Here is a 144,179-nt window from a genome sequence, read left to right as displayed (position 1 = left end):
TTTCCCATCGCACCATTATTAAGACCGAGGCCCGTAAGACCTTTTTGGTTCTTAGTGAGTATTACAGTTGCACCAACTGCGATTAAAGATCTCAGCGGTATTTGACCCAGTTGATTATCAGTCAAAGAGTGGTGTTTACCACGGCCTCTTGGTGGAATTACAGCAACAGGCACACCAAGGCTAGCTAATTTATTGTGATTTTCCTCATTAACTTCATTCCATGTTTCCATCACTGTAAGGACACGACTATGCGAAAAGTTACATTTTTCGGTTTGTGGCAAAGCATCTTCGTAACGACTATTTATATCTTGCCAGTCTTGTTGAGTGATCGATCCATTACGTATTCTAAGTAGTCGCTGCAAAAGAGCTAACTGATTTGGGCCTTGACGCATTGTTTCTGTAAGAACAATAACATCTTGAAACGAGCGATAGATTGCATAGCCAGCAAAGTTGATTGTCGAATCATCGTGTTTTGGTGGCTGATGTAGATCCAAAGCACGAATTGGTCCAAGCTGACCAAGGTCACCAAAGAAATTGACAGCTTGTACACCACCATAATAATTATCAAAGTCTTCCGTAGCCTCGCATAATCTTTGGCTGCACCAGGCCACAAGAAGCTTCGACTGCATGCTACGTTCATCAATATTAAGTTGAAATAATTTCAGCTCATTGTTTTCATGCATACCTGTATACTTTCTCAGCTTTCTTAGAGATACATCACCCAACGGATAGTCAGAAAGCTGGACAGAATTTACATTGTTATCTTTTTTCAGTTTGTGTGGTGGTGGAGTCATTGAATGTATAGTGCGACCATTAGGTATGAAGACTGCTGCTGCACCAGTTGGGGCCAAGTTCATAACAGCAGAATTTCGCTTAAAAATACGATGAACGATTCTGGTGAGCGCAGTAATGATGAATGTTTTCCCAACACTAGCTGTTCCTTGTATTAATAAACGTAATGGCTGGGTACCTGTTGGCAAAGTTCCTTTTGCAACTTGCAATAAATGCTGAAGATTTATACCAATGACTGTTCTCTGTAATTCATTAGCATTTAAGATGTTTATTTGGGGTAAGGTACAATCATCAGCCAGCTGCAATTCATTTCTTTCTGCTTCTTCAGATATAGATTGTAACCATGTGTCAGCATTAATTGGCCATTGACTACCAAAACTTTGAATTGCATAATTATTCCAATCAAATGTAGGCCCTCCATTGGGAAGAACTTGTTGTACATCCGGCTCATTGATATCAGCAACGTGATGCCTTGCAATATCTCTCATTATCGCTCTGCCTATGTTCATTTGTGCAATGACTAAATTTTGGGAACTTTGAGAACTTGCATCTGTATATTGTGATGATTGACATGAAGACTGATTATCGGTTTCATTATTGATTACACGAGTGTGACTTTTTTTTCTCTCACTCTTTTTATCGAATGATTGTTTAGCCTCCTTCAATGCATCTATTAATATAGGGGGACAGTTTTCAGTTTGAACAAAGGAAGCCAAAGCAGCAGCAAATGACTCATGTTGTCCCTTCAATTCTTCAGTATTATGCCACGTTCCAACAGAAAATATAACGAGCATAGCTTTTGCATAGTCCTCAGTAACAGGCCAAACAGGTTTTGTAGATATTCCTGTAAAAACTGGCACGTGATCTACTTTGCAGGTACAATTAAATTTCTTGCTCCAGTTCCATAATGATATTTCTGGCTCAGTTTCTCTACGCTTATCGCTCAAGTATTTATCCAATGTGCTACTCTTTTTAACGGTTCCATCTTCACCAGAAGTATCCAATGCTCGGAAGCCACTGATACCAATGTATCGAAAATTCCTGGTACATCTAGTCAAACGGCCACCACTATTAATAAAGTCTGCCGCAGCACCTGGTACATCTACTAGACCAGCAATTTTTTGAAGTAGTCGTTGAGCCAAATTTTTAACAGTGCTTCCATCAGCAGTGTTTTCAATGAGATGCTGATAAACATGTACCAAATCTTCAGTTGAGGCTGCCCCCTTGCAAGCATAACCAGCAATGTATTTTTGAAGAGCCAGAAGATCCTGATCGATAATGACTTGACTGTCACAATTTGCTAGCCAACTAAGCAGACGTGTTTTAACATGCATCATTAGGCGAGGATGATCGCGTGGTCCCTCATATCTAGGATGTTCCCCTTTTGTTATGACAGCATGAAAAGGATGAATCTCTTTGCCACTTGTTTTTTTGGTTTGTGGATCAAGATCACCAAAATAAAAACGACAGTACTTTTTTGGAGCGGTATCCTTTTCCTTATTATTCTTACGACGATAACGCAAACAACTGGAATTACAATTATGGAGACCTATTCTATTAACAAGATAAGTATGTTGCTCTCCAATGCCACCTTCTTGGTTAGCGACATCTGCAAGTTCTTGCACCAATGGGTTATGGTCTGGAGGAGCTTGACTCCCTTCTGGTGTTGCCCATTGATTTTTGTTTGGAACCCAAGTTCTAATTCCAGAGGCATCTATAATTTCATTCCCCCCCAGCAGGATGCAGTGAAGTAAATATGGGTGAAAAAATGTCATCACTGTCTTCATTTGTTGTTTGCAACCAATTTTAAAGTTCTTGTGCAGCAGTTTGGGATGCTTGTGAGTCAGGTACATCATTCGACAATCCATCCATGATTGTTTTGACCTTTTGAGCGTGTTTAGAGGACGATATAATTGCGTGACCATGTATCTCACCTCGACCTTTGGCGAATTTATATCGCCACCAACTATCATTATATTGAAACACTTTCTTGTTGACTGTGGCAAAGTAATTTATAGTCCTTGCATCAAAATACTGTGTGACGATATGAAGATTTTGTAGAATCATTTCCCGCTTGAATTTGCTGTCGTTTTCCATTTGTTGCCGCACAGTATCATCGTTTAAATTGTTTATTAAGGCATGATACTTAATTAGTAATTTATGTAATGGTTTCCAATGAAATTCTGCACAACTGTTGGTATCAAAATAGGCCGGTAAATCGCCAAACTCATTTCGTCTAAAAAACAACAGAGCATCCACTTTTTTTTTTTGGTCTCTCCAGTATGGATCAGTATTCACCAGGTTTTTTCCAATACTAATAATTTTTCGTGGAACTGAATCATCGTCATTTTGTAAATTATCTCTCAGTTCAGCAATTGTGAGATGCGCATCATTTAATTGTTGGGAAACAAGAAAGCTACCCTGCTGTAGTGCTTGCATTCGTAAACGCATATTTAATAAGAAAAATTTTAAGTATGGATGACGCTTAGGTGGCGGGGCGCATGTACGTTTGCAGGCAGGTGGTTTTTTCAAATTAGCATTTTTCTGCTTATCCATGGCTGTTTTAGAAACGGTTTTTTTGCAGCTATAACTTATTCGCCTGTGTCTGTTTATTGTTTCGATATTTGTTTTATTAACTTTAGGTTCTTCAAATTTAATATTCAACTGCAGACACTTTAGCTTCAAAGCAGCTTCTTTATTATAATTTGGCTTGCGTTTAGGCTTGACTCTTTTTGGTATTATAGTAGCAGACATATAAGACTTCATTATTTTTTCTACTAGGAAGTCTGGATTTTGATTCAAAGTAGTAATTTCCATTTCAACAGGTTTTTGATTGGTTATATTTTTAGGATTTTGTGATGACAAACGAGGATATTTTTTAGATGGACTGAGTGATGTGGGTGATGTAACGGAAGGATTGCTCACTTTGTCAACAAAGACCAACGATTGGTAGTGATTTTCATTAACCCTACCAAGCAAAATAAAAGCACCAGCAGTGGTACCATCAGTCAATAGATGTGCCACTTGTTGTTCACCAGGAATATTATGTGTTTCATCATGAGTAGGACTAATAAGGGTATATGGGTGTATTGCAGTACTGGTATCAGATGTTATCAAAATGTTGACGCCCAACATTATTGACGCAGCTCGTATGAAAATTTCCACAACATCAACAGTAGACCTTGACTGAATTTGTAAGTCCCGTTCCCACTCTTCAGAGCTTATGGATAAAAAGTCTCTGTTAATTTGAAAAATTCCTACATTACTATTTTCGCGAACAAACTTGACCACAGCTGCTCGTAGTTGGATGTGATTTTGAAAGTGTAGGTCAGGGGGGACAATTTGTCTGATCTCAGGGCGACTAAGTTGCTGTACTACTGCTCTATAAAAGCAGTGGCCATCCCCTATTGTCACTTCTTGATATGTTATATTTGACAGACCAATACTTCTAGCATAAGCGACTATACGATCAGCAGAATTCGACTGATTTAGAAGATAGGTGGCATAAGATTCCTGTAGTGATATTTGGAAGTCAATATCATTGTTATTAAAGGGTCTAGGATTGCTTTCAATGTCACCAGATAACAATAACAGTAATTTCAAAGATGCAAGATTGATATTACAGCTCAGACAACACATGAAAATTATTGAAATAAAAAGTTTCAAAAAATGATTGAAGTCGTTGTTATTATCCACCTTGTCATCAAAAACCATTCCTGAATAGCTGTGAAAATTTACTGTTTCATTTGTCATATTTTTGGAGTGGCTAGCAGCTACATTATAAAAAGAACCAATGGTGGCACGATATGCTTGGACAGATATCATGATTAGTTTGTCTGATTGTTCTACAATGCTACAATTGACTACAATGAGACACGATTTCTACGATGCTACGGTTGCTACCGCTACCTAGAACTGCAGTTAGCACCTAAATGACATTAAACAAAAGTAAATCTACTTCCTTGCTGACTGTGGCAATGTATTTATAGTCCTTGCATCAAAATACAGGACAGAGCAGGGGACAAAAAAAGAGATACAAACAGTAAGCTACAATTGCTAGCTTATCTAGCTTACGCCCCAAAATGCAGGGACACAGCGGGGGCAAAAAAATCAGATATAAAGATGCACCTAGCTGCAATTTATACCTAGCTAAATGTGTGTTTGTTTTCTAACACAAGACACAGACAAAATTATCAAATAATACTTATCCAATAATCCAGGAAGTATCAATTTCGTTCCAGCAAACAAACACAACGCGCTTCAGAAAATTTCCAGAGGGTTTGAAAAAAAGTTGCGCCAAAAGAGTATATTTCGATCGCCTAAACCACGTGTTCCAGTTGGTCCAATCAAAGCAAAAAATGTTTGTGTTTGGAAAAATTCACGTGATCCATTCTGTCCAATCAAAGAAAAAATGTTTGTTTTCTGGAAAATTTACCAGAGCGCTTCTGTATTAGCAAATTCCCAGTTTCGGACGCAATATTTCACGGGCCAATGACATTACTTTTTGTTTATAACAGTAACGTTAAAAAGTCAAGAATTAGAAATAATCAGAGAAGTCCACGATAAAGGCAAAAAAGTTTAGTAAAAAACGCCTTTTTTGGTTTCTTGTGCCTAGCAGGTTCATCACCACAAAACTTTTTACCATAAAGTGATAGATCTATTACAAAAACAAAGCATTTTGGGCTCTATAAATGAAAGTGATAAATGTACGCAATCCCCCCCCCTACGACTCAAAAGATTACCTATTATACTCAATATAGCTAATATCATATACTTATAAATACCTGCTTGTTGTAGATGCAAGATAATTATATTTTTCCTAGCCCTGTCCAGGATTTGAACCTGGATCTCTCATTTGCATGAGTGTCATATCCATTAGACCAACAGGGCATGAATATATATATATGAAAAACTTTACATGTGCATCTTATATATCCTAACTTCGGTTCAAACAAACAGACAGTTAACAAGCTGTTGTTATTCTACGCACCTAAAACAATTTTACTTTGTGGAAAATTTTGTAACATTTAAAAATAAAAATACAGTTTATAACCTGTTTTTACCCTCTTAAAGCAAAAAAAAAAAAAACTGCCATATTTTATGGGAAAAGTTTCTGTGAAAGATCAAAAATTAATCGTGACATCTGATAGGCGTAACACATTTTCCCCAAAAACTCTCTTGCAACTTCGGTTTAAAAAAACACAGCGGAAACAGCCTGTTGTTATCCTGTCCAGCTAAAAATCAAACAGCAGTATATGTTTATTTTGCAAACAAGTTTTCATGACGGTAGGATAAAAAGCTCTTATTCCAAACTAAAAAAACATATACATATCGTGAAAAAGAAATAATGAATACATTTGCAGATTTTCAATACATGTCGACGATTGAACGAGAACCGCTATTCAGAATTTAAAAAGCCTTAGTAATAACAAATGTTGATGTTGTAAAAATTTCCCGATATATATATATATATTGAAATAATTTTCGCTTCTGCAACTTAAGCCGCACTGATGTATATAGCTAGCTACAACCGTCCACGAAAATATAGCTCTCTATTCCCCCTTAATGTTAAGAACTGCCCATTTGTGGCTAAGCAACGTAAACAATTACACGTGACATACCTGTATATAAACATTTACTATCTGCAAAATATCTAGCTGGCTATGTTTGGCCATTTTGTGGACGATTGTAGCTAGAACAAGCTGTATGATGGGACATTCCTACAGAGTAGAATTATCTCACTCACTGTGTAGTATATATGTATAATAGCTAGCTAGCTAGAGGATAGGTAGAAAATCAGTCTCAAACAATTTTTCTATGCTAGCTATGTTGCTGATTTTATGCCAGCAAAAATAGCAATTTATTGCTAGCTACATGGGTAGTTCTATCCCAGCTAAGTAGTTAATTTTCTGCAAGCTTTGTAGCTAGTTTTATGCTAGCTATATTGCATTGTTTGTTTGTTTTTATGCTAGCTAACTCTTACAGTAGCTAGGTAGCTAAATGCTATCTAAGTTCTATTATTATTCTATCTAAATTTGCAGTTTTAAGCTAGCTAGCTTTAGGTGTGAGTGAGAATAAGAATGGGTTCATTACATGTAAAAAATAGTGATATACAAGCGAGCTAAACATACCCTTTCTTCGTTTTCTTGAACAAGCCCTTCCTCCTTCAGCTGCGATATAGCTAGCTTAGATTAACGGAAGTTTGAGTTTGAGGCGCTATGTTATCCGAGAAAAAGTCATGTGATATTAGTCAAACTGACTATATATCACGTGGCTAAAGGTACCTTAATCTCAACTGGAAATCCCCGCTAGGCCATCTTTAAAAGTAACAAAAGCACTCCATCACCGTGCCTTTGATGTTGTCTCGTTGAATCATAAATTTACGGGAAAAATGACCAGAGTAAGCTACTGGGCAACCCAGTCAAAAAGTTGACGAAAACTGAAAATTTTGATGTATAGGTGCGGAAACCCTATAACCCTCCACCGTCCCTTATATTTGCCTTATTTAATTATATTTGGCTTATTTAATGAGGAAATGGGCTCCGCTACGCTCCGGGCGCTGACGCGCCCTCCGCTTCTCTCCGCAATAAATACACTTTATTGTAAACTTGTGTCAGCAAATTTTTAAAACGGGAAGTTCTAACCGATGGAAACAAGTGGTTTTGTCTGCAATGCTATGCATATAGAGGGAGTACTAGAGAAACGCAAATCAGCAGGAGTAGTGAAATCCTATTCCTGCATCTTAAAAGGTTTTTGAAACATGGTGAACATCTGGTGAAAGACAACAGAGTTGTTGAATGTGCTTCTTTGCGTGACTCTCTCCTGCAACTACCTCTCGTCAGTGATACAGATAAAATGTTTAATCAGAACTACTCATTGTTAGCAACAATTAATGACTCCGGTACGTTGACCTCAGGTCATTATTGGGCTTATGTTAAGGATCCTGCCACAAATTCTTGGTACCACTGCAACGATAGAGCGGTTTGCAAATGCTCTCCACCTATTCTCAACAACAATTCATGTTATGTTCTTTGTTACGTTCGCTGTTGATCCGCTTTTTCTTTCCTTCTTATACATTTATCATTACGTTTATAAAACCTGTACTTCCAGGGTCATGGGGGAGGAAAAATTAAATCCGAGCGGTTTTGTATTACCCCAGCTAGTTCATTCAAACCAGTTTACCGTCAATACCCAGAGGGTAAAGAGTTCAGCTCACTCTTCTCTGGTAACTTAAAAGAAGCTTGGCAGGAGGTTTGCTTTCAGCTTGTCTTTGGGTGTAACGACCCCACTTATTACCGCAGTTCAGTAAGGTGCCCAAGTTTACTAACTTGGTCTTCAGACTTGACAACCCTGCTGTCCTTAGTCAAAATATGTACAGGCTGGTCCAGTCATGACAACCTCCTGTGTAAGGCTGAGTGTTGGGGCCCTGTAACACATGTGGAAAGCTACAGCCAAAGTCACAAGTTCTGACGCACAGGAGGGTTTTTTTTTAATTCTTTTTTATGTAATATATTTTTGAGATGTACATTTTTTCTATTTGTGTTTGTTCTGTCACCAGTCCGTTTATGTTGTTAGCTCTGTGTTATGTCGTATTGTTTGTAATTGAAGGATTGTTTTTTTCTCTTTAAGACTTTCTCAGAAAATAGTTATAGGTCCAAGTTGGACAGTACTCATGCTTGTGATAAGCAAGAAAGTGTATTCGGCACCTTCTTCTGGAAGCCTAATTCCAATTTTATTTACATCCACCGTCCCTGTAGACAAGATACTTCAGTGCAGCTTGCTGTATTGTAAATCTTTTTCATCAATTCAGACAGAAAATACGAGTTAAGCGGGGGATATATTTTTAGTGCTCTACTGACAGCAGACTCCAACGATAACCATCTAGTGCTAACGTATTTGATTATCTTCTTGTATATCTGATCACAGAAGTCACAAAAACTTTCTAATTGCACCTAAAATGAGAATTCGTTTTCTATTTAGTTTAGTTAAAAATACACAAAGAATTCACAACATTTATCATACCATACTTTCCTCTTGGAACTTTTATCGAACCAGTGCAATAGATCAACCAGAAAATCTTCAACATCGAATCCACACTCTTTTGTGAATGAATCGGAGGCTTTTCCGGCTGTGTTCTAATCGGCGATTTAAAACTTCTTCATTTTCAGTGCTAGGGTTGTTTTTTCTATAGGCTCCAAGCTGTTTCCATGTAAACTTTTTGTTGCCTGTAAAAATAAGATACCAATTTAACAGTTCTTAATGCACAAATACGCAATAAAATTTGTTTGTTAGTTAATTACTTTACATTCTCGTAGAAATGCTTCTTCTCCTGGGCTGAACCAAATTTCTTACACAGTATATAAGAATTGTCCTCATATTGCAACGTTTCTGTTTAACATTTTTCAAGCTTGTCTAAAGAAGTCTTTTATTCCTGTGCAATGGAGAATTGCATCAGAAGTTTATATACCTAAAAACAACACACCTTGTCCATCCGACATAAAGGATTTTCGCCCCATATCTCTTCTGAATGTTGAAGGAAAGCTCTCTTTTAGTTTGATTTCCGAGCGGTTAGAATCGCATATTATAAAGAAAAACAACTTCATTAATACTTCCATTCAAAAAGGTTGTATGGAAAAAGTTCCGGGTTGCTGGGAACACATGTCTATTGTTTGGTCCACACTTAAGAATGCGAAGGCACGACATTCTTCACTTTCAGCCATATGGCTTGATATTGCTAATGCGTACCCTTCAGTTCCGCACAAGCTGATTTTTGTGGCTCTCAGACGCTATGGTGTACCAGAATCATAGATAAGGCTCATACAGCTATACTACGACAGCCTGTGGAGTAAATCTTTTTCGGCTTCTGCTGCTTCCATTTGGCATCAACACTGTTGGGGAATTTTTATCGGCTGTACACTTTCCATTATACTATTTCTTGCAGCTATAAACGTTATTATTGAGTATGTGTGTGTTACCCCCAGCTTTATTGATACTGAAGGTAATAAACACAAAATCCCAGACCAACCCCCAATAAAAGCTTTCAGGATGATGTGTTCTTAATGTCCACGTCAATTCCAAGTACTCAAACTTTATTAAACAGGTGTACAACAGCTCTTGATTGGGTAGGCATGTCGTTTAGGCCTTCTAAATCACGCAGCATTGTTATTGATAAGGGAAAAGTCGTCCAAAGCTCACCGTTTACAGTTGGCAGCAAAAAAATTCCATCCATTCATTCTAATCTAATTAGGTTTTTAGGCAGAACAATAAACTCATCCTTGTCTGATTCTGCTGCAATACAAGAATTTCTAAATGATGCCGAAGACAAACTTATGGCTATAGACAGGTCCTTTCATAAAGGGATCCATAAGGCTTGGTTTTTACACCATCTGTTAATTCCCAAAATCCGCTGGCCGTTATTAATTTATGAAGTTTCTCTATCTACTGTCACAAAACTAGAGCAAAGATTTTCTGTTTTTATTAGGAAATGGTTAAAACTACATCATTCAATTTCCAACATTTCCTTATATTCCTCGACATCGCCTTGTCCTCTTCCCCTGAAAAGTCTTGCATCTGTTCTCAAATCTGCCAAAATCAGTGGACATCTGTTACTAAGAGATTCTGTCGACCCTTGTGTGTCTAAGTGCGTACCAGATTTGAAAGCTGGAAATTGGAAAGTTAGTGAGGCAGTTCTTTTGGCGGATAGTCAGCTCAATTTCAAAAGGATTTTATGTTTGCATCAGACTGGTCGAGTTGGCTTAGGGCTCTTAGACCACAAAAATATACCACCAAAAGGCACTTATGCTTACCGAAAGCTTCTTTCCAATATCATTGAAGAAAATGACGAAGATATTTACCATGCCAGAGCTGTACAGTTGCATTTGCAAGGCAATTGGACGAAATGGTGCTCTTATGTGAAAAATGATTTATCTTGGAGAACAATTCTTTCACTGCCACAATGTCTAACTTCCTTTTGTATAGGGGCAACCTACGACACCCTCCCTTCTCCAACCAATCTTGTGAGATGGGGAATTGAGAAAGACAAAAGTTGCATTCTGTGCAAGAAACCATCCTTAAATGTCTCTCACATATTGGGTGCCTGTAGGACCTCCCTTACGCAGGGTAGATCACATACCGTCATGACTCGGTTATAATAGTTTTGGTTAAGACATTAAAAGAGTTTTTAGTATCATATGAACCTATTAAGCAAGGTATAGCAGCAATTTTTCTGTAGAGTGTGGATTGAGATTCCAAAGTAAAACAAGGATCTCCATTTTCTTCTAAAGGCCAGCTAACCTAAAAAAACAGAATTTTGTAAGATTCAACAGTTTCTTTCCAATAATAAAGTACAAATCCTCAAAATCCGTAGTAAACTGTTCTCGCTGTTCACAACGCTAAGCAACTGTTTTACACGGAAATACAACTCTTTTTATACACAAAAGTGACACAAAAACATAACAATTACTGCACAGCTACGATACGCACGACTAACACACACAATGACATTAGCGCACCACAAGGGACTACTCAAACACACAAACTATAATTGTCTCTAAACGAAATCCCATAGGGGCCATTTCATCTGGCTCCCCTCAAGTTCATCCTGAAAATTGTGGCTCCTCGTCGGGGATTCGATATTCTAACAATTGTATCAATTTCGTGATTGGTCGATCCAATATTGTACCAGCACGGCTACCAAGCTTCACGCTACAACTCCGAACCTTTCCATCTGCACCCGTTTTTACAGCCACCACTCTTGCCAGTGGCCACCGTCCTCTTTCACAATCCTCATTTTGCACCATCACTATATCACCGGCAGCAAAATTTCGTTCGTTTTTATTCCACTTTGTTCGTGTCTGTAGTGAACACAGATATTCGCATTTTCATCGTCTCCAGAACATATCCAACACATACTGAGCTCTTTTCCACTGTTTCCTGCAATATAACGACGCTTCTTCAAAATTACCAGGAGGCGGTAAAACTACCTTTGATTTCATCGTTAGAAGAGCAAGTGGTGAAATTGGTGTTGCACTGTCTGCATCGCTGATTGCTTCGACGCATAAAGGTCTAGAGTTAACGATACTTTCTGCTTCTGTTAAAATAGTGTGCAGCGATTCTTCACTCAAACGCGAGCCATTATGATTGAAAAGATCTTTTAATATTGCGCGCACAGATCGAATCTGGCGCTCCCATACTCCACCCATGTGCGAAGCAGCAGGTGTATTCCTCTTCCAGAGAATCCAATCACAACCAACACTTTGAAGGAATTGTTTAACTTTCGCATTGTCCATTTGTTTTAATGCCTTTATGAACTCGGTCTCGGTGCCGACAAAGTTAGTGCCGTTGTCGCTTCTCATCGTTCGAATGTTTCCTCTTCTAGCAACAAACCGTCGCAAAGCTAGAATGAAGGAGTCAGTTTCCAAGGTGTTGACAACTTCAATATGGACGGCTCTGCTCGCCAAACAGGTAAAGAGGCAGCCATATCTTTTTACAAACTTTCGATATGGTTTTATGACCAATGGCCCAAAGAGATCCACTGCGCAGTATGTGAAAGGTGGGCATGCGTCTACTCGATCTTTGGGTAAATCTGCCATGACTTGCTGGCCAGCTCTTCCCCTCAATATTCTACATCGTACACAATGATGAATCAACTGTCGTATTGCTGAGTTGATGTGTATGATCCAATATCCACGTTGCCGAATTTCTTGCAATGTTATTCCTCTCCCCGAATGGTGAGTGTTTTCGTGGCACCATCGGAGCACAAGTTCGGAAAACCAACTTTCTTTGGGAAGAATAGCAGGATGTTTGAATTGATACGCTTCATCCATGTTGCACAATCTTTTACCAACTCTGAGAATTCCATCATCGTCAATGAAAGGACTCAATTTGTATAATTTGCTGCATTCTTTCAAAGCAGACTTCTTAATTTTGTCGTTTCGTCGACCTTGTCTCCATTCCTTTGAAGCAAGAGCTTTAATTTCAGAGGCAAAGTGTTGTTGTTGTACTAATTTTATTAAACATTTTTCGGCTCGTTGAAGATCTTCAACGCACAGCGCTGGGGGACTCGCCTTCTGGCTTCTTCTTGTCATCCCGTGACTTGGGGCTTTTATTTTCATCTTCAGAATGTCGATAAATCGACCGACCAAGGCCATGACCCGTATGCATTTCTGTAGCCTGGAAATTCTTCTCTCGAATGTACATAAGATTCCAGAATCAGTTGCTGAAACAAATACTGAAACGCTACGTTTAAATTCGGGATCATCAGTGACACTGTTTTTCGCTGGATCGTAGGCAGCTGGCCATGCTTCCCTTTCTTCCCAGAGAAACTGAGGTCCCTTGAACCATCTACTACTCTTCTCTACATGTTTCAAACTTATGCCTCTCGAGGCATCATCGGCTGGGTTTTCATGGGAAGGAACGTGATTCCATTGATCCAACGAAGTATTTTCTTGAATTTGTTGAATTCTATTTGCCACAAAAATATGAAAACGTCTTGATTCGTTATTAATATAACCCAGTACTACGTTGCTGTCTGTCCAATAACATTCGTAGTCTACGACAGGCATTTCTTGCTTCAACATTACTCCGACCTTTACGGCCACAGTTGCTGCTGTCAACTCCAACCTTGGTATTGAAACCATCTTTATTGGAGCTACTCTCGATTTTCCAAGGAGTAAGCAGCAGTTGACGTTTCCTTCTACATCTCTGATGCGAAGATACGTAGCAGTTCCGTAACCTTCATTGGATGCGTCTGAAAAATGATGGAGGGACGTTGACTCGATCTCTTTGAAATGAAGTGGCTTGACGCATCGGTTAACTTCCAGTTTTTCAAGAAGGACGATATCTAATCGCCATCTTTCCCAAGCGCTTCGAAGAGGTTCAGAGATCTCTTCGTCCCATGATGTTTTTTCTTTGCAAAGATTTTGCATAATTTTTCTACCCTTCAACAAGAACGGCGCTGCTAATCCAAGCGGGTCATAAATTGAGCTTATGGTAGCCAACACCCCTCTCTTCGACAGAGGTTTGTCTTGCATGGTTATGCGAAAACCTAGTTTGTCGTCCTCTATCGACCAATGAACACCGAGGGCCCTTTCGATCGGCAGCGATTCGTTTTCAAGTCCAGGGACTTTATGTTCTTTGCGCGTTCTTCAGTAGGAATGGAATTGATAACCTCTCTGCTATTTGATATGAACTTTGTGAGGCGAAAGCCACCTTTGTTGCAAATTTGTATCGTTGATTTGATGATTTTGATGGCCTCTTCGATACTTTTCACGGATTTCAAAAGATCGTCGACATAAAAATCCTTCATAATAACTTTCACAGCCTCCTCACCAAATTCACTTTCGTTGTCTGTTCCACTTCTTTTCAGGGCACAGTTGGAACAACTTGGGGAGGAATTTCCACCGAATATATGGACAGTCATGCGATGATCTACCAAATCTTTAGAGGTATCCCCATCAGGCCACCAAAGGTATCGCAAATAATCCCGTTGATTCGGCGGCACCTTAACCTGATAGAACATGGACTCGATATCCGCCATAAACGCTACTGGTTCCAACCGGAATCTACACAGAATTCCAACTAGCAGATTTGTCATATCTGGGCCTTGCATGAGTCGTCCGTTCAGGGAGACGCCTTTGTATGTAGCAGTACAATCAAATACTACTCTGATCTTCCCAGGCTTACGCGGATGATAAACTCCATGGTGGGGAATATACCACACATGACCAGGTTCCCCTTCAACTTCCTGCTCTGGAACCATCTCCGCGAAACCTTGGGTCGTCAGGTTGTTCATGAACGTGAGGTAATCCTCTTTGAAGATCGAATTACTTTCAAGCTTCTTCTTGATCCATTTCAGCCTTGCCAAGGCCTGACATTTATTATTTGGAAATGGAAGTTGGTTTATTAAAGGCAGCGGGAGTTGATATTTTCCATTTACAAATTTTACTTCCTTTTCCATTAGTGATGAAAATTTTTGGTCGTGAATGGATACGTAATCACTTTTAATATTCTTGAATGCGTTCATTTCTGAAAAATCAGCATCGTACATTCTTTTCAGCATCCCCTCAATTGTTACATCCCGTAATTCATCTTGTTGAATTAGGTGAAGTGCAGCAACTTTGTCAGTGGAGAAATCTTTCACAGCAATTCTGTTGCATCGAATTTTCTGCTTCTCCCCTTTGCGACGAAGCACAGGTCCGACAAGACTCCATCCCAACCTTGTTTTTAACCCATATGGTCCATTTCCATCGGATGGAATTACCTTTATCGGTTCTAGCGCTTGTGGGCAATTGGCTCCAATAAGCAAACCAATCGGTATTCCTGGATCGTATTTGTGAAAGGAATGCTTTATATGTCGCAAATGAGGCCATTCAGGAACTTTCTCGGGAGTAGGTATTTCCATGGGATCTATTGGAAGATGTCTTCTACTGTAACAACTCTGTATTGTTACTTTGAAATCTCGTGTAATGGACTCTACCATCAAGCCGGTTATTAGACAAGAATCTTCACGACTCTCGCTTGTGAGAGTCTTCACGACGATCGTCGACGAAATACCGGTTAAATTCAAGCGATGAACGATTTCATCGGTTATGAACGTACCCTGACTGCAATTATTCAACATAGCATAGGTGGTGATTGACTCAGCAGACTTTGGATGCGACAACACCACAGGCACTACAGACATGCTGATGATTTCTACGTTGTTATCTGTCTTGCAACAAACAGATTTCTTCGTTCTTGCAAATGCATTTGAGATTTCAGGCTCCTCATCTTCCTTTTTATCATTATTTTCCTTGTCGTTCTTGTTGTTCCTCTTTGTTCGGATGAAACCATGCAAAATGGTTGGGTGCCTCTTTTTGCACGTCTTGCAAGACAATTTGTTTTCGCAATTTCTTGCTTGGTGATTGCTGGTAATTGGTTCCAAACACGCATAACAAAGCTTCTTCTCCCAAACAAATTTGTTTCTTTCCTCTACGTCTATTTTCATTATTTTTCGACAATCTTCCAATTTATGTTTGTTCGAACAGTAGAGACACTCTGGTGACGCCCGTCAGGTTTGTTTTAAGTTTGGGTGGATCTTTCTTGTTTTTCACGTCATTATCCTTTTTTTTCTTCAATTCACTGATGGCTTCTCTAGAGTAGAGGGGATCATTTTCAAGCGTTGTCTCTTGCTCCATGAAGTCAACAAAATCCCTCAGCTCCGCTTCGTGATGGTTTTTCCGACGGACGTTGAGAACCGTCCGATTCCATCTTTGTTGCAAGGCTTGTGGGAGCTTTGATTGAAGTTGTCTGAGGACTTCTGGAGAGTTTTGTTCGCTTTTTATTTGTCTCTCCAAACCACCGTAGCATTTTATGAGGAACGTATAGAACTTTCTGAACGCTTCAGAATCACCAGCACGGAGAGTGGGCCATTCTCTGAGCTCCTTTCTGTAGGCATTTGCAATTCTGAATTGATCACCGTAGGTTTTCTTCAGAAGATCCTTTGCTCTTGAGTAGCAATGTTCTGATGTATCATATATACAGCTTTTGATCAATTCTTTTGGCTCACCAGTTGTGTAATTGATCAGGCGAGTAAATCGACCTTTATTACTTTTGATCTTGGTCTCAACAACTGCTTCAAATGTGGTCATGAAGTATTGGAAGTCAAGCACATTTCCATCAAATGGGTCAATTTTGATGTCTGGTGCACTTTGCTGTAGCAGTAATTCGCATAACACCCTTTCTGTGTTATTTCCAAATGGGTTTGGAGATTCCTGCTCATTGTTATTGTTCCAGTCTTTGTTAACATCAACTGAATTATCGACCACTTGCGGTTGCGCGGTGTTTTGTGGCACATCAGGAAGAAATTTGGGAATTTTCTTTACCAACTTTGGATGACTTCTAGCGCCTTCATAACCGGAGCCAATGACACCTATACAACCATTATTCACCCAAGATTGGCACTTCGCATATGAGCGGATTTGTTCATCATCCGTGTCCAATGGTCTTGAGAAATGACTTTTTTCATCTTCGTCCTTGGCTTCTTCATATATGCTGAGTTTTGCTTCTGCCAAAGCAACCTGCTCTTTAAGCTCCAATCTTTTCATACTTGCTTCAGCTTCCAGTTTTGCTTCTAAAAAGGACGCCTTTGTCTTCAGTTGCGCTAACTCAGCCTTTTGATCCGCAGCACGACTACGCAAGAAAGATACTTGCGAACGACCTGAAGATCTTGTCTCTTTGGAACGTGTCGAGGGCGATCTGTGCGATCTATGCGACTTTCCAACTGACTTCGGGTGAATAATAACATCAGCTTTTAGGCTGGTAGTTGCCCGATCAACAACGGGGAACTTTGATGATTTAGGAGTTGTGAATCCAAGAGCGTTATCTCTCAACAGAGCATTTGTGTTTTCGTCAGCATGAAGCTTTGATTTTCCATACTGGTACCACGCCCATTCATTTCTTTTTAGCCAATCATTACAATGATGCTGAAAGAGTCGAACCCTATCCTCAAGTCTAGTCAATTCTGCATTTAAATCTTCCTTCAGTTCTTCTGAATTCGCTAATGCCATACATTCATGGCTGTAAGCTTTAAATTCAGACAGTTTTACGCCGAGGATGTCCACGTTGTTAAAGATGAAGGCATAATTTTCATCCGCTAAGGCAATATCCATTTCTGCAATCAGTCGATCAATCTCAAGGAGCACCTTTCGCTTAAATGATTCCTTCAAGGAAAATATATATTCCTTTCCCTTGCTAGTCATTTTCTTGGTCCGAGCAAGTGGGAGAGTATCTGAATAAGACATGATATGACGGAAATAACGTCACCAAGACTACAGCAGCTTGAACCAAGCAGAACCAAATGAACGTTGGTTGGAGAACACGAGACAAATAAATTGCCTCACTACAGCACAGAACGACGGGAATACCAAGATTACAGCACGTCGAAATGTGGATACAACGGAGATAACGTCACCAAGACTACAGCAGCTTGAACCAAGCAGAACCAAATGAACGTTGGTTGGAGAACACGAGACAAAGAATTGCCTCACAACAGCACAGGACGACGGGAATACCAAGATTGCAGCACGTCGAAATGTGGATATGATGGAGATAAGGTGACGTCAGGGGTTTGGTGACCAGGCGTGAAATAAAAACGAAGGATGTTTTAGTCGCTGACTTCTGTTTCGGATAAACTAAAAGAAAATTGTTGTATTTGCTCACCGAAATATCTTTCTGCTTTCTTTGATGATCATCTTTTTGTCGAGAGTAACTTCTTCTTATCACGTCCTGTACCACGTATAAATTTTCTCAAACCACTACTACAGCAAGTTTACTACTATGTTACTGCGCGTTGTTGTTCGGTTCACATAAAAAGACAGAATTTTGTAAGATTCAACAGTTTCTTTCCAATAATAAAGTACAAATCCTCAAAATCCGTAGTAAACTGTTCTCGCTGTTCACAATACAACTCTTTTTATACACAAAAGTGACACAAAAACATAACAATTACTGCACAGCTACGATACGCACGACTAACACACACAATGACATTAGCGCACCACAAGGGACTACTCAAACACACAAACTATAATTGTCTCTAAACGAAATCCCATAGGGGCCATTTCAGCGGAAGAACGCTGAAAATTGAAATCGTGTTTATATGGTGCATATTCATCTCGCCCCGGTTACAACGGGAAACTCGGTCAACCGAGATTCCGGGCAAGTGACCAGGGATCCTGGTCAAACGGGATGGATATTTGTTCATGTAAACAGAAAAACCCGGTGGCAAAGTACGGAAAAAGTTTATGTAACCATAGAGGAGCAAATAATTATCACTATTAATGCATATCAATGGACATATTTGTTTTTGTATCATAGTGTATTTGTAATAAAAGACAACAAAACCATGAAACATGCTGAAAACACCGGGTTTCACTAAAATTACAATTGAGAATGATCTAAGATTAACTTTTAATCCTGTTTCAAGCGTGTGGGAGATGTTAATGAATAATATTTAAATTGGTCAGAAATGATGATAATTTTCAAAAAATTTGAGAAATAATTAATAGTGATAACACAGTTGTTTCAAGCATCAACAGTATCGCTATCTCCTTTTTTCTGTTGTTGGAAGCCATATTTGCTTACATATTCACCCCGCCACTTTTAGTTTCCCGCTAATTTTTCCTCATATAAACCCAGGATGGCAAAATGACAAATTTACATATAAACCCGAGTTGATATTAGCCCGCTCTACCGGGAATCTCGATGGGCGACTTTTATTTTTATCTACTTTTATTAGAAACCCATCGTATATTTTATTGTTCAAAAACCTTGAGCATATCGTTGCGGCATTGTCGAGAACGTATACCCATTTTTCAGAATCATTTAGATTAGGTGTTCCTCCATCTACTTTAACGGGAACCGTTACTCCTACCAGCTGCTGTGTGAGAAAAGACCAACATTTTTCTATAGGATTAAAACAGGAGTGCCCCGGAGCGTACCATTGAACGATTAAACAATGTAAACGTAAATTTAACCACAAATAACCCAACGACATCAGGTTAATTACTGCTTTTGTTGACCGGTGGCAACGACGTTATAACCATTTTTAATTTTTTTTTCTTGTTGCAAAAGATGAAGAAGATAATTTACATGCATGACGTTGGTGGCTTTTGCTAAACGTGAGGGATAGAGATTTATGAAAAGCAGACCTTTACGAGACCATTTGATTTTGCTTCTGCCAACTTTTTCCTTAGTTAGTTCTGATTTTAGGACCAGAAAACTGCACCAAAGATCTTTTTCTATTTAAGACTGGCGGATTGCAGATAAAAAGCGTGATCTTGTTATTCTCCCCTTTAATTGTTGTTAATTGCTATTGTTCTGAAGCAACAACACGAAAGCAAACAACAACAATGACAGATAATGTTGGAAGTATATTTCTCTTGTTTCATGTCATAAGTACACTTGAGTTTGGGGAAAGGGGGGATGTCAGGTTTGGTATCAGGGGGGCCCAAACCAGATGCGTGTCTTTCCTTCCTTACCCTTAGTAAGACGTATCTCGTGGAAAGTCTGCGTATCTCATGGAAACGCTAACTCACCTGGGCTGTATCTCGTGGAAACACCTGGCTAACTTGTGTAAACGCTTACACTCAGCAAATCTTGTGGAAATGCCTACATCTCAGCAACTCGCTTGGAAATTGCCTACATCTCCGTAACTTACTTGGAAATTGCCTACACCTCAGCAACTCGCTGGGAAATGGCCTACTACCTACTATGGCGTATCTCGGGAAAACGCACCTCATTTGTTAGGGAAACAAACTCATCTTCATCCCATTTGGCTAGCGAAGGAAGCCCGACATCCCCAAATTAACCCCAAACTATTTTTGAAAGAAGACAATTTTTTAGATATTAGCTCACATAATGTGTTTATGCGCACCAGTCAAAAATAAAACAAAATCAAATAAAAACTAAGTTAGCAGGGGGGTTTGATCATACTAGGTCTTGTCTTTGGAGAGTGACGACTCCACTTATTACCCCAGTTAAAAATAAATATTAGCAGTGGGGTTTGAACACACGTGATCTTGTCTTTAAAAAGTGACGACTTCACTTATTATCTGAGTTAAAAACAAAGAATAGCACAGTTAAACAGAAAGTGGCCAAAGTTTACTTTAGGAAGATAGGGATGTCTAGTTTCTGCTGATGACCGTCTGCGGACCTCTTCGAGGTGACCCAGCTAGACATCCAGGGTACTTAGGTTCAGAAATATGGGTCGAAACCTATCTGCCCTTGGTTAAATTTCTGTTCATAGTTTCAAATGTGTTGTGTCCTTTTTTTTATATATATATTTTTTAATAAATTCCTTGTAAAAAGGAAGAATTGTGCTTTTAGAGGCATATTTTCTCTAGAGAAGTACAACCTCTAGCTTATTTCCAAAGACCTAACAGGTTGAGTTCTTGCTTGGATCTGTGAAACGAGGCCTTTTTGAGATTTATTTTGTTGATTTGTACAAAACAATGTGCTGGGAATGGCAGGATCATATCATTACATGTTATAACACAACTGTGTTAACAGTATTTGAAACAAGATTTTCCCAGTACCATTGCTAGTCCACTTTACTAATACTAAACTTTTTGATTCAGAAAAAAAACACAACAAAAAAAGTACAATTTTTTTTAGTTTAGTGGCAGCTAATTGTAACTGATACTGTGTGTAGTAAGGATGACTTTTCTTTAAGTGGCGATGTCCATCTTCTCTGTTAATAATATAAGGCAGTTTTATATTAGGGTTAGTCGGTTTAGTATAATTGATTGAAATTGGGCACTTTACTTCCAAGCATGCATCCGAGCAGCATTCACACGTCACGATACCATCAGTACTCGCACCAATCTATGGCTTATCAGCATCTAACAAAAGACCACAATTTTTGACACATAAGTTTTTGTGTTCTTTCGACAAGGCTTTTCTAAATGTCTCAATAACCAGTGGTTCCATTTCTCGTCCATACTTTAATGCAGCAGTATGTGGATGGACGAAAACATTTATTTTTTAAAATAGTGGCCATAGTTCAGGTTTTTGTTTTTACTTTATGTGCTTTTGAGCCTGTGATGACGCCTTTTATCAATGCATTCCAGGCTTCGTTTTCACTTTGACCATGAGTTAAAATTTACATTTTCTGTACTACGCTTGGGGTAATAATGTAAGCTAAATTTTCAAAAACAGTTTCCAAGCTCCCTGACATATCTAAAACATCATGTACAGATATCACATTTTCATTCAATGTATGCGTTTTAACAATTTCACGTACAAAGTCAATTTTGGGTAGTGGTACTGGAGTTTATAAAGTAATGTCTGGTATAATCTTTTAATGCTGTCGCAACGGTTTCAAGTGTTAAGGGCTTTTTATCACAATTTTTAGGAGGGTTATATAGTTTTTTTGGTGTTGGTACAAGTTTTCTTTTAACTTCCTTTTTTGGTAACAATTCAGCACGATTAGGTAACCATTCACATGCCTTTGTAGTGCATGCAGGGTTTGTTAGATCACACGTCACGGTAGCATCAACACGAAAAAGTAAGGCTGCGACGTGATTGCAGGTTTCCAACATCCCTGCCATACAGGTACAATGTGCTGTCTTTATCACACCATCCTTTTTATTTACACAAACCCAAAGTTTGTAAGGAGGGTCACCAAGACGCTCTGATGCCCTCCAATCTGCTTTGAGTAGACAAAACTCTGATTCTTGGAAATATGACACGATACTTATCCAAGCCAACCATTCTTAAAATAGCTATATGCTTTGGTTGTTTTATAGTCATTTAAATCCGTACTGCCAAGTTCACTTGGAAAGAACAATATGAAGTTAAAAATGTTTGTTATCATAGACCAATTGGTTATTCCATCTTCTTCTGTGATCCAACCATTCAATAATTTTGAGCGATCTGGAATGACTTCATTTTCAACAAATAATTTTGATTTGTATTCTTCCTGTAGCGTAACTTTTACTTCAGAAGCTGTAAAATCGGTTTTACGTTGTTTTCACAAGCCACAAATACTCAAACTCTGACTTATTTTGCGTTACTTTCAATGCACATTGTCTTAGATAACTTTTTTAATTCTTCGTTCTTTATATTTTGTATCATGTTGTAATCCATTTTCCGCCTATCTCTTCAGTTAACTGATTTGTTTACAATCGAATTGTTCATGTTAAAGTAGTTACCAGAATGCTGGGCCGGATTGGTGTATAGTTAATGTGTATTCGATACTAAATAAATTTTTCTAAAACTTTCTGCAAAAGGTCAAGGTGTTCCACTCTCTTCCCAGGTAAAATACTGTCATCGAAAAATGATTTAGATTCTTCAAAGTCTCGTAAAATTTTATCCATAACATGATAGTGAAAAAGTCGCGTCCTTCAGTCGAAACGACATTACAAGCCATTTATATTTCCCTTTTGGTAGTACGAAAGCAGTTTTTTATTTTGTTCTCGTAATGATATGTGCCAGTATGCGTTACTCAAATCGAATGTCGTAAAAACTTCCGATCCAATAAAATCGGTATTGTTTTTGTATTTAACTTTCGATACATAGGCGACTTGAACCGTGTTTATTTACCACTGGTACGATAGCACTGGTACGATAGATACGTACTTGGTTGGATAATGCCATCTTTTAACATTCCGTTGATTTGGTCATATACTTCTTGCTTTTTCGAGTGAGCAATAACTCGCGCTGGTGTCGTTATCGCGACAGCATCAGACAAATTTTTCTTGGGTCTACATGGTATTTTACTCTTGCTAATCAGTGATTCATTGACCTTCACTTTCAGTTTCTTTAGTGGTTTTTTAAGTAAATCAGGAGTAACTGCATTAAATTTGAACACTGACATATTCTTGTTAAGGGAAAGCTTGCTCGACTCATAATACATCCATCTTCGATCACCAATGGAAGTAATAGTATTTGCAAGTTTGGAACCGATATTTGAGAAAAATTTACAGAAACAACCAGCTATCCTCGATTTATTACTTATTAAGCATCCATCAACATCGATAACATTACTAACACCTTTTTTTGGTTTAACCGGGTAAACCTTTTTAATCTCATTCCAAAATGTTTTAGAATCATTTACGTTTTCAGTAAAAATGTTTTGGTGATATTTCTTTTTACTTTGACGTATAAGAGTGGTGACTTTATTACGGATTCTTTTATAGCTTTCCCAGTCAAAACTGTTGTTATATTTCCTTGCTTTTCTCAAAAAATGGTCCCTTTCTCTCATTTTTGTTTTAATTTCACCAGAGAGCCACGGACACGACTTTCCTCGAATAGATATTTCTTTGAGTGGAACATGAATATTAATGATTTCGAGGATTCTTGATTTAAATGCATCCCAGCTTTCATTCATGGTATCTTTAAAGATAATAGAATCCCAATCAGAGTTTTTCATATCATCCTTAAAACGAGTTGCGTTGTAATTTTTATAAACTCGAATTTTAATTCTACGAGGTACATAGCGATTGACATTTATTTTTCTGTTTACACCAATTAAGTCATGACCACTGATCCCTAATGGTAGAACTATTGTTTCTTTGACATTGTTTTGATGCGAGGTAAAAATTACATCAATTATCGTTTTTGAACTTTCCGTTTCTCCAGTGAACTGTTTGATGAGTTGCTTGAGATCCACAATAACAAATAGGTCTTTTAATTGTTTATGATCATTGCGTTTATTATAATCTATATTAAGATCTCCCAGTAGTAAAGTTTCTTTATCTTCCGTTGAGCTAATTGTCAAAAAGTCGTTAAGACAAGTTTCGAAATTTTTTGTACCATGTAATGAACTATCCGGGGGTCGGTACATGACACAAGCGATAAAAGATTTGGACTTTTCTACAAAGATTTCTACAACTATGGATTCGATATCACTCTCCAAGTCAAATCTACGTTGCCATTTGAAATCGTCTCTAATGTAAGCAATAACACCACCACCAATTCCTGTTTTTCGATCTTTCCTTACAGTACGGTATCCTTCAATTGAAACTAGTGAATCCGGAATTATTTAAGTTAGATGAGATTCAGTTATTCCAAATATGTGAATGTTTTTTCTAGTACTGAATAACATGTCCCGGATTTGGTCAATTTTTCCAAACAAGCCATTGACGTTCAGATGAAGAAGTTTGAAACACCGCTTTTCTAAAAAGGAGTTAATAGTGTCATTTTCAGTTCGACCCCCGTCGTGGTTGAGTCTGCATTGAGTGCAAAGAGATGTTGTGATAAAATCTTTTATGTTGATACAATTTTTGTGAAAAAATTGAGTACATCCAATACATGTTACCTTTTGTTTGTTATGCTTTATATTATTCAAGCATAGTGTCATTTTCAGTTCGACCCTCGTCGTGGTTGAGTCTGCATTGAGTGCAAAGAGATGTTGTGACAAAATCTTTTATGTTGATACAATTTTTGTGAAAAAATTGAGTACATCCAATCATGTTACTTTTTGTTTGTTATGCTTTATATTATTCAAGCAAGCGCCACAATTAGGACCCAGACAGATTTCAAAGTCCCCGGCAAGTATTAAAAGTAACCAAGTCGTTTCTCTGAGATCAAGATTAAGTTTATAAATGTGATTCTGTTTATAAACCCATAAAGATGAACTGTAATAACAGTCTTGCACGAAATCAAACGATTCCATAGTAAAGCCAGTATTTGTATCCATAATATCATAAATTGCAGGTCCAGCTGATGTAAAAGTAGGCTTTTTCACAGAAAATATAACAACAAGTAATAAGTATGGAAGCCGAGAGGGGCCAACGAAAAAGAATTTCACAATACAAATTAAAAAATACAAATCGAGAAAAGAAAATCAAAATCGAAAATAAAGAATTCAAATCGAGAAAAGAAAATCAAAATCGAAAATAAAGAATTCAAATCGAGAAAAGAAAATCAAAATCGAAAATAAAGAATTCAAATCGAGAAAAGAAAATCAGAATCGAAATTAAAGAATCCAAAATCGAGAAAAAAAAAATAGAATCGAAATTAAAGAATTCAAAAGAAAATTAGAAAAAAATATCATTTTTTTTTTCAATATCAAAACACTTTCTTTCTTCCGAGAAGAACGTCGAGACAAGATGGTATACTGTACACAGTGTGGTCAAGTACTGCAAGATAGGAGTTTTTTTGTTGTCACTGTGGAACTAGATGCGAAACAACGTACGAAAGTAAGCCAGCCGATTCGAGTGATGAAAGTGAGCTGATACAGAACTACTTCAAGCGAAATTTTTCGTATGATCATATCATTGTATTTCTGAGAATACACCATTCAATTTACATGAGCAAAAGGACATTAAAACGTCGCCTGCAACAGCTGGGATTGAAAAGAAGATCGTATAACATCTCCGATAACGTTTTGAGAAGCATGATTGAAAATGAACTTGAAGGACCTGCTGTGCTAAAAGGTTATCGAGGAATGTGGAATCATTTAAGGTGAAAATATGGCGTCGTTGTTAAACGAGATACTGTGATGCACTTACTGCGAGAGATAGATCCGGATGGTACAGAGTTAAGAAGAGCTCGTCGTTTAAAAAAAAGAGTTTATACTTCTCCAGGACCAAACCATTGTTGGCATATCGATGGGTATGATAAGCTGAAACCGTACGGATTGCCCATTCATGGTTGTATTGATGGGTTCTCTCGGAAAATATTGTGGCTAAAAGTTGTCAAGTCAAACAATAATCCTATTATCCCAGCATTTTACTTTCTGCGAAAGGTGAAAGACCTCTGTTTTTGTCCGCAAAAATTAAGGACTGACTGTGGTACTGAGAACGGCATTATGGCCGACATCCAATGTTCATTGGTTGGCAATGAAGATGCGCATTTATATGGGAGTTCGGTAGCAAATCAGCGGATTGAAAATTGGTGGTCTCATAACAAAAAAGCTTTTACAACGTGGGTAATAGATTTTTTCAAACAGATGGTAGAAGAGGGCATTCTTATCCCTGGTCATCATGTTCATATGGAGTGTGTTTGGTTTGTGTTTTCGCATTTTTTGCAGCTACAATTGGACGAAGTTGTGTATGAATGGAATACACATTACATACGTCAGACAAACCATGAAACAATCCCTGGTGTTCCTGACATGCTATATCACGCACCGATTCTGTCAGGTCATGAAGACAAAAAAGTCGCTATAACACAGGGACAAGTACAAAGAATACTTCAAGAAAAAAATGTATTTTCAGAAGCAACAGAAATATTCGAAGATCATGATCAACTACTCAAAGAATACTTTGAATATGTTATACAAACAAAACAACTTCGTTACCCTCCGAAAAATTGGGAAGAAGCTCGCAGTGTGTACAAAATCATCATCGAAAAGTGTTAGTTCATGTGACAGGAGCAATAAAAAACGGAATGAAACAAACTAGACAAACTATATATTTTTACCATGTTTCAGACATATTTGTTTAGCGAATGATAGCTATTCTTGAAAAAAAAAGGTAAAACTTCAACAGAAAGAACTTACGAAATATACTGCATATCACGATTATCACGTTTTGTTTTTAAAAACAGCTAATATGCGAACAAAATACTAAACAATACCCTAATAAAAAGATGTTATATAAACATACTCTATATCATATCAAAGTTCAGTACTTCGTTGCATGAGAGCCTTTAAAGTCCATTTTTACATCGAAGAGATGATGTCAATTTCATGGTTCTGACAATTTTCAACACTTGTTGAGACAATACTTTCAGAAATTTTGAGATGTCAGTGCTATTGTGTCTACTAAAACAAAGATAATGGACTGGAAGCTGATGTTTTCATGCAACGATTATTAGCTATAAAAACATAATGTAAAAAATGCAAACAAAAAATCTTTTGTTTTAGCTACTTTAATATACACAAGCGGTTTAGGCAATGCCAAAACCAGGACTTGCAGCAACGTCTTCGCAAAAGTGCCGATTAAATGCTTCTGTTGATCCATAATATCGCTTTGTAACAGGGAAAACAAGTTTGTAATTACATGTGTACACAATAATTCGCTTCCCTTGATCTTTTTTATTTGGATGGATAAATTCAATAGTTCCGTTTTCCTTCATACATGGTAGAACATACTTGGAACCTGTACAAAATCAAATCACATCACGTAGGGAAATATTAGTATCTGAATGTTCCTCCTTGCCATCATCATCAAGAGATATAGTTCCAGGAAGTTTGTAGTTATCATTTTCTAATGCTTCTATAAAGTTTGTAAAATTATAGTAAATGTCTTCTTCTTTACTTTGATCAATTGTTACATTGTTATCGTTGTTCACAGTGTAGATAACGTTTTTAAACACAGCTAACAAATCCTGAGCTTTTGCATCCATGCAAGGTACAAATTCTGTTTTGATTTCTTCATAGTTTTGCTGCAATATTGAATATAAACCAAGTATGTCCATACCTTGTACAACTTGTTGTACTTCTTCAAGACAAACAGATAAGCAATAATGTTTGCATATATTTTGTATAACAATCGATTTATCTTCAAAAGCAATTGAAACATTTGTGACTCCTGCATTATAACGCTCAGGAAAAGATTCAAGACAAGATTGAAACTCTGAATCATTGGTAGTAGCATCTAACTCTTTCAACTTTGTTTGTTCGTCCAGATCAGGCACATCATCAATAGAAAGGGGAAATTCTCCTTTATTAAACATTTTAGATACAACAGCGGGCATTTAATAACGCGGACCAGCACAACCAGAAATCAGTGCCATTCCTATCAAATTTCCAAAAAGAAAAAAATCACCATTTGATACACGTTCCAGGTCATGGGTGAATGTAAATTGGTAGGAATTACCAAAACACAATAAATAATTTCTCGCATCATCGAAGAGCACACTAAAGAATTCTTTCAAAGGTCCTCCAGCATCAGCAGCCTCTTCTCCTATAAACTTGATTGTTAATGGTCGTGGTGTACCATCCTTGAACGCCCTTTTCAGTTTTTGTGCTGTATCCAGCCAAATTTTTCTGCGACGTATAGTCAATCTGAAGCTGTCTGATGTTTAAGAGAGACGATTTCCAAAGATGATAATAAAGAGAACCAGGTTGATGGAGGACAACACACACTGTCACTTCAGCATTTCACTGATAGTAGAGAGAAAAAAAGACACATTTTTCAAGCCATCTTCCAACAATAAGAAAAAGACTGCCACCAATAACACAGCTGTCCCATTCAAGAAGAAGGAAAACACCACAGTAGCAGTAGAAGAGAAATACATATCATTAAACGTAGGAAGAGCAAGAAGAGACTGTTTCGGTGAGTTGAAAGTAATTCGTGGAAAAAGACTTCCTGTCAGGGTGAAGGAAACAGCTTCAGCACTGGAGTTGAAATCCTTAGCAATCGACAAACATAGTAACCACGACCAAGAATTTTGTGCTTTAGAAAGCTATGTTATGTTGTATCCCGACTTGAAGGAAGTGACAACTCTACCTGGAAATATGGATGACTTTCGATTAAATAAGTACAGGGATTGTTTGGGAAAGCCATATGAAGATTATCAATACGCAAAAAAGGTATGTAATTGTATTACTCCAGAGGGTGACGATGTTACAATGGAAGACTACCAGAATGTGTACCTGACAACAGACGTCCTGGTATTGCCCCACGTCTTCGAGACATTTCAAGGCGTGTGCCTGACAAACTACAAACTTGACCCTGCTTATTTCTATAGCGCACCCGGCCTAGCCTGGAATGCAGCCCTAAAATTTACAGGTATAAGGCTAGAGCTCTTTAAAGATCCCGATATGCTCCTCATGTTCCAGAAGGGTATCCGGGGAGGCATAACCCAGGCCGTACACCGATATGCCAAAGCAAATAGTAAGTACATGGGAGAGCAGTACGATCCGGAGATTGAATCCCTTCTACTTGCAGTACCTCGATGCCAACAACCTATACTGGGCCATAAGGCAGGACCTTCCCACGGACAGTTTTAAACGGGTGCGGAATGTCAAGGCATTCACCGAAAGGCGTATCAGGAAGCTCGTTGAGGGCAACAAGCATGGGTATATAGTAGAGGTAGATATTGATTACCCCGAGGAATTACATGAGAAACATAACGAGCTGCCGTTCCTGCCCGAACGAAGGACGGTTCACAAGGTCGAAAAATTGATACCGAATTTGGAAAACAAGTGTAAATATGTGGTACATATTAGAGCCCTTTACGAGGCTATAAAACATGGGCTTGAGCTCAAGAAGGTGCATAGGGTGATCAGGTTTAACCAGAAGGCATGGTTGAGGGGGTACATTGATCACAATACAAGGTTGAGAACGGCTGCCGGGAATGAGTTTGAAAAAGATTTCTACAAATTGATGAACCTCTCGGTGTTTGGGAAGACCATGGAAAATATCAGAAATCACCGCAACATCCAACTGGTCACCAATGAGGATAAGTACATGAAGCTTGTAATGAAGCCTAATTTCAAGGGTGAAAGCCGGTTTAGCAAAAACCTATTAGGCGTAGAGATGGGCAAGACGGAGGTAAAAATGAATAAGCCCATATACATTGGCCAGGCCATCCTGGATATATCGAAGCTGGTCATGTACGAATTCCATTATGACTACATGCAGCCCAAATACGGTAGCAAGCTCCAACTCTGCTATATGGATACGGATTCCTTTGTGTACCACATCAAAATAGAGGACTTTTACAGGGATATAGTGCAGGATGTTAAAGCACGCTTTGACACAAGTGCCTATAATCCCGATGACAGAAAGCCCCTCCCAATGGATAAAAACAAAAAGGTGGTAGGACGAATTAGGTGGAAAAATAATGACTGAATTCATAACCCTAATGTGTGATATTGCACATTTTTTTGACAATGCCTCTGCAGAATATGAAAATATCGAAAAGCCCATCAATCAGCGTCAAATTTTAAAGGAGGCCATACGCAAACGTAAAGGGCATCTCCTACCAAGGAAGTGTACTGAAGGGTTTGTTGATAAGACTCCGAGGATGCCATCAATGAGGTACATACCGAGTATGTACGGCGGGAACTCCAGGAGAAGGGTGAGAAGATTGCAAAAGCACTCTCCATGTTATCAGCCTATATGCCAGCATGATAGGGAATTTTGTTAATATTGACTCCGTTGAGGAGCTAAGCAGAGATACCGAAGAAGATCTCATTATCCGGGATAGCATGACAGACCTTGGGATCCTCGTATGCTGTACCATCGGTAGGTGTTTGGCCCCATTGCTTGTAGCGGGCCATACGACTCGGCATATGGGAGAAAAGAAAGAGAATGCGGAGAAGGAGGCGAAGACGGCACCATAAGATAAATTAGTGAAGAAGAACAAAAACAAAAGGAGAGGGTCATAACCAAGAAGAACGAGGGTCGCGTTGCCGCAGTCAAGAGGCTTGCCAAATGGAACCAAAGAACAAGGCTAACTTACAGTAGAACGTGGGCAAAGAACCTGCACAGGATGATAATGTTCTAGCAAGTCAATGGGTAGTGTCCACATCTATGGGGCTGGAGCGATAGCCGTGATTGTTGCTATAGGAGTAGGTGTCTATATTCTTAGTAGGGGTAAAAATGAACCCAACAAGCCCCAAAAACACCGCACCAGATCCCCAACAGGACAAAACCCAGCCTATCCCAAGCATGCAATAAATTTTCTCAAAAAATGACATTTAATAAATGGCAACAAACAAACATGATGAAAGACACTAATGCCTACTTCTGCCATGTTTGCAACGCTCATCAAACTGCTCTAGTTGAAAAAGAGGTAGTGTCGTGCGGTTCCCATCTCATTTTACAGCTAAAACGTTTTGCCAGTGCCAACGACCTTGTGTCAAAAATTGTCTCTCGTATTACTGCTTACCCTGGTACCATTTCCATACCTTTTACCGTAGATGGAGAAGTGAAATTTCGTAAAAAGTTTCAATTAAGGGCTATTATCAACCATTGCGGGACCTTAAATAATGGTCACCGCCTTATTAACAGTCACGAGTCATATGTTTTCTTTTTAGAAGAGCTGAGGTAAGAATATTTTAACCAGAATGAGTCAGCAAGGAGGCTTGACTACACTCAGTCTTGTGTTAAAGAGTGACAACTCCACTTATTACCCCAGTCAAAAAATAAAAACAAAATCGAATAAAAGTTCAGTTAGCAAGGGGGTTTGATCATACTAGGTCTTGTCTTTGGAGAGTGACGACTCCACTTATTACCCCAGGTAAAAACAAAGAATAGCACAGTTGAACAGAAAGTGGCCAAAGTTTACTTTAGGAAGATAGGGTTGTGTAGTTTCTGCTAATGACCTTCCACTGACCTCTTCGAGGTGACCCAGCTAGACATCCATGGTACTTAGGTTCAGAAATATGGGTTGAAACCTACCTGCCCTTGGTTAAAGTTCTGTTCATCTTTTTAAATGTGTTGTGTCCTTTTTATTTTTATTTTTTTAATTAAGTCCTTGTAAAAAGGGAGAATTGTGATTTTAGAGGCATTTTCTCTAGAGGAATACAACCTCTATTGCAGCCATTTGTCACATTTATTCACGAAAACCTGGGAAACCAATAAAAACCTTGGTTTTTAATGCATATCCAGGGTTTTCAATATGGAAACAAGGGTTTCCAACAATGAAAACCCGGGTTCTCGTTAAAAACCCGGGTTTTTAAACAAAACCTAGGTTCTGACTTACGGGTGTAATGGCTTAACTTACCAAATTACGCCAAGCAAAACAATTTCATGACCAGAAAGCAGCGCATGCAGAAACAAAAATAGAGACTTAAAGCATGTAACATTCACTGATTTTTTCACTTATCGCCCAAAAGAGAACAAAAATTGTAATTTCCTCAATACTTGATCATGGCTGCAGTATACAGCCGAAACCTAGTCGAAAAAAAAATATGTCAAAGCACACTTGTATTTAATTGTTTATTGGACATATCTAACTCGCACCATTATTTAGTTACTTAGGAAAAAACGTTACAACAATTGTTTAATTGTTTAGATTTATATTATGGTTTGCATTTTTTTATTTTGCAAACATTTATCGTTTAAACCTCCGAACATGGGCCCAACCCGTAAAAGCACCTCCCTTAAGGTGACTCACCACCAAATAACCTATATTGCAGAGGATTGTCTTTTCTAAAGTTATTTGATGAGGATATCATGTAGGCGACAGTACGACAAAATTAGCATGAAGTTTATAGTTAGCCGTAGAGCATATATTTTGAATATGGTCATTAATTAGTAACTTATTGTCAATAGTAATTCCTAACAACACCACACTATTTGTCTCTTTTTTGAAAATTTGATCTATCTGTAATGTTATCGGCTGCCTCACTTTTTGCGGAGAGTAGCGGAGTGCGCGCCAGCGCACGGAGCGTAGCGGAGCCTATTTCCTCATTATATAAGCCAAATATAAGGGAAAAGAAGTACGATGGAAAGTATATAGCATTTCTATGCGATTTCGTCCCTATACATCCGAATTATAAAAATTCAAACAAAAAATCGCAGTAATCCAGCAATTTAATGTGGTAATTCTTTAGTACAGTTTATAGTAAGCGAGACAACGTGTTTATCAAGGAGCAAAGCGATGGAGTGTTTGTTGTTTTTTAAAGATGGTGCCAAGCGGAAAATGGGGACGAACTGATATTTTCAAGAAAACGAAAGAGGGAAGTATGAATAGCTAGCTAGTATATCACTATTTTTTACATGTAATGAACCTCTTCTCACCCACACCTAACTAGCAAATAACTACCAACATATGTCGCAAAATAAGCTGGTATAACACTATCAAATTGGCTAGCTAGCAGCATAAACTAGGTAGTTAACCAGCACAAAACTGTTTTTCTCACTAGCTACTTATCTGACATAAAACTGGCTACTTGGCCGGCATAAAATTAGCTATGTAGCTAGATTTAAATGATCCTTAAGACATATTTTCTTGTCATACACATACTGCACAATGAGTTAATTATGCTCTGATTAGGAAAGTACCATCAAATATCTACAATTATCCACAAAATATGTTGGTTCTAACAATTTTAGACAAAAAACTAAGAACCAAAAGCTTAGCCAAATCAGCAAAAGAACATTGGTATAGACATATATTCTTTTTAGCAGAAGAGCCTGAACTTTTTTTATAAATAAAAGAATAAATGCAACCTCCATAATGTGTTTTTTGCAACCTTGTCCATAGTATTTATTTTGAAAAATATAGTGAAAATGGAAGGTTATGTAGAGCTATCACTATTTTTCACTTTTAGGTCATTCACACCCCTAAAAAGCTCCCTAACTAAAGCATAAAACATAATTTAGTGGCTCAGATTTTCTAGCTAAATAAAGAGGGTGCCGATAAGCCGCAAACGCCCGCATATATACGGGCGAGTTCGGGCGACTTTTCGAATTAAATTGACGGTTGTCGGTCGAAACCGCCCGCACTTTCCCGAACACGCCCGAACTCGCCCGGAACATTCCCGAAATGCAACACCTTGTAACATAAACATGGCGGACGACAGTTAAAAGAATGCGTTTGAAGAGAAAGGAGTGAATAAAGTTTATATATAAGTTATTTATCAAGTAAATCTTATCACAAATCATAAAAAACAGTTCTTTTAAGAACTTCGCTATCACATAGTTAGTTCATTTTAATTTTTATACTTTTTTAAATAATTCTTCGAGAGTCATTTGTGGTGAATCTTTTTTTTTTTCGGGCATTGTTCGGGACTATGCGGGTTTTTTCGGGCAAATACCTGAATTTTTTTTTAAAACGCCGAACTCGCCCGAAAACGCCCGCACTTTTTACGGCGTATGCGGCTTATCGGCACCCTCGTGCTAAATATACCAAACTAGGTGCCATATTTTTACGGATTCTAATTCATCAGATTATAAACAGAATGTAATATCATTGGCTCGTGAAATATTGTGCCCGGAACGAACTGTGGATTAGCTAATACAGACACTGGTAGCTAGTTTTTCCAAAAACAAACATTTTTCTGTTCATTTATAAGATATTTTCTGCCTGTGCATATGCATGCACATGTCCATTGGTGTGGATGCAAATCAAAATATTAAGTCATGCTGCAACTCATCTAAATTCAGACAAGCGCTTCTTGTACAATCATCTATATCACATTCATTTTTGCAGTCAGAACACCTTTCAGAAATCAAAAATAATTTGCAATTGGGAAATCTCATAATTTCTACACCGGGAAATAATTTCCCTTTCTGTAACTTGACCTTAACTGTATATACAACATTGCCAGATACCATTCTAGCATCATTGTCCAAATAAAATGTGTCACCGGCCCATGGAATATTAATAATATATAGAAGGGACATATGTCCTCAAATCAAATCTTTTTTTTGCTTTGGTTTTGTTTATATATATATTTTCAAATTTTGATCTTATTATCTGTTGTGGCCAATACCTCAATATCTCAAAATCATAGTTCTAACGACGAAAAGAAAATTTAAGAAACTAATGATTTGAGCCTGAATCTGTTCTTATTTTTCGCAAATTTGACGGCTCATCTCTTATGAAATTGTTCTTATAAAAAAGCGTAACTTTTTCTCCAGATATATATGCCTTTTTTACTCACTAAAAACACTCAATAATTTTATGCCCTGTTGGTCTAATGGCTATGGCACTCATGCAAATGAGAGATCCGGGTTCAAATCCTGGACGGGGCTAGGAAAAACAATTATGCATCTAACAACAGCCAGGTAATCCGTGGTCACACATTATCGAGGTGATTTTTTTTATCTGAATCCTTATATATGTGAGAAAACGTGCCAATTTTATAAAATCAATTACTTAGTGCGTGTGTTACTTTGCACCAAGTTGGCTTTAAATCTCAAAAATATAAAAAAAATCCTATTTTTAGCCTTTACCGTGTATTTTTGATTATATTCGACTATATTTTGTATTTTTACTCAAAACTGCCTATCATTTTTCTTTTTCTAAAACTTTGAATGAAACTAACACTTTTTGGTGAACAAGAAACCAAAATAGGCGTTTTTAAAAAATGACTCTCGTTGACTTCTGCTATCATTTCTGTATCTTGACTTTTATTGTTGTTAGAGTTATTAAAAACCAATATTCTCAAATTCATTCGAACCAAGTTGACTTTTAATCTTTAATTTAAAAAAAAGGTTTAACTTCTTGTATTGACACATAATTCTGATGATTCGCTGTATATGGACCTTATATAAATGTAATATCCTGTTTTTAGGTACTGAATTTGAAATTTGCAACTTAATATTTAGATATATTGAGAATACGTAATATTTGAGTTGTAGAGGGGAGAGTTTCTATTAAGGTCCCTGCCTGCCTTGCCATCACTCACCGTGCCTTTGGCTACCCTTCCCATGCCTTTTCTGGTGCCTGCCATGCCCTTGCCTACCCCTGCCTTGCTGATTTCTCTTCATGTTTCCTTGCCTGCCTATGCCGTGCCTTTTCCTTGCCTTCATTAATGCCTTTGCCTTGCCTGTGCCTTGCCTACCCCTGCCTTACTGATTCCTCTTCCTGTTTCCTTGTCTGCCTTTGCCGTGCCCTGTTTCCTTGCCTGCATATGCCGTGCCTTTTCCTTGCCGTGCTCAATGCCTTTGCCTTGCTTGTGCCTACCATGCCTTGTCTACCCCTGCCTTACTGTTTCCTTGTCTGCCTCTTTGCCGTGCCCTGTTTCCTTGCCTGCCTTTGCCGCGCCCTTTCCTTGCCGTGCTTAATGCCTTTGCCTTGGCAACCTCTCCGCAACACTTTCTATACTAGTTTGCTTAAAATCATAAATTGAAATTTTTTAGGATTTGCTTTAAGTGAGTTAATTTTAAACCATTCCAGTAAATTTTTTGTATCGTTAAGCAGGCGGTTAATTACAACGGCTAAAATTACATCGCAAGAATAAAGTGAGTTATCATCAGCGAAGTTACATATATCAGTTTTTTCGACGAAAAAGAAAAGGTCGTTAATGTAGATTAAAAAGAGCAGGGGACCATATATAGACCCTTGTGGTACTCCGCGAAGTATCTGAAACCAATCACTCAAAGAAGCACCAATTTTTACTCTCTGTTTGCGAGAGGATAAATAATCAAGTATAAGTTGAAGGCTACTTTTACTTAGACCATAAGCTTCAAGTTTAGCTTTCTGGAACTATGGGCCATTTGTAAAGGTCCAATGAGTTACGGCAATGTCTTTATTTTCCATTATAATTTAATCGTTTTCAATTAATATAATATTAGCATCACCCTGTGCGTGCTTATTAGAAAAATATGGTTTACATGTTTGCCAGAAAGGCTTTGTGTTTTCACGAATATCAAGTTTACTAAAGTAGTCTAATTTAGCGAGTTTGTTAAGTTTTATCCCATAGTTACGTTGTTTGTTAAAGCTTATAATGTCCGACGTGTTTCTTGTTTTTTTGACACGATTTTTCAATTGAGAACGTTTCATAATGGCCTGACGTAACGCCTTGTTTATGTGTGGGTTTTTATTAGGAGCATGTTTATCAAGCACAGTGACATAGTTTGTTTGGAATGTTTCATATTGTTTATCTCTATTATTCATTGCATTTTTTAAGTCTTGCTGAAAAAACTCCTTTAAATTTCTTGTAACACCTGTAGGTTATAATTTTAGCCTCTTCTTTCTGAAATGATGTTTTCAACATTGAGTAAATCATGTGGTGATGATCACTGATATCAGTTTCATAAGAAGTAGTATTTTTAAACGAATACTTTCGATTTGTGGGGATTAAATCAATTTTTGAGCCTAAGCCCTTAAAACATGTGTCGCCTTTAATCAAGTTGACTAAATTATGTGAAGACATAAAGTTTTTTATTTACTTGGTTTGGTGTTAGATTAAAATCTCCCATCAATATAAAGTTATCGTGGATGATGATCAAGTAAATTTTAGGAAGTATCCATTGTTTTGAGAAGGAGGTTTGTAAATAGATATAACAAACCATTTTTCTTTCCTGAAATTAATTTTCAATAGTTAAAGCTTGAATGTCTGCAGGTATGTTATATTTTAGTAAGGCTCGTGTAGGTAAAATAGCTTTCGCGTAGATAAGTAAACCACCACTTTTGTTACTAACATCAAAGCGATAAGGTGTGTGAAAACCAGGGATTTCAAACTGAGTGCTTGGGAAAGACATGTCAATTTTCGTCTCAGCAATTAATAAAATATCTACGTTTTCACCAATTACTTCACGTAAACTGTCAAACTTATTTCTTATTGAGTTTATATTCAAGTAACCAAATATTCATCTAATTTAGATTCAGTGATTAGATTCACTATTTCTACATATTCATAATGAATTTAAACAATTATTAATATTATTAGCAAACACAGAGTATCCATACATGTTCAAATGGAGCTTTCTTCTGTTTAAACACGATTCTTCAATATCATCATTTTCTATGAAAAACATACCTTTACTTTCACAATAACTTTTAAGTTTTTCATTCACGGACTTAATTTCTGCCGTTAGATCTTGATCTTTTCTTCCAATTATGCTTGATAATATAATCTCGATATTTTAATCTCTGTCAATTTTTCGAATAGCAGCTATTACGTTCTTTATTTTCTTCAGTGTGGTAACTTTATTTGTTAAGTCATTTGTTCCGATATGAATTACTATGATATCGGGTTTCTTTCTAACATAAGGTTTGATATGGTCAATTTAGTCTGATGTTGTAGCTCCAGAGTGGCTTCTGACGTCGACCTTATGATAGCGGGAAATACCCCGTGGATTTATTTCTTTAACCATTGAATCTCCAATTATCATCACATGTTTTTTATTGTTTATGTTGTTGTTGGTGGTTTTAGATTCATTATTTCTTGATTCAATATTTTTACGCTTCTGATTCTGACTTTTCGGGTCTCCTACCGGGTTCCTTGGTTGTGATTTATTTTGTTCTTTATCGTTTAACAGCGGAGAGTTCGATATATTGTTGCTAATTGTTTTTTGATGTTTTAATTTTTGTTCTCCCATAGGGATATTCGTTTTGTCATTTTGATGTAGAGAACCAGCTTGTAACACTTTTATGAGTTCTAGATTTTCCTGTCTTAAAAAACGGTTTTCCTCCCTTAACAAATTAATTATAGCGTCCTTGCCCTTGATGATTTCTTGAGAACTGTCTGTTTTGATACGGGTGTTATCCTTAAGTTGTTCAATTTCATGTTGCAGTGAAACTAGTTTATCAAACACGAATTTTCTGAAGTCTACGGCGTCGTCACCAGCATTGTATGAAACATTTCCCTCGTTGTTCTCACCATAAATAGGTTCTTTACAAGATTGATTCACTGTCAACGTTTTGCTACTACTGTGGTCTACCGGTGTGTAGGTGTCATTACTCCGATACAATCTCTTCGTCAACTTTCCTGCTTCAACTAAACGTGATAAAGACTTACGTACAACATCTAAGTTTAAATTTGATTCTACTGAAATATCTTCGAGTTTACAACTTGCTTTTGCTTTCTTTCGCTTTAACACAGCTTCCTGTACTCAATCATCTGTATCTTGATCCAATTTCTGATCACTCTAGTAATCGAATAGTCTAAACCAAGGGGGTTTGACTGCACTGGTCTTATCTTTGGAGAGTGACGACTCCACTTCTTACCCCAGTCACACAAGATCGTACAGAGTAAGACATATGAAAAGTTATGGATGAAAGAAATGTCTAGTTCCTGCTAAAGACTGTTCGCAGACCTCTTTTGAGGTGACTCAGCTAGACATTTTGGGTACCTTGGTTCAGGAATATCAGTTGAAACCCTTGTACCCTTTACAGAAGTCCTGTTCTACTCTGTCTGTCTGGAGCAAAACCTCTAGAATTTAAATTTTAAGACTAAACTGGTCGAGTTTATCATTGTGCGTGCACTTTGTAATTTTCATTCTCATGTAGAAGGCTAATAGATCTTATTTTACATACTTTACTCGTACTTCGCGGGACTCGCAGACTTAGATTTGAAGGATTGAAAATTTCACACAAAAGAAAGAAAAACACGATTCTGCGAAATAAACGAAACTTAAGTTAGCCTTCAACGCAACCTGAATTAGCAAGAGGTGACGTGTTCGTCTTTAAATAGATTAACTGCGTATTTCTTAAAGGTGTAGGGATGCGACTTAAAACATTACAAATGTAATTCAGTTCAACCAAATTGTTTGTCTGAAAATCCGTAATTATCCTTATACGGAAAATATTGTTCATGGATGTTAGGTCTTCATCTCTATTCTGTATACAACCCTTATGCCACAATTGCAAATTGAAAAACTATTTTCCGAACGAAGCAGATGTTCATTATGTGCCCTTATCCAACCCTCCAAACTGGCAGCAATACGCGGTTTGAAAACATAATGTAATGCAAACAAGTGTATATCATTTTTCACGTCCAATATATTAAGAGTCTCCATTTGATTAAATAATTCACGATATGCACACAAAACATTTGTATATACATCTCTCCATAGCCGTTCGATTCTTTGGTTATGGACTGACTTGCCTCTTATACGCCGTTTACTATCAGATACCTGGTTCATAAAGTCTTCTACATGATTAAATTCTGTACCACCGTCCATACGAATTCTTGACGGTATCCCATACTCTTGCACACCTTTTATAAAGCAGTTGTATGCCGTAACAGCAGTATTATCCGTCGTCATGTCAAGATTCGTAATAAGGAGAGAATATCCATTGATACAACCATGTATAAAAAAATTCCATCTGAAAAAGGAAAATACGCTTGGGATACGCTTTATTGTAACCCAGCCCTTATGGAGTCAAAAATTACATTTCCATGCTAGTATAAAAATATATTTATGCTGACCTAATCAGGGTCGGATCCAGAGAATTACTGGATGTAGGCCTATATAAAAAAATTCTTAAAAAATATTTTTTAGAATAATTGAATTTACAACGCCCCAACGGGGCGTTGCATTGCGCCCTATCGGGCGCAATCCAGAACAACTGGGGGTTTGGGGGGCGTTATGAGCCCACAAACGGGTCCTGGGCGGAGCCCTCTAAATGCCTCAAATGGCTCTAAATGTGTCGAAAAATGACGACAATACAGTTGTTTTTATGACAGAAAGTACAAAGAATCAAATAAATTTTGACACACAGAAAAATTGTTTCACACCTTTGACAGTCTTCTGAATAACAAAAAGGACAAACTTTCTATTTCAAAATGCAACTGTATTGACTAACTCTCTTCCTTATTTCTGTCTTTCTTTCTTTTTTCATTTCTTTCTTTCTAATATTTCTGAATTGAACCCAGAAATACAAGAGTTGCGTTGAAAACAGGAATGATACAGCAAGACAAAACAATAGAAGGTAAAAAAACAAAACTCACCCTTGAACTTTTGTTTCCATTGTTTGAGCATTTGAACTTCTTTCATTTTACAATTGTGAATTTTCAACTAAATATCAAAGAAAACATTTATCATCATATTGAAGATCATACTGGTCATACAATTTCATACAAGATAACAGCAGCAATATCATCAAAAGACTGAAATGATAGATTTATTTTTATACACATAAAGTTTACAATCGAATAGGTATTTAATAGAAAATAGGTATTTACAACACTGTGTACACCATGTTTAACCTATAATTTATGGCTGAAGTGACATATAAAAAAGGTGTACTAAAACTATAAAAACAATACTTAAACTCAGTCACTAAAAATATTAGAAAACGTCATTCTACGTTTGTTAGCAGCTGCAAATTCAACTACAACTTGATCTAAATCAACAGTCACATCTCGATTGAACATTATAACACAGAGACTGTTCGATCTTTCCTTTGTAATTGTATTCCTCATCCATGTCTTCACACGACGTAAACCTAAAATACTCCTCTCACAGGTGCAAGTAGTGACAGGTATAGTAGCTAGAATTCGTATCGCTTCATGTATCGATGGGAATAAAAGTTTGTCAGTGTGTTTTAACAGACCTTGCAATGTGGTAGGTAACACTCCGGTGAATGTTCTCCACTTAACTTTCCACATATCTAACTGTGCGTACAAGTTACTCAGAGCAGGAATATCATCACGATATCTCGGAATAAATTTAGAAAATTCAACTTTCCATGTTGGTTGGTCTCCCACAAGAACACGACCCTCATCTGAAAGAATGGTAGTTGGCATGATGCTGAAACCAGAGTAGACACTGACATTGTCAATAGAAAATCTAGTGTCCAGTTCTTGCAATATATGATCGATGAAGGGAATAGCAACAGCCAATTTGTAGTACTCTTTAACTCCATTGGCAACATAGTTCTCTCGATACAACTGGATGCTGCATCGACGTTTCATTGATTCCACAACATCAAGCTCAGTAGCTAAAGATAGAACTTTTTCATACCACTTATTAAAATGGGTGTCAATATCTGATCTGATCACTTGCAGTGTTCGTTTCAACAAAAGCACGTTACTTGATGTTTTAACAAGATCAGATTCTGTAATTTCACAGTGAGACCACGAGTGTAACCCAAAACCTTTTGAACAATTACCAACACAGCAATGAATTCAAACTGACATATGCCTAGAAGGAGTGGTCTTGCAGCATCCATGTTACTACGACTGAAGGATTTGTCTCTATTTTCTGTGATTTTCTCCAAAGTGAGCATGACAGATGGTAATAAATCACAGAAAGAGTCAAGTCCATCCAGCCTGGCTACCCATCTTGTACGACAAATATTCAAAACTACTGAATGGACAATCTCAGGTGACACAGCCTCTATGACACCTTTCAGGACATGAGTTCTGACAGGCGAACAGTAAAAAAACAATGCCACTGCTTGAAACTGTGACATCATATCAGCAACCATTGGGAGCTTACAGCCAGCTGAACACATAGGTTCAACCTGTGAGATGCACAATGAACATAAATGGCTTTGGGGAATTTGTTCTTAATCAATGTGGATGCTCCTGAAGATTTTCCAGCCATTGCACCTGAAAAAATAGAACAAAATGAAGATAAAAATATATGGATAGCTAATGATAAACATGGTTATTTGTATTAGATTTTAACCTGCTCCATCATAGCCTGGTCCCCTACAATCATTCATGTCCAAGTTGTTTTGCTCCACAGCATCAATTATAGTATTTGACAGCCCTTTACCAGAACAACCAAGTTTACATTCTGCCATCTTTAAAAATGTCTCTCTAATTTCATCTTTACTGTCAATATATCGCAACACAACTGGCACCTGTTCTTTGTTGCTTATATCTACTGCCTCATCGCCAAGAACAGAGAAATATTTAGATCGTTTTATTTGTGCAACTACTTAGGTGACAATGTTTTTTGCAATAAGAGATAGGAGTTCATTTTGAATAGTTTTTGACAAATAAGTAGCATTTTTGGCACAGTTACTCATGAGTTCCTTCACAGCAGAGCATTCCAACTCTACTGCTAGTTTCACAAAAGCCAGAAAATTACCAGGATTCAAATTGCTCATTACATTCTCTTTAGATTGAAATTGTGCAGTTGGATCTGTCTCATCACGACCTCTTAACGAAATACATTGTTGAGCCATTGTAATGAGAATCTTGATCAATGACTTCAATACAACACGATTTTTCGTAATGTACATGCACAATATTGTTGAGCTGCCTATCAATTCTGGTGTCTGTTGATGCCATTGTAGCTTTAAATTTTGCTGTATCTACAACAGACTTTTTATGATGTGGAGATTTATGGTGGTGTTTTTCAAGTAAAGCCTTCGCATTTTTCCAATCTCTTAATGGTTCCTTGCACAATTTTTCCATTTTCCCAACATTTTGTGAGTTATTATGGAACATCACACAATTTATGCAAAATGCCCCATCATGGATTTTTGAGTAACATAACCATGGATAAGAAGTCAACCAAGAATGAATGAAACGTCGATTTGAAGTTGGGTAATGAAAGTTTTCATCAGGCATCCAAACAGAATTTAAAAAAGCTAATTTTTCAGTGACCTTCATTTTTGCAACATTGTTCACCAAATTTCCTGTATCAAATGAATCAATGTTCTCATTGTTAACTTCAGGAAATTGTAAAGCACCATCATTTACTGAATCATCAGTATTCATCATATTAATTACATCAGCTTCAAGGATATGATCAACTTCCACAACCTTTTCGTCAGATTTATTTTCAGCAGGTTGTTTAACAGTAGATTTGGATGGTTCGATAAGAGATTTTGAAGATTCACCAGTCTCTGTAAAATTGAAAAAAGGATTGGATCAGTAAAAATTGCCATACTGATAACTCATCATTCCATATTTGTAATTGTTTGAAAATTGTTGTGAAAAATTGATTCCCTACTAAAATCCATTATGAGAACAGATATAAATAAAATGTTTGCACCTTTATCTCATCAAAAGTGTTATATACCTGGCAAGTTTTGACTGAAGTAGGATGTTATTGATTTTCAAACCACACGATTTTTTTTTCACTGCTTTTTGTGAAGAAGGTTGTTCAGCCACAATATTTGGAAGATTAGACACCAAGGTTAAACTATGCTTTGCCAATTTTCTTTTACCAGTTGGTAGGGGCAATAAAACAACAAAATGATTTGGTCGCATTACTGTCTTTGGACGATCAACACAGGAATTGTACCATAATAACACCAATGGGGATTTACTTTCAACATCTTTTTTCGATGAAAACACATTATTGAAAAGTGAATTCAACTTTGAATCTTCCAGTGGCTGATATACAAGCTGAATAGGGAACTAATATAAACAAAAATATTGTATATCTCTATGAACTAATTCAATTACATAAGATATGATAACTAGCAACTATTTCAGGTGTATTTCAAAAAGTTTTATAGAAATATGGAACACATTAGGACCATGACTATCTTGACTATTCCCCACCAAGTGAAGAAATTTCCCAGATATATATCCACAGTAGATTCTACATTTTGTCTACTCTGTATATACTGTCGTATGGAAGTTAGTTACCTCAATAACATTACATAATGCCATAACACAGACAAATAATGACCAACTATAATTCCGTGATGTATATGAAGCCTCCTCTTTTAAAGCAGTAATGCGACACTTCGTTTCGGTATAAACTTTGCAACCATGATCTGATAAAGCCTGTGTAAACAGATTTTTTGAATTTTTGCACTGCAACTGATTTGCAATAATTTCAAAGTGTGGATGATCAGCATTTTGGAACAACTCAATTGACGTCAAGACTCTTAAATCATATGCTAATGACTGGTTACCAACCAAACCAACTGACACTGCACTGTACAAACAATTACCATCACCAGATATTCTAGAAGAACATGCATCCAGTCATTAACAATGAAAATATCTTGCCATTTGAACAAATTCCGGTTATAATTAATCGTGGTTTATCGTACTGTGTTTCACATAAATATACTGTTGTAACTGACAAGTAAAAAAAAACTTTTAACAGAAACAAAACAAAACTTTATTTTTGCTGTCTAGGTATGTTTTCTTCTATATTGAAACTATACATACAGAATAAGTGCTCACTTTCTTCGAGAATGTGTAAATAAACAAAAAGAATACCTAAGTGGCTTGAGAGCAGGATTAACATTTTTTTTGAATTTTTTAACAGTAGAGATGAATATAGTTTGTGCAAGTTCATCTGTCTTCAAAATAGATGGTGACGACGGTGAAAACAACTTTTTAGTTCTCCAGTTGCCTTCGAAACGAGTTCTGATGTCTTTTTGTTGTTGTAGAATAAGTTCAAAGTCCATGTTTCTTCAAGATGCTAGCTATACATTACTAAAAATAATGAGATCTATTCTCGATGCACAACTGGACTGACTATTATCTTCCTCGACACTCTGTTCATACTACTCTAGCTACATGCAGACATAAATAAGTTGGCAGTGTGGGGGGGGGGTGGGGGGTGGGAGATGATGTCTTCCACAGGCCAGGTAGTATAAACTCAAACAAGACTAACAAGTTCCTAGCTAGCTGGACATATGATTCATGCATGACATTATTCCGGTGTTTTATAAAATATGAAACCAACAAAAACTCTGAAAACTCACCTGAAACACAAATCTCACGAAACACACATATCTGAGCAGTATCTAGAAGCCATGTTTGATCATCTATTCTCTGGCTCACTGAACTTTGACCCGAATTTGAGTTTTGTCACCAGTCCTCTGAGCCTACTTGCGAGTTGAATTTCAGCCTACTTGCGAGTGAAAAGTAGTAGGCAACTAGACTGTGTTTTCGCGAATTTGAAATCCCCGTTGAAATAACTGTGTGCCATGGGTTACTAAAAACAGCTATCCAGACTTTAGCCTATTTGCGAGTTTTAGGACAAGTGATTTTCTAAGGCAGATTGGCGTGTCTCGATTGGAAAGACAAAAATTGTTAGATTATCGAGACAACGTAAACAAACGGGATTCAAAGCGCCACTGGCTATAACATTTTCACGTACACGATGACCGCGCGCGATCTATGGATATTTCTTGTCGATTCTCTCACGAGCTGCTTCTCCATAGAATTATCATATGCAGGATTTTAATAGCTCCATCACAATGTAGGCTTTAGCCTACCTCGCCTATAGCTGGATCCGACCCTGCTGATAATCTTATGATTAGAATCGATATGCCACAACGAATTTGGCGTTGGAACGGCATACACCCTACGTTTAACAGTTTGTGCCAAGCGATTAGCTGTACCAACAGGATCAACTTCTGCCAGCATAGTTCGAACTCTTTCTCGTTGAATTATCATAGGAGGGTACTGAGATCGTAAAAGAGAAACCATTTCTCAATAGCCAGAGTTTGGGTAAAGTTTGTTCAGTTCAATGATTTTTTCTTTGAGTACGGAGTCAGGAGCACTTCGCTAAAACGGTTTTTTTGACTGTCCATATTGTTTTTTTCATAAACATATAGGTTGTGTACTTTTTCACCAAGACGTCCATGAGAAGCAATTTGCCGTACACTGAATCCCTAGAAAGTAGGTGCTCTAAGTTTTGTTTGTCGATGGCGACTTCAGGTGCACCTCTTCTACCAGTTCTGCTTCTTGGTTGAGTGCCGCTATTGGTCATAGTGACGGAAGGGGAGTTGGTTGTTTGCAAGTCTCCTGACATAGTTTGAACCAACCTGTCTATTCTGTCGGATATCGTGTAACGTTTAAAACTGTCATTAATAGAATCTCGTATCCTTTCAAAATTTCTCTGTACCTTTTCCAGAAGCCGTTGCACTCGTCTTAGTTCCGTTATTGATAGGTCAGAACTCACAAATCTGTCAATGTCGTCTAACCTTCTCTCTATGATCCGTACAACATCTGCATAACAAGGAAAATAAGGATTATGCAACACTGCTCACATTAAAAAATTCCTATTCAATTCATTATAATACGGAACAAGCCATTTATTTTCTCCTTTTTTTTACCTTCGGCGACACGCATCTTATGGAATTTCCTGCACACAATAACATATTTCTAACCATTTTTATTTCATTGGAAGCCAGGCAAGCCACCTAGACACTATTTCTTTCAATATCCTTTTATGAAAACGTGTTGCTGAGCGCGAATTCTTTAGTAGTTTTATCTTTTCTGTTTTTTTGATGCGGTGGGAAACCAAATGATTATCCAATTGGTCGTAGTACCTAAAGAAAAAAACGTCAAAAAAATCAGTGCAAATGGAACTAACACAACTTATAAACTTCTAATAAATTATGCCTAATACCTCCAACATTTGTTTGCATGGCAGTGGCTTATGTACCCCCGTTCGAATTATATTTGTCACGAAATTGAACATTCTTATTTGACGAGATGTTATCAATAACGCATTATCCTCTCGCTCCAAACGATCACCACTATAACCACATAAGGGAAACTGGCACTTTACACATTACTTTATTTTATCGTTACATTTAATAACTTTTACCGCCTCTTTCAAGCCAAGCTCTTGAACCAACTCATCCTCTACCTGCCCTTTTCTTCGTTCAATAAAGTCTCTAACCAAGCAACTTCCTTATTTTTACCATTGACTTTGTAAGGCAACTCATGATCTAAAGTAAAACATTTTGATAGATGTACTTCATTTGTAGTAACTTTCGCGTGCACTATTTTTTGCGCATTCGCGAAACAGTACAGTTATTACGCGCAAGAATGTGTCTTAGTCGCTAAGATTATCTTCCCTTTTAATTAGTTGAAAATAAAATACAGTAATGCGTTGAACCTTGCCAACTAATTATCTTAAATTAAAAAATGTTTTAAATCTGGAAAATAACGTGCTGGTCGAACATAACAATCTTTTACATACTGATTCATTGTTTCTTGTTTTTTGTAACTTGTTCTAAAAAGAGCAATAAGTAAAACATACATAATTACATATAAAAACTTATAGCAACGAAAAAAGGAACACAGTCAATAGTCAGATATAACAAAAACAGATACAATATTAGAATACTTTTAGTGATTTTTAAGGGTACAATCTTTGAAATAGTTGAGGCAAGATATCTTATTGGCGAGATATCTGCCTTCAAAATCAAAAAGAGGATTGCTTTGTAACAAAATTTAAGAACGTAAATAAAGATATATAGGACATAAAAACCGCCAAAAATAAACATGGCGTCCAACATGTAATAAAAACTAAGATAATAATATATTAGACACTCGACCCTTGCATAACCATTCGCAATACACGTTGTTGTGATATTTGTTTACAATATTTTCATTTTTTCTAATCATCCAAGCCTTACTCAGCCAGAGGATCGCCGGTTAGAAATTAAAAAGCGAATAGCTGATCCCAGAAACAGCAAAAAATATGAAACAAAAAGAACCTCATCAAAATAACGTTTTACCGAATGAGCTCAAAGTCTTAAATGAGGTAATATTTCTAAATTACCTTTAAAAAATGTGGAACTATAATTGTCTATAAAATATCTTATTCCAGGAAGTTAATGAGGTATGTATTTCATATTCGACCCAGAAAATTGTTTAGCAACTCTTTAAAATTTTGGCAATTTTTGGAGCGATTGTTTAAATTGGGATTGTTTTTAAAGAAAAGTGTAATTTACAGAATTCAATTTTAACGTCCTGGATATTTACATTACACTTTAAGAAGAGGCATTTGATTAACGCAAATTTCCAAAATTTGCGTTAATTTTGTGATTAGTTAATTTCCATGAATAAGGTAATAAGAAGACCAAAAAATAATGAACGTAAAAAATTAATAAACTTCCTTGTAAAACTAAAATAAAAATGGGTGAACACCCAAAACGTTGTCAAAATATGTATGTTTTTATTATAAAATTAATAACAACAAACAAAAAAATCAAAATAGTGTCACTGGCTACGTCAAATGAAATCTTTCCGAGGCATTCCTATTCATTAAAACACGATTCATCATATATTTGAAGATTTCGTAATTTAAAAAATATGGTGATACTTCCAGCACGTACCCACAAGTGTGAGCAATCGGAAACATTGTCTCAGGATTGGATGCCCCTTTGAACTCAATCCTGATGGTAAAAGGCATTACATCCATTCCACTGACAAATCGGGTAAATTTTGAAGCCATGTTTTGATTAAGACCAGACACATACCTTTCAACAAACCCATAAACCCTTTCCTCACGACCATAAAGGGACTGGTTTGTAGAAAAGGATGCCTTTAAGATCTTTACCAATTCCTGACCTTTGAGTCTTAATGATTCCACATAGTTCAAGAATATGTCTTCGCTTATATCGTCAAACATTTCATCGCAACTTGCCATTTGATGCGTCATGAAATGTGGTGAACAAACTATTTCGAAAAAGGCTATTTTTTCCAAAACATCTTTAAAATCATCAGCAACCGGAACTTGTATTAACTGATTGTTAGAAAAAATGTCCAAAAGCTTATTGATTATTGTAGCATCAAACGCTGTTGCACGACTAGCATTCTCAATTATTTGTTGATCACATTCACCAAGAGATTTAACGAAATCTCTTTTTTCACTTTTCTTTGACGGTAGCTTGTTGAATAACACTCTATAAAGGAGGGATGGTGCTATCTGCAATGGTAGATAACCACCTACGATAAAACCATGAAGAAGTATTCTGCCAGCAGAAGTAAAAATCACACTATCATTGAGATTATGCAAGTTGAGCATGAAAAACTTCATATTTTCACCATATCCATATTGTTGGTTAAATCTCAGCCAATATGAAGCAAAGAAATCGCGTGTCACACCATCTGCATCTTCTCCCGACTCATTCAAAAATTTTACAAATAATTTGTTTGACGATGCTGGCATCTCTATATCTGTCAGTAGCGGTCTCCGGTATCCTGCTGCGATTAATCAAAATTTCAGTTTGTTGTCCTAGTGACCGATGCTTGCGATTACGAATGTCTTTTAAGGAAAGCTGTGTGTCTGAAAATATTAATAGGTAAAAATGAAAATTAAATAATCTGCAATTTGGAATAATAATTAGGTACATTTTTTGTGTGTGTGCTTACCCGAAGAAGGTGACTGTGAAATTGTTTGATCAACAGTTGGAAATGGCAAGATATCATGGTCTAAAAGTTTTAACAGTAAGACATATGAGTCATGAAATCATTTGATTACACATGTATAAGGTCAGCTCCTTACCTGGCTGAGAAAATGTTATAATGCACTTTCAGAAGAAGAGGGACGTGGCGATACTTCACGTGTAGTTGCTAAAAGACAAGAACTATTTACGATAAATAAATTTTTGAGGCGGCTTCATAACTCACTTCAGCGTGCATGTGTAAACAATGATTTTTTTTACCTGACTGAGAAAACATTGTAGAAATGTTTCCAAAAAAGATGGAGAAGTCGATACTTCTTGCGTAGTTGCTAATAAATAAGAATATATGTCAGTAATTTTAGCAAAGGCGTAAATTTGTCATTATTTAGGCAGTCTATCTGACTATCTGATTAACACCAAATTTTGCTAAATATTCATTATATAAATATACCTGATTAACAAAACTACCTTAATGTTTTTGTATGATTACGATACCCTTAAAACCACTATTATGCAATTTTTGTGGAGTCATAGAATCTAAAACTTCTAGTTGTCGTTGTTTGCCTTGTTTATAAAAGGCGAAGTTTGTATTTGTTAAACTAGAACACCATTCTGTCATGATTTCTTTAAACTGCCTTTCAGTAAGTCAAATCGACACAGAGGCAAACTTTTGTTTTCTGTCTTTGACTGTCAAAGCAGCGTGAAGGAAATCCTATAAATATTTAATATATAGATATAGTTAACGAGAATCTTTCAACTTTTAAATTTTTTAGCAATTTTTTCTTACTTACCAAAGCCATTATCCATATGCTCAAAAAACAAAGGGTCTACACCTTTACGGGGACAATTGTTGAAGCGTAGTAAAATAGATGCTACAGGTAAGTGGTAAACTTTTAACATTTACAGGCCCTGCTTTTCCTTTTGCTATTAAAGAAGATGTGGTATTAAACCAACCAATTAAAATCATAGAAGTCATACAACACAATGTAATGGATGGCATTTTTTACCTTTGATAGTGATTGTCGATATTGAAATTCCATTTGTAGAATTGTTTCTAAGAAGTGCTAGAATCACCAAAAATTATAAAAAGTTATACCAAAAAGTAAGACTCCATATAAATTTTATGGTCACCTTTTTAGCTTTGCTAATGGTACTTGTTGGGAATCTTTGCATCACAACTGTAGATTTGGTGGCAGATGGTGCTAAAATCACAAAATATTAAGAAATGTAAATCATAGGTGAAATTAAAAGTAAATTTGATGTTCAAATTTTTACCTTTGCTAATGGTACTTGTTGGGAGTCTTGGCATCCCAATTGTAGATCTGGTGGCAGAAGGTGCTAAAATCACAAAATATTAAGAAATGTAGACCATGAGTAAAATAAGAAATAAATTGGATGTTCAAATTTTTACCTTTGCTAATGGTACTTGTTGGGAGTCTTGGCGTCCCAACTCGTACTTCGCGGGACTCGCAGACTTAGATTTGAAGGATTGAAAATTTCACACAAAAGAAAGAAAAACACGATTCTGCGAAATAAACGAAACTTAAGTTAGCCTTCAACGCAACCTGAATTAGCAAGAGGTGACGTGTTCGTCTTTAAATAGATTAACTGCGTATTTCTTAAAGGTGTAGGGATGCGACTTAAAACATTACAAATGTAATTCAGTTCAACCAAATTGTTTGTCTGAAAATCCGTAATTATCCTTATACGGAAAATATTGTTCATGGATGTTAGGTCTTCATCTCTATTCTGTATACAACCCTTATGCCACAATTGCAAATTGAAAAACTATTTTCCGAACGAAGCAGATGTTCATTATGTGCCCTTATCCAACCCTCCAAACTGGCAGCAATACGCGGTTTGAAAACATAATGTAATGCAAACAAGTGTATATCATTTTTCACGTCCAATATATTAAGAGTCTCCATTTGATTAAATAATTCACGATATGCACACAAAACATTTGTATATACATCTCTCCATAGCCGTTCGATTCTTTGGTTATGGACTGACTTGCCTCTTATACGCCGTTTACTATCAGATACCTGGTTCATAAAGTCTTCTACATGATTAAATTCTGTACCACCGTCCATACGAATTCTTGACGGTATCCCATACTCTTGCACACCTTTTATAAAGCAGTTGTATGCCGTAACAGCAGTATTATCCGTCGTCATGTCAAGATTCGTAATAAGGAGAGAATATCCATTGATACAACCATGTATAAAAAAATTCCATCTGAAAAAGGAAAATACGCTTGGGATACGCTTTATTGTAACCCAGCCCTTATGGAGTCAAAAATTACATTTCCATGCTAGTATAAAAATATATTTATGCTGACCTAATCAGGGTCGGATCCAGAGAATTACTGGATGTAGGCCTATATAAAAAAATTCTTAAAAAATATTTTTTAGAATAATTGAATTTACAACGCCCCAACGGGGCGTTGCATTGCGCCCTATCGGGCGCAATCCAGAACAACTGGGGGTTTGGGGGGCGTTATGAGCCCACAAACGGGTCCTGGGCGGAGCCCTCTAAATGCCTCAAATGGCTCTAAATGTGTCGAAAAATGACGACAATACAGTTGTTTTTATGACAGAAAGTACAAAGAATCAAATAAATTTTGACACACAGAAAAATTGTTTCACACCTTTGACAGTCTTCTGAATAACAAAAAGGACAAACTTTCTATTTCAAAATGCAACTGTATTGACTAACTCTCTTCCTTATTTCTGTCTTTCTTTCTTTTTTCATTTCTTTCTTTCTAATATTTCTGAATTGAACCCAGAAATACAAGAGTTGCGTTGAAAACAGGAATGATACAGCAAGACAAAACAATAGAAGGTAAAAAAACAAAACTCACCCTTGAACTTTTGTTTCCATTGTTTGAGCATTTGAACTTCTTTCATTTTACAATTGTGAATTTTCAACTAAATATCAAAGAAAACATTTATCATCATATTGAAGATCATACTGGTCATACAATTTCATACAAGATAACAGCAGCAATATCATCAAAAGACTGAAATGATAGATTTATTTTTATACACATAAAGTTTACAATCGAATAGGTATTTAATAGAAAATAGGTATTTACAACACTGTGTACACCATGTTTAACCTATAATTTATGGCTGAAGTGACATATAAAAAAGGTGTACTAAAACTATAAAAACAATACTTAAACTCAGTCACTAAAAATATTAGAAAACGTCATTCTACGTTTGTTAGCAGCTGCAAATTCAACTACAACTTGATCTAAATCAACAGTCACATCTCGATTGAACATTATAACACAGAGACTGTTCGATCTTTCCTTTGTAATTGTATTCCTCATCCATGTCTTCACACGACGTAAACCTAAAATACTCCTCTCACAGGTGCAAGTAGTGACAGGTATAGTAGCTAGAATTCGTATCGCTTCATGTATCGATGGGAATAAAAGTTTGTCAGTGTGTTTTAACAGACCTTGCAATGTGGTAGGTAACACTCCGGTGAATGTTCTCCACTTAACTTTCCACATATCTAACTGTGCGTACAAGTTACTCAGAGCAGGAATATCATCACGATATCTCGGAATAAATTTAGAAAATTCAACTTTCCATGTTGGTTGGTCTCCCACAAGAACACGACCCTCATCTGAAAGAATGGTAGTTGGCATGATGCTGAAACCAGAGTAGACACTGACATTGTCAATAGAAAATCTAGTGTCCAGTTCTTGCAATATATGATCGATGAAGGGAATAGCAACAGCCAATTTGTAGTACTCTTTAACTCCATTGGCAACATAGTTCTCTCGATACAACTGGATGCTGCATCGACGTTTCATTGATTCCACAACATCAAGCTCAGTAGCTAAAGATAGAACTTTTTCATACCACTTATTAAAATGGGTGTCAATATCTGATCTGATCACTTGCAGTGTTCGTTTCAACAAAAGCACGTTACTTGATGTTTTAACAAGATCAGATTCTGTAATTTCACAGTGAGACCACGAGTGTAACCCAAAACCTTTTGAACAATTACCAACACAGCAATGAATTCAAACTGACATATGCCTAGAAGGAGTGGTCTTGCAGCATCCATGTTACTACGACTGAAGGATTTGTCTCTATTTTCTGTGATTTTCTCCAAAGTGAGCATGACAGATGGTAATAAATCACAGAAAGAGTCAAGTCCATCCAGCCTGGCTACCCATCTTGTACGACAAATATTCAAAACTACTGAATGGACAATCTCAGGTGACACAGCCTCTATGACACCTTTCAGGACATGAGTTCTGACAGGCGAACAGTAAAAAAACAATGCCACTGCTTGAAACTGTGACATCATATCAGCAACCATTGGGAGCTTACAGCCAGCTGAACACATAGGTTCAACCTGTGAGATGCACAATGAACATAAATGGCTTTGGGGAATTTGTTCTTAATCAATGTGGATGCTCCTGAAGATTTTCCAGCCATTGCACCTGAAAAAATAGAACAAAATGAAGATAAAAATATATGGATAGCTAATGATAAACATGGTTATTTGTATTAGATTTTAACCTGCTCCATCATAGCCTGGTCCCCTACAATCATTCATGTCCAAGTTGTTTTGCTCCACAGCATCAATTATAGTATTTGACAGCCCTTTACCAGAACAACCAAGTTTACATTCTGCCATCTTTAAAAATGTCTCTCTAATTTCATCTTTACTGTCAATATATCGCAACACAACTGGCACCTGTTCTTTGTTGCTTATATCTACTGCCTCATCGCCAAGAACAGAGAAATATTTAGATCGTTTTATTTGTGCAACTACTTAGGTGACAATGTTTTTTGCAATAAGAGATAGGAGTTCATTTTGAATAGTTTTTGACAAATAAGTAGCATTTTTGGCACAGTTACTCATGAGTTCCTTCACAGCAGAGCATTCCAACTCTACTGCTAGTTTCACAAAAGCCAGAAAATTACCAGGATTCAAATTGCTCATTACATTCTCTTTAGATTGAAATTGTGCAGTTGGATCTGTCTCATCACGACCTCTTAACGAAATACATTGTTGAGCCATTGTAATGAGAATCTTGATCAATGACTTCAATACAACACGATTTTTCGTAATGTACATGCACAATATTGTTGAGCTGCCTATCAATTCTGGTGTCTGTTGATGCCATTGTAGCTTTAAATTTTGCTGTATCTACAACAGACTTTTTATGATGTGGAGATTTATGGTGGTGTTTTTCAAGTAAAGCCTTCGCATTTTTCCAATCTCTTAATGGTTCCTTGCACAATTTTTCCATTTTCCCAACATTTTGTGAGTTATTATGGAACATCACACAATTTATGCAAAATGCCCCATCATGGATTTTTGAGTAACATAACCATGGATAAGAAGTCAACCAAGAATGAATGAAACGTCGATTTGAAGTTGGGTAATGAAAGTTTTCATCAGGCATCCAAACAGAATTTAAAAAAGCTAATTTTTCAGTGACCTTCATTTTTGCAACATTGTTCACCAAATTTCCTGTATCAAATGAATCAATGTTCTCATTGTTAACTTCAGGAAATTGTAAAGCACCATCATTTACTGAATCATCAGTATTCATCATATTAATTACATCAGCTTCAAGGATATGATCAACTTCCACAACCTTTTCGTCAGATTTATTTTCAGCAGGTTGTTTAACAGTAGATTTGGATGGTTCGATAAGAGATTTTGAAGATTCACCAGTCTCTGTAAAATTGAAAAAAGGATTGGATCAGTAAAAATTGCCATACTGATAACTCATCATTCCATATTTGTAATTGTTTGAAAATTGTTGTGAAAAATTGATTCCCTACTAAAATCCATTATGAGAACAGATATAAATAAAATGTTTGCACCTTTATCTCATCAAAAGTGTTATATACCTGGCAAGTTTTGACTGAAGTAGGATGTTATTGATTTTCAAACCACACGATTTTTTTTTCACTGCTTTTTGTGAAGAAGGTTGTTCAGCCACAATATTTGGAAGATTAGACACCAAGGTTAAACTATGCTTTGCCAATTTTCTTTTACCAGTTGGTAGGGGCAATAAAACAACAAAATGATTTGGTCGCATTACTGTCTTTGGACGATCAACACAGGAATTGTACCATAATAACACCAATGGGGATTTACTTTCAACATCTTTTTTCGATGAAAACACATTATTGAAAAGTGAATTCAACTTTGAATCTTCCAGTGGCTGATATACAAGCTGAATAGGGAACTAATATAAACAAAAATATTGTATATCTCTATGAACTAATTCAATTACATAAGATATGATAACTAGCAACTATTTCAGGTGTATTTCAAAAAGTTTTATAGAAATATGGAACACATTAGGACCATGACTATCTTGACTATTCCCCACCAAGTGAAGAAATTTCCCAGATATATATCCACAGTAGATTCTACATTTTGTCTACTCTGTATATACTGTCGTATGGAAGTTAGTTACCTCAATAACATTACATAATGCCATAACACAGACAAATAATGACCAACTATAATTCCGTGATGTATATGAAGCCTCCTCTTTTAAAGCAGTAATGCGACACTTCGTTTCGGTATAAACTTTGCAACCATGATCTGATAAAGCCTGTGTAAACAGATTTTTTGAATTTTTGCACTGCAACTGATTTGCAATAATTTCAAAGTGTGGATGATCAGCATTTTGGAACAACTCAATTGACGTCAAGACTCTTAAATCATATGCTAATGACTGGTTACCAACCAAACCAACTGACACTGCACTGTACAAACAATTACCATCACCAGATATTCTAGAAGAACATGCATCCAGTCATTAACAATGAAAATATCTTGCCATTTGAACAAATTCCGGTTATAATTAATCGTGGTTTATCGTACTGTGTTTCACATAAATATACTGTTGTAACTGACAAGTAAAAAAAAACTTTTAACAGAAACAAAACAAAACTTTATTTTTGCTGTCTAGGTATGTTTTCTTCTATATTGAAACTATACATACAGAATAAGTGCTCACTTTCTTCGAGAATGTGTAAATAAACAAAAAGAATACCTAAGTGGCTTGAGAGCAGGATTAACATTTTTTTTGAATTTTTTAACAGTAGAGATGAATATAGTTTGTGCAAGTTCATCTGTCTTCAAAATAGATGGTGACGACGGTGAAAACAACTTTTTAGTTCTCCAGTTGCCTTCGAAACGAGTTCTGATGTCTTTTTGTTGTTGTAGAATAAGTTCAAAGTCCATGTTTCTTCAAGATGCTAGCTATACATTACTAAAAATAATGAGATCTATTCTCGATGCACAACTGGACTGACTATTATCTTCCTCGACACTCTGTTCATACTACTCTAGCTACATGCAGACATAAATAAGTTGGCAGTGTGGGGGGGGGGTGGGGGGTGGGAGATGATGTCTTCCACAGGCCAGGTAGTATAAACTCAAACAAGACTAACAAGTTCCTAGCTAGCTGGACATATGATTCATGCATGACATTATTCCGGTGTTTTATAAAATATGAAACCAACAAAAACTCTGAAAACTCACCTGAAACACAAATCTCACGAAACACACATATCTGAGCAGTATCTAGAAGCCATGTTTGATCATCTATTCTCTGGCTCACTGAACTTTGACCCGAATTTGAGTTTTGTCACCAGTCCTCTGAGCCTACTTGCGAGTTGAATTTCAGCCTACTTGCGAGTGAAAAGTAGTAGGCAACTAGACTGTGTTTTCGCGAATTTGAAATCCCCGTTGAAATAACTGTGTGCCATGGGTTACTAAAAACAGCTATCCAGACTTTAGCCTATTTGCGAGTTTTAGGACAAGTGATTTTCTAAGGCAGATTGGCGTGTCTCGATTGGAAAGACAAAAATTGTTAGATTATCGAGACAACGTAAACAAACGGGATTCAAAGCGCCACTGGCTATAACATTTTCACGTACACGATGACCGCGCGCGATCTATGGATATTTCTTGTCGATTCTCTCACGAGCTGCTTCTCCATAGAATTATCATATGCAGGATTTTAATAGCTCCATCACAATGTAGGCTTTAGCCTACCTCGCCTATAGCTGGATCCGACCCTGCTGATAATCTTATGATTAGAATCGATATGCCACAACGAATTTGGCGTTGGAACGGCATACACCCTACGTTTAACAGTTTGTGCCAAGCGATTAGCTGTACCAACAGGATCAACTTCTGCCAGCATAGTTCGAACTCTTTCTCGTTGAATTATCATAGGAGGGTACTGAGATCGTAAAAGAGAAACCATTTCTCAATAGCCAGAGTTTGGGTAAAGTTTGTTCAGTTCAATGATTTTTTCTTTGAGTACGGAGTCAGGAGCACTTCGCTAAAACGGTTTTTTTGACTGTCCATATTGTTTTTTTCATAAACATATAGGTTGTGTACTTTTTCACCAAGACGTCCATGAGAAGCAATTTGCCGTACACTGAATCCCTAGAAAGTAGGTGCTCTAAGTTTTGTTTGTCGATGGCGACTTCAGGTGCACCTCTTCTACCAGTTCTGCTTCTTGGTTGAGTGCCGCTATTGGTCATAGTGACGGAAGGGGAGTTGGTTGTTTGCAAGTCTCCTGACATAGTTTGAACCAACCTGTCTATTCTGTCGGATATCGTGTAACGTTTAAAACTGTCATTAATAGAATCTCGTATCCTTTCAAAATTTCTCTGTACCTTTTCCAGAAGCCGTTGCACTCGTCTTAGTTCCGTTATTGATAGGTCAGAACTCACAAATCTGTCAATGTCGTCTAACCTTCTCTCTATGATCCGTACAACATCTGCATAACAAGGAAAATAAGGATTATGCAACACTGCTCACATTAAAAAATTCCTATTCAATTCATTATAATACGGAACAAGCCATTTATTTTCTCCTTTTTTTTACCTTCGGCGACACGCATCTTATGGAATTTCCTGCACACAATAACATATTTCTAACCATTTTTATTTCATTGGAAGCCAGGCAAGCCACCTAGACACTATTTCTTTCAATATCCTTTTATGAAAACGTGTTGCTGAGCGCGAATTCTTTAGTAGTTTTATCTTTTCTGTTTTTTTGATGCGGTGGGAAACCAAATGATTATCCAATTGGTCGTAGTACCTAAAGAAAAAAACGTCAAAAAAATCAGTGCAAATGGAACTAACACAACTTATAAACTTCTAATAAATTATGCCTAATACCTCCAACATTTGTTTGCATGGCAGTGGCTTATGTACCCCCGTTCGAATTATATTTGTCACGAAATTGAACATTCTTATTTGACGAGATGTTATCAATAACGCATTATCCTCTCGCTCCAAACGATCACCACTATAACCACATAAGGGAAACTGGCACTTTACACATTACTTTATTTTATCGTTACATTTAATAACTTTTACCGCCTCTTTCAAGCCAAGCTCTTGAACCAACTCATCCTCTACCTGCCCTTTTCTTCGTTCAATAAAGTCTCTAACCAAGCAACTTCCTTATTTTTACCATTGACTTTGTAAGGCAACTCATGATCTAAAGTAAAACATTTTGATAGATGTACTTCATTTGTAGTAACTTTCGCGTGCACTATTTTTTGCGCATTCGCGAAACAGTACAGTTATTACGCGCAAGAATGTGTCTTAGTCGCTAAGATTATCTTCCCTTTTAATTAGTTGAAAATAAAATACAGTAATGCGTTGAACCTTGCCAACTAATTATCTTAAATTAAAAAATGTTTTAAATCTGGAAAATAACGTGCTGGTCGAACATAACAATCTTTTACATACTGATTCATTGTTTCTTGTTTTTTGTAACTTGTTCTAAAAAGAGCAATAAGTAAAACATACATAATTACATATAAAAACTTATAGCAACGAAAAAAGGAACACAGTCAATAGTCAGATATAACAAAAACAGATACAATATTAGAATACTTTTAGTGATTTTTAAGGGTACAATCTTTGAAATAGTTGAGGCAAGATATCTTATTGGCGAGATATCTGCCTTCAAAATCAAAAAGAGGATTGCTTTGTAACAAAATTTAAGAACGTAAATAAAGATATATAGGACATAAAAACCGCCAAAAATAAACATGGCGTCCAACATGTAATAAAAACTAAGATAATAATATATTAGACACTCGACCCTTGCATAACCATTCGCAATACACGTTGTTGTGATATTTGTTTACAATATTTTCATTTTTTCTAATCATCCAAGCCTTACTCAGCCAGAGGATCGCCGGTTAGAAATTAAAAAGCGAATAGCTGATCCCAGAAACAGCAAAAAATATGAAACAAAAAGAACCTCATCAAAATAACGTTTTACCGAATGAGCTCAAAGTCTTAAATGAGGTAATATTTCTAAATTACCTTTAAAAAATGTGGAACTATAATTGTCTATAAAATATCTTATTCCAGGAAGTTAATGAGGTATGTATTTCATATTCGACCCAGAAAATTGTTTAGCAACTCTTTAAAATTTTGGCAATTTTTGGAGCGATTGTTTAAATTGGGATTGTTTTTAAAGAAAAGTGTAATTTACAGAATTCAATTTTAACGTCCTGGATATTTACATTACACTTTAAGAAGAGGCATTTGATTAACGCAAATTTCCAAAATTTGCGTTAATTTTGTGATTAGTTAATTTCCATGAATAAGGTAATAAGAAGACCAAAAAATAATGAACGTAAAAAATTAATAAACTTCCTTGTAAAACTAAAATAAAAATGGGTGAACACCCAAAACGTTGTCAAAATATGTATGTTTTTATTATAAAATTAATAACAACAAACAAAAAAATCAAAATAGTGTCACTGGCTACGTCAAATGAAATCTTTCCGAGGCATTCCTATTCATTAAAACACGATTCATCATATATTTGAAGATTTCGTAATTTAAAAAATATGGTGATACTTCCAGCACGTACCCACAAGTGTGAGCAATCGGAAACATTGTCTCAGGATTGGATGCCCCTTTGAACTCAATCCTGATGGTAAAAGGCATTACATCCATTCCACTGACAAATCGGGTAAATTTTGAAGCCATGTTTTGATTAAGACCAGACACATACCTTTCAACAAACCCATAAACCCTTTCCTCACGACCATAAAGGGACTGGTTTGTAGAAAAGGATGCCTTTAAGATCTTTACCAATTCCTGACCTTTGAGTCTTAATGATTCCACATAGTTCAAGAATATGTCTTCGCTTATATCGTCAAACATTTCATCGCAACTTGCCATTTGATGCGTCATGAAATGTGGTGAACAAACTATTTCGAAAAAGGCTATTTTTTCCAAAACATCTTTAAAATCATCAGCAACCGGAACTTGTATTAACTGATTGTTAGAAAAAATGTCCAAAAGCTTATTGATTATTGTAGCATCAAACGCTGTTGCACGACTAGCATTCTCAATTATTTGTTGATCACATTCACCAAGAGATTTAACGAAATCTCTTTTTTCACTTTTCTTTGACGGTAGCTTGTTGAATAACACTCTATAAAGGAGGGATGGTGCTATCTGCAATGGTAGATAACCACCTACGATAAAACCATGAAGAAGTATTCTGCCAGCAGAAGTAAAAATCACACTATCATTGAGATTATGCAAGTTGAGCATGAAAAACTTCATATTTTCACCATATCCATATTGTTGGTTAAATCTCAGCCAATATGAAGCAAAGAAATCGCGTGTCACACCATCTGCATCTTCTCCCGACTCATTCAAAAATTTTACAAATAATTTGTTTGACGATGCTGGCATCTCTATATCTGTCAGTAGCGGTCTCCGGTATCCTGCTGCGATTAATCAAAATTTCAGTTTGTTGTCCTAGTGACCGATGCTTGCGATTACGAATGTCTTTTAAGGAAAGCTGTGTGTCTGAAAATATTAATAGGTAAAAATGAAAATTAAATAATCTGCAATTTGGAATAATAATTAGGTACATTTTTTGTGTGTGTGCTTACCCGAAGAAGGTGACTGTGAAATTGTTTGATCAACAGTTGGAAATGGCAAGATATCATGGTCTAAAAGTTTTAACAGTAAGACATATGAGTCATGAAATCATTTGATTACACATGTATAAGGTCAGCTCCTTACCTGGCTGAGAAAATGTTATAATGCACTTTCAGAAGAAGAGGGACGTGGCGATACTTCACGTGTAGTTGCTAAAAGACAAGAACTATTTACGATAAATAAATTTTTGAGGCGGCTTCATAACTCACTTCAGCGTGCATGTGTAAACAATGATTTTTTTTACCTGACTGAGAAAACATTGTAGAAATGTTTCCAAAAAAGATGGAGAAGTCGATACTTCTTGCGTAGTTGCTAATAAATAAGAATATATGTCAGTAATTTTAGCAAAGGCGTAAATTTGTCATTATTTAGGCAGTCTATCTGACTATCTGATTAACACCAAATTTTGCTAAATATTCATTATATAAATATACCTGATTAACAAAACTACCTTAATGTTTTTGTATGATTACGATACCCTTAAAACCACTATTATGCAATTTTTGTGGAGTCATAGAATCTAAAACTTCTAGTTGTCGTTGTTTGCCTTGTTTATAAAAGGCGAAGTTTGTATTTGTTAAACTAGAACACCATTCTGTCATGATTTCTTTAAACTGCCTTTCAGTAAGTCAAATCGACACAGAGGCAAACTTTTGTTTTCTGTCTTTGACTGTCAAAGCAGCGTGAAGGAAATCCTATAAATATTTAATATATAGATATAGTTAACGAGAATCTTTCAACTTTTAAATTTTTTAGCAATTTTTTCTTACTTACCAAAGCCATTATCCATATGCTCAAAAAACAAAGGGTCTACACCTTTACGGGGACAATTGTTGAAGCGTAGTAAAATAGATGCTACAGGTAAGTGGTAAACTTTTAACATTTACAGGCCCTGCTTTTCCTTTTGCTATTAAAGAAGATGTGGTATTAAACCAACCAATTAAAATCATAGAAGTCATACAACACAATGTAATGGATGGCATTTTTTACCTTTGATAGTGATTGTCGATATTGAAATTCCATTTGTAGAATTGTTTCTAAGAAGTGCTAGAATCACCAAAAATTATAAAAAGTTATACCAAAAAGTAAGACTCCATATAAATTTTATGGTCACCTTTTTAGCTTTGCTAATGGTACTTGTTGGGAATCTTTGCATCACAACTGTAGATTTGGTGGCAGATGGTGCTAAAATCACAAAATATTAAGAAATGTAAATCATAGGTGAAATTAAAAGTAAATTTGATGTTCAAATTTTTACCTTTGCTAATGGTACTTGTTGGGAGTCTTGGCATCCCAATTGTAGATCTGGTGGCAGAAGGTGCTAAAATCACAAAATATTAAGAAATGTAGACCATGAGTAAAATAAGAAATAAATTGGATGTTCAAATTTTTACCTTTGCTAATGGTACTTGTTGGGAGTCTTGGCGTCCCAATTGTTGCTTTGGTGGCAGGTGCTAACATTACAAAATATTAAGAAATGTAGACCATGAGTAAAATAAAAAGTAAATCGGATGTTCAAATTTTTACCTTTGCTAATGGTACTTGTTGGGAGTCTTGACATCCCAATTGTTGATTTGGTGGCAGAAGGTACTATAATCACAAAATATTAAGAAATGTAGACCAAGAGTAAAATTAAATATAAATTGGATGGTACACATTTTACCTTTATGAATGACCCTTGGTGACAGTCTTTGCATCCCAGTTTTATATTTGGTCGAAACAGATGCTAGAATGAATGACACAAGGTTTCAGAAGTTTAGCTAGAAGGCCAATGTAACATTTACATAAATTGGAAGACATATTTTTACCTCTGAAAGTAGTAGTTGTTGAGGTTAAAATTTCATTTGTAGAATTGGTGGTAAATAAAGGTACTAGAATCACCAAAAATTAGGGAAAGTGAAACCACAGAACGCATGAACTATCGAAAATATTATATCAGCAAAACTAACTTGTGCTTTACATTTTCACACAAACACACACACGCATTTCACCTTGAGGGGTACTTATCAAGTTGCTTTGAATCCCAGTTGTAGTTTGTGTAGTAGAAGGTGTTATAGTATAAAGCACACAAAAAAATTTTAGAACATGAAATAATTCCTAATTCAACCAAAGGACATGAATATTTACCTCCTACAGTAGTACTCGTTGAGATTCTTGAATATTGCTGGTTGTCTCTGTTCAAAGAATCTGCAAATAACAAATAAATCTTTTTCGGCAATGTTATAACATTGTTATATACTGTTTCAGTCACCTCTAAATTGATTTTCATATAAAATATAAATGTGTAAATATGTATACCGTATTCTCCCTGATTGTATAGCAACGCGTCAATTAATTAACCTCAAAATTTTAGTTGGGAATATAACGAGAATTTTTTTTCTTGTTTCTGTATTGACTTGCGGCCTCTCTACCCACGAATATATGCAGCTATGTGGGACTATTAGAGAGGCAGGAATGAATTTTAAAATCAAATAAATCTGAAAGTATAAGTAGGGAGATGGTAATATCAGAGAATACGATATGTACTTTGTGAGTTTCAAAATACCTAAAGATAGATAAATATATAGTTATATACCTGGTAGTGATCTTTTTTCATGGGTGGAAATGATATTCCTTTAAAAAATAGTTATATGTGACTGATAAATCTTGTTTATCAGTGTTTAAATTCCACAGTATGTACATACCCCCACTGAGTATCCTAGTACTCCACTCAATGTGGGTCAGCCCTACTCCTTCTAGAAGGTTCCTCCGAGAATCCCTTCCCTCAGAGTAGATATAGTTGGCACATGGTTTTCATTTTCCTCTTCAATTCTTCAGCCGAATTTCCTTCTTGTTGATCACCCGGCCATTGCTCATATGCACATCAACTTCAAAGAAGCACTCTGCATAGTATTTTCTGCGATGCGGTGGTGTTCTTCCTGGAAGAACAAAATTAGGACGTTTTTTTTTTTTTTTTTTATTATTTTTGTTCTAGATCTCGCCTCTTTCAAACATGGCCTGCTATCTGATGTTTTGTTTTTTCGTGAAGCCACCTACTCTGCTAATACAAAAAAGAGCTACCGCACTCATCGCTCTGCATATTATAAATTTTGTAAACTCATGCACCTCCCAATTGTTCCTGCTAATACATCAAGTCTCTGTATGTACGCTGCCTACCTTGCCTGTTTTCTCCTTTCGCAGTCAGTTTGTGTGTACCTCAATTTTGTTGTACTTTTGCACCGGGAGATGGGGTTCCGTAATCCACTCTCTGATAACTGGGTCCTTTCCTCTGTTCTGACTGGTATGAAGCGGATGCTTGGTGTTCCACCACAGCCCCGTCCTCCTATTACCATAAATTTGCTTCTTGGTATCAGGTCTCGTTTAAATCTCAATTCCAGTAAGCATGCCTCCTTTTGGGCTATTTGCTTTGTGTCCATTTTTGGCCTATTTGCCTTGTGTCCATTTTTGGCCTATTTGCCTTGTGTCCATTTTTGACCTATTTGCTTGTGTCCTTTTTTGGCCTATTTTGCAAGTCTCACCTACTACCTACATCGTCAGCTGCCTTCAATGCTCGCATCAACTTTACTAAGTCTGATTTTGTTTTATCCCATTCACAGTTGTTGATACTAGTTCGCTGGTGTAAAACCATCCAGTTTGGGACAGCGTACTATTACTGTTCCGCTGGTGGGTATTCCATCTTCACCTTTGTGCCCAGTTGCTGCTGTCGCTCACGCGTTTTCTCTTACGCCTGATGTACCAGCTAACTTTCAAGCATTATGCTGGCACGACTCTGCCTCATTCGCTACTAGTATTTTTACCTATCGATCTTTTATGGCCTGTATTAGAAAAGTTTGGACAGAGCTATGCAGATCCAATTAGGATCTGCACTCAACCAGACAACTCCCTGCCACATCCAACGGCCCACACCACTGTGTGGGCCGTTGGATGTGGCAGACCACTGTGTGGGCCGTTGGATGTGCCATCTCCTGCATTTCCCTCACATGGCTGGGTTTAACCCGGGGCTATGGTAACATTCAATTGCCCATATTAAATCGCCGCCAAGGGGAATCAAACCCCGGTCTCTCCCACACAAGGTGCGAGAGTCATAACCACTAAGCTATAACACCATCACAGTTTTAACTAATTTTGGCCAACAAGCCAACCTATATCGAACATAGCCCAGGAGCCAATGAACCAACATTAGCCAACAACGAATATTACTTTTTAGTTGCTATAGCTACCCCTATGATTACAGCAAAATAATTTCAGACTTGTCAACAAATCCAACATTAAAACCCTAGTCTTTAAAGTCTATTTTGCTGATGAGCAACGTATACATAAAAATTACTGAATCGGATTTGCCTGAGAGTAACATGTCTATTTAATCATAGTAGCACTCTCTTATGTGAATGCAAATCAAGCAAAAAGAAATTTTATGAGAGTGTTGAGAAATGCTAGCTAATTGTCTACCCAATTTGCTAATATAGCTAGCTATAGCTAACCAAGTCTATTCCCGGTATTGGTTGCATGCTGTTGTGGGAAGCTAGCTAGCTAGCTATTATAGGTAGCTAGCTTAGCTATAGGACACAAGCTTTCAGCTTATTATAAATGTTAATTTAAATGAAATATTTCTAGCTACTACCTGCTGGTTCTTGTTCACTCTCAACACCTTCTCTACTAAGCGACCTAACATATGGTCTGAACAGAAATCCTTTTCCTTTATCTTGCTTGGAAGGCATCTCGCCAGAACTCAGCTGTCCTTCACAATTGGCCTTTCAGTTTTTAAAACACCATGTACTTTTGTTGAAGAAAACTCGAACGCCATGTGGTTTGTTGAGTTTTTGTTCTGTGGTCTGTAAAATATACACCGAGGTAGAAAAAAATGTTGTGTTTCAAGGTCGTGGATTCGCATCAAGTAAATACACTGAGCAGGAAATTTTTTTTCAAAAACCCGGGAATCAAGTAAAAACCCGGGTTTTCATGAATATGAAAACCCAGGTTTTGGCTTATAACTCGGGTTCCCAGCAAGAACACAGGTTTTCTTTAATAAATGTGACAGATGGCTGCCATAAACCTCTAGCTTATTTCCAAAGACCTAACAGGTTAAGCTCATCATTGCGGTGGCTAGCCACCTCTTTGTAAATTATTTTCTTCTAATCGATGCCTTATGGGAGTCAGTCAGGCTCATGTCGTACACAATTCTAATTGCCATGGGCGGGAAAAAAGCCTTGGGCGTTTCCAGGCCTGGAGCCAAGATGGACCTAGAGGATGGTCTTAAACTAGCCAGGTATATGAGTGCAGCGATACTGTTCGATGAATACGCGATCAAGCAGGGAAATTCGGGGTGTTCAACAGAATGAGAATTACCTCATCCTGTATGATCTACTCACATGCAACATTATATCCAAATATATCGACCTTATCGGGGATAGCCCGGATAAGGCAATGCTCGTTGAGAGGTACCGCAATGCATTAAGATGCCTAGAGGACAAATTAACATATACCCCACCACCCTTTAAATACAAGGCTCGAGGGACCAAGCTCTGCCATCGAAGGTCCTTGTAAACAAGGCATGGAGGTGTGTTAATATGTACGGGCTGTGCAGCCCTTTACCCAAGGATACATGATCGAAAGTGGTCGAATTATTGAAATAAAATGGATATTGTGGATGACCCCCACACGGCCTACAAGCTGCAGAAAAACACAACGTGTACTGAACCTCCTCGAAAATGAGTACAGGGGACACTTCAACAATATCATAATTCTATGTCCGACATTGCGGTGGAATGGTACTTATTTGGGGAGAGCCTCATTATGGAGGGATGATTACGTGTTCCTGATAGACCCCAGGGACCAACTTTTCGAATGGATTCAGAAATTGTCGTTGTTGCTAGCAGGCGAGAACACGTTGTTTGTTATTGATGACGTGATCGCTAATGAGGATCTCGATAAAAAAAGGCAGCCCCTGCTTGAATTAGCTATCACTAGTAGGCACAGAAAGCATAGCTTATGGCTCTTAACCCAATCGTGTACCGCCTTGGCCAAGAACCTTCGGAGACAGAAGAAACAGTTGTTTTTATGGTATGCGACATGAGGATGATCGATGAAGAGACGAACTTGATAGATGACTGGAATCATATAAGGACGGAGCTGAAAAAGTCTAAGCATGCGTGCCTTTTTGTAAGATTGCAACATCCTAGGAATTGGGAAATTTTGGATTGAGCACAGTTCGTGCTTGTCCGTAGGGGCAAGAACGAGTTAATATGGAGGATAACAGGAAATGCACACAGTGTAAACACTTTTTATCTTTTGACAATTTCAGGATTAAAGGGAAAGGTCAACCGACAAAAATGTGGATATGCGTCACGGGAATGTAACAAGTGCCCCCATCAAAGGGTGAGATCCCACTGTAAAGAGTGTGGCGGTAGTCAAATATGCCTCCATCAAAGACCGAGATTTCAATGTAAAGATTGCAGGGGAAGTAAAATTTGACCACATCAAAGGCGGAGATCCACCTGTAAAGAGTGCGGCGGAAGTCAAATTTTTCCTCATCTAAGGGAGGGGAAAAGGCGTAAAGAATGTGGCGGAAGTCAAATTTGTCCCCATCAAATGATAAGATCCTACTGTAAAGAGTGTAAAGGCAGCCAGAGTTGTAAACATGGAAGGATAAGATCAATATGCAAGGACGGTGCGGGCGGAAGCATTTGACATCATGAAAAACGAAAGCGATATTGTGCCATTCCCGACCCCTCTGGGCATCTAGCCGGGACCGTAAAAGGGAAACAAGGAGCTCAGCTCTTGTGAATACAGGCCCATATTGAGGACCAGTTTTTTGAGGCTATGACCTGGGACAACCATGGGGAGTGGCATATTGATCACAAAATACCAAATAAATATCGGGAAAATGGGGATGCCCCATTGCTTGCCGAGGTGGCGAAAAGGCTGCATTACACCAATACCCAACCTATGTGGGCGAGTGAAAATATCTCAAAAGGCAATCGATACATTACGGAATAGCATTGTCACTACTCTTGCGGGTAGACCACAGTGAAATCCTCTGACTTTCATCGATATATTAGAAATATGTCGCTGCAGGTTAAGTTCTAAACGGAGACCATTGAAACCCTAACCAACAACCAGGACCAACCCATGTTTAAAAGGGCGGATATTGGTAGGTTTTTGGGGCTCGTTGATATTCGTCACATGTTTTCAGATATTGAGACCACACCACGCGCCGATCTTATAGGGGAAGGGGTTGGGAACCCACCACTAAATGAGGCCCTACATTGGATCAAGCATTGGAAATGGTGCATCGTTCTCGAAAGCCTAAAAGCAGTGGGGCTTGCAAGGGCAGGCGTGAAAAAGCTGCAGGACGAACTTGAGAAGCAGCGCCAAGCCCTCGAGGACAGGGATATTGCCGTCGCCATACTCGAGGGTAATCTAGACGGCAGGGATAGTCAGCTCATGGTACTTAAGGACGAGCTTGAGGTACAGACCCAGGAAAATACAAGGCTCAAAGAACGGTACATACCACACGCCCAGGCTATAGGGAAAGACAACGTTATCATGATTCATCGAAAGCATAGCGCACAGGATGACGACGAATAACATCATCTTCCATATAATTGCACGCGTGTACAAAGGCGTAACATTGCCAAAAAGAGGCTATGGTTCAGTGACAACTACCCGGGGGCGGGGGACATTGTTGTCATCGACAACCCCAACGGCATGCATGCCCTTAATAGGTTCGAAGAAGAAGGACATGTGGAGCGTTTCAGAAACCATTTCGGTCTTGTGGACCTTACACATGATGACCTATATGATCTGGGTGTTCCGGCATTGGGGGACTAGGCAGACGCTAATTTTTTTAATACTACTCTCATGGGTAGTATTAAAAATTATGGGTCCAAGGGGGCATCTCTCATGGGCCCTACCAATCCTTTACATATTCTGGAGGCACTTCAACATCTTCAGGAATAAGCATCAACTCTTCCGAGACAAAACTCCTTTCGGGACCATCTTTCAAATAGTAAAGCATGCGACTACCTGCTACTATACGATCCAACCTATACATTTTCCTACTCCACCATGCATCAGTGGCATGTTGTATCGCATCACCGTGCTCTTCCCCGGGTTGCAGCAGATACAAGTATAAACCATCCTCAGGTAGAGGCTTTTCCTCTGGATATTCCTCGCTTTTTGTGAGCGATACCTCATCGAGTTTGATGGCCCTGTTAGGTTTGATCATAGTAGTCTTGGTATTGTTGAGACCCTTTACTATAATATACAGATGTTTGACCCAGGTGGTACTAGTCTCATCGGATGCTAACTCCTGGGCTTCCGCCTTTTCAATGGGAACAACAGAATGTTGCCTTGCAAATGGATCGGCATTTTTTTATTTTTTTTTACGCCATTTGGGATCATCAAATTTTATGTAAACTTTGGTAACATTTCCATTATTTGTAAGGATTTGTTTTATAGTACCAATTTGCCCATTGATTAATCTATCCTGAATATCGATGTTTACAGTTAACATGACACGGGCATCTACTTTGATTTTCAAAATTGTAGCAAGGCCACAGTTTCTGATTGTTTACAATTCAAAATTTCCTCAATTTTTTTTATGGAAATACATTTTTCGGCAAAATATTAATTGCACAAATTTGGTGTAAAGGTTTAGAAACAGTTTCAAGCCTGATTAAATTTCTATCACACACAGGGGCATTTTCTGCAAAAATGTGGGTTGCATCATTACGATAATTGGGGGCTTCTGGAGATATAAACCGACTTTTCAAGGTGGCAATATCTTCTGGTTCCAAGTGACCAATTCGAACATGATTTAACAAATCAATGGAATTATTATCACCGTCTTGTCTCATTACTTGTGACAACTCTGCAATGACAAAATAATTCCAAAGATGATCAAGATTTTCCCAAGTATTTTTGTATTGTGCATATACAGGTTTAGCACCAATTGGAGACAATTGAAAAAAATCACCAACAACGACGGTTAAGCCTACAAAAAGAGCTTCACTGGAACAACCAAAAATTTCCACCAATGTCATATGAATATGGAGAAGTGTATAATTAGAAACCATTGATATTTCGTCAGTTATAATAACTTTTAATTCTGTGTACTTGGCTCGTAAAAGAGATTTTTTTTGTCACTCAATGAAGGTAGATTTTTTCCAAAATTCCTAACTGGGATACATAATGCTGTGTGAATAGTAGTTGCATCTATATTGATAGCAGCTACACCAGTTGGTGCCATTAGTAGCACTTTCGAATTTTCAACATTTGGATCTGCACGAGACATTTCCACTGCTTCGTCAAATACATCTTCAGAAGGATTTTCACCAACTAATTCATCAAAAGTATTTAATAATTCCTGCTCCACAGAGTCATTTTCCTGTTGTAAATAAGCATCAGTGTTACTATGAAGATCACCTTGTAAGTTCACCAAAGCACCATCCACTAAATCACTAAATGGTTCAAGTATTGTCTTATTATGATCAACTACATCTAAAACTCCAGGCTCCTGTAACTTTTCAACGTACGAACCATTAACAGATTTCAATGCATTCTCGGTAAAAACATGAAGAGCAAGTGATGAGCATATTCTTCTGAATTTTTATTTTTGTTAGGTACATGGTATCGCAAAACTGCTTTCACTTTTCTGCATTCTAATGTTTCTTTTGAAGACACTAAAGGAATTAGTTTGGGAAAGCTACAATCTGCATGGTTGAACTCTAATAAATCATCATTTAACACTACAGGTTGGAATCATTTTCACTTTCTTCAAACTTTTTATTTGTAACATAATAATAAGAGAGAAATTGGGCAAAACAAAAACTATCAAGGACTCTGTATTTACCATTTTTAAAAAAGGAGTTCGGCCTATCCATGTAACGATCAATCATATTGCGTTTAAATATGTCAGTACTGTCTCCTGGCAGCTCATCAATTTCCTCCTTGCTACGACATATTCTGTAGGTAAATTATTATCTGCGTATATTACACAAGGAAAGGTTTTTCTGAGCCACAACTCAGGCATGAGTAAGTAGACAGCTTCTTGAACTGAGCATTCGCGTTTTGAAACATACGCTCTAACTATTACTTTAATTTGCTCAAAATGGTTTTTATTACACTGAGAAGTTTGTTTTGCAGCTTGCTTCATGGCTTGAGAGGTTTCATCTTCCGCTTTAGAAAAATATGAACACATGTATGTTACAGCTTTGTAGAGCTTAAAAACTGGTTCAATGTCAATATTCGCTTTCCAAGATCTTAATCCTTCATCAAAAATTATTTACGAAACAAGAATTAGGCAGTCGTTTTAGATGTATTTGAAAATCAGAATCACTTGAAATGCTAAGGGCTGCCTCAGATAACTCTAAACTTTTCAAAATTTCTGAAATGCAAGGAACAACTTTAAAATTTTCTTTTGAAGTATCAATAATATTCCTTTTGTGAGGGTTCAAGTATGTGTCTATATATTGCTTAACAGTTGGAAGAATTGCTTCTCGTTCTTGTAGCACAGCCTGTTTTCTTTCGTCAGGCATTTGTTTTGGCAAAGGCCTTGCAACAATTGTACGATCTGTAAAAAACTTTCCAAAGTTATATCGACATGCCTGGTTTTTATATTTCCGACATGACTTTGAATGTGAATGAATTTGGTAAGGAGTCACTAGATTAAATAGATCCTTGTCAGTAGACATATTCGGCACAGTTTCCTTTACTACGCTGTCAACGAAAGCAACATATTCATCAATGGTTTCTTCTGTTACAACAGGTACATCAATAACCCAAAGAAAGGAATGGATATGTGGACTATCTCTGACTTGAAGTTCTACTCTAATTGCATGGTACTGAACTTTACCAAGTGGACCGTCAACTAAGATGGTTTGCAAGAAAACTTCAACTCTATACTGAAAATGCCTAGCAAGCAGAACTGGGTTAGGATTTAAATATCTACAACGCTCAAAGAAATCCATATTAATTATATCATCATCAGTTAAATTTTCACCCATTAACTCAGCTATTATAGAGATGAGTTCATTCTAACGTAAATCTGCGCAACTTAATGTCATGAAAAAAGTTGGTAAACCGAGTTGTTTCACCATAGCTAAAACTTCAAAGAGGAAAGTTTTCCAATAAGCTGGAGTTCCTTTAACCCTATTCGGTCCGGGGTTTTTCGAACATACTATGACCGGGGGGGGGGGCGGATTTCGCCCCCCCTTAATAACTTTTCATAGGATTGTTCAAATTGAATCAAACTTGGCACACTTATAGTACGTCATAAAAGGAACAAAATGGCGCCAATAAACTTTTGCTTGCGTCAGCACATTTTCTGTGACGTCTTCAGAAGCTTGAAAATTGTCAAAAATGCCACTATCTGCTTAAAATATAATTACTTTCGTTCTAGAGCGAATTTTTACATTCTGTTTGAAGTTTCTGAAAGCTAAATAAAAGTTATTTAACATATCTTCCGGTTTTTACATGGATCGGATAAAAAATTGCCAAAAATTGCCCGAAAATCCGTTTTTTTCCGATTTTCGGGTGAAATCCGACAAAATCGGGAAATCGGATTAGTCACGTGTTCAAATTATTCAAAATGATTCTTCTTGATGAAATAAAGTTGTGTTGCAAGTTTCAAGTTCTAAGGATAATCCTAACAGGAGTTATTATATCTTCCCCATTATAAGGATTTCATAGAGATTTTTAGGGGTAGTTTCGAGTAATGGCCAATATCAAAGCCTCTGAAAGGTATGGGACCTAAAAAATTAGCATGCAGGTGTCTAATAGATATATGTTGAAACTAAGTAAGTATCATAGCCATATAACAAAGCAATCAGGAGTTATTAAAAAAAAAACCGTCAGGGGGGGCGGAATCCGCCCCCCCCCCCCCCCGGACCGAATAGGGTTAACAGTTGTCATGAACTGATAGCCATCATCTTTTGCTACAAAAGAGTTAACTGATTTGAGCTAACTTTTTTCATTGCAATGTTTATTTGGTTTTGGAGTCTTTTTTGTTGAACTACCGACAATGCATAAAATATGTAATCTGAATCTGATGCAAAACGTTGTGTGTAGTTCAGTAATCTTTGATTAAAATATTTTGTATGCGTTAATTTCATTTCACAATTTACAGAATATCCAAATTCCCCTTGAGGAAATAAGTATGGAAAAATTAATTCTTCACAATGATCATCTGTCAACAAATAATTGGATTGCTGTCCTTCACCAGGAGCAATACTTATTTCTTCAGATCTTGGAGCATTAGCAATCAACGTAGTTTCCTGGCTATTTAACCTGAACAAATCCAGAGGATTCTCATTTTGCTCTTGCAGCTCTGAGTTATCTGTTTCCTTATCACATAGCGTTTCAGTTGTATCATCTGATAAATTTAACAACTCCGTTGAAATATTATCGTAGAAAATCTCAATATAATTGTACAACGGGTTATCTTTTTTGAGATAATAAAGGGCTGCATAAACAGATTGTGTGCAAACAGCCTCAAAGTAAACATGACCACGAAAACTAATTTTCTTTTCAGCTTCGACATAACTATCAGCGCCAAATGGCAGTACAGCAGTTACATCAGTAGTATCTATAGGGATGTTGCAGATAGAACCTTTCAGTTTCGGAAAACGACCTTTGGGCATAATTGTTATCTTTTTGAATAAAATCCGGCGAGAAATATGGACACGTTCTAATCTGTTTAAATTTTTCATTTCAGGTGGCTCAGAAGGTAGCTCTAGTTTATTAGAAACAGATTGGACATGCAATCTTCTTTTTTCAAACTTTTATGACACGTTTGACATATTTCACTTTTTTATTAACTACTTCGTAAAAATTGAAATCAATTCCCTGATATTTGTGCTTGTGAAATGGAAGAACAGACCTTGGATATAATGATCGATTACAAATAACACAGACAGAAGTTGGTCCATTTTTAACGAGATCCAAAAATTTAGAAATTTTATCAGATGTACCGTTAAATTGTAGTAGCTTTTTTTTTGCGATAAGTTTTAAGTCGATTGAGATGTTTTTCGTGCTGTGGACTTCCAACTGCCTTTGATTACTTTTCTCTACGTTTACGATTCACAAGCTCAGATTCACTTTCTTATGATTTAGAGTAACAGGGCCTGTTACGAAATACAAAATTATGTCGGACGGAAAATCGATACTTTGAATGTATGTAAACAATAAAATATGATTTAATAAACTATAAACTTGATTTCTTGCTTTTAAGCTATAGTAGAAAATTATCTGCACATAATTTCACTGTTAAAAAATTTATATTTTTTTCCCCAGAGCCTAAAAAGCAATTATGTCGGACGGACTGGATAAAAAATCAAAAAATAAATAAATTTGCTGTCAGAAAATTTTTATCAAAAATGATCAGCTTTAACTGGTGAAATATACAATTTTTAAACTTGCATATAATATGCTATCTTACGAATACAATATCAGATGTTATAAAGGAGTAACAAAAAAGATTTTAGAACTTAAGCAGGCGAGACCAGGATGTCGGACGGAAATATTTCGGACGGAAAAAAAATCACAAAAATCCAATAATAGAAAAAACAGTAAAAAAGGATTCTAAAAGAACTTACATTTCGTATGTGACTTATGCGTACAATAAAAGGCTATAAAACATTCTTTACTGGAAGATATTGCAAATCGAAATTATTTTCCGTCCGACATAAAAATGAAAATTTTCGTAGAAAAAGTCATACCGAAAATCTGAAAAATTAAAAAGAAAATATAGTCATATTTTACTTTCACTTGAATAATTTTCGGCCTATTTCTTTAAAATTCATAAAAACAGTTGCTGTGGAACCAAATTTTACATATTGGGCATTGAAGCCATTCTTCATTAACAACATATTCTGAAAGGCATCCACCACAATGATTTTCATCTGAAACATTTTTGGAATGACCACAAGCGCCCTCCTTATAATATTGCGTAAAGAAAGGTTTTGAATCACTAGCCGTTTTATAAAATTCTATGTACGGCACCTTTTGTTGATCGAATGAGCGTTTAATCATGTGCACTTGGAGTGTCTCGGGAATCTTTGGTGAGGCATCTATGTCATCAGGTTCTACCAAAACAGCATTTGCTGGCAGGTACAAAGATTTTATGCCTTTGATTGATTTATCAGCATATTGAGCAAACTCTTTTGGTGTATCGATCACGCATTTTCCCGACATGACGTCTCTGTAAATGCAATTTTTCAAAGTCCCTCCAATCCCGTCCATTGGGCCTTTCCCGTGATGACGCTCATTGTAACACCACGTCAAATTGATTGAGGAATCGATACCCGCCAGCAATTTGAAAACGAAACGGGCAGCACACCCATCACTCCAGACAAACGCATTAATTTTTAGAGGTAAATGCTGATGAATTTCTTGCATGTGTTCAATAATCTTAAGAACGCAAGTAATTGCAGCAGCTCTAGAATGATCAGGTAGCTCACTAGTTATGGTAACTGATTCACAAACTAGGTTGTTTTCATTGTCACGAAGATAGCAGCACGCAGTGAAAATGCTGAACGTAGTATGACCAAAGTAGGCGCTTTGGATCTCTCTTTGTTGTTTGTTTTCGTAACTTTCGCTGTAGTCAACATGGACAAGAATGTCGTTTTTTCCAAGATTGTTTTTTAAGTCGTTGTAATGGTTGAACTGTACCCGTTTGACATAAATATGCTGCTTTAATGATTTCATTGAAGTTTCAAGCAGGTAAAGTGAGTCAGCAATACTCTTATTAAACAGCATTTTTGTGATTGTGTTATCCTTGGAACGCGCCCGATTGATTGATTGATTGATTTAATTTATTTACCGTCGGTTATTATATACAATAGTTCTTTAAAAAAAATAATATTTTGCAAAAAACTAATCAAAACCGAACAAATATTTTTATATATTTACAATTTAGATGAAAACTATAATAAATAAATAATGAATAAATAATAAATAAAAGATAAACATTCCCCCTCTGCCATTTTCGTATTGATTACGCAAGTTATGGAATCAATTGCCGACACTCTGTGCATGAACAGTGAGAGCCATTCCATTTTTTAATCATTTGCTTAAATTTAACTAGATCTTCGCAACTCTTCGTATGAAAAGGAAGTTTATTCCAAACTTTTGAGGCTAAACATCGCAAACTGTTTAGACCAAAGGCTCTTGTTTTTACACTGATGGTTTTTAGGTTGTTCATGTTTTGACTTCTTACTGGCCTATCAGTTTCCTCAAAAAGGAAAATATCTTTCATGAAAGAAGGACTGATGTTTCTCCAAATTTTAAATATTTCTATGCATAAATATCTGTGCCTTAGTAATTCCATATAATGTTTATTTGGGAGGCAATCAACTGGTCTTGGGTCATCATGAATAAAACTTAAAGCCCTGTTGTGGAGTTTTTCAATTTTCAATAGAGATTTCGAAGAAGAGAAATGCCAAACCAAGGGACAATAATTAAAATTTGCATACACGAAGCTTTGTGCTAAAATAGATCTTGTTTGCAAAGATAGTACATTTTTAAATCTAAATAATGCATTCAGCTGGGCTGAGGCTTTTCGACAAAGATTACTAATGTGCAAGTTGAAATTTAATTTATCATCAATTGTTACTCCTAAAAGTTTTACGGACCTTTCTGATTGTATGACTCTATCGCCAATGTTTATTTCAAGCTTCGAGTTATCAATTTTGGTTCTTGATAGAAGGATCGAATGAAATTTGTTTGGATTTGCTATCATTTTGTTATTATTTAACCAAGAAAGGGCAATTTCGGATTCCCTTTCTAAAGTCTTAATGAGATTTTTAATAGTGTTTGAATAAGCTGATTTCGTATTGTCGTCTGCGTAATTATGTAGGTCACTATTTACAATAAAATAAAATAAATCATTCATAAATATATTAAAAATAATTGGGCCCAACACAGAACCCTGAGGCACGCCTGACAAAATTAATTCAAATATACTATACTCCGCATTTACTCGTGTGGATTGTTCTGTTTGTAAGATACGATAGAATATACTCAAGTGATTTTACATCAAAACCGTAAGCATGAAGTTTGGCTATAAGTAGATCGTGGGGGATACAGTCAAAAGCTTTTGATAAGTCCATTAATATTGAACCAACCACATAATTCAGATCCAGTTTTTTTTTCCAATCCTCTAATAGGCGTATCAATACGTGATTGGTGCTATAGTTTTTCCTGTAAGCAGATAAGTACACAGAAAGTTTTTTTTCCATGAAAGACATTATTTGCTCTTTGATTATTATTTCATAAAACTTAGAGAAAAAATTTAATACACTAATAGGTCTAAAATTATTGACTGATTTTCGTAGAAGAGCATTCCACACACTTTCCTGTCATGCAATTGACAAGCTCATTGACGGTTGCGGAAAGACGACATTCAGGAAAAAGCTTTTTATTTAGACCTTTGACTAGATAAACAGCATTTTCACAAATCTCTCATAGGCAAGACCATTGGGGAATCTTCGTATTGAAAATGTATTGCTTGTTTTGTTTAAAGACGTCGTACAATTGACGAAATGTTAGTTTTTTGCCAAAGGTACTCTCAAATGTGTCAGATGAAGATCGATTGTTTTCCATGATTTTCGACCCATTAAGCATATCAAAAATATCTCTAATTTTCCACAGCAGATAGCGTTTTTGAGCATACCTTTTAACTTTTTTAAAAGTACCGAGATATACGTTATCCCTTCTTTCTGGGGTGGTGTAAGAGATATCAGCACGATTAAGAAATTCTTTGACCCATTGTTGCTCCTGATCAGATAAATTATTTTTCTTTCTGCCAACTTTCTCACCAAGTTTTACTTTCACGTTAAATTTTGAGGCCAATGTTCTAATTACCTCACTTTTTCTTCTTGGACTCCGAGGAAGAACTTTTTCCACTCTTTTGATCGTCCTTGACTTTATAGCAGAGTTGCTAAAGGAAGGTTGACAGGTGTCAGGTGTCAGGTGATCCGAATTATTATCGATTCCAACTTTTTTTCGTAGTTTCGTCAATTCTTTTCTTTCCCTGTCTTTTTTTTCTGTTCTTCGTATTTGACTTTATCTGTTTTCAGCAGGAGCCGTGCACGTTTTTTTCGTAAAGCATCCTTAATCTTATAAGATTCTTTGTTCTTCTCTCTGTACCGTTTACATCTATCACCATTGGTGGTATTTGCTTTTTTCCCTTCCATATTTTTGCTTATGACCTCACAAAAGTTCTTATTACTGGCACCAAATACCACACCCAACAAACAACAAAGCGACCAAAAAATGTTCGAAAAATGGAAACATTGGAATAAAAAAATAATCGAATAAAGATGTTCCATTGTAACAAGAAGAGTTTTCCGACACAAAAAGAAGCACAATTCAATCATTTCCACATTGGAAACATCATTATAATTTCTCTATCGACAGTAGGATGGGAATCCAGTTTTGTTAGGCCAATTTTAGAAATTATGTCGGACGGAATTTCTTTTAAAAAATTAAAATATATCGAACACAAGATGCATATATTTTTAAAATGTAATAAAATAAACTCCACAGCTCATAAACGAGATGGGAAGGAATATTTTCAACTCTGGAAAACATTTTTTTGTATTAAAAATTACAACTTTTAGATTAAATTTTATGTCGCACGGAAAATTTTCAACTTTTTTGTAAATAAGGCTTTCGAAACTTGTTTTTGAGAAAAAAGGATAACTTTTTTTAAAATATTGGTGTTGTTTTGAAACAATGACAACAGCTATGAGAGATCACTAGATTTTCATTCTCGAGCAAAAAGTAATTATAATTTTCCGTCCGACATAAATTTTTCATCGTCAACTAACAATCGTGGTAAAAAAAATTTAAGAATTGAGATGTTGTGAAATTTTCTATTTCAAACTAAGAAAATATAATTGTTATGCACTGTTAAAAACGTATTTTTGACAGGATTAAACAAAGTTGAATTTTTTTTCATGAGGTCAACCTATTTCGTAACAGGCCCAACAGTCCCTGCGTTTTTGCTTAATCATATCATGGTTCTGTGACATGTAATCATGACGTCGCCTACACTTGCTTACTGTTTTCCTATCACGACGCAAAGTTTCAGTAATTGAACATATGGCTTCTAGTGACACATGAACTGCAAGATACTGCATATCATACTGTGTTTCACATGTTACAATGGGTGCAAGAATATTACAAATAAAATTATTTAGCCTATTTAAAGACAAAAATTGAAGTAATATAGAAGTACCATCAGGGCCAGATGAACAGCTAGTTCCATCAATCATTACATTGTGAGGCATTTCATTAACTGCTAGAGGCCCTGTAGCTTGTAACATTTTAAATAACACATCGCCTTGATTTACAACATAGTCTAAGTCCCATGATTTCCACACTGACACTTTCTTGATAGCACTAAAGCATATAGCAATATAAGAATTACCAGTACACTGAAAACTTGCTGTTTCGGCAAACTGCGGATCACCTTGATGAAAAGATCCTTTGACTACCTTGGAAAAATTTGGGCCTGGATATGTAGAAATAATAACAGTTATATGATTTTGGAAAAGTGAAAATTTGAGTAAGTGATGTGACTGACAAATAAAGTTAAGATAATATAATTAGTAAACTAAGTAAATAATAAAGTAAACGCTAGGTAATGTTGAGTAAAATTTTGACGAATGCAATAAATGTAACGAAAACTTACGTTGTGCTTGACTTTCTTTTTAACTTCACGTCTACGTCTATAACTAGCAGCCTGTCCGCAAGAGGAAGAGGAAGAAGAAGTACAGCGTGGTCGCGCAAGAAACTTGAATTTGCGCGCAAAGCATGATGAAAAGCAATGCATGCGTGGAAAAACATGTAAAAATGTCTACACGACGATCGCTTGCTATACCAAACACCTCGCGTATACGCGATTTGAATTAACAGAAGAAAAGCTTAATTAAGAAAAAGTCTTAAGAAGCCTTAAACAACTTCGCATAAAATCGCTATTTTGAATTGTAGATCTCCTTAAAGCTTTACCGAGAGCAGTTGTTTTGTTTGTGCAGTTTGTAAAGGTAAAACAAACCCGCCAACGAAAAACGCGAGAAATACGGGTATTAATATTAGAGACTAGTTATTAGCCTGTGGAAAAATTATAGAATTCGTCCGTCGAACAAATTTCGGTCTTTAGATTATCGCCGTCGTACATATCTCAGGTATCTTTAATTTTTTTTTCTTAGAAATAACGGCTAACATTTTAGAAATAGTACCACTTATCTGTTCAGCTGTCGAAACGTAGCCTAGAATAAACTCGCTTGTTCATGACATGATAATACTTATATTATTCAATAGCGGCTACCATGAAAATATAGGTATTAGTAAATAAGATTGTATCTTGCGCAATCTTGTAACGTAGTAACTCCCTTTATAATGTACAATTTTAATATCAGATTACGTTTTCTTTTAAGATTTCCCACTTAACAGGCTTAAAAATCAATGGAAAGTTGAGGAGACAAAATAAACGTTGCTTTGTAGTGTTTGTTCCGAAACGTAGCATATGTAAACAAAACCACTGTTTTTTTTTTGTTTTTGTTTTTTTGCAAAATAACTTTCAAAGCTTGCGACGTTGTGGACACACGATTAGACTAAATACAAAAAAAGCAATCAGAAAATTTTTTTATATCTTTATCTTTGTTTACATTATACATTTCACATTCTCTAACGAATAAACCAGATAAAGTTTTTTTCATCGGAATAAGTAACTTACTAATCATTCTGTTACAAGCTTAACACAGCATTATGTATGCCATATGTTGAGATTGATGTAAAGCAAAGTATTTAGACATGAAAATCTTATTGCCTATTTTCCATACATTTTACGTTTTTGCAGGAAAAATGATATAGCTTATAATAATTAACTGGTCATAAGCCTGTAAAAAATCCAAGAGAATTCATTCATTGTAAAAAGGCTATAAAATATATCTCCTTTGTTATTTCGTGTATTTGTAGTACAACTTTGAAATTTTACAAAGACAGAACATTGACTATTCTTATAGAGACGAGTCGCTAGACCCTTGGATAAATCCACGAAGTTCACCATCGCAACAAAGCCGTCACATTTTCTTTTCTGTGTGTCCGTAACACGTGTTCTACACACAAGTTTATGTTTCGTTTCAAAACAACTTTAGTAATCGGAATTTATTTTCTTTAGTTAAAACAAACATTAATCTATTGCATATTTTTTGATCACATATTTATATGATCAGTCAGCTATTCTCCAGCTGTACGCATATTTTCAAACTTTTTGCTCAAGTTTTTTTACCTGCAATACAGTAACCTATGTTCAGTATATTTTCTATCAAGATTTTACCCAACCACAGTGCGCTGAAGCCATTTTTTATGGGATAAAGCAGCTCCATGTTAAAGGAGAATTTGGTACTTGATCAATGTTGCTCTAAAAAGACTTGGTCGAGCATCTCGCTCTCCGATTCTTTTAAGATTCTTTCAAGATTAAAAACAATAAAAAATTAAATTAGATTATCATAAAAAATGGAGTGTTGATTTTATTCGTTCATTGATAAGGCTGAACGCAGAACAGAAGTTTAAACCTCTTGAGATCAAGATGACTTCGTCACCAACAACAGATGCTGATTTTGTATACAACTTCTCTACCCTTGTCAACGGTTACCACAAATCAAAAACGACTTCACAAAGTTCAACTAGTTCAGAAGGGAGTGACAATGGAGTTGATATGGTCGATTGCAGCGCAGATGTTCCAAGGTTTTATCCTAAGACACAATTTTTATCGTGCTTGGAAAATATCTTAAAAGATTATGTGAATCCTGAAAAGGTAAAAAACATTTTATCGAATGTTAAAGAAGACATGAAGACCCACGAACATCGTCTGTAACAAAACATTCATCTCACAGAAAATTGTCGGCGTTGCGACACTTTGCAAAGTTAAAACCAAGAGAGTGTTACTGATCTTCCTTTTTAAGAAGTTCAAATACCTGCGCAATAACTTTTTAAGTGCTGTAAATAGAACGGATCGAGTGGAACTTGAACCCACGACCTTCCACTTGCTAAATTAATATAATTTTTCTGATGTTATAACTCCCTAAGATATTTCTTTATCATTGTATATATTTTCGAATTATTCAAAATGTAGCTATTTTCAGTACATCTGACACGATCGCATGGGCGTAAATCTGACAATCATGTACAGTTTTTCTTGTGTTTAAATTTTGAGATTTAGAATGAGATTTAGTAGCGAAAACTAACTACTAACTAAAGAAAAAAGTGCATATACTCGTCCGTTTACTGTCCCTTAAACGTATCAATTTTGATTTAACTTTCCTTGTTGAAGTTGTGTCCTATTAGTTTGTATTTACTCAAAGAGAAGATGAGGCGATGACCGATGACACACAAACACACGCTATCCATCACCACTGTGCTCTTCTTGCAATGATATTTTGATGTTCAAACGTTTTGATTCTTCGTTTTAATCACCTAAAAAAGTTTTGTCAGACTTTATTGTTGATCATTATTGCCAATCTCGTTCTCAGAGCCTTTTTCTACTTAACGCCCTCTCCGATATTAAAAAGCGAAAGAAGACCCTGGGAATGAGGTTAGATGAATTGGGAAAAGAAAAAAGAGTAAACAATATTTTTTCGTGTAACGAGGGGATTGATACATACTAAAACGAATTATGCTTTATTTTGAGGCGTCAAAAGTGTAACGTCTTTGGACACGATATAACGTCATTTTTGTTTATGACAGAAACCATAATGCCCAACCAATATAATTACTTTTCATGCGTTTTCTTGCGTAAAGATTTGTTTTAGATTAAGCAAACAATTATGACGGTTTAAAGTAAATTTAATCTTATATAATGAATTGTTAATGGATCGCAGTGCGTGGAAACTTTTTTATTAACTTTTTTCTATACATTTATCTTAGGACGCTTTCGTGGTTGGGAATTTGAAAAATTCTTTTGTAAACTTTCAGAGACCATAAAGATCAAAAAGGGACATTTTTTAAAGATGACGAATATTTTGTCATGATAAATGATTTTGTCATGATGTCTGACAGAATTTTTTGTAGTTATAAGACTTAACACCCATGCATATAATACCTTTATTATTACCACTATCCAGGGTAATCTCTTCAGTTTCTGTTGGTACTGGCATCAATGAAGGTCATGGGAAAGGATTTCTAGCGCTCTTAAGTGCTCCCATTTGGGCTACCGAATTTGCGCACCCACATCGACAGCTGTACTAGATATTAATCCTATTCCCATACTGAACGTTCACCAGGATCGATCCACAATTTTACGATCTGTGGCATGATTTAACCGAGGGTTTGAACCGGAGACCTTTCGCACTGAAAATGAACGTTCTACCACAAGGCTACCAGTCGGTTTATCCCTTGTTGCAAAAAATCATAAATAGTGCCTGAATGTTGAAGATTTAACTGCTTATTTAACTAACTGTTAATGCCTATGGAAAAGTCATCAACTAATTTGATATGGTAGATCTCATTCGGGCTAAATTTTTGCGAAAATTTTACGAGAACACAAGTCAGTCATTTTTCTTGTTTTCATTTCTCTTTCATAATCCTCTGCATTCATTTGATTATGTATCCTATTATAATTTCTCATCAATGCCTTTCTTTTTTAATGTAGGGTTTGCAGCAGGCGTCAACACAGCTACGAGCGTTGTTTATGGAAAAATTACTTATCATTCCCTTAACTATAATGTATGGAACATATGATATAACTATCTAATTTTCTCACATAATTTTCTTACGTACACCTACATGAGGTTTAGGCTGAGTTATTGGTCAAAACAAAGCAACTTCTAAGTAACTGACCTAGCTAAAAATTTGTAAAGTTAAACAACTAAGACTTTCGTTTCAATTAATATTAACATTAGACAAGAAAATAGCAAGTGTAAAGCTAAAAATTATGTAAAGTTTAAATATTACGTGTATTCTCAACACAAAATAGCGATTCAACTACGATTTTAAATTCCAGCTGTAGTTTCAAACGAATTTTACATTACTAGTCGGTGGTCCGTGGATAAATCCACGGGTTCACACATCCTTTTTTTATGGCATTTTTGAGGAACTTAGTCAAAAAAACCATCGTAAAACAGCACTATTTTTAAAATAAAAATAGATCTACAAACTATTTTGGTTGTATAATTTTAGCTTTATTGAACAATTTCGAAATGAGAGGCCCTCCAAACATATTACTTTATCGAATGAAATAAAGTGGAGTTTTATTCCGAGAATTAGAATCTTAGCGAAAGGTTCTGGAATTTGGATTCGCCACTTTGGATCGGCGTCATAACTGCAAACAAGAAAGCAATGGCTTTCTTTTAAATGAATGGTACAAATATTGTGAAATTATAATCCGTTAATTTTCATGTTACGTACTTTTATAATTACTTTCTAATGTTATAATTAGTGGTTTTAGCATTTCTTAACTTTTTATGGTAATTTATTAATTATATACATCACAATTTCTTTTTTATAAACCTCGTTTCAGGACCACTTTAAAGGAGAAGATATCACCGTGACAATGCGAGAAAAGATACAAGATGCCCTGGGAACAAGGTTGTATTTTTATCTCATAATTAGTGGTTTGTCGGTAATATATAAAAATGGAGAGTCCATTTCATGTTCATTGATAAAGCTGAACACAGGTCAAAAGTTTGAAATTCTTGAAAACAAGATGACTTCGTCACCAACAACAAATACTGATATCGTATACAACTTCCCTCATCGTTGTAATAGTTACAACAAATCAAAAATGACGTCACAAAGCTCCACCAGTTCAGAAGGGAGCGACAATGGGGTGGATATGGTCGATTGCTGCGCAGAGGTTCCAAGGTTTCATCATAAGACACAATTTTTGTCGTGCTTAGAAGATATCTTAAAAGATTATGTAAATCCAAAGATAGTGAAAAACATTTTATCGAATGTTAAAGAAGACATGAAGATCCACGAACATAGACTGTAAAAAAACATTCATCTCACAGAAAATTGTCGGCCTTCAGACACTTAATAGATAAAATTGCTGAAGAAGAGATTCCCATAACGATAGCTTCCCACAACAGCAGTGACTAAACCTGGAAACATAGATAGATACCTACATTGTTAATATATGTAAATAAATCAGAATAAATTATAAATAAATTATGTGATTTAGTACCTAAACCACTTCACATGAATTGGCAACAAAATATGGTTGCAAAAGTATAATATAATTTGTTTTCTATGAGGAAAGAATGTGGAAAGTTTTTGTGTAGTGGACATTTTTTTATCCATAATGCCACAACACATATGTTTTTAAAAAGAAACTTCCGAATCTCATTATACTTGTCCATGACGATAAAAAATTAGGAAAATATAAATTTAACTCCTAAGAAAATCAAAAAAAAAAGAAAGAAAAGAAAAAGTATTTTTTGAAAAATATGATGATGGAAAGTATGCCAAACGCCTTTTTCAGCTATAACAAGAAAATATTCCAAGTTCCATCCTTCTATTATTTGTGTATCACAGTTTCAAAATTACTACTCTTTACAGGGGCGGATCTAGCGCTGGTGCCATAATTTTCAAAGTGACCTCCTTATAGACAAGGAGACGAAATAGCTTTCCTTAAATTAAATGTGTAAAGGGGCAGTCTGGAGAGCGATATGCACATTACTCGGTGCGTTTTTATATATTTTTTTTCTCCAACACATACTCCACGTTCTTCGTTGTTCCATGTTTAAAACTCGCATTTTGTGTCGCAAAACAGCATTTAAGCTATGCACCAAGCCGCATCGCTTCGCATTGGACCTGTTTCTTTTATACATTTCCTGTACTTGCGCCACGTTTCTTTTATTTTAACCTTCACGTTTCTTTTACGTGAGCCATAATTTATAATCCAATGAAATTTGAGAACATTATAAACACCTCGCTGGCTTGCCGGCAAAATGTCACATTTATTAAAGAAAACCTGTGTTCTTGCTTGGAACCCGAGTTATAAGCCAAAACCTCGATTTTCGTATTCATGAAAACACGGGTTTTTTATTGATTCCCGGGTTTTCGAAAAATATATTCCAGCTCAGTGTATGTACTTGACGCGAATCCACTGACCTTGAAAATCAACATTTTTTTCTAACACAGAACAAAAACTCAACAAACCACATGGTGTTTTGAGTTTTCCTCAACAAAAACACGCAGTGTTTTAAAAACTGGAAGGCTAAGTTCTGGTGAGATGCCTTTGAAGCAAGATAAAGGAAAAGGATTTCTGTTCCGACAATATGTTAGGTAGCTTAGCAGAGAAGGTGTTGAGAGAGAACTCAGGATACTTAAGGCCAGTCTTTTTAATTTTTTTAACCCCAGCAGCACTCGTATCATAACCATTTTTGGCAAACTTCATAGTGAGGAAAAACCATTTCTGAAACACGAAAATTTGATTGGATGACGTCATTCCGGTATGACGCATTTTGCATTCCAATCACGTCGGCTCAAATTGGGCCCGCGCTACTTAAAAATTGTAAATGGTACAGAATACGGGTCGGTCCTCAAATGATAACAAATGTTTTGCAATAAATTTCACGTCATGTATCCGGCGTTTAGTGCTGCGGGTAGACATTTGACGGTAACCCGCGGATTTGACGGATTTTTTCCTTCAAACTGACGAGATTTTTTCCGACACGGTAAAATATGACGTCATAGCTCTGCGAATTTACCGTCGATGCCGATAGGCATAGAACAAAAAAAAGGATACGCGCGAAATTCGAAAATTTTGTTATGGCTTCATTTTTTGGCTGTGTCTTTCACAGAGCAGCAATATTAACAATTTTTAAGAACATACACAATCAAAAATCACCCGAACGTTACGAAGCTTTTAAAGAGCAATTTTCAGATCTTCAAATTAAAGAAATTTATTTTAACAGAAAATCCAAAGATTTGTTGAGTTTTATCAGGAGAAAAAAGTGGCCTAGTGCAGAAAGAACATGGTATGAAAAATCGAAGTCATGGTGGTCCAAACTTTGTGCTACAAGTAAGCAAAAACACACACTTCACCGATGTATTAAATGTGCTAAATAATACACAAATCAGCAAAACTTATTTCCAGAGGTTTTGACATGTAAAGTTCAAAGACTTCAATCAAAATCGGAACAGCAAGATACTGATTTTCAAGTTGATGTTCTAAGAACAAAGCCAGGCAATGCGTACATGAAAGAATCTGCAAGAGGCGTCCTCCCAGACCTTACTAACAAGCGGGACGAAATTTATAACACACTTTTTACAAAAGTATTGACTAAGTTACCGGAAACAAATTTACAGGAGAAACCTGATGAAGTTAGTAAAAAACGAAATAGAGAAAACTATGCAGAAATATTAAATTAAAACTACAAGAAGCATGGACAAAGGAAAATAAGGACTTTGATACATATCTCCGAACAAGGCAAACACAGGCAACATATACCAAAGTGAGATCATCATTATACTTTGAGTCTAAACAGGACACTCTTTCAAGAAAAAACCAGGTATATATTATACGTCATGGTAAATTTTAACTGAAAGAAAAGTTTGTAGATTCTGTAAAAATCAAGCATCCACAGAATTTAATCACTCTGTAAAATTCAACTAAATTTAAGCACAAAAAATGTGTTTCACAAAATGAAATTACAACACAAAACTATCCATAGAAAATCCTCAAAAATTAATTTGTCATCCAAAAATATATAAATTTTTTCAGATAACTAAACAAAAATCTGGTCATTTGACAAGTACAGAATTAATTTTGCTAAATTAAATTTCCCCTAAAATTTTGTTTTGTCATCGAAACAATAAACAAGCTTGATTTCTGCATTGTTTTCTTTCAATCTGAATTGTAAAAAATGGGGACTGCCTCCAAATAAGAAATTTGCAAACAAACAAGTAATTTCCTACAATATATAGAAATTCCCAAAAGAAAAAGACATTCACCAGATCCATCTAAATTGGAATTTGACAAAGCAAGCCTATTGAATGAAGTAAAATCATTAGGAGATGGCTCTCCAGTAAGTAAAAAAGTTTAAATACATATATTTAACAAAGTTAATGTATATTTTGTTTTTTTTTAATTTTAATTTATGATTCAAATAATAATTCAATTCCATTAAATGTTATACATACATGTGTACATGTGTGTACATAACAAGTCTTCAAATTACTTGCTCGTCTCACTGATTTATTTTTCTGATTTACCATTTTAGCTCAACTTATCGTCATTGGCACGAAAATACACAATCCCAGGTACAAATTGCAACATGGTAGTTCGTGAATTTCTTGAAACATCTGGTGTAGACTTAACCCAATACACTAACAACATGTTGAACAAAACCAAACTCCGACGACGATACCAAAAATTGCCGGGTACTGTATAAATTTCGATAAAAACCTAAATATAAATATTGTAAGAAGAATAATTTCAAGGAAGATTGGTGTGCTACAACATACAAATGTTTGCATTAGCACATAATAGTCAGATTAATTTTCACGCAATACTAACATATTCCACTCATATTAAATTTTGTTCAAATTGAAATTCCACCAAAAATAATAAGAAAAAAATAGTAAAATTCTACTTTTTATAGAAAAAACGTAGACGCGTTTCATTTATGCAACCGCAGAATTATCTCGATTTGAATGCACAAAAATTAGTATGAATAATCACTATTGGTATGTTTATAAAAATGTAATATTGTTTCAGTTAAGTGTATACAGTTTTTTTTATCCACGTTTTAGGTACTGATGTGTCTGTTCCTATGCCAAGACCAATATCTAAAATAAACGATTCTATAAAAAAAATCCAGTCTGGTGAATTCCTGTTGGGAGAGCTTTTAGAGCCAAAAAAATTCAAAAAGTTCACAATAACCTTAACAGGGGATATTGTAGAAAAAGAATTTGAAGTTGCCGGTAGAAAAATACCACAGAAAGCAATTCGCAAAAAGATCTATAGCGACCATAAAAAATTAGGAATAATGCAAGATTTTGAAAGACTTGATCGATATCTGATTGTTTTGGCTGACCATGCATCTATTTTAAGTTCTGTACACATTTTATTGACCGTTAAAGTCATTTATTCACCCACTCTGTTCTTTACAAGTCAAGAAATGAAAGAGAAAACAGGAAAAAAGGTTGGTGTTCAATCATTAGTTGAACGACCATCCGTGTATATTCTTGGACGTACATCAGACACAACATGGGATAAATTAACTTATGTGACAGCTTTTTTGTACACCTGATAGTACCTGTTTGATATTTTTTAATTTAAATATAATATAATAATTTGTTTATTTAGGTGACCATCCTGAAATTCAATTTGAATCTGGTAACCAACAAGGTGGACACTATCCATGTGCGTGTGGAACACATGTAAATGGTTTTTCCAGCCTTGAGTACATATTACGACAAGAATTGACGTCCTTAGAAAACAGAAAAGTAAAGGTTAGTTTGAGCAAAAATCCTTTCACATTTTTTATGTGATATTGATTTAAAATTGTTTTGCATCCTGCAGATGTTTTTGTCACTAAAATCTAGACAATCTGCTTGATGTTTTTACAGGTGAGACCAGTAGGTAGTACACAAGGTGCAATAATGCCATTTGCTAATATGAAAGTTGATGCACTAAAATTTGAAATAAATTATCGTAATTTGGACTGAAACATTCCATTACACATGACAAAAAACAAAAAAGAGTGGGAGAAGGTTTTGAAAACACATTTGGCAGTTTCATCATGCTGTCCAGCATTGTGCTTTGGTCACGAAGAAGTAAGCATGAGTGATTTGAACCTACATATGTATGAAGTGTGTCCTGTTGAGCCTTTGCATGACTGTAAAGGTCATATTAAAAATATCTGGGAGTCATTGGTGCAGATTTGCGATGAACCAGAAAGGAAATCGCTAACAGATTGTCTTAATGGTTGTTTCGGATCAAAAGACAAAATCAGAGGATGTGAAAATCGCTTATCCACTGTCGTTATCTATGATAACATGAAAGGGAAGTGCTCCCCACAAATAGAAGGTATACTGCGAACTCTGATGGAGATTGTAAAAAAGGCATATACCAGAGCTGACGAAAGAAGCCCCAAATATATTCTCAGGATTTATAATATCACCTCCCAGCATGCCATGTTATGTGTCAACACATTATCAAAACCAACAACGCTTTTTAAAGAGAAGTTATTTGGAATTTACTTCCATTCATTTATTTGCCACTTACCTCATGTTGCAAGAATAAGTCCAAGTTCTGTTCACACAAAAGATGAAGAAAGGCTTTTCGGCGTTATAAAAACATTAGCATGAGAACATCAAATCGCAGCCTTCAATCTATACGCGATAACAGCATTATACGTTTACAAGCTGAGCAGAGCCTTCAGGCGGAAGATTTTTTGTCATCACACCAATATGAATCACAAATCTTTAAATTTTCTAAGGCAGTCAGTATGTTCCCATTTATTTCTGTATAGATATGTAATTTGAATGCAGTGTTTTCCTTTTTGCAAAAAAATTCAAAAGTTAGTTCAAATATAAATGATAATGTTTAAAGAATGTATATTTTATGGAAAGATGCTTTCAGGGTATAAATTTTTCACAGCAATATTATTTTCAGGTGACTCAATTGCAAAAAAAAAGTTCCACAAAATCTCTTCCCCTAAAGCTATATGCATATTTTTCTGATCGTTCTCAGGTAACAGTGTCAATACAATCATTTCGCTCGACATGAAAGACCGATTACTGCAGTCACACGCATCAGTGATTATATTTTATGTGGCGAAGGTGTGTGGTGGCACCGAGATGTGATTTCAAATTCTATTGTCTTTCATGATGGTAAAGAGGAGCCCTCATTCAGAGAGGAAGGCCGTATCTTAAAATATTTTGAAAATGAAAGTTTAGTGTCAATTCATAAGTATTTGACAAAATACTGGTCAGAATGTGTAAGGAAGGAGATAACAATTCCTATTAAAAACATCATAACATTTGACGAATGTGGAGATTTTGAAAGTAGAGAAGTGACTGTCATTGGCAAGGAATGTGAAAGAGAAGAAAATGAAATTGAAGTGCGAGTGCTTGAATATGATAACATTGATGTTGCTGAAACATCATGACCAGTACCTTGTAATACAGTTACTAATACACCTTCACGAATTGTCATTTTCAAGTCAACTTTAGCAAACAATATAAGTAAAGTACTGGGAAACTCAACAATGCTACAAAATTTCGATTTTCACCACCTCGAATACAAAAACAAGGGGTACAATAGTTCAAGATTGATATGTGCAGGCATGTTACCACAACTACAAGAGAAAGTTAAAGAGGAGGCTTATCAATGCAAAGCATTTGTGTCCAAATGGGAAGAAAGTTTCTTCACTTTGCACGCACAAGATCCGACAAACGAGGACGTAAAAAATGATGTGGTCTGTCTCGAAAATTATAAAAAACTTTTAATCGCAAAGAAATTGCTAAATAAAAATGTAGCAAAATAGCATGTTTAATTTTTAAAAGCTAAACTTGAAAAATTCTACCTAAGGATATAAAATTCTGGAAGAATAAAATTTTGCTTTTTTTCCAATTTCTGCAAAATTTCTGAAATGCTTTTTAAAATTTTAGATTTTAAAATTTTTGCAAGTCGATTTTCCAAAAACAAATTTATACACTATTATATAATTGATGATGAGATTATAGGTATATAATACTGTTATATAATCCGTCTGTAGGTTAAGTTATTAAAGATTATTATAGTTTATAGTTTATTATAGATTATAGGTATATATATATATACATAGTTTATTACATTTTGCTATAAAATTATTGTTATAGTTTACAAAATTGTTCACAGAATTTTAGTTGCAAAATATCTTTATTTTTCGTTATCACAAAATTTAATTTTCACAGTTCTGAATAATATATAGCTTTTATATTTCAATCGCAAAATCGCAAACATTATTTCCAAAAGTTGTCCACAAATCTTTTTTGCCATTTTACAAAAAAACTCATATAACCAGACATGTACATAAAAATATTTATACCTAGATATGGTTATAATATCGTAGAAAAGCACCAAGGCAAATTCGTTGTAGTGACGTTTTTCATATATATTAACGGAAGTTTTAAAATCTCCCAATATTATAATTCACCGAAATAAATTCACATTAAATTAGAACAAGTCACACCATGCAGTGTAAGGCTACAGTCTGGAAAAAAGTTTATACAGATGGAAACAAAACAGTTTCTTGTTTACAAACTTTTTCAGTACAAAAATCATAGTTTCCGAATATTAAAAGCCACTTCGGTTAGTCCAAATTGGGCTAGCATTAATTTAATGGGTTTTAGTGGCCAATAAGCAATTTAAGTTATAAACTTATCTGCCTTATAACCAGTTATTAACCTTTCTAAATATTAAAAATACCCCTATTTGGAAACCATCTGTTATTGTTTTATGGGGAAAAAATCACAACAGGTTTCTGAATCTAGAAGTAATTTTCCTTATCTGTAACCTTTATCCCGAACTGGGTGTTACTATCCAACAATAGTCAGTCAGAGAAAACAACAGATTACACTAGATAGCTATATATATCGAAGTTGAAAAAAGATGGAAATACGACAGTAACAGTGATTTTTTGGCTTATTTTTGAAGCCTAGGGATAGCATAGTCAGGCTAGCAGTCCCTGTCTTCCTGTAAATAACCTAGCTAATGTATACTTAGCTCACGATAGCTTGCTGTTTTTCATATCTGGGCAACTCTGAATTCTTACCTTGAGCTGTCATTGCAGGAATCACTTGATCCAAAAGTAGATACTATTTAGCTATAGCTAGACTAGACTAAAATATTTTCTGACTTCAAACTTTTAGCTAGCTATGCAACTAAAATCTGAAGATGTTTAAAACACCTGAAGTTTTAGCTATATGGTTGGGAAAAGTAGGGTTTTTTGTATCTATCTTGTATAAATTTTTTTCATATTTTAGTTCTCAATATAACATGCTACTATACTAAAACCTCTTCTTTTCTATATTATATGTTCACTTTAACATACTCCGACGTTTCTTGCGTCGGTTAAAGCTGCAATGTGGTTCTAGAGACATGACGACTTAATTACAAAAACGTGGGAGCTCCCGCAAAACTATCGAACTTTCCCGAACATAAATTGGACGCGACTTAAGTAGCCCGAGAACAAGAACCACAGATGTAGCTAGAAATATTTCATTCAAATTAACATTTATAAGCTGAAAGCTTTGTGTCTATAGCTAGCTAGTTAGCTTCCTACAACAGCGTGCCACCAATACCAGGACTAGACTTGGTTAGCTATAGCTATATTAGCAAGTTGGGTATAGACAGTTAGCTAGCATTTCTCAATACACCCATAAAATTTATTTTTGCTTGATTTTCATTCATGAGAGTACTACTATGATTAAATAGACATGTTACTCTCAGGAAAATATGATTCAGTAAGTTAGCCATTTACAATAAGAGTATTTTTATGTATACGTTGCTTGTCAGCAAAATAATTAAAATTTTAATAATGGAGTTGATGTTGGATATGTTGGTCCATCTGAATTTAATTTGCTGTAATCAGGGGGGGTAGCTATAACAGCTGTATCAGCACACCTCAGAGCACACAATGGGCTAAACTTTAGAATACCATCACAAAAATTGAAATGAATAGAAACAATTTTAGCCGTCAAGCTAACAACCACATAACAATCAGTCAACAAACCAAGAGTAAGAACATCCTTTGTACCCCGGCCGCAGTTCCATCCTCATCCATCATACTTTTTTCGGCACTAAAAGGTAATGTTCGTTGGTTGGCTAATGTTAATTTATTGGCCCGTTGGCTATGTTCTTGTTATGTCATCAAGGTTCTAGCACAATCCCCTAATAATCAACGCGTATATCAAGGGAAAATTCCATAATGATACTAATATTTATCAAAAATCAGCGCATGCACAATAGAGAGGGAAATAACTGTGTTATTCGAGCAGAATGAAAATCTTCCAACGATGTTAAAATCCATATAATAAAGAGAATGTTTTTATAGGTGTAAGAGTTAGACAGGATATTTTTTCATAAAAAAGGAGATCGATGGATTTATAATACAAAATGCCATTTAGGTTAACAGGCGAACCGCCTTCTAAAATTGTGTTTAAAAGTGCATTTCTTCCTTAATTTTCGCGGGTTTTATCAAACTGGGTATCACCAGAATTATTTTGTTGCGAAGAGTCTAAAAATGAAGAAAAAAAAGAAAATATTTCGCGGTTTCTATTTTCGCGATTTTGTCAATCAATTTCTTTTCGCGGCGTTTTAATTTCGCGAAAATGCCAAAAAATCGCGAAAGTCGTGAAAATTTCTGGCTATAAGGTAACTTCGCCTCACAAATACATTAAAATTTTGTTATGATTTTAAAACATCCTGATTGGTTTAACATCTCATGAAATCAAAAAACAATGCAGTAGCGGAATTAATTGTGACTAATTTGATAAACAATGCTGCTTTATTTACGATCTTCGGTTTCGCATTTTCGTAAAAAAATGCCGCGAACGCTTTCAGGTTACATTCATGTGTTTTATTTTTTAGCTGAAACGGCAAAACTGGAGTACAGTGGTATCAAATATCCATCTACTACACCCAGACAATGAAGAAACTCAATTTCGTCCAAGATTTTATGTAATATTAAAGACGTTATTGTAAAGACGTTAAGACGTTATTATTCAAATCATGGAGGTACCCTCCATGATTTGAATAAAAAGCAAGAAAATTTGATGTTTAATTCTTGTTTAAAGTTGTACTAAAAAAAGTAAAATTTGCGTGACTTAAAGTAAGAATGAGAAGTTAAGCGGTTTATCAACGACTCATTCCAGGGGTTTTGATTTTTATGCTGTTCTGACTACCAGAAGGCGTTAAAGGGCGGTTGTCTCGTTGGGCGGCTCAAAATGCCTTCTTTATCCCTTCTTCGAGAATATTTTGCACAAGTCAGAAAGTTATTATGCACAAGCGCAAACATGGCGTAATTTTTTTCGATGAATTCAAGATGACGGCCATAAAATCATGCGCCCTCCAGAAATCCATAAAAATCAACAATAATGTTTTTGTTCTGGTCGCGCTCACAAAATTTTACCGCTGATTTAAAAAGAAGCCGAGGAAATATGTAGAAGCAGGCATGTGTGACAACGGAAGTATTCCAACAGCGTGCACTATAACGCTTTGGAAGGGAAGAAGCGATGTACTCAAAATTTCTCTTTTTATCATCTATGACAGAAGAGGTAAAATAAATGAAGAAGTAAAATTTCAAAAGCTTTTTAAAGCGTGATGTTGAATGCTTTACACTTACCAATGATTCATCTTTCCAGAAATACCATTCACATTAGCCTAAAAATTGGTCTGGCAAGGGTTTTTAGCTGATAATTTTTGGAAAATTTTACAAGAAAAAAATGATATCGAAATACAATTAAAGGTAACGTATGTCGTTTGTTTTGCTATTGTACGTAAGTTCTGTTCATTCCTCAGTTTCTTTACGTTTTTTTGACTGCACTTTTGGCCTCATATGCAGTGACCTAGGGTGAATATTCGTGGTGATCGTTTAGGTTTTAAATTTACTGCCAAACTTTGCTAAACCGGTTCAAAGTCCAATGTTTTTGTTTTCCGTATACCCTTGTCACACGTTCTTAGGCAGGATACTACAGTTTTCTTACTTCAGATTGAAGTGTTTTTTTCAGACATGTGTAGCCAGGCATCAAGGAAAAATATAACAAAAAACCGTTGTCACGGAACTTTGATATTCGCGCATTCGCATAATAAAATTCAACTTCTACAGGCTTTCAGACGGATGTGCCCCTCTTTTTCCTCTGATAATCTCCATTATAAACGACAAATTGGCACACTTTTAAAATAGGAAGCCGCTAGAGTTTACAATTTATAAAAACAGTGTCGCACAACAGGAACTAGTAGGGAAAAGAATTCGACTGTGCGTTCCAGCCAGAAAAAATTATTCCCACTTACTAGAGCGCAGGTAAATGTTTTCACATACTGACATATACAACATATTATTTTAGTCCAATCACAGTACCAAGAGCTGGAGTCGCTGAGTTTAACCATCCATCTGTGAACGTGTACGTACCATATCTACCAAAATGCAGTCCCGTGAAGAAAGAATAAGTGAGCGGCAGGCGAGGTACTGAAGCTGAGCGCATGGCTGTTTTGGGTCAATTAACTGCAACTTCTTTGCGTTTATAAACCAAATTGAGTTTGGTGTATGACATAGGTTTCTTTTCACGTGGGGGACAACGCAAAATAATGTCATTATGTCATTTTGGTCACAATTCTTAATTTTGCCATTTGATTTGAACAATTAGGAAGGGTATCTATATAAAGATATTGATCCGTGTACCAGATTTAAGGCGTTCAGTTGCACTGTGTTTAGTTAGGTAAACGCTTAGGCCGCCAGTTGATCTATATTGGCTAATGACGGTGTAGGGTTGAGTGCCGTCTTGTCTTGGAATTCGAAAAAGAAAATATCTTTTCTGGAGAACAAGCATTCAATATCTGCATCAGTTAATCTTGGAATAAAGAATTTGAAACAAACGTGTACTACAGACATTAACACTCTTTTTAACCCTAACGGTAACATGACAGTGTAAAAACCGCTAACGAAATGTGAACAGCCTTGGTCTCAACCTAAAAGGAGAATTATTAAAACGATAGACCTAATTTGTAAGTGTTCCAATTCGTTAGTTGGTGTTAATCAATCAACACTAGAAAGTACTGAATTTGCCTTAAGCAACAAAATCTAATGCAACACTCTGGTATTATGTATACAAGATCTCACCGTTCCTGCGAGTATCGCAACAAAAAGAAAAGATATTCTGCCAAACATCTTTATATGCGCCTACTTCACTTTGCGAAGTTACTGAAAGTGTCATTTGCATATCTGTTTCGATGTTTTCAATAATGAATATAATGAAGCAAGTAATCGTATGTTTAAATACCCGTTAATTGAACGAGATAGAATGACGTGAAAGGATTCTCTATCAAACGGCCAAAGATACTGATTTAAATTTGTGTTTCAAACAACCATCCTGGGCGTAATCATTTGAGATTTTTCAGAAAAAGTGCTCATTGAGCAGCAGTTGCAAAATTAGCGACATCTTGTCATTAATTTTGCAATGTTTTATATTACAGAAACATCTGTGCATATGTTGGATCAACCTCGCCCCAAGGCCCATATTTCTCTTGCTGATAATTTCGGACGTCGAGAAGAGCGAAAAATTGCCCTGGAAAGGAAGTTGTATGTAGGATATATAACAATAGTAAAGGAAGGAAGCTTTTGGGACTGGCTTGCTAGCGAAACTTAAACCCTACATCCTCTCGAGTGTCAGATGAGTTCATGCAACGCTTCTTCGCAACACGTACCAAGGAGATATTGTCAAAATAAACTCAACTGAAGTTTGAGTACTAGCTGTTATTTTATACCCCCGAAACGACAATTTTTTTAAAAGCATAAAGCGTCGAATCTCTGTGCAGCAGTTGACTACACCATTTCAATTGCCACACCCTTCTGGTTCATTTTTTCGAAATCTTTTTTGACCATATGAAACCTTAGTACAATTAAAATCTATAAGCTCGTGGGTCAAATTTTTCTTACGCGAAAAACAAAAGGTACTCGAAAATAAAAGTAATTAGATAAAAATTGAGTAAGCAGACGGAGTTTAATCGTCACTCTTGTTAACTGCTCGGTTTGGTAAGAGATTTATCGTAGCTCACAACTATTCAAACAAGTAGTAGAAAGTGGTTTTTTGACAGGTGAGTAAAATAGAGACATATCTCTATGTAACGTATCTCCGTTAGTACCAATATAACTAGTGAAACTTCTTGAACGTCATTGCTTGTATATAGAGTGTCGTAATGATTCACACAGAGTCATTCTGTCAACTTCTGCTTACTTGAATAGTCTTTAATGCATGCTGGCTTCTCTGGTGAAGAGCAATGATTTAACCCTTACTTTATACATATTTTTGTGAGTTGCAGACTTTATAGAAGCGAGTTAAAACGCTATATACGAAGAAAACAAACGTATTTCAGTTTTTAATTCTTTTCTTGGGATCCAACACATGCTTTAACCCTATTCGGTCCGGGGGGGGGGGGGGGGGGGGGCGGATTCCGCCCCCCCTGACGGTTTTTTTTTAATAACTCCTGATTGCTTTGTTATATGGCTATGATACTTACTGAGTTTCAACATTTATCTATTAAACACCTGCATGCTAATTTTTTAGGTCCCATACCTTTCAGAGGCTTTGATATTGGCCATTACTCGAAACTACCCCTAAAAATCTCTATGAAATCCTTATAATGGGGAAAATATAATAACTCCTGTTAGGATTATCCTTAGAACTTGAAACTTGCAACACAACTTTATTTCATCAAGAAGAATCATTTTGAATAATTTGAACACGTGACTAATCCGATTTCCCGATTTTGTCGGATTTCACCCGAAAATCGGAAAAAAACGGATTTTCGGGCAATTTTTGGCAATTTTTTATCCGATCCATGTAAAAACCGGAAGATATGTTAAATAACTTTTATTTAGCTTTCAGAAACTTCAAACAGAATGAAAAAATTCGCTCTAGAACGAAAGTAATTATATTTTAAGCAGATAGTGGCATTTTTGACAATTTTCAAGCTTCTGATGACGTCACAGAAAATGTGCTGACGCAAACAAAAGTTTATTGGCGCCATTTTGTTCCTTTTATGACGTACTATAAGTGTGCCAAGTTTGATTCAATTTGAACAATCCTATGAAAAGTTATTGAGGGGGGGCGGAATCCGCCCCCCCCCGGTCATAGTATGTTCGAAAAACCCCGGACCGAATAGGGTTAATAGATCATGTATTTTCGGATTGCCAAATATGTAGTACAGTAGATCAATATTACGATACACCTGAGAGAGGCTAACTAGCGTCGTCGCCTTATCTAAGCGTAGTCTATAGTAAAATAGGTAGGCGAGTTTATTAGGGAAACGCAATGTTATGTAAAGGTTTAAAGTTTGGTATGAATGGCAAAAGACACAATAACGTAAATAATTTTTCCTCCTCCAATTATTCCTTTCTGTAATTCGCTATTTTGTGCGGCCAAAAAATAATTATTTTGATCATGCCGCAGTAATAAGCACTTCACCCTGATATGTGACACGATTTACGTCTCTTTATGTGCTTAACCTGAAGCTCAACGCGGGTCACCCAGCTGCTCTGATACCTGTATTGTGTGACGTTGAATTTTTTTATTGTTTTTTTTTTATTTCGAAATAAAAAAGTGATTCTATACAGAGGATAAAAAAGAGCTCGGACTGCAGAGGTAATTCGAAACGTAAACGAATTCCAAGGAACTTTTAACTAGAGCAAGTACACACACAAACACAAAAAACTGCAAACTTACTATTTTGTATTTTTGTTTGCACAATGTACAACGTGAAGTTAACTATAACATTTTTAAAGAAAAAGAGTTTTGACACAAGCTTGTGCTAGTAAGACGTCTTATAAAGTATACTCTTTGCTAGCAAAACATTTTGGTGAAATTGTCGTTAAGCGCCAGTGCTTTCGTTCCCAACCGAAGTTGATATAGTAGATAAGACAGTCTGACTTGTCACGCCAGAGCCCTGATGCAAAATTGATGCATTAGAAACACCATTTGTCGCAGTTGGCTTAATATTCGTTATCAAAGATTTGTAGTCGACAGCTTTCGTATCGAATCTCTCACCTAGAAGTGCTGCAGTGGATTTGCCACACACAGATATCGTTATGGATTTACCACCCATAGATTTCGTTATGGATTTACCACCCATAGATTTCGTAGTGGATTTACCACCCATAGATTTTGCAGTGGATTTACCACCCGGAGATGTCGTAGTGAATTTGCCAACCAGTAATGCTGTAGGGGATTTTTCCTCCCGTCGTGGTAGTGTGGTGGATATTTTACCAAGTGGTGTCGTGGTTAATGCTTCGCCCAGTGGTCCTATAGTGAATTTGCCACGCAGTAGTGCTGGAGTGGATTCACCACCCAAAGGGGTCTTAGTGGATTCGTATTTCAATAGTGCTGCAGTCGTAGTAAATTTGCCATCCAGTAATGCCGCAGGGAATTTGTCACCCAGCCGTTCCGAGGGGGATAATTTAGCTGGTGGTGTCGTGGTGGATCGTCCATCAAGTGTTGCTGTGGTGGATTTGCTAACCAGTGATGTTGTAGATTTTTTACCAAGCGGTGCTGTAGTAGATTTTTCACTAGGCGGTGCTGCAGTAGATTTCTCAGCCAGAGCAGTCGGGGTAGAATCGTCAGTTAACGTTGTTACAGGGAGCTTGCCAGTAACTCTTTCCAAAGTAGATTTGACTGCAGTTGGTGAAATAGAAGAACATGACACTACTATGCCAATCTTTGTAGTCGTAGATCTAAGGACGACGCTTGATGCCGAAGACACAATTGCTGTTTTACTTCCTGATATAGCTAGTTGGGAGTGCATGACGGAACTTTCAGGAAAATGGGCTAATATAGGTGTCGTCGTAAGAATAACAGCTGGCCTAGTGTCATTTATTTGAGGCGATGGAGACAAGATAGAAATACCAGTGCCTTGTGCAGAAATTGAAATCGATATAGAACGAGTTGGATTAATTGCAAGAGATGCGAGAGACCTGTGAGAGCCTTGTGCCACAGTCATAGTAGGTCTTGTTCGTTTTATAAACATATTTTTACACATTCTTCGAATTTTACCTATTTGGTTTCCCAACTGACCTTTGTACTTTTCTAATTTATGAGGACCACAGAGATCTTTATCTAAGAAGTAGAATATATTTAAATTCGCATAATATGAAATAAATTGCTCAAACTAGCGACATCAGAAAGGACAGAAAGCACAAGAAAAGTCTCCTATTTCAAGTTACTTACATCTCTTATAATAACACGGAGACTGTGTCTGTCCGTAACAGGCAAAGTGGATGTGTTCATTTTCCCTTCATGTTTCCGAAAAATGCATGTCTAATATGTTAAGTTTTCTGACGTTTCGGCGCGACGTCAATAAAACTACTTTGATTTTTACCACGTGGGTAACTAGGGACCACCTGGGACCAATTTGGGTAAGTTTCTCAAACCTGGGTCCCCGAATCCGTTTCAAAATGGACGGGTTGATGACGTCATCAAAAAACCTTTAAACCTTGATATCTGTTCATCCGTTTGTCAAAAGTACATAATCCTATACATTATTTTCATCAGCGTTTCAAGATCTATACGATGAAGGCAACAGGTATACAAATTTTTAAAAAAAAATTTAGGTTTTGTCGGGCCATTCCTGACGTCAGCAAAATATTTTATCCATTATATCTTCATTAACCGCTCATGAAAAGCACATGATCATATACATTTTCTTCAACAGCGCTTTAATCTCTACACAATAGATGCAACGTGAAAACAAAATTCTAATTTTTTAATGGATAGGTTGCTAACGTCAAAATTTTTATCCTGTCTCAGTGGATTTTTCCACGGGCCTTATCGACTAGTCTATATAGTAATACGCCAGTTCTGTCTGTGTGTGACTTTTGCAAAGTGGATAGAATTTCTTCACTATTTTCTTTGATAAAGTCTGTAAAACATCGCCTATAAATTGTTCTGTAAATAACCAAACTTTGACGTTAAAGCAATATTGACGGTAAAGGAAAGTATATTAAGATAAGTGAAGCCATTGCATTGCACTTTTATTTTTAAGGCTAAATAACTTGGAAACGGGTGGAAATAACTAACGTCATCTCCTGCGTGGGTAGCTAGGGACTACCTGGGACCAATTTGGGTAAATTTTCCAAACCTGGGTCACCAAATCCGTTTCGGAATGGACGGTTTAATGACGTCATAAGAAAACCTTTAAACCCTAATATCTCTGCATCCGTTTATCACAAGTACACGATCCTATACACTTTCTTGATCAGCGTTTCAAGATCTATACGATGAAGGCAACAGGCATACACATTTCTGAAAAAAAAATTGTGTTATGACATGTCTCTGCTGACGTCAAAATTTTAATGACGGTTCCTTTCTCTGTTATCCTGCCTAAATAGATTTTTCCACGGGCCTTATCGACTAGTTTAGTAATAATAATGTTACTTACATTTTTCAACCTGATTAAAATCTGCCGTCAACTTTTTCCAACTTATTCCATATTTGTAAAGCGAGGCTATAATTGTAAGAAAATGAGTAAAGCAAGGTCTTTTTTAAGCAAATTCTTTGGACGAAGGTGCAAACGGTAGGACTGAAAGTATACGAATATGTGAAGGAGAGATGTCCATCTATAATTTTCATGCCCGCATATGTTAGAGCCAAAAGCCGAAACAGATCACTGCCCAAATGGAAACACAGAAATCCGTCATTACAATAATGCATGGGAAATATTTAGAAATAGTACCTGCATACACAGCTGTGAAAGTAAGCGCTAAAAACATAAAGACCTTCATTGCGATTCCTGTCCAATGCTACAACATACAATTTTAGGGTTTTTTAAATTATCTTGTTGCGGGTGACTGATTTCATGAATAAATTCAAAAAGTATTAGATAACTTTTAGGGAATAATTAGATTTTTGTTCCTCTGGACCACTTAAAAGAAGTTGATCTTATACGTAATTATTCCCTCGAGGCTAGTGTTACTATACCTTGTAAAAGTGCTTTCCTTGCCATTTAAGTAAAAACTTCCTCTCCTCCACCGTACCTTGGCTGTCATGCACGGATGATTGACGATTCTTAAAACACGTATTACTTTCCATTACGACGAGTCTTTTTTTTAATTTTGAATGAATTTAAGTATATTGAAGAAAAGCCGCGACCAAGTTCGTAAGTCACGCGACTTGGTATATATAACAAGAAACAGAAGAAACGAAACGTGTTTAAAAAATTCAAATCGCGATGTCGTTTGAATTTTACTTTTAACCTTTTCAATTAAAGGATGTTCACGATTTGTGATAAATGTGATTTTGAAGTTCATTTTGTCTATTTCGGATATGCGACCTGCAGTTAATTTTTAACAATACTTAGCGAATTTTTAGTGTTTAAATTAGAACATTTTTTATCAGAATAGGAATGAAAAGCCAGAAACATAATTTTTTCATGTATTAAGTATTTCACGCACTTCATTGACCTTATTTCGCTAGCCCTAAAGTAACGCCAGACGTCTTACACCAGTCCTAACTCCATCACCTCGAATGTTGACCTAACGCGGTAAACGCCCACAAGGGTGCGCACCTGAATGTGTGGGAAACATGCCGTAATGTTTTAAATAAACTTTTGTATTTTTTCATTTCCCTAATCAATGGAATATAATTTTTCACATTCAAATATCTAAACCATCTTCAAGATCAGTCCAGTATCGACCATAGCTATTCGGTCATTAAGAAAATTAATATCCTTCCACGCAACGCAACTTAAAAATCTGCGACAGTGTCTTCCTTTAAATATTTGTTTCAATCTTACCAGGGAATTCAATACTTCGTTATTGACTTATGTATATATAAGAGCGTTAAACCTTTAAAATGTGAATATAATACACACTTAATTTTACGGATGTGTGGGCATCGACACAAACAATATACTATATACACTAGTCTGTTGAAAATCCACAGGAATTCGCTCGTCGCTACACTCAGATACCTTCTTTAGCTCACTAGAATTCAACAGTTGCAACAAAGGGGATAATAATGTACAGACAGAATACAGGTATTTATTCAGATTATTCATTATCCCGTGGAAACATCGGAAGGTGCGCCACTCCTGGGCTTTTAGCAACAAAGTGGATAAAAAAAATATCGCATCTGCGATTTCGTGTGTCCGTAGCAAGACTTTCTTCTCACAGACATATTACGATATTAATATAGAGATGTAAAATAAACAAATTTAATTTCGGAAAAGTTTTACATTGTTCTGTGTTTTTTACTATGGTGGTCCAAAAATGCCAAGTCATCTTCCATATCATTTTCAGTATATTTTCGTTGCTTTTGTCTGTTTTTCTGTACAGCATTACCTCTGTACTTGTCTTCGTCATTCCTCGCTTCATCATTATTATCGTCATCATCCTTGGCACCATAATCGTCGTCCGCATCATCCATGTCTTTATCAGGAAACACGGAAGACATGTGATCTTGATAATTTTCAAAAAGTTCATTCCTATCACAAACAGACTTTTCCAAGTAATTTCCGGCAAAGGAGCTGGTGTTCAGACCTAAAAAAAGAAGCTCTCTTAAATCCTGCAAGGGATCTTAACGGAAAAACGATTATATGCCACAGAGAATAAAAAGTAGTTTGGAATTTTTTAAACATCTCCTTTTAGCTCTGGATATTTAGAATTTAATTTGAAATCCGGGAACTTATAATGTTATCGAAGAAATGCTAACATTATATTTCGAAGATAACATCATTTCTAAATTTTCAAACTTTGCTTATGTCAAGATGTAAAGTTATTTAGAAAATTTTTTTTTTTGGTGACTACCTTTACTACATCATCTATAGTGCAATAAAGGGAGAAAAAGAACAATACGAAGAAAAAAAAGACGAAAACTTACCATAAAATGGAACGATGTTATGCTGCGGCCAGCCATCGTATTTGTATTTGATGCATTTCGGCAAGTTCATCGTATCAATAATTTGTTTTTGCGTGTATGGCCACAAGAACATGTTATTATTTAATTTACTGTAATAGACATTCTTAAAGTCCTCGCCTCGTTCTTGCCATAACCACCAGATTTTATCAAGAAACGTGTGATGAAGCCAAAACTCCGGAACATCAGCTGACCAAGATGAGCTCATAGTACCACCTAAAAGTTGTAGTTTTGAAATTAATGTCGGTAACTATAACGTTGTCAAAATCATCTAATTTAAAATCAAACCTTACTATGGAGAATGCAGAAGTTATGATATCTTGTGCAAATCTTACTACCGTACTAAGTCGGTAGAGGGCATGACTCATACCCCTGAGGAACCGGATTTAATACTCTTATAAGAAATTTTTGTCGTTGGACAGGAATTTTAAGGGTTTTTGTAGCTCAAGTTGGAGCTTTAAAAGCTATAGAAAAAACCGTGGTGGTCCCTTCCGGTACTAACCCACAGGGTAGGCCTCAAGATTAGTATTCAAAAAATCACATTATGATGTCACTATGACAAGCACTGTTTATGCAGGAACTCTCATTTATATTACTCCGTAATTTCAATTTCAAGACTTCCCAGACCCAATTTAGATTTAGCTTTCTGGCCAGAATGGCATTCATAGTTACATACACACTGTGACATCAATCATAGATGCGATCAAATCAATGAAAGCTTACCTACAGCCATATGGACAGAACCGTGTATTCGGTACCGTAAATACAGCATGATATCCCGAAACTGATTTAATGGTACACCAAGCATTTTATCCAGAGATGACAACGGTTTGATATCACCAGCAGGACTAAATTTCCGTCTCAAACATCTCTTTTTGGTCAAAAATTTTGGTGATTTGAACTTTCTTTTCTCTGCCTTTGAGAATGATTCTGCTGTTTTTTTTATTATCTTTTTTATTTTCTCGTGCTTGAAGCCGACCCACTTGTCTTCTCGAAATTGTCCAGTCGAAATGCACATGGACCTATCCAGATTGCCATCGCCGCCAAGATCATATGGCTAAAAACATAAACGTAGATAAAAAATGTTTTTAATATCACATTGGTACGGATGATGTTCATAACTGTTTTTTATCAGAATAGATCAAATAGCTTATTCATTCTACGGCGCACGTGGAATACATTTGTTGCGCCTAAGGCGTACGTTATTGTGCCTGCATACAGAGTTTTTACTTCCTTCGTACAAGAAATGTATTTTCATTGAAATCTCTGAATTTAAGCCCTAGAGTTCGAAGGACGGGAAATGGCATTGTAGCGAGGGCAAAATACAGACATGTTGTCTATTAGCCATCTGTTAAATTGACGGTATTATTGTAATGACATTAAAACCTCAAAATGACGTCACAAAAACTTATATAGCGCTGACTTTTTACTGTGTAAAAAAGGACATAGTTACGTACGTATGGTCGCCAAATATGCTTTGTATTAAAAAGATCTTTCCTGTCCATCCAATATGACCAGTCCCAAAACGGAACAGTAATGCGACAATCCATTTCTCGTAAACTATTTTCAAATAACACAATATACCATCTGAAAGAGAAATATTCTGTTACTAATACTACATTTTTGCGTTATTTCAAATACAAACTTTTAGTTGTTCAATGTCAAAAATGTTGAATGTTATTTGTTTACAATTTTAGCGGTCAACTATTTTAACTCTAACATCTGAGTAGCCGGGCAATACATAAAAGCCTATCACGCAAATGATAGAGTCGCAAAAGGTTTATATCGGAAAACATAAACAAGAAAACGTTTCAAAGCAAAAATAACTAGCCGATGAAACTAACTCCAGTTCATACTCCTCCATGTTATAACCATTTTGAAATTCAGTTCACCGTCGTCGAGCTAAACTTTTTTAATAAACAAACATTCTTTTTATACGACCTACAGACAAGCAGTGTTTGAATGTATAAGATTGATTCTTTTCTGTGTGCTTCTTACACGACACCTTTATCTATAATCATAGTAGCCCGCATTCTGTTTGTCCGCAAGAAAAACGTCGTGCTACGGAAACACAAAACGCAATATTTTAGGGACGGGCGAACCCGTGGAATTATCCACGGGCTAATGAATAGCCAGTTAGTAAAGCTGAAAGTTGTTTAAGCTAATAAAGTTACCGCTGACTCGTAAAATTGCAGTGCAACACCATGGAAACATAATAGTGCGCCAATCGTGCAATTATACAATAATGAAATCTTTTTATAATAATTTGTACTAGTCGATAAGGCCTGTGGAAAAATCCATTAAGGCAAAGAACAATAGAAAAGCAGGTTGTTTCAGATGTTTTGCCGACGTCAGCAGTGCATATAAAAAAATTAGTTCATTTGTTACCTCTATTGTGTAGAGCTTAAAGCGCTGATCAAGAAAATGTATATGATGTATATGATGGAGAAAATGTACATGATCATGGGCTTTTAATAAACGGTCAATGAGAAAAACAGGTTTAAAATTTTTGCTTACGTCAGTAAAGACCCACAAAAACACACAATTTTTTTTTAGGATTTTATATATCTAATGCCTTCATCGTATAGATCTTGAAACGCTGATCAAGAAAATTTATAGATCATGTATCTTTGATAAACGGTTCCAGAGATATTGGGGTTTAAAGGTTTTTTGATGACGTCATCAACCCATCCATTCCGAAACGGATTTGGGGGCCCATGTTTGGTAAAATTAACCAAATTGGTTTTAGGTGGTCCCTAGTTACCAATGCGGTGAAAAGTCTTTGCAACCGTTTATCAAGGTATATGATCCTATATATTTTCTCGATCAGCGTTTCCAGATCTATACGATGAAGGCAGCAGGTATACAAATTTCTGAAAAAAATCTTGGAGTTTTGAGACGTCAGCAAAATTTTTAAACCCTGATATCTCATTAACCGCTCTTCGGCGACTTCAAAAGAAAATGAACACATCTACTATGACCGTCACATACACAAGTTTTGTAATCCAAGATGCAGAAACATGTAGATTTCCCCCCTCTATAACAGTTGTGCGACCGTGTCAAGAATTTTTATGAGATTAGTTCGGTAAAATACATATCGTTTTGTCGACTACTGTCTTTTTAAAATGGCGCAATGGTAACCATAAAACATGCATCACCACTAGTCGCTTGCTTATAAAAATATCAACAGGTTCGCCGGCCAGAAAATTATTGACCCTGCGGGGGATACAATAGAATGCTGCACGCAACCTTTTCGAACGGAGTCACACGACTGTTGTGCAACCCTTGTAAATCATTTAGAAAACATCTTTCAGTGCAGTGTTCCTTCGGTTATAAAGACATTATAAAATTATTCCACATACCGATGCCACGGGTTGAAATAATCTTCATTGTGTATCTTTGTGCACATGTAGTTCTCATGCACCCACACAAATTTGTCGTGAGTTGTTTTGTACGTTGATGACATGCCCATTTTGTAGATGGCTGTGAATAAACGTTTTCTTTCCGCGTTGGATAACCTTAAGCAAAGAAGATAAGATTACATAATAATTTCTGGTAATTTATAAGTCGATTTAACAAAGAAGTTATGAACCAAAAATGTCAAGCATCAATGGCATTCAGATATTATTACCTGGTATACCAAAACTTGGACGAATATAAAATTGATTATCTTAACAGATGGTATAACTACTTAAAAATTTCAGCGATGATGAATAAAAGGTGAAAAATACATATATTTTATCTTTTCTTGTATATATGTTTATGAAAGTCTCCTTGTTTTGTCAAAATCATGTTTTTTGCTTAAATCTTACAATAGACCCGCCAAAATTAAGAAACTTGTTGTTTTTGGAGCAAAAAGAACTCAGAATTTAAGAAACTTTTCCGAGTTGGTTTCTTGTAAATAACGTGTATAGCCTTATTTTTATTATTATTATAATTATTATTCTTATTATCATTATTATTATTCCGATTATTTATACAGAATATAGCCACTTCAGTGTTGGGAACACTGTTATCAATGTGGGTCCTGTGTTCGGAATGTATACATTAAGTATACACCGGCATTACCTCTCAATTTCCCTCACAAGGCATGGGTTGACCCGTAGCTGTGGTAAAGACACACGCTAAACATGACTGCGCTGTGGATCAATTCCACTAAAATCCAACTAAAATGGACTGCTGTGGTTATGTTCACGAAATTACAAAAGAAAACTTATCGTGTACTTACTTTGATAACTCTTTTCGTAGGCGATAACAGTTTGTCAGTCTTCCGTGGACACACTCACAAACTCTATCGCATTCGTCTCGAACGGTACCTGTACCGGAACATTCCATATAAGATTCTAAAGGAAATAGTTAACGTTTGAGATGTTCACGAAATTACAAAAGAAAACTTATTTGGACTGTGACTTACTTTTAAGTTTAAATGAATTTACAACTGCTTTCACATCACTGTTTTTTCTTAGAAAAAATAAATGTTTTGATTTAAGCGGTGTGACCAAATATTCCACTTTATCGTTAGGTTGACCATACACAACAGCATATGACGTAATGTCGTTGTAAACGTACGCGTATTTGGGACTGTAACGAAGAGAATTTGTCAAAAGATGTATGGCTAGCTTTACTCTGTCACCGCGTGGATATGTTGCAAAGAGTTTCCGTGTTTTCAACGTCGCTTTCACTAAGCTCTTTGATGTTGGTGGTAAGATAGATTCGCTGTGTTGAAGAGAATTAATTTAAACTTCACACTACATAAGGCATTGGCAAAATATAAATCAGAAATATATTGCATGACTAAACTAATATAGATTCAGAAACAACAATCAGGCTAATTAAGAACAGCATATATTAACATAAATTATTTGATTATAGTCACTTCAACGGGTAACAATTTATGTTGAAAAAAATGTGTAATTTATCGAGGTGTTTTGGCTGTTCGCTTATGAGAGCATGAATGACAAAGTTTCACAAAAAACTCTACCAGTAGATGAAAAAATTGCCATCGTTATCAGCGCTCATAATATAGTATAATTCTTTTCAATCTTGCTTCTAGGTCTTATAATTTTAGATGCTTCAGTAGGTAAAAAAAAGAAAATTTAAATAGGATAGGAGATACTTACTTCAACCTGTTTACAGCTTTTACCACACATTCTCTGTTGACGAAACTTTTGAAATGAAACTTTAATGTCACTTCGTCTGATATCGTGAACAATGAGACACGTGTTGTTGATGGAGATATACTGAAGTAATCGAGCAAAGATGTAATGACCTGTTTTGAAAGTCGAAGAAAACCTGGATGACTGTTGTCTACTATGAATACTACATCAAAACTAGGTGGTCTTGAGGACAAGGCTAAAACATAAATAGGTATCAATTGATATTCTGTATTTATCATCTACTGACAGTTAACCCGTGAAAAATGCTAAGGATTTGCCCGTCGTACATACTTTGAACATCAAAAGTTTGTCTCATTCTTTGCAAACCTACATATTTCTGGCATCGTTATTTCGTTATTCTCTAGCACAAAGTAGCAAATTAGCAGCCATTTTGAACAGAATACGGGTAATAATATCAGAGACACATAAAGCTACCGATAAACAAGTATTAAAAGTCAATACCAGGACGCACAATATGAAGGAATACCCGGATAAATGCGATAAGATTTTAATGAATAGAGAAACACAAGTATGAACACACTGTTTCTAGAATTTGCCAGAGTTTTCAAAATGAAAGACTAGAAGTGTCAGATCACCCAAGTTGTTGAAGTATAGGTACGCAAAAGTTCCGCAACTATATACCATCTAAAACATGAAAGGCCACAAAAACATGGTCGCTGTTAGATAATTGCTTTTTTTTAATCTATTAGACTGACAAACCACGCACAAATATGCATAATGTAATATCAACAGGAGGAAATTTTTAATAACCTCAATTACTAAAAAAGCACAAGGTAAGTATATCGTTAAAATAAACGAGGCAAATTATTATATCATCTGTAATTAGCTAAAAATGTTAATTGGGTTGGGACATCATTAAGAAAAAGTGATATTGCTTTAAATGATACAGAATAATTTTAATTATAAAAGTTGCCAGGTGTTTATGTAATTTATTGGGTCCTATAACGTTGCCCCCAAAGTTATTTTCAGACCCTTATTGGTTCCGCATTTTGAAAGCACACAGGACCTGGAGTCGAGCTGGCAATTGCCTTTGTATACATGGTACATATAAACATGATAAAGTGACGTGACCGATTATCACTGGTTTATGTTTTATGACAATACTAAAACATGCGGCGTTGTGTTAGATGTTCTTAACAAGACTTTAACCATTAGTGTAGCGCATATGTAAACAAAAAAAAGAAGAGATTTTCATTATTGTTAGAGTGACTGGCAGAAAACAAACAAAACAAAGCCATCTCTATAACGGTTCATATTACAGAATAAAATAACTTGGGAAATAGTAATAATTAAGAAAAAAAAAGTTAAATTACTTACAGCATGAAAGTAAGAATAGTAGAAAAATAAACAAGGGTTGTTTAGAGAACATGTCTTCGTTTGTTCAGAATTTCATTGATACCATTTTGTATCTACCAAAAGTTAATAAACTGTTATGCAGTCTGAATGATTCAGTTACGTTACGAATCTTACGAAGTACATAAAATCTTCAAATGTGTTTATATACTTCCGCAGAGCATTTGAAAAAATTATTTAATCATTGCCAATTTGTATGCGCTCCCACTATTGACCTGGTTTCCACATCCTGATACTACTTACTAAATCTTTAAACTATATTCACCGAATTTTTTTATTATGGAAAGGTTAATTCTTTGTTTTTACTATACAAGAAAATTTAGCAATAGTTATAACTATTTTTTTTTTGCGCAATAATTTAGCAGCATAAAAAGCTATGCCATTCTAGTAAAATCTAGAATAAATTAGACGCTCTTTAATATAACAACGAGGTTTATACTAAGTTTCGCACGGCTTATGTGTGATCGGGTTTAATGACACAAGTGATACAAAACTTAGTTTCTGAGGTAATATGCTCGCAGCACAGTCCTGCAAAGTTGTGAAAAGACATTGATGATTGCCTTGGCGTTTTATGAAATATTTAGGATCCGTGGTCTATACCGCTTTTTCTTTGAAACACGTTGGCGATTTGAGTAAAAACGAACAAATTTGCTTGCTTAGGGCCAATAAAGGGGTTTTTTAATCAAAGCATTCTTTATAACTTCGATGCAAAGTAACGTTCTGTTCGTAGGCAAACTACGTATTTTTGAAGAAAGGGTAATGCACTGAAGATTAAATTAGGAATTATTTTGTCAATGTAACTGTCAATGTAACTGTAAATTAAATAATGAAGCCATTACAGTGTACCTAAAACTTTGAGGCTAAATAACTTGGAAACGAGGTGGTGACGTCAATGATTTTTCACCGCGTGGGTAACTAGAGACCACCTGGGACCAATTTGGGTAAGTTTCCCAAACCTGGGTCCCCGAATCCGTTTCGGAATGGACGGGTTGATGACGTTATCAAAAAAACCTTCAAACCCTAATATCTCTGCAACCGTTTTAAGATCTATACGATGAAGGCAATAGGTGCACAAATTTCTAAAAAGTATTTTTTAGGTTTTCGCAGGCTAATCCTGACGTCAACAAAATTTTTAAACCCTTATATCTCAATAACCGCTCATCAAAACCACACGAACATTTTTTTGTTCAGGAGTTTAAGCTCTACACAATAGAGGCAACGTGAAAACAAAGCTCTAATTTTTTTTGTGGATGGGTTGCTGATGTCATCAAAATTTTTATTCTGCGTCAGTGGATTTCTCCACGGGCCTTATCGACTAGTCTTATATAATAATACGCTTGCTCCGTGTCTCTAAAAGAGGCAAAATAAATATCCTTATTTTGCTTTGATGTCGCCGAAAAAATCTTTGATGTTGCCGAACCAAAATATTTTTTCTTTGTCGAAAAATGCCACGAGTTTGTGTTTGCGTTTGTTTGTTGCGTTTTGTAGTCACGTGATCGAAATAAAAAAATTAATTGGATGAATCAAACCACGTGATCAAAATCAAGCAATTCTATTTGCTGAAAATTCCAAGTTTCCCCTGACGATCAAAATAAACGTAAAAAGTTTGTTAAATGAAGCTCCTAGCACATAGTAACGGAAATTGTGTTTGCAAAAAAGATGGCTGTTCTTTTTACGGCGTGGCTAAAGAACCGGTACCGGTTCTTTAACTAAAGAACCGGTAAATTTTTAGCCGGCCCTTTAACTAAAGAACCGGTTAATTTTTAGGCCACGTGATTCATCTAGACCACCATGCTATACGGCGTACATTCCCTCATGCGCGCTCTTTCCAAAATGGCTCTCATTGCGGAAGGACAGTTGTACTCTTGTATAAGCAGAGAAATTATACTGAATTGTGGATTTTGGATTGTAGAACCATTAAAGCAGCACAGGAAGGGTTAAAAAGATTTAAATTTTTATTTGAAATAAAACGAGTTAAAGTAGCTATGCATGTGTTTACGGAGGAAGGTCGTTCAAATTTCGTGGGTCAGGATTGCGAGCTTCATTGTGAGTAATTTTTTATTTATGCTTTTTGTAAGAAGATTCTCCTAAATTGTCAGCTCTTTTACTTTTTAATGTTTTCCATAGAACTATGCAACAAGGATGCCCCTTTACCATAGCTGTAAGAGTATCTAGGGATGAAAAACACTTGCAAGTAAATCCTGTCTTCAAATCTACGTCTTCAAATTTTTCTTGGTTAATCTTTGCCTTCAACAATTATAAGATGTTCATCTGCAGTAAACTCAAGTTTAAATGAAAAAGAACAAGAGGCATATTTCCCTGTTTTTAGTCAGTCTGGTAACAAGCTAAGAGGGTTCCTTTCATACTCATGCTGCCATTACATAACGTTGGATGTTTAAAGGGGGGTTTATGACCGTGAAAAGTAATGCACCACAAAATTTCATATAGGGCTGTTACTGCGCTAAATGATTTTGAATAAGTTTTTACAGTAATGCAATTTTAACAGTTCGTTGGGAATTGTGTAACCCTCTTGCGGTGTAAAGGTAAGATTTTTGTGGAGAATTTCAGAAGTTATTAGGGCCAAAGGTAATGCATCTCTTTGGTCATGCTACTATGTTTTTGCAGATACAGTGTTCAAAAGCAGTATTTAGAAATATAGCATGACAAGTGATAGTTCCTGGGGCAAAGCCCAGAGGCAGACCGAGAAAGACTTGGCAGCAGGTTATAAGGACAGACTTGATACAGCGGAAGTTGAGTTTAGATCTAACACAGTCTAGATCAGATTGGAAGAGGGTGATGATGATGATGATGATGATGATGATGATGATGATGATGATGATGATGATGATGATGATGATGATGATGATGATGATGATGATGATGATGATGATGATGATGATGATGATGATGATGATGATGATGATGATGATGATGATGATGATGATGATGATGATGATGATGATGATGATGATGATGATGATGATGATGATGATGATGATGATGATGATGATGATGATGATGATGATGATGATGATGATGATGATGATGATGATGATGATGATGATGATGATGATGATGATGATGATGATGATGATGATGATGATGATGATGATGATGATGATGATGATGATGATGATGATGATGATGATGATGATGATGATGATGATGATGATGATGATGATGATGATGATGATGGTGGCACTCTAATATCTCTACAAAAAAAACGGCACTTTAAGGAAACCTTGTCTTCTACAACAAAACGGCACTTTAAATCTCGTAAGTATCTTACAAAAATCCGGCTCTTTAGTGTAATGAGTCTTACGAAAAAAAACCCGGTTCTCTAAGTATTACTTCAAAAGAAACCGGCACTTTAATTTTTATGAAAAAAACCGGTTCTCTAAGTATCACTTTAAAAAAACCCAGCACTTTAATATTAACGAAAAAAAAACCGGTTCTCTAAGTATTACTGCAAAAAAACCCGGCACTCTAATTTTTACGAAAAAAACAGGCACTTAAGCTTCAAGCGCTTTCAGCTTAAAGCACCGGTAGCTCTTATACGCCATTCACGTTGATTAGTTAGCAAAAAAAACTGCATTGCTGAGATCCAGAAGGTGTAATACTTCATTTAGTTAAAAAATATCATGTCAATTTCTTAAATATCGTTTTTCACATGCCAGTTTTAAATTTACTGGTTCTTTAACCCTATTCGGTCCGGGGGTTTTCGAACATACTATGGCAGGGGGGAGGGAAAAATCCGCCCCCCCCCCCTCAATAACTTTTTATAGGCTCGTTCAAATTGAATCACACTTGGCACGCTTCGTCATAAAAGGAACAAAATGGCGCTAATAAATTTTTGCTTGCGTCAGCACATTTTCTGTGACGTCATCAGAAACTTCAAATTTGTTAAAAATGCCACTATCTGCTTAAAATTTAATTACTTTTGTTCCAGGGAATTTTTGCATTTTGTTTGAAGTTTCTGAAAGCTTTTCCGGCTTTTACGTGGATCGCATAAAAAATTGTCCGAAAATCCGGTTTTTCCGATTTTCAGGTAAAAACCCTCAAAATCGGGGAATCAGATTAATCACGTGTCTAAATTATGCAAAATGATTTTTTTTTAAATAAAACAATGTTGTGATGCAAGTTTCAAGTTTTAAGGATGATCCTAACATAAGTTATTAAATTTTCCCCATTATAAGGATTTCATAGAGATATTTAGGGGTAGTTTCGAGTAATGGCCAATATCAAAGCCGCTGAAAGGTATGGGACCTAAAAAATTAGCATGCAGGTGTCTAATAGATAAATGTTGAAACTCAGTAAGTATCATAGCCATATAACAAAGCAATCAGGAGTTATTAAAAAAAAACCGGTATCCTGATGTTTTTTCAAGATTTGAAAGCGTGTGTTTAATGCAGCAATAATGGCGGTTAAAGCTCAAGGTTTTATGAAAACATGGAATAAATAGATCGTGTTTTCTTTTATTTTGTAAGTAACTCATTAAATAATACTTTTTTATAAAATGGTTTAATGATTTCTTTCGATTTAGATAAATTTGTTATAAGGTCGGAGGCAACCTTTAAGACCAACACGAGACACTTATAATATTGCATTGCAGATGAGAGTATCAACAAGTATAGAATAACTGACACTCCTTTTCAAAGAAGGCAAGTGTTATCAGAAAAGAAGGCCTATCAACTCCGGCAAGCAAGGCTAATTAATTTAAACTAACAGAATTGTAATTATTGCGTCTTTTAAGTCTTAATTTTCGGAATTGAGAGAATATTCCAAAGATGTCTTTAATCAGAGAAATTTTAGCGATTTTGTAAAATAGCGTAAAGAGGAAAAACATCCAATCTTTATGGTGGAAGTTTATCTTGCAAAAACTTCCTAGTTTCGAAAACCGAAAAATTTTACAACTTCTGAATTGCCAAAAGTTTCTCCAAAATATATTCTGGAATCGCGAAAGTTTCTTTGACTAAACTACACAGAATGCGAACAAACTAAAAGATGTCCTTATAGTATAAAGTAGTATAATATGCAATTTACAATTACATAATTCAAAAATTTATATTGTGCAAACTACACCGAACTAGCCACTGTCAGAAAAACAACTTCAAATTATTAGAAAAAACATCATGGGTTATATTTCTGCCTGAATAAACTGCAGCGGGAAGGTTCTCATAGCTGGGTGGCTAGGTATGATAAAACGAAAAATGTTATAAAAAACTATAACTAAAGGGTATTAAAAAATTTAACTAAACAAAAAATTAGGCAATTAGAAGGCAACAAGGGTATCTTTTCTCGAAATTATATGCAAAATAACGCGGCGATTAAAGTTTTTTTTCCTGCATAATGCAAGAAAGTCAGGCAATTAACCTCTGCTCTTGTATCTATGATTTAATGAAGAAAGCTCGCCACACAAGAAGTATAGCATATTAAAAGAAGCAGAAATAGAACTTTGCATAAAAATTAAAAAAAAAAAAAATGAAAACATGCATTTAAAATTTAAAGAGATGGACGTGCTTTTAAAAGTCGTAGTAAAAACTAAAAGTTTAAATTGCTGCGGGCATTTTCCGAAATAAAGCTGCGAGGCAACCATTTTGAAAAAATGCAGTTGTTATTAAAGATATGTTTCAACCAACATTTCGTTGCTTATTGCGATTCTCATTCGCCAACATTAACAATAGATACAAATAACATAGAAGTATATAAAAACTAATACAAAAAATAAAAAATAAACTTCAAATTAAACGCAAACAAGAATACATACACTAATTTCTTTTATATGTTACCAAGTATCTGGGGTAGAACTGGTCTCGCTCAAATATAACATATATCGTTGGATTGCGCATATCGTCGACACAACTGTCATAAGGGCGATGCCTTTCCTTTTCTGGCGGTCTTTTATAAGAAGATGAGCCCTAAAATGTGTAAAATTACAATACTTTTAAAAGAGTATTTTTAATGTCTTTAAGAATTGCAACAAAATTAACAATATTTACACGCGATAAATTGCTGTTTTAAGAACTAAAATTCAAAGTTAATAACGACGCCGGGAAAGAGAACTGAAGGAAACTTTAACAAAAAATGTAGTGTACAAATTATTATTGTGTTAGTTAGAAATAAATGAGACGAAATGTTTTTACTTCACGCATTTAAAGGCAGGAAGTAACAAATATTTAAAACTAACGATTGTGCAGAGCATAATGATTAAAACAAATTGCATTTTGCATATCAAGACAAAAGAGCTGAAAGCCAGCAAACACTAAAAATCGAAATTATAAAAAAAGATAGCCAGGATTTAATGTTTACGCGGAAATGAGAAAATGCACAGAATGTAATAAACGAGAGACTCTTAGCCTACGAGGGAGCTCTAAACTCTAGACATTTTAGAATCCATGTAACATATCAGTTTTGTGCGTATAAAAATATAAAATCGATCGAGAGAATTTGCGGGTCTTTGCTGACGTCATTAAAAATTCAAATGACGGATTATTCCAATTACTCTTTTCGCCTGAGTGGATTTCTCCACGAAATTTCTGTTACCGAAGTTATCGGATTTACACCGTTGTTGCTGGCGAACATACAATCGTAGTCAAAATATGTTGGTACAAGACAACGAATTTCGAAGTTCGCCACCACAAGTAATTGCGTAGGCTCAATCTATACTAGATTCACACATCTTGAACTTGTCAAACTTCACTTGGCAATGTTCAGAGTGAACTTAGGTTATTTGGTAAATACGAAATTCTTAAAATGTGCTATTTGTTGCTGACGTCAACAAAGCCATTAATCACGAATTTCGGGGCCTTCGTGGTCCCCGACGTGAATTATGTCTGTGTGCGGGCGTGCTAAAGAATGTGACCAGCAACTTTTCAACACTCTCTGCCTGGCCTGCTTGTGTGGAAATGTAGCCACTTTGCAGCCTGCCGGCTGCAGAATATTGATTATTTGATTCATTTGTCCATATTTGGATAATAAGTAAAAAACTGCCTTAGTCTCAATATTTTTGTCCACGATTGTAGACCGATAGTTGTTAAACTGTTGCTATAACCTAAGAAAAGACTTGTATTACTATTTATATCTTATTAACATACTCCACTAAAACTAGTTACTCGCTGGCGATCAAATGTGAAATCTTGCCTCACTCTAAGGGGTCTGAGAATAATCTATGAAATAAAATTTCCCCAACAAACGAGTCTTACCTTAAGTTGAAGTTTGTTAATAATTTCATGGGTAAATTATTCCCAAAATGGAGCGCCCACCAAAATATGGTTTGCCCACCTCTACTCTCATCCATCGTTGCCTTGGCCGTCCAGTGACTTAGCTGCCATCGCTGTAAAGCCTAATTTGCGTGTCGCGCTTCTTCTCACTTAACTCTCATTCTTCTTAAGAATGATATAGTCATGAAATTATTAACAAACTTAAAGTAAGTCTCGTTTGTTGGGGAAATATTTTTTTGTAATATAAAAGTTAATATCTCAACTTATTACGTTGGACTAGTTTTTATTCTCCCCTAGGGTAATGAAATACTTAAGTAGATTTACCTACCGTACAATAATCACCTACCAATACATCAACTAAAAACATGGAACTTTCGTTTTTATTGTTGACATCAACGTATGAATCACTGTAGCTTGCTTGTTTCGCAAAATACAATCCTTCACCATAAGCTCCCGTTTTGCATAATCTCCAGTCAAAGTTTTGACAGACGATATGTTCAACGGCCGAATGCTTTGTACCATGCCATAGTAGCATTTCATTAAGGTTAGACGTCTTTTCCTTCATCAATCTTTTTTGGCTAAATAAGACCAAAAACAATGTTTTGAAAACAAACTATATTCCAAGTGAGCTTTTACAAACCTTTACAAAGAGCGTCATGTATACCACATTTCACTTATCAAAACGAAGGTCTACATAACGCAAATCAGAGAAAGTAATACGTTAAAGGCCACTCCAAAATGTAACGAGATTAGGATCTATAAGCTAAGATCTATAATCACTCCTTATTTTATACAGACAGAACAGGATATCTCAGCCAAAAAAAACAAATAACAAGAACCAAATTCTACTTACCATTCATACTTATCAAAAAATTCTTTATTGCATATCTCTTTTATGGCAACAATTTTTTCTGTCATAGTTTCCTTAAATTTTTTTTTAATCATTCTTCGATTTACTGCATTAACTTCTATCAAAACATGGTCATATGACTGGAGGTTGGACGGCCAATGTAGAGGGTAGCGCTCATTAGTTGATAGGAATGGATAAAGGAATGTCCTAGAAAAACAAATATAAGCGTACTTTGTAAATGCTGGTTACGTTGTCGTCACAAAATTAGTGAAATCACCTAATTTTGCGCATGCGCAAAATTAGGGAAATCCCCTGATTCTGCGCATGCGCAAAAAAACTCAATAATCTGACGGCATCTGGCAAAATCCGCCGTCATTCGACAAATCCGCCAGCCACATCATGGTCAAGTTCAGTAGGGGAAATTCCCTAATTCACACTATCTGTCTATCTAAAAATTTCTTGATAAAGAAATTCTGAATATAATAAAGAGAAAATGAGTTGGTTCAGAAATGCAAGCAGCGAAATATACAACAATATTGATAAACATAACCCTTATTTAATTATGGTTATTCCATATCATTTCAAGACTCAGAACATATGCACCATATCTGTTGAAAATGACCCCTATATGATCGAGTATGTGCCGGAGATTGTTTCAGAACCTATGAAATGTGTGCTAGAGCAGTTGAAGAATAACCCTAAATGATCAAGTATATTCCAGATCATCTGAAGACTCAGGAAATGTCCAAAAAAGTCCTTGAAGAACAACCCCATATGCTTCAGCATATTCCAGAATAATTCAACACCCAGGAGATGTGTGCTAGAGCAGTTGAAAAGGATCCATGCATGCTCAGGTATGTTCCAGATTGCTTTAAAGCCCAGGAGATGTGTGCTAAAGCAGTTGAACATGACCCCTTTATGATCGAGTATGTTCCGGACTGGTTCATTTCATCTCAAATTTTAAAAACAATTGAACATCCAAATAATTCTAATCTATGGATCAATACATATCATCAAAAGAAAGTACAGAAAATTAAAATTAGGGATGAACTACTTTCATTAACATGGCATCCAGATCGATATTGGGATTGGTGCATGCCGGAAGATGATAAGCAAGAGATATCAAAATTGTGGGAGCAATCGTGATTGAATTAGGGAAATCTCCTGATTCATAAGTTTCTAGCTACTTTAAAATTTATTGATAAAATTTATTGATAAATTAAATACAGCATCGATCTATAAAATGAATGAGCAGAAGAACTTACACAACAAGTTATCAAACAGAGCGAAATTGGTCAAGTACATGACGCAAGTAGCAACGCAGAACATAGTTCCACCTTACCAAGTATATCAGAAGGTTGTAACAAAATGTTAGGAGCGGTATTATTAACGGTACTAGTAAAGGCAGCAGTAGAGGGAGTAGTAGAGGCAGCAAGACAGAGAATATGTAAGAACCAGAGTGAAGGTGGTCGAGGGGATACATAAGCAAGTTCTAGCACAATCCTAGTAACATCGGTAGTAAATGGAGCAGCAGAGGCGGTACGGGAAATAATCCGCACATGTGCAAATGATCTGTTCATAATGATAGAACTTGGTTCAGATTTCAAGTCCATGGCCTGAACTTATTCAAAATGTTCTAGCCACTTTAAAAAAGTATTGATATAATATTTTCCTATAGGATAGGAAATAGGATGTTGAAATTTGGAGACAAAATTGTTAAATCAAAAGATGTTTACTGTAACATAAAACCGTACAATATGAAAGATGTAAATATCGATAACCTGGTCCTGGGTGATTCTATTCCTGTAAAGAAAGGCAAAGACGAAAGATTCGTGATTGGATATCTTAAGGAAGACAACCTATCAGCAATGCTGATAAAGTCCCCTAAAAATATCTACTCCCAGGGCGTCTCTCAATATAGTGAGAAATCCGCGTTCACTATGTCGTTTGATCTTGGTTACTACCCTGAGTGGTTAAGTAGATACAACGAGATTTTGAAGAAAGTGGAGGCTTTGGAAGGGCATTGCTTCACCAACATAAGTGTAAAGAAAGATCGTTACATCAACCTTAAACTGAAGGAGTGGGAGGGTAAAATTAGAACTAGTTTCCATAAGTAAAGGTGCCCCAGGAATCTTGTGAATGTACGGTCATCATCAAACTTGGAAGCATCTATAAACAAGGGTCCAACTATTACGCACAAGTCTACCTGGAAATACAACTCGGTTGAAAGGTATGGCGCTAGTTATCTTAGTCAGTCTGAGACGAGGAAAGTTTTACTAAGTATTACTTTATTCCATCACCTATAGAGATAGAGAAATGTATGTTATGGCACATGCGCACACACACACACACACACACGCACGCCACAGTCAAACCCAACAAGTCGACGTCCATCCAGTACAAGTACTTACCATGCTGTGCTTAGGCACGCATGGTAAAGTCCCTATGATGCTGTGTTAATTCATTCATATCAAAGAATGCGGCAAATGAGTAAAAATGGTTCCCCCCGCACACTGCTGACGTCATCAAAAATCGCTGCATGCACAGTAGCATCCAACATACCGACTGTGCTAGTTTTGAGCAGCTGATTTGAAATCCAATGTAGAAACAAAATAAGGAGATGATTACGCACACTGTAAAAGAATTACGTGATATTGCGAAAAACCGTGGGTTGACTGGTTACTATAGGTTACGCAAGGCTGACCTGGTTGCTTTGCTGGAATATCAACCACGGGGACCACCTAGGAGGGCTATACAACCAGTCCAACTTATAACATCGGAGGATATAGATGTGTTTGAGAAACAGAAACTATCAAAAAATCTTTCGGTTGTAGGGGATATAATCCAGGAATGGTATGACTGGTTATTACCAAAATCTGAAATGGATGTGTTTCAAAAACAGGGACTGTCGAAAACTCGTGGGATTGTGAAAACTAAGTTGCGAGGATGGTACAACTGGTTAGCGGACACTGTTACCAAGCCTATAAAGGAAGGAGTCAAGACAACCTACGCGACCTTCAAGCGTAAGGTGATGAAATTATATGACAGTGCGACTAATATCATCGCAAGACCTACGCTTCACGACGAAGTCGAACAGGAGGCACGGGAAGAATATCTCAAAGATATTCAAAACCTATATGATCAGCCAGGGCAAGATTTCGGGCCTTAGGGAACATAAGCACTCACTACATAAGAAATTTCGACGTTTCCGCATTTCTGGTGTAGAAAAGGCCGACGTCGACGGATATATAGGGCTGGTGAGACCTAATGTGAAAATCTTGGTTGATGAGAAGGCAAGAGATATGGAACAAGTAAAGGTACAGCTGTCCCTGTGGATCATGTGGAGGAAAAAAATACTATCAAACTTGGGGGAGGCTAACGACGAGTATATTGAGGTGAAGAAAGTCTTTAACAGCAAGATGATAGAAGTTTGGATAGGATGTTTGCTGGATAGGATGTTTGCTGATATCAAAACACACGTGGAAAATCCAGCACAACCTCAGAGCGGGTTCAACATTAGTCGAATCCTACTCCTTGATGTAGACTTTCATAAGCTGAGGCTAACAAGAGATTCATCATACATAGAACTACCCAAATGAATATCCTCAAAGAATGTCGTCATTAACCCAAAAAATGAAGATGAAGCATGTTTCAAGTGGGCCGTCATAGCATCCCTACATCATGCATAGATTGGAAGGAACCCGAATCGAATATTTGACATGCAGCGCTACCTACCAATGACAAAGGCAGGCTATGACAAAATGGCCAACAGAAGGAAAGGCTGTACAAGTATGGCAAAAATTTCCAAGACAGACCCGAAGAGCCACGAATTGTGGAAGTTAGTGCACAATGTAATTTAAAACACACAGGATCGTCACCCGCAATGGAAACTGCTGGAGCGTTAAAAATCTCTGGGAGATCTGTTGAAAAGCATGGTTTTAACTACACAAAGTTTTATGAACATGGGGATAGTAAAGCCTTCCCAGCTGTTTAACATATCTATGGTGATGAAAAACCTATGAAGAAACGAGAATGCATCGGCCACTACCAAAAGAGAATCGGTAACAAACTTTGTAAACTCAAAAAGAACTCAAAAAGAACACAAAGGTCTTTGAGGTAGGGGTAGATTAACAGATGCCAAGATTGATACATTGCAGATTTGTTTTGGAATCGCATTGCGTCAAAATGTTGGTAAACTTGATGAAATGCGAAAACTGTACTTGGCGTTCATGTTTCACGTTTCTAATTACCATGATTCTTGTTCAAAATCCCACAACTCTTGGTGTCAGTATCAACGGGACAAGATCAACAATACTAATCTCTATAAGTCAAAGGGTGAATTACCAGTTGAAGTTCGAAAATCAGTTCTCCCAATTTACATGGCCCTCTGTAAAGAAGGGATGTTAAAGAAGTGCCTGCATGGAAAAATGCAGAACTGCAATGAGTCGTTTAACGGTACAATTCGGAACCACGTGCCCAAATCGACACATGTTGGCCTAAGCACAGCATGTTTTGGGGTGTATGATGCCATCAGCCATTTCAATTATGGACAAAAAGCGGCTTTAGACATCATGAAATTTCTCAGCATCAATCCTGGGTTCCATATGACGAAATCCTGTGGCAGCCTTAATCGTAAACGAAAACGGCTATCGGAGCATAAAGCGACATCTCCCGTGAAAAGGCGGCGAAAGATCCTCCGACATTTGAAAAAAAAACGAAACGACAAAATTTTTGAACAGAAGGAACTTTATATGAAGTTGGTGGTTTTTGAACATGTTTATTGAGTTTTAAGACAGCTCTTGCTATTTCAATTTGGTTTAGTATAAAATTTATTGTTTTGTTTTTTAACAGTTTCGGACACTTTTCACTTTTTTCACTGTCCGGTCGGGCTGTCATTTCTGGACGTCTTCTGGACATCTGTTTGATTTTAAATTTTCAGAGGTTGTTCTTTGATGTTTATTCTATGATCTAATACTATTTTGTCATTTCAGTTACAGTTATATTTTTTGAGGAAATTCAGAAAGAAATTATAAGAAAATTATTTTGCCGCTTTTCGATTTTGAAAATCATAGGACACTGTTATACATAGGCAATAAAGATCACAGATTAGGATATGATTGAAGTTCCTGCCAATTTTTATACTATTTTGACATTTGGTTGTGAAGTTATTAGCCGACCGGCTATGTCTCTAAAACGGTCATGGTTGCCACTGCAAGACCGCCATTATGGATTTTCAAAGTTTTTTTTTTCTTTCTTCAGCTTTTTGTATTCTTATGCATAACTAAAGCATGAAAAATCAATGGGAAAGTGTTTATTTCCGAAATATTACTTATTTAGTAGGATTCCACCTTAATGAAAGTTCCTCGTTATTCTAAAATGAATAAAGACAATCTTGTTGAGGCTATGCGCAAAATCAAGTACATGGACGTTTCCACGCAAACAGATGGTCCTTACTGCAAACCCTGTGTTGAAATTGCATACAAAAAGAATCTTGAAAAGTATTTGCAACAACTCGCTGAAAAATCCTGATGTATAGTATCTGACGAAGACCTACTGATTGATGTTGATACTGGTTGACTATGGCAGATAATGATTTGTAATGGTTATACCATAGGTTATGTAACATTGACAGGTGGGGTAGTGGAAGTGCGGGCGATTTGTTGTAAAAAATCGCGCTTTCCTTGTTTCCTACCTTTGGCTAAGACGACTTTACGTTGCTCGGCAGTGATAGTATCTACAACACGCTTTGATTTTAGTCGAATCTGCTCTTTCAAAGTACGGTAGTGCTCGACTTCTTTAAGGATGAAATGATATTCTTTATGCGAGATCCGAGAGTCTTCTACTGCTCTAAAGATGAGGCTCGAGATGGAGTCTAACTTGGCCTCGGAAAAAGTCTTGAACTTGTCATGTATCTTGGCTTTTGAGTCAAATACTTTTTGCACTTTATGCACGACAGCTGAAGAGAGCCCACGATTCCAGCTGAAGCCAGAGTAATACTCACTGGAATTCCAACTCCTGTAGTGAGGGTTACGACTAAAGCGACTTTAAAAGCAGTGATTGCGGTGACTACCGAAGTGTCAATGAATGTATCTGTTGTTGCACGACGCTTGCATTGCTTGGTAAGGTTGTCTCTGTAGCTCACTTTTGATAGTATAAACTTTTTAATCTCGTCAATCTTCTTGAGACGGTACAACTGACTTTATCAGACTCAACCGCAGGCAAGCGTGCGTCTTTTCTAGCTCCTCTACGAATAATTTCTCTAAAACTTTAGGATCTTCATTTTCTAGGAACGTTGGATTGCCATTCAGACTATTATTAATACCGACACTTACTGGTATAGCTCTGATAAATGCATCAGGTCTGTTGTTTGTCTCCTATTTATAGGCAGCAAGAGGGCCTCGAAATCAAACACAATATAAAAAGGGTATGCTGTAATCGTTTTCTTGAAATATCAGATGCTCTTGGTAGGATTTTCATATTCCAACACTGTAACAAGGTTGTATCCCTGTTCTGTATCATATCCTCCTTCTTTTGCGTCTGTTAGTAACGGTACGTATAAGGTTCTGGCTAACAGGGACATCCGTGGCATTTCATCCATGGTACTCGTAGATGGTCTTCATGATAGGTTCATAGCCGTATACTTTCCACTCGTTCCCTTCTCCATCACATACAACACGCTCTCCGCCATGTTCGCAGAGTGCGTGGTGTATATGTCCTCGAGTTTCACTCAACATGTGTTCTAACCATTGAGATGCAGTGTAGCTAAAACCTTCACCGTAAAATACCTTCTCCGACCTGCTCTGCATACGTTTCAATTTTTCACCTTTAGCACATTATGCTGCATAAGATTCCAGGCTTCAGTGAAGAGCTGGCAAATTACCTTGCGCTCCAGCGCTTTTGTCAACACCTTCATATCTTCAATGTAGAATGAGTGGTATTCCAACATTCCAATAGCGATGTCATCTAGCCCCTTCACGTGCTGTTTCTGACCATAGACGGGTCGCCATGGTGCTTTCTCCTTGTTTGACTTAGACTAAAACGAGATTTTTTTGAAGTGCTTTGCGATACCTTCCAACGCTTTAGCTTTGCCTTGGAGTACTCTCGAGCTAAGGCAAGAGCTGGCCTTGTAAGGAACTCTGTTCCATGTTCTACGTTAGCCTATTTTTTACCGCTAAACGTCTCAAGAAGCATAGATTGGCCGTTCTCTCTTCCTTAACATCCATAGCGTAGATACATCTCTTCTTCCGCAACCAGTCTGAAAGAGGTCTGCATCAAAACAGAGGCGCACGCGTGCTTATGATCTTGCTCTGCACATGATCGAAGACCATTTGCCCTTCGTATGCTCCTGGGGTTTTTATAGTTTTTACCGCTGGCAGGTAGGCTTTGCTCCAAAACTCACCATCCTTCAGATCCACACGCTTCATCTCACATTCCTCTATGAAAGCTTTGATGTCTGCGATGATTGATAGCAGAAATAGTTATTTGTATGTTTTTGCGCAAAGTGTTGGGTTCCGGTGTAAACACCCCCGCTTCTCTCTCCATCCCCCAACACCCCTGTAAAATCAAAGAAAATCGTTGATGTTTCTGACAAAAACTGTTAAAACCGCAAAACTGTCCGCTTCTCCATACATCCCCCTATACCCCCTAACACCCCATCTGCTCATGCCCTAAATTCAGAAAATCCGCTTAATCCGACAAAATCCGACAAACACATGCACAAAAACCTTCACCGATAAATGACAGAGTGTGACTTTATCATGCGCGAGGTGTCAATTTCTGTCCGTGTCAAGATTTATTGATCAAGAAAAGTTTTAATAAATAAAATGAGTTTTTTTATAAATACAATGCACAATTCATCGGGGGATTATCCTTGGTTGCTCGGGTATGTTCAGGATCAATTAAAGACACAGGAATTGTGTAATAAAGCAGTTGAAGGTAATATGTATATGATTGAGTATGTCCCGGAACATTTCAAGACGCAGGAAATGTATAACAATGTGATTGAAGAGGATCCCTATATTTTTGAGAAAGTTCTTCGCAGTTAAGTGATGACTATGAAAAAAGAAGAGACAAGCCTCAATCTTCAAATCGACACCCCTGCGAAAAGTTTAAAAAGGGTGCTGTTACTGTTTAAAGACCCATCAAAAGCTAACCCTTATAGCGGTGTTACTGAAAATTTTTATTATCTGAAGATTGAAAAAATCTCGGTCACTGTGGAAGGTTCACCAATTGAGTTGTATTCATCCGCTATGCTTGGCATAGATCAGTACGGGAAAATTGTGAACCTTTTTGGTAACCACGATTCAATAATCACAATAGGACAATATGCGCTTTTTGATCATTTCCTGACGCAGAGCTGGACGGTTACAGAAAAACTCTCCAGCATGTAAGTGATGGTATAACTCCATATAACGAAAAAGGCCGACGGAACTGGAGATTATAAATGTTATATCTACCTACTGAGCGATGCCCAGCTTAACTTCATAGATAACTGATTTCACAGTGTGGAGTATTAAAGTACATGGCTTAAATAGACGTTGTCAAAGAGCCCGATTCGGCGATAGTTACAGGACCAACAGGCTGTGGAAACACAGAGTGTGTCCTTAATATTCTTTAAAATGAGTTCTTCAGGCATTTCCCAAAATTAATATCCTGTGCCCAACTATACAATGGAATAGCACATACCTCGAGAGATCCTCGCTTTGGCAAGATAACTATGTGTTCCTGTTAAATCTCAAGGAACAACTTTTTGAATTGATTGAAAAGTTATCGTCATTGCTAGCCGATGAGGAAAGTCTGTTCATTATCGATGATATGATAGCAGACGAAAAACTCGATAAAAACGACAGTCTCTTCTTGAATTAGCCATCTCGGGCAGACATTGAAGCATAGTCTCTAGTTATTAACACAGTCTTGAAATATTTGAGACGACAAAATAAACAGCTGTTCCCGTGGTACCCCCATGAGCGGTCGGATATGAAATTGATTGATGAAAAAACTAATATGTTCAGTGACTGGGAGGAGATTAAACTTAAACTGAAAAAGTCAAAAAATTCGTGTCTATACGTTAGATTGGGGCATTCTAGAAGCTATAAAATTATCTATTGATTGATGTCTTATGGGACATTGGCCATCCTTCTACAAAGTGAACAGCTACCCCGACCATTACTACCCTAGTTAAGGTGCCCCATGTTTTTAAATAAACCAAGATATGAAGGAAAATTTTGACATGAGAATGATCTTCATAGTAATGATAATGATGATGGGTTTTTTACTAGGCCTGTACGGCCTGTAGCGATAACGCCAGCACCGGAAGTGCGTCAAACGCAGGCACCAAACTAAGCCAGGAGGAACGGACTAAAAGGACAAAGATTGACTCTCTCTATAAATATCTTAAGGAGGGAGTAAATATTGAACTAAATGCGAGACATTATAATGATTTTCGCGTGGATAAAGATACAGGTTACCTTAAAACACTAGACTCCACATTTATTTATTTTAACCTAATATATTATACCTATTCTGGTCGTGATTAGTACAGCCTTTATATCTGCATGTCGCTGCACAATGTGCTGAGCTTCGCCATCTGCTTCCTAGGTCTGAAATTGTGGCACCCGCTTCTCGGGGGTCTTCGTTGGATGAGGATCAGGCTTCTTCATCTTATTTAGATCGACCTGAACCCCAAGGTTTGCCTTTTTTTTAAACATCTCCGTGCGCTTCTTCACCTTATTCAGATCAACCTGAACCCCAACGTTCACATTATCAGGTGCAATCAAGACATTATTTTTATTATTATTATAGCCCTCAATTTTACCAATATGAAGATTCATGTCTTATGGTAACATGTACACGGTTGGCATAACAGCAAAATTGATTGGAATTCTGGCATATTGCAGCACATTTTGGAATTGTGTTATATCACTCCTATATTTTCTTTCCTCAGCACCATGCTTTCAAATTTTTGTAATAGAATTTGTCTCACTGCATAGTTATCTGCACGAGAACCCAGCAAGGATGCTTTTGCTTCCGCCTGTGACCAAGTATCAAGACCACATATACCCGAACACTGTCACTAAGTTTTGTCAAACCTTCTGATGTCATCCCTTGGCTTGTTGACATGATAAATTTTGCATAATCCCCAGCAATTTGTGGCCGCCATTAACCATTGGTTAGTGAAGCACCTACTGCTTTAAATTTATACATACCTTGGGGATGTGCACCGTATTCACGACATTCTTGCGCAAATCCAGATGTTGAATAAGGATTTTTGTTTTGACTAAACCCATCGTTAAAAGGCATTTTTCCTAATATACGACGCATGTGGTAGTAAAGAAAAAATGTTAATATCGCGTTGACAAGGGGTAAAGATCCTGTCATATGTTTAGCAGATATGCCTAATGCTGTTGTTGCACAATGAGCTGCAATATTTACCTGAATGTTCAGTAATCCAATGCTTGCCCATCCCAGCCAACCCGAAAGGGATTATTAAGGTAATTCGTTGGAATTTTTTTGTGATGCTTACTCTGGGAATACTACAGGGATATATGATTCTGATGAAACATACAGATCCTGATGTTCTAAATTCGTGATACCCAGTGGCCATTTTCTCCTGTTTGATTTGGGTTGATATAACGATCTTTCTTCACACCTAGGTTGGTGAAGCAAGCCCCACTTTCCCACTCCACTTTTTTAAGATTTCTTCATATTTTTCTAAAAATTCAGGATAATAACCAAGATCGAACGACATGGTTAACGCTGAATTCTGACTATGTTGTGAGACACCCTGAGAGTAGACTTTTTTAGGGGCTTTTTTTAGTAACGGGGATAGGTTGCCGTCCTTGTCATGATATCCAATCACAAACTGTTCATCTTTACCTTTGTTTGCTGTTATGGAATCACACACCACTAGGCTTTCAATTTTCACATCTTCAATATGTACGGTGTTACATTACTGTAAAACTCTTTTAATTTAATCATTTAGTCTCCAAATTTAAACATCTCTTTTATTTATATGAAAAATTTGATTAATACATCTTTTTTTAGTTCTTTAACAAGCATTTACAAAAACCACCGTTATATAACGTATATTTATGATAACAGCGCCAACATAATATTTTACCTTTAACCATAATTTTTTTACCACATTTGCATCTATCATATTCATCAAGTACACATTCACAATTATCGCACTATTCTTTCATCGTTTTTATTACGGCTCTTCTAAAGCATAAAATATACTGAATCACAAAAAAAATTGATCACCTCTCAATACGCCATGCCTATCCGCTTCTTATTTTTGTGCAATGCAGCACTCAAAAATCGAGCTTCTGCAACGTCTCTCGTGCATGTTTTCATATCCAGGAAATAATCAGGAACATATGCGACCATAGAGGGATACTCTGCAACGGCTTTCATGCACTTTTCCTGGTCCTCTAATCTATCCTGAACAACCTCGATTATTCTGGGATCTCTTTTCCCTCCCTGTCCCAACTTAACAGGGACATCCGTGGCATTTCATCCATGGTACTCGTAGATGGTCTTCATGATAGGTTCATAGCCGTATACTTTCCACTCGTTCCCTTCTCCATCACATACAACACGCTCTCCGCCATGTTCGCAGAGTGCGTGGTGTATATGTCCTCGAGTTTCACTCAACATGTGTTCTAACCATTGAGATGCAGTGTAGCTAAAACCTTCACCGTAAAATACCTTCTCCGACCTGCTCTGCATACGTTTCAATTTTTCACCTTTAGCACATTATGCTGCATAAGATTCCAGGCTTCAGTGAAGAGCTGGCAAATTACCCTGCGCTCCAGCGCTTTTGTCAACACCTTCATATCTTCAATGTAGAATGAGTGGTATTCCAACATTCCAATAGCGATGTCATCTAGCCCCTTCACGTGCTGTTTCTGACCATAGACGGGTCGCCATGGTGCTTTCTCCTTGTTTGACTTAGACTAAAACGAGATTTTTTTGAAGTGCTTTGCGATACCTTCCAACGCTTTAGCTTTGCCTTGGAGTACTCTCGAGCTAAGGCAAGAGCTGGCCTTGTAAGGAACTCTGTTCCATGTTCTACGTTAGCCTATTTTTTACCGCTAAACGTCTCAAGAAGCATAGATTGGCCGTTCTCTCTTCCTTAACATCCATAGCGTAGATACATCTCTTCTTCCGCAACCAGTCTGAAAGAGGTCTGCATCAAAACAGAGGCGCACGCGTGCTTATGATCTTGCTCTGCACATGATCGAAGACCATTTGCCCTTCGTATGCTCCTGGGGTTTTTATAATTTTTACCGCTGGCAGGTAGGCTTTGCTCCAAAACTCACCATCCTTCAGATCCACACGCTTTATCTCACATTCCTCTATGAAAGCTTTGATGTCTGCGATGATTGATAGCAGAAATAGTTATTTGTATGTTTTTGCGCAAAGTGTTGGGTTCCGGTGTAAACACCCCCGCTTCTCTCTCCATCCCCCAACACCCCTGTAAAATCAAAGAAAATCGTTGATGTTTCTGACACAAACTGTTAAAACCGCAAAACTGTCCGCTTCTCCATACATCCCCCTATACCCTCTAACACCCCATCTGCTCATGCCCTAAATTCAGAAAATCCGCTTAATCCGACAAAATCCGACAAACACATGCACAAAAACCTTCACCGATAAATGACAGAGTGTGACTTTATCATGTGCGAGGTGTCAATTTCTGTCCGTGTCAAGATTTATTGATCAAGAAAGGTTTTAATAAATAAAATGAGTTTTTTTATAAATACAATGCACAATTCATCGGGGGATTATCCTTGGTTGCTCGGGTATGTTCAGGATCAATTAAAGACACAGGAATTGTGTAATAAAGCAGTTGAAGGTAATATGTATATGATTGAGTATGTCCCGGAACATTTCAAGACGCAGGAAATGTATAACAATGTGATTGAAGAGGATCCCTATATATCCAGCAAATTCTAGATCGATTCAAGACCCAGGAATTGTGCACCATGGTTGTTGAGGAGGATCCCAGCCTACTCATTTATATTCCTAATCAATTAAAGACGCAGGACATCTGCAATTGGGTGGTTGAAGAGGATTCTCGAGGTTAATCGAGCATGTTCCGGAGCATCTCATGACTTAGGACATGTGCAAGAGAGCCGTTGAAGAAGCCCAGTCTATGCTCGATTATGTTTCAGATCGATTCAAGACTCAAAACATATACATCAGAGCCGTTGAAGAGGATCCCTCTACTATCGCATGTTTTCCAGATCATCTCATGAGCCAATACATGTGGACGAGAGCCATTGAAAAGGATCCCGAACTTCTCAATCCAGAGTGGATCCCAGACAGTTTTTTTACTCAGCATATGTGTACAAAGGCTGTGTTTGAATCTGAATTGTTCGATGTCTATCTTCAGCCTAAAGCCAAGAAGGTTCAAATTAGGAAAGAGTTGCTTCCGATAACATGGCATCCAGTTTGATATTGGGATTGGTGCATGCCAGAGGACGAAAAGCAAGTGATTTCCAAATTACTGGAGCCCAAATTCAAAACAAAATTATTGATTAAAAGTTACTATAATAAATAAAGAGAAAATGAGTTGGTTGCAAAATATTACAGATTGTTTGACATGTGTAATATTGTTGTGTAATATTGTTGTTGCAGATGACCTCTATACGATCGCAATTGTCCCAAGGATGTTAAAGTCTCTAGTTATTAACACAGTCTTGAAATATTTGAGACGACAAAATAAACAGCTGTTCCCGTGGTACCCCCATGAGCGGTCGGATATGAAATTGATTGATGAAAAAACTAATATGTTCAGTGACTGGGAGGAGATTAAACTTAAACTGAAAAAGTCAAAAAATTCGTGTCTATACGTTAGATTGGGGCATTCTAGAAGCTATAAAATTATCTATTGATTGATGTCTTATGGGACATTGGCCATCCTTCTACAAAGTGAACAGCTACCCCGACCATTACTACCCTAGTTAAGGTGCCCCATGTTTTTAAATAAACCAAGATATGAAGGAAAATTTTGACATGAGAATGATCTTCATAGTAATGATAATGATGATGGGTTTTTTACTAGGCCTGTACGGCCTGTAGCGATAACGCCAGCACCGGAAGTGCGTCAAACGCAGGCACCAAACTAAGCCAGGAGGAACGGACTAAAAGGACAAAGATTGACTCTCTCTATAAATATCTTAAGGAGGGAGTAAATATTGAACTAAATGCGAGACATTATAATGATTTTCGCGTGGATAAAGATACAGGTTACCTTAAAACACTAGACTCCACATTTATTTATTTTAACCTAATATATTATACCTATTCTGGTCGTGATTAGTACAGCCTTTATATCTGCATGTCGCTGCACAATGTGCTGAGCTTCGCCATCTGCTTCCTAGGTCTGAAATTGTGGCACCCGCTTCTCGGGGGTCTTCGTTGGATGAGGATCAGGCTTCTTCATCTTATTTAGATCGACCTGAACCCCAAGGTTTGCCTTTTTTTTAAACATCTCCGTGCGCTTCTTCACCTTATTCAGATCAACCTGAACCCCAACGTTCACATTATCAGGTGCAATCAAGACATTATTTTTATTATTATTATAGCCCTCAATTTTACCAATATGAAGATTCATGTCTTATGGTAACATGTACACGGTTGGCATAACAGCAAAATTGATTGGAATTCTGGCATATTGCAGCACATTTTGGAATTGTGTTATATCACTCCTATATTTTCTTTCCTCAGCACCATGCTTTCAAATTTTTGTAATAGAATTTGTCTCACTGCATAGTTATCTGCACGAGAACCCAGCAAGGATGCTTTTGCTTCCGCCTGTGACCAAGTATCAAGACCACATATACCCGAACACTGTCACTAAGTTTTGTCAAACCTTCTGATGTCATCCCTTGGCTTGTTGACATGATAAATTTTGCATAATCCCCAGCAATTTGTGGCCGCCATTAACCATTGGTTAGTGAAGCACCTACTGCTTTAAATTTATACATACCTTGGGGATGTGCACCGTATTCACGACATTCTTGCGCAAATCCAGATGTTGAATAAGGATTTTTGTTTTGACTAAACCCATCGTTAAAAGGCATTTTTCCTAATATACGACGCATGTGGTAGTAAAGAAAAAATGTTAATATCGCGTTGACAAGGGGTAAAGATCCTGTCATATGTTTAGCAGATATGCCTAATGCTGTTGTTGCACAATGAGCTGCAATATTTACCTGAATGTTCAGTAATCCAATGCTTGCCCATCCCAGCCAACCCGAAAGGGATTATTAAGGTAATTCGTTGGAATTTTTTTGTGATGCTTACTCTGGGAATACTACAGGGATATATGATTCTGATGAAACATACAGATCCTGATGTTCTAAATTCGTGATACCCAGTGGCCATTTTCTCCTGTTTGATTTGGGGTTGATATAACGATCTTTCTTCACACCTAGGTTGGTGAAGCAAGCCCCACTTTCCCACTCCACTTTTTTAAGATTTCTTCATATTTTTCTAAAAATTCAGGATAATAACCAAGATCGAACGACATGGTTAACGCTGAATTCTGACTATGTTGTGAGACACCCTGAGAGTAGACTTTTTTAGGGGCTTTTTTTAGTAACGGGGATAGGTTGCCGTCCTTGTCATGATATCCAATCACAAACTGTTCATCTTTACCTTTGTTTGCTGTTATGGAATCACACACCACTAGGCTTTCAATTTTCACATCTTCAATATGTACGGTGTTACATTACTGTAAAACTCTTTTAATTTAATCATTTAGTCTCCAAATTTAAACATCTCTTTTATTTATATGAAAAATTTGATTAATACATCTTTTTTTAGTTCTTTAACAAGCATTTACAAAAACCACCGTTATATAACGTATATTTATGATAACAGCGCCAACATAATATTTTACCTTTAACCATAATTTTTTTACCACATTTGCATCTATCATATTCATCAAGTACACATTCACAATTATCGCACTATTCTTTCATCGTTTTTATTACGGCTCTTCTAAAGCATAAAATATACTGAATCACAAAAAAAATTGATCACCTCTCAATACGCCATGCCTATCCGCTTCTTATTTTTGTGCAATGCAGCACTCAAAAATCGAGCTTCTGCAACGTCTCTCGTGCATGTTTTCATATCCAGGAAATAATCAGGAACATATGCGACCATAGAGGGATACTCTGCAACGGCTTTCATGCACTTTTCCTGGTCCTCTAATCTATCCTGAACAACCTCGATTATTCTGGGATCTCTTTTCCCTCCCTGTCCCAACTTAACAGGGACATCCGTGGCATTTCATCCATGGTACTCGTAGATGGTCTTCATGATAGGTTCATAGCCGTATACTTTCCACTCGTTCCCTTCTCCATCACATACAACACGCTCTCCGCCATGTTCGCAGAGTGCGTGGTGTATATGTCCTCGAGTTTCACTCAACATGTGTTCTAACCATTGAGATGCAGTGTAGCTAAAACCTTCACCGTAAAATACCTTCTCCGACCTGCTCTGCATACGTTTCAATTTTTCACCTTTAGCACATTATGCTGCATAAGATTCCAGGCTTCAGTGAAGAGCTGGCAAATTACCTTGCGCTCCAGCGCTTTTGTCAACACCTTCATATCTTCAATGTAGAATGAGTGGTATTCCAACATTCCAATAGCGATGTCATCTAGCCCCTTCACGTGCTGTTTCTGACCATAGACGGGTCGCCATGGTGCTTTCTCCTTGTTTGACTTAGACTAAAACGAGATTTTTTTGAAGTGCTTTGCGATACCTTCCAACGCTTTAGCTTTGCCTTGGAGTACTCTCGAGCTAAGGCAAGAGCTGGCCTTGTAAGGAACTCTGTTCCATGTTCTACGTTAGCCTATTTTTTACCGCTAAACGTCTCAAGAAGCATAGATTGGCCGTTCTCTCTTCCTTAACATCCATAGCGTAGATACATCTCTTCTTCCGCAACCAGTCTGAAAGAGGTCTGCATCAAAACAGAGGCGCACGCGTGCTTATGATCTTGCTCTGCACATGATCGAAGACCATTTGCCCTTCGTATGCTCCTGGGGTTTTTATAGTTTTTACCGCTGGCAGGTAGGCTTTGCTCCAAAACTCACCATCCTTCAGATCCACACGCTTCATCTCACATTCCTCTATGAAAGCTTTGATGTCTGCGATGATTGATAGCAGAAATAGTTATTTGTATGTTTTTGCGCAAAGTGTTGGGTTCCGGTGTAAACACCCCCGCTTCTCTCTCCATCCCCCAACACCCCTGTAAAATCAAAGAAAATCGTTGATGTTTCTGACACAAACTGTTAAAACCGCAAAACTGTCCGCTTCTCCATACATCCCCCTATACCCTCTAACACCCCATCTGCTCATGCCCTAAATTCAGAAAATCCGCTTAATCCGACAAAATCCGACAAACACATGCACAAAAACCTTCACCGATAAATGACAGAGTGTGACTTTATCATGTGCGAGGTGTCAATTTCTGTCCGTGTCAAGATTTATTGATCAAGAAAAGTTTTAATAAATAAAATGAGTTTTTTTATAAATACAATGCACAATTCATCGGGGGATTATCCTTGGTTGCTCGGGTATGTTCAGGATCAATTAAAGACACAGGAATTGTGTAATAAAGCAGTTGAAGGTAATATGTATATGATTGAGTATGTCCCGGAACATTTCAAGACGCAGGAAATGTATAACAATGTGATTGAAGAGGATCCCTATATATCCAGCAAATTCTAGATCGATTCAAGACCCAGGAATTGTGCACCATGGTTGTTGAGGAGGATCCCAGCCTACTCATTTATATTCCTAATCAATTAAAGACGCAGGACATCTGCAATTGGGTGGTTGAAGAGGATTCTCGAGGTTAATCGAGCATGTTCCGGAGCATCTCATGACTTAGGACATGTGCAAGAGAGCCGTTGAAGAAGCCCAGTCTATGCTCGATTATGTTTCAGATCGATTCAAGACTCAAAACATATACATCAGAGCCGTTGAAGAGGATCCCTCTACTATCGCATGTTTTCCAGATCATCTCATGAGCCAATACATGTGGACGAGAGCCATTGAAAAGGATCCCGAACTTCTCAATCCAGAGTGGATCCCAGACAGTTTTTTTACTCAGCATATGTGTACAAAGGCTGTGTTTGAATCTGAATTGTTCGATGTCTATCTTCAGCCTAAAGCCAAGAAGGTTCAAATTAGGAAAGAGTTGCTTCCGATAACAAGGCATCCAGTTTGATATTGGGATTGGTGCATGCCAGAGGACGAAAAGCAAGTGATTTCCAAATTACTGGACCCAAATTCAAAACAAAATTATTGATTAAAAGTTACTATAATAAATAAAGAGAAAATGAGTTGGTTGCAAAATATTACAGATTGTTTGACATGTGTAATATTGTTGTGTAATATTGTTGTTGCAGATGACCTCTATACGATCGCACATGTCCCAAGGATGTTAAAGACCCAGGAAATGTGTAACAAAGCGGTTGAGAGGAATCCCTATGCTCCACAATGTCTCAGACGCTTATAAAACACGAGAGATGTGTAACAGGGAGGGAAAAGAGATCCCAGAATAATCGAGGTTGTTCAGGATAGATTAGAGGACCAGGAAAAGTACATGAAAGCCGTTGCAGAGTATCCCTCTATGGTCGCATATGTTCCTGATTATTTCCTGGATATGAAAACATGCACGAGAGACGTTGCAGAAGCTCGATTTTTGAGTGCTGCATTGCACAAAAATAAGAAGCGGATAGGCATGGCGTATTGAGAGGTGATCAATTTTTTTTGTGATTCAGTATATTTTATGCTTTAGAAGAGCCGTAATAAAAACGATGAAAGAATAGTGCGATAATTGTGAATGTGTACTTGATGAATATGATAGATGCAAATGTGGTAAAAAAATTATGGTTAAAGGTAAAATATTATGTTGGCGCTGTTATCATAAATATACGTTATATAACGGTTGTTTTTGTAAATGCTTGTTAAAGAACTAAAAAAAGATGTATTGATCAAATTCTTCATATAAATAAAAGAGATGTTTAAATTTGGAGACCAAATGATTAAATCAAAAGAGTTTTACAGTAATGTAACACCGTACAATATTGAAGATGTGAAAATTGAAAGCCTAGTGGTGAGTGATTCCATAACAGCAAACAAAGGTAAAGATGAACAGTTTGTGATTGGATATCATGACGAGGACGGCAACCTATCCCCGTTACTAATAAAAGCCCCTAAAAAAGTCTACTCTCAGGGTGTCTCACAACATAGTCAGAATTCAGCGTTAACCATGTCGTTCGATCTTGGTGATTATCCTGAATTTTTAGAAAAATATGAAGAAATCTTAAAAAAAGTGGAGTGGGAAAGTGGGGCTTGCTTCACCAACCTAGGTGTGAAGAAAGATCGTGATATCAACCCCCAATCAAACAGGAGAGAATGGCCTCTGGGTATCACGAATTTGGAACATCAGGATCTGTATGTTTCATCAGAATCATATATCCCTGTAGTATTCCCAGAGTAAGTATCACAAAAGAATTCCAACGAATTACCTTAATAATCCCTTTCGGGTTGGCTGGGATGGGCAAGCATTGGATTACTGAACATTCAGGTAAATATTGCAGCTCATTGTGCAACAACAGCATTAGGCATATCTGCTAAACATATGATAGTATCTTTACCCCTTGTCAACGCGATATTAAAATTTTTTCTTTACTACCACATGCGTCGTATATTAGGAAAAATGAAAGTGCCCATGCCTTTTGACGATGGGTTTAGTCAATACAAAAATCCTTATTCAACATCTGGATTTGCGCAAGAATGTCGTGAAAACGGTGCAGATCCCCAAGGCCTGTATAAATTTAAAGCAGTAGGTGCTTCACTAACCAATGGTGAATGGCGGCCACAAGTTGCTTAAATTTATCATGTCAACAAGCGAAGGGATAACATCAGAAGGTTTGACAAAACTTAGTGACAGTGTTCGGGTATATGTGGTCTTGATACTTGGGTCACAGGCGGAAGCAAAAGCATCCTTGCTGGGTTCTGGTGCAGATAACTATGTAGTGAGACAAATTCTATTACAAAAATATGAAAGCATGGTGCTGAGGAAAGAAAATATAGGAGTGATATAACACAATTCCAAAATGTGCTGCAATATGCCAGAATTCCAATCAATTTTGCTGTTATGCCAACCGTGTACATGTTACCATAAGGCATGAATCTTCATATTGGTAAAATTGAGGGCTATAATAATAATAAAAATAATGTCTTGGTTGCACCTGATAATGTGAACGTTGGGGTTCAAGTTGATCTGAATAAGGTGAAGAAGCGCACGGAGATGTTTAAAAAAAAGGCCTTGGGTTCAGGTCGATCTAAGTAAGATGAAAAAGCCTGGTCCTCATCCAACGAAGACCCCCGAGAAGCGGGTGCCACAATTTCAGACCTAGGAAGCAGATGGCAAAGCTCAGCACATTGTGCAGTAACATGCAGATATAAAGGCTGTACTAATCACGACCAGAATAGGTATAATATATTAGGTTAAAATAAATAAATGTGGAGTCTAGTGTTTTAAGGTGACCTGTATCTTTATCCACAGGAAAAACATTATAATGTCTCACATTTAGTTCAATATTTACTCCCTCCTTAAGATATTTATAGAGAGAGTCAATCTTTGTCCTTTTAGTCCGTTCCTCCTGGCTTAGTTTGGTGCCTGCGTCTGACGCTCTTCCGGTGCTGGCGTTATCGCTACAGGTCGTACAGGCCTAGTAAAAAACGCATCATCATTATCATTATTATGAAGATCATTCTCATGTCAAAATTTTCCTTCATATCTTGATTTATCAGCCATTTAATCCAACAAAAAAACAACTAATATAAACTAGTAATGAATGATAGTGATATATTTGGAAAAACATTGGAACCCTATACCGAATTAAAAAAATGCACGCAATTAAAGCGAAAAAACAGCGTGTCAAGGTGAGCCATATCCCATAGACGATCAATCAGAACGGGGGCTGCACCGTACAACATTGGCCATCCTTCTACAAAGTGAACAGCTACCCCAACCATTACTACCCTAGTTAAGGTACCCCATGTTTTTAATTAATTGCTTTTCCCCAAATTAATGGCAACCTCAAATTGAAGAATGACATTAAGGCAGCTGTCACATTTAAAAAGTAAAAAAAGGGTCAATTGGTTGGTCAGGAATAGATGAGTGGCGCTGTAGATGCGGCAGACCGGGGTTCGATTCCTCTTAACAGCGATTCAACGTAGGCGAGTGAACGTTACCATAGCCCAAGGTTAACCCAAGCCATGTGAGGTAAATTGGGGAGATGGCTCCATGTGTTGGCCGTTGGATGTTGCTGGAAGTTGTCTAGTAGAACGCAGGCCCAATTAAGTCTGCGTAGCGCAAAATGAGCATTAAAAACTCTCCATCTAAACAATGAACCCTCCGGGAAATAATAGACAGTGTATATCCCTCGATATTACTGAGGCTTGCCATGTAAAATATGGGAGAGAATGATGTGATATTTCCCGGAAACCTTCGGTTATTATTTGATCTGAAATTGACTGGCACCAATACGAAACGTACTATCGTTGCAAATATTGGCAAGAGTCTGAAACAGACTCTGAAAATCACACTAAATGGAAACGAAATTCAGAGTATCGACGACTACAGAGTGTTCGCAGTTTAAAAATTTTTGTGGATATCGAAATTTGAACGTGAAAATAATTTGATCCTCGAGGGGATTAATCCAAATAATGGTACTATCTGCGCATGGCCAGTGAAGGCTAGCGATCATGCGGGTACAGAAAAGGAGAGGGCGATCGTTGCAGCGTACGGAAATACATTGTGTATGCCACTTGGAAAAATGTTTGAATTGACTAGGGATTTACCGTTCTATCAGCCTGGATTACAACATGACCGGCTACAGTTCGTTCTCCATTTTGAAAAATATGAGGATGTTATCAAGGATGGGAGTACAGCAGCAGTTGGATCTACTGTGGCAAAGCCTACTGATAGTGGTTACAAGATTACCAACATTTCCCTTGAATTGGAAAAGGTGAATCATCAGAAACTTGCGAGCAGTATGGTGTTCCGGTACGGTCAGCTCGCACTGCTCTTTGAGAAAGTACTTCGCAGTAAAGTGATGACTATGAAAAAAGAAGAGACAAGCCTCAATCTTCAAATCGACGCCCCTGCGAAAAGTTTAAAAATGGTGCTGTTACTGTTTATAGACCCATCAAAAGTTAAGCCTTATAGCGGTGTTACTGAAAATTTTTATATTGATTGAAAAAATCTCGGTCACCGTGGAAGGTTCACCAAATGAGTTGTATTCATCCGCTATGCTTGGCAAAGATCAGTGCGGGCAAAATGTGAACCTTTTTGGTAACCACGATTCAATAATCACAGTAGGACAATATGCGCTTTTTATTGATTTTCGATCATTTCCTGACGCAGAGCTGGATGGTTAAAAAAGAACTCTCCAGCACGTAAGTGATGGTATAACTCCATATAACGAAAAAGGCCGACGGAACTGGAGATTATAAATGTTATATCTACCTACTGAGCGATGTCCAGCTTAACTTCATAAATAACTGATTTCACAGTGTAGAGTATTAAAGTACATGGCTCAAATAGACGTTTTCAAAGAGCCCTATTTGGCGATAGGTACAGGACCAACAGGCTGTGGAAAAACAGAGTGTGTCCTTAATATCCTTGAAAATGAGTTCTTGAGGCATTTCCCCAAATTAATATCCTGTGCCCAACTATACAATGGAATAGCACATACCTCGAGAGATCCTCGCTTTGGCAAGATAACTATGTGTTCCTGATTAATCTCAAGGAATAACTTTTTGAATTGATTGAAACATTATCGTCACTGCTAGCCGATGAGGAAACTCGGTTCATTATCGATGATATGATAGCAGACGAAAAACTCGATAAAACGACAGTCTCTTCTTGAATTAGCCATCTCGGGTAGACATCGAAGCATAGTCTCTGGTTATTAACACAGTTATTAACACGACAAAAAAAACAGCTGTTCCTGTGGTACCCCCATGAGCGGTCGGAAATGAAATTGATTGATGAAAAAACTAATATGTTCAGTGACTGGGAGGAGATTAAACTTGAACTGAAAAAGTCAAAATATTCGTGTCTATACGTTAGATTGGGGCATTCTAGAAGCTATAAAATTATCTATTGATTGATGTTTTATGGATCGATTTGGTCCACAAAACGGCGGTACATAATAGGGAAAATATTTCCCCATTCCCGTCCAAAAAACAATCTTCGGTTTTCAAAGAAATTGACAAAATAAAAATGTCTCTTGTAATTGTAGATTATTTCCAAAGAAAACAATTCCGATCCTTTTATGTTCAGGATAAAGGTCAATGTATCGTTGCCTCTGATGTATGGAGATGCGTAGGATATAAGCGAAGGGCTAGGGTACAAGTCACTCAGCGATATGTTCCTGAGAGAAAAAATGCGGTTAGAGGACGCTATTACTGATCTCGGGGGTATACTTAAATCTGAGTATACCCAACCAAATACAGTTTTGCTGACAGAAACCGGTATTTATACGTCTTCCGGTGTGGTCAACCTGGAGCAAAACCCTTTATGGAGCGATCGTAGAAGAGGTGTTACTCAGAAAATACGAAAGCTTGCTGGGATTATTAGAGAAAAAGATGCTAGCATTGCACCTCTTGTGGCTGATCTTGACAACAGAGATAAGCAACTTATGCGGCTGGAGGAAGACATTAAGGATAAGGAGCGACAACTTGCGGTACAGAGCCAAGAAAATGCGGTCCTTCGGAAAATATATGTTCCACATCGAAGTCACATAAACACCGTGCTCTGTGTTATGGATAAAACCGATCCTCATGAACGTGGAATAGCTGGCAGGCATGCCCATTTTATGATCCGATGCCAGTGTAAACGGCTCACCGAGAGACTAAATATTTTAAAAGCGAGTTACCCCAGTATGATTGTGAGAAAACCGAAATGTGACGATCCCAATTCTGTACACGCCTTGGTGCAGATATAAAGAAGATCCTGTTGCAAGGACAATTTTTTTCGCAATCACTTTACATTGCCTAATGATGAAGATAGGGAATTTCTCGGAGGGCTGTTTAAGATCGATATGATGTAAGCAGGCGATAATTTTGTGACCCTTACGAGTCATAAAAATTGAAAATCTACCATTTCATCACATGCTCCTGAGGT

At 36.6% G+C, this 144,179-nt stretch overlaps 11 protein-coding genes across 15 annotated transcripts; 2 read left to right on the top strand and 9 right to left on the bottom strand.

The window, feature by feature from the left end:
• Positions 1-11,672: 11,672 nt before the first annotated feature.
• On the bottom strand, positions 11,673-13,823 carry LOC130621368 (uncharacterized). The gene has a single exon (XM_057436657.1). The coding sequence runs from the start codon at positions 13,821-13,823 to the stop codon at positions 11,673-11,675; it is 2,151 nt and encodes a 716-aa protein (XP_057292640.1).
• A 29-nt stretch (positions 13,824-13,852) lies between these two features.
• Positions 13,853-15,778, bottom strand: LOC130621367 (uncharacterized). Its single transcript, XM_057436656.1, has one exon. It carries the CDS (start codon positions 15,776-15,778, stop codon positions 13,853-13,855), a length of 1,926 nt encoding a protein of 641 aa, XP_057292639.1.
• A 12,549-nt stretch (positions 15,779-28,327) lies between these two features.
• Positions 28,328-30,080, top strand: LOC130621366 (uncharacterized). Its single transcript, XM_057436655.1, has 2 exons — positions 28,328-29,173; positions 29,256-30,080. The coding sequence occupies exons 1-2, from the start codon at positions 28,328-28,330 to the stop codon at positions 30,078-30,080; spliced, it is 1,671 nt and encodes a 556-aa protein (XP_057292638.1).
• A 6,327-nt stretch (positions 30,081-36,407) lies between these two features.
• Positions 36,408-46,676, bottom strand: LOC130621985 (uncharacterized). Its single transcript, XM_057437378.1, has 3 exons — positions 45,268-46,676; positions 40,586-40,652; positions 36,408-39,960 (listed from the first exon to the last, which is right to left on the bottom strand). The coding sequence occupies exons 2-3, from the start codon at positions 40,603-40,605 to the stop codon at positions 39,453-39,455; spliced, it is 528 nt and encodes a 175-aa protein (XP_057293361.1). The 5' UTR covers positions 40,606-40,652; positions 45,268-46,676; the 3' UTR covers positions 36,408-39,452.
• On the bottom strand, positions 40,910-42,051 carry LOC130621365 (52 kDa repressor of the inhibitor of the protein kinase-like). Its single transcript, XM_057436654.1, has 2 exons — positions 41,775-42,051; positions 40,910-41,733 (listed from the first exon to the last, which is right to left on the bottom strand). The coding sequence occupies exons 1-2, from the start codon at positions 42,049-42,051 to the stop codon at positions 40,910-40,912; spliced, it is 1,101 nt and encodes a 366-aa protein (XP_057292637.1).
• A 668-nt stretch (positions 46,677-47,344) lies between the features above and the next one.
• On the bottom strand, positions 47,345-59,295 carry LOC130621982 (uncharacterized). Of its 4 annotated transcripts, XM_057437374.1 has the most exons (8): positions 57,259-59,295; positions 52,577-52,643; positions 50,989-51,051; positions 50,182-50,915; positions 49,975-50,042; positions 49,815-49,882; positions 49,682-49,741; positions 47,345-49,595 (listed from the first exon to the last, which is right to left on the bottom strand). In XM_057437374.1, the coding sequence occupies exon 8, from the start codon at positions 49,476-49,478 to the stop codon at positions 48,534-48,536; it is 945 nt and encodes a 314-aa protein (XP_057293357.1). In that variant the 5' UTR covers positions 49,479-49,595; positions 49,682-49,741; positions 49,815-49,882; positions 49,975-50,042; positions 50,182-50,915; positions 50,989-51,051; positions 52,577-52,643; positions 57,259-59,295; the 3' UTR covers positions 47,345-48,533. The 4 variants fall into 4 exon arrangements, with proteins under 4 accessions (XP_057293357.1, XP_057293355.1, XP_057293356.1 ...); XM_057437372.1 differs by having other exon boundaries at positions 49,975-50,915; XM_057437373.1 differs by lacking the exons at positions 52,577-52,643; positions 57,259-59,295 and adding an exon at positions 51,125-51,172 and having other exon boundaries at positions 49,975-50,915.
• On the bottom strand, positions 52,901-54,042 carry LOC130621363 (52 kDa repressor of the inhibitor of the protein kinase-like). The gene is made up of 2 exons (XM_057436653.1): positions 53,766-54,042; positions 52,901-53,724 (listed from the first exon to the last, which is right to left on the bottom strand). Exons 1-2 carry the CDS (start codon positions 54,040-54,042, stop codon positions 52,901-52,903), a joined length of 1,101 nt encoding a protein of 366 aa, XP_057292636.1.
• A 40-nt stretch (positions 59,296-59,335) lies between the features above and the next one.
• Positions 59,336-63,142, bottom strand: LOC130621984 (uncharacterized). Of its 2 annotated transcripts, XM_057437377.1 has the most exons (6): positions 62,980-63,142; positions 62,173-62,906; positions 61,966-62,033; positions 61,806-61,873; positions 61,673-61,732; positions 59,336-61,586 (listed from the first exon to the last, which is right to left on the bottom strand). In XM_057437377.1, exon 6 carries the CDS (start codon positions 61,467-61,469, stop codon positions 60,525-60,527), a length of 945 nt encoding a protein of 314 aa, XP_057293360.1. In that variant the 5' UTR covers positions 61,470-61,586; positions 61,673-61,732; positions 61,806-61,873; positions 61,966-62,033; positions 62,173-62,906; positions 62,980-63,142; the 3' UTR covers positions 59,336-60,524. The 2 variants fall into 2 exon arrangements, with proteins under 2 accessions (XP_057293360.1, XP_057293359.1); XM_057437376.1 differs by having other exon boundaries at positions 61,966-62,906.
• A 4,648-nt stretch (positions 63,143-67,790) lies between these two features.
• LOC130621362 (uncharacterized) lies at positions 67,791-68,408 on the top strand. The gene is made up of 3 exons (XM_057436652.1): positions 67,791-67,880; positions 67,946-68,073; positions 68,204-68,408. The coding sequence occupies exons 1-3, from the start codon at positions 67,791-67,793 to the stop codon at positions 68,406-68,408; spliced, it is 423 nt and encodes a 140-aa protein (XP_057292635.1).
• A 31,744-nt stretch (positions 68,409-100,152) lies between these two features.
• LOC130622120 (mucin-12-like) lies at positions 100,153-103,276 on the bottom strand. Its single transcript, XM_057437523.1, has 3 exons — positions 103,165-103,276; positions 102,871-102,936; positions 100,153-101,549 (listed from the first exon to the last, which is right to left on the bottom strand). Exons 1-3 carry the CDS (start codon positions 103,211-103,213, stop codon positions 100,309-100,311), a joined length of 1,356 nt encoding a protein of 451 aa, XP_057293506.1. The 5' UTR covers positions 103,214-103,276; the 3' UTR covers positions 100,153-100,308.
• A 1,300-nt stretch (positions 103,277-104,576) lies between these two features.
• On the bottom strand, positions 104,577-112,029 carry LOC130622119 (uncharacterized). The gene is made up of 9 exons (XM_057437522.1): positions 111,839-112,029; positions 110,465-110,696; positions 109,759-110,060; positions 109,573-109,687; positions 108,707-108,862; positions 106,802-106,931; positions 106,068-106,401; positions 105,309-105,560; positions 104,577-104,968 (listed from the first exon to the last, which is right to left on the bottom strand). Exons 1-9 carry the CDS (start codon positions 111,888-111,890, stop codon positions 104,661-104,663), a joined length of 1,881 nt encoding a protein of 626 aa, XP_057293505.1. The 5' UTR covers positions 111,891-112,029; the 3' UTR covers positions 104,577-104,660.
• Between the last annotated feature and the right edge of the window lie 32,150 nt (positions 112,030-144,179).

The sequence above is a fragment of the Hydractinia symbiolongicarpus genome, chromosome 12, assembly GCF_029227915.1.
Source record: "Hydractinia symbiolongicarpus strain clone_291-10 chromosome 12, HSymV2.1, whole genome shotgun sequence".
In the NCBI taxonomy this organism is placed as follows: domain Eukaryota; kingdom Metazoa; phylum Cnidaria; class Hydrozoa; order Anthoathecata; family Hydractiniidae; genus Hydractinia; species Hydractinia symbiolongicarpus.
Note: the sequence above shows the minus strand (reverse complement) of the source record. Positions and strands in the feature narration are given on the sequence as shown.

Bases quoted from the DNA above. Each gene is read 5' to 3' on its own strand.
- LOC130621363 (XM_057436653.1), bottom strand. From the start codon at position 54,042: ATGTCACAGTTTCAAGCAGTGGCATTGTTTTTTTACTGTTCGCCTGTC. The intron at 53,725-53,765 runs GTCAGTTTGAAT...ATTGTTCAAAAG, and splicing joins ACCACTCCTTCTAGGCATAT to GTTTTGGGTTACACTCGTGG.
- LOC130621367 (XM_057436656.1), bottom strand. From the start codon at position 15,778: ATGAAAATAGACGTAGAGGAAAGAAACAAATTTGTTTGGGAGAAGAAG.
- LOC130621365 (XM_057436654.1), bottom strand. From the start codon at position 42,051: ATGTCACAGTTTCAAGCAGTGGCATTGTTTTTTTACTGTTCGCCTGTC. The intron at 41,734-41,774 runs GTCAGTTTGAAT...ATTGTTCAAAAG, and splicing joins ACCACTCCTTCTAGGCATAT to GTTTTGGGTTACACTCGTGG.
- LOC130621985 (XM_057437378.1), bottom strand. From the start codon at position 40,605: ATGGAAACAAAAGTTCAAGG. The intron at 39,961-40,585 runs GTGAGTTTTGTT...TTCCTTTTTCAG, and splicing joins ATGGAAACAAAAGTTCAAGG to ATGGAATTTTTTTATACATG.
- LOC130621982 (XM_057437372.1), bottom strand. From the start codon at position 49,478: ATGCCAGCATCGTCAAACAAATTATTTGTAAAATTTTTGAATGAGTCG.
- LOC130622119 (XM_057437522.1), bottom strand. From the start codon at position 111,890: ATGTTCTCTAAACAACCCTTGTTTATTTTTCTACTATTCTTACTTTCA. The intron at 108,863-109,572 runs GTAAGTACACGA...TCTTTGCTTAAG, and splicing joins CTACGAAAAGAGTTATCAAA to GTTATCCAACGCGGAAAGAA. The intron at 106,402-106,801 runs GTACGTAACTAT...TTATGTTTTTAG, and splicing joins AGCATATTTGGCGACCATAC to CCATATGATCTTGGCGGCGA.
- LOC130621368 (XM_057436657.1), bottom strand. From the start codon at position 13,823: ATGCAAGACAAACCTCTGTCGAAGAGAGGGGTGTTGGCTACCATAAGC.
- LOC130622120 (XM_057437523.1), bottom strand. From the start codon at position 103,213: ATGAAGGTCTTTATGTTTTTAGCGCTTACTTTCACAGCTGTGTATGCA. The intron at 102,937-103,164 runs GTACTATTTCTA...TTACAATTATAG, and splicing joins TTTCACAGCTGTGTATGCAG to CCTCGCTTTACAAATATGGA. The intron at 101,550-102,870 runs GTAAGTAACATT...TCTACTTCTTAG, and splicing joins TTTTAATCAGGTTGAAAAAT to ATAAAGATCTCTGTGGTCCT.
- LOC130621366 (XM_057436655.1), top strand. From the start codon at position 28,328: ATGATAATAAAGAGAACCAGGTTGATGGAGGACAACACACACTGTCAC. The intron at 29,174-29,255 runs GTACCTCGATGC...CGGAATGTCAAG, and splicing joins TTGAATCCCTTCTACTTGCA to GCATTCACCGAAAGGCGTAT.
- LOC130621984 (XM_057437376.1), bottom strand. From the start codon at position 61,469: ATGCCAGCATCGTCAAACAAATTATTTGTAAAATTTTTGAATGAGTCG.
- LOC130621362 (XM_057436652.1), top strand. From the start codon at position 67,791: ATGAGGATGATCGATGAAGAGACGAACTTGATAGATGACTGGAATCAT. The intron at 67,881-67,945 runs GTAAGATTGCAA...GCTTGTCCGTAG, and splicing joins CTAAGCATGCGTGCCTTTTT to GGGCAAGAACGAGTTAATAT. The intron at 68,074-68,203 runs GTAACAAGTGCC...ACCACATCAAAG, and splicing joins TGGATATGCGTCACGGGAAT to GCGGAGATCCACCTGTAAAG.